This window comes from Myotis myotis, unplaced genomic scaffold, assembly GCF_014108235.1.
Source record: "Myotis myotis isolate mMyoMyo1 unplaced genomic scaffold, mMyoMyo1.p scaffold_m19_p_8, whole genome shotgun sequence".
In the NCBI taxonomy this organism is placed as follows: Eukaryota; Metazoa; Chordata; class Mammalia; order Chiroptera; family Vespertilionidae; genus Myotis; species Myotis myotis.
The window spans coordinates 49,654,502-49,798,680 of record NW_023416390.1 but is presented as its reverse complement, the minus strand read 5'-3'; the positions used below and the strand labels follow the sequence as shown (position 1 = coordinate 49,798,680).

The following is a 144,179-nucleotide window of genomic DNA, read 5'->3' as shown; positions in this document are numbered from 1 at the left end:
ATTTTTACCTAGAAGAGTTTACGAATTAATAAAATTGAAACATTTTCCTGATACTATCTCCACCAAAAAAAATCCCATTATTAGGGAATAACATGTCACAAATTATAGAATTCCAAGAGAAGCCTCAGGTATACCTACTATTGGTCCAACATTTCTGAGTAAAGGTGCCTCACGAACTGGAGAGGGTAGTTTTCAGAGTCTATTTTACTTAGGAGCTAATATATTTCTGGGAGCAACTTATAAGAAAGCTTGGTCTCATGTTAAAGACATTCTTTGAAGAGAAAGTGGGATTCTGAATATAGGGTAGGGGCTTGTCACTCAGAGTCAGCTCCTGGCTCATTTCTTAAACTATTCTTACCTGTAAGAAAAACTTAAATAGCTATTACATTGCGTAAGGCAGAGGAACAAACACGTAAGATATAAAAAAGGGGGAGAGTGTTCTTAACCACAGTTCTGCTGGAAGCCAGTAGGCCTTTTGTAGGGGCAGCTCCTGAGAGTGAGGCTGGCTGGTGATAGTGTCTGACAGGTGGAGCATCTCCTGTGAAAGAATGAAGCACCAGCCATTCTCAGTGGAAATGGCACATGGGTGGGGAATCAAGAACCTTGATGGGAACCCAACCAGCCACTATCAACACCACATTTGTTGAGAGACTTTGCTTATAAATATATGTGAGGCATGATACTCAGAAATGATGAACAGGAACTTAGCAGTGAACGACTGTATGCCATGCATAGACTACAGAGTTTAAAGTAATGGTCATATAATATAGCAGCACAATGGAGTAAATATTTTTAAAATATATAATATGTATATATGTGAATGTATAAAAATATATATACCTATATAGGGACCCATATATAAGCATATCTATAAAGGTGTGTGTGAGAATATGTGTAGTATAAGTGTCTCTGTGTATGTGTGAATATATGCATATATACATACATACATACTACATACATATACATACATGCATATTATCCGGTTTATAGAAACTAACATTTTACCTCTCAGAGACTATTTTATGTATGGGTTATTTTGTGGGACAATATATAGAAAAAGCAGTGATTTATATGTCATATGGCTGCATACCACCAGGTAAAAAAATGACAGTAATTAAATTAGTAAATATGTATTCCTGGACTAGACTGCTCCTTCCCCAACTTTCTGCTGAGGGTACTGTACTTTTTCTTCAGATAATAAGGTGGCCTCCACTCCTCAGACTAGGTCAGATCCCTCTGCTACAGGATCCTCTGGGACTCTGAATTTCTTTGTCATACTCCTTTTTAATATGACAATACTGTGTCATATATTCAGCACACATATATTAATTATATATACTCTATACCCTTAACCCACATAGAGTGTTAGGTACCTGATAAATATTTCTTTTGAACTGTATGTTCTTTCAACTAAAAAGCTTTTCTCAATGGAGTATTTAGCAGTGACTTATGGACTAACCTGGCTTATTATTGGGTCACTATTAAATCATAATTACATTGTAAAATTTACTATTTATATTAAAAACACTCTGCCAAGAGAGCCCTCCCTAATCTCCTAAATAAAATAATGTAGAAAACCATATACTCTGCATAAATTTTATAAAGCACATTTTATAGCATAATTTTAAGTATGAATTCTTTGAAACATTATGCATTTTCCAGTTTAGTCTTATTCTAGTGGTTAACAACAACTACAACAACAAAACCATGATTCATTCAATAGCCAAAATAATGATTTTGAAGATAAATTGAAGATCATTACAACAATTCATTTTAAACACATTTCAAATGATTAATTGACCCTCCCAGATTTGAATTATTATTTCAAAAATGGTTTACTTTGTTTCTGAATCATCTTTAATTAGATTAAATAAGATACCCATTAAAAAATATGAACAAGTTCCCTTATAATGTAAATAACATTTATCTTATCCTTTATTAAATAGTGAAGACACTATTAAATAAACAATTTTTTAATCCATGAAAAATCCATGTTTCTGTATTGTAAGATCATCATCTACAGTCAGTTCTTAGTAAGTCTAATAACCTATTGTATTCTTTCAACCTACTTTACTAGCTCTGTCACTAACTTTATTTCAGTCTTTGTCTTGAGTTTTCAAGTCCTGGCAACCACATATCATTGTCATCATATTCATCATTTAGTACTTCATTTAGATTCAGTTTCTTTTGTAGCGAATGTCCACCTATCCAAACCTATTGGTGAAATTACAGGATTGAGTAAAGAACTAATAGGGAAATTAAATTTAGAAAATAGTTTCCTTGAATGTATCAGTCCAAAGCTCTCTACTTTCATAAATATGGAACACTTTGATGTTTATGTGGCCCTAATTAGAGGGGCCAGTTTTCCATATACCATTTCTGAAACTAAATAATGGCCATTATGTTAAACAGGAAAAAGCGTACATGTTTAAATAGTAAGCATTTTAGATTTGAACTTCACCTTTGAATGTCAAAACAACTTTAGTATTTTAATCATATAGTTCAGCTTAGAATTTTTAAGATTTTTCCTTCACTTTACACTTACATTTGGCTATGTAGTTAAAAGCTTAGTTCTCACTGAATGACAATATTCTTTAGGGAAAAAATAAGTTTGTAGTACTACATTTTTATCATTTAATTGAAGGAGTGGTCTCAGATACCTAATTATAAGAGGTTCAAAATCATCAACCGTAAAATGAGGATTGGATGAATTGTCTTCATGTTTGCTTCTAGGTTTAACATCTACAATTTGTTTGGGTTTTTTTTTTTGTGTGTGTGTATGTGTGTGTTTATTCAATCTAAATCTTTTTTTTTTAAATATATTTTATTGATTTTTTACAGAGAGGAAGGGAGAGAGATAGAGAGTCAGAAACATCTATGAGAGAGAAACATCGATCAGCTTCCTCCTGCACATCTCCTACTGGGGATGTGCCCCCAACCCAGGTACATGCCCTTGACCGGAGTCGAACCTGGGACCCTTCAGTCTGCAGGCCGACGCTCCATCCACTGAGCCAAACCGGTTCTGGCCAACCTAAATCTTGTTAGTCATTTTTATATCCTTAGCTCCTAGAACACTGTTTGGTCCACAGTGGTACTGTGCCTTTGTTTGTTTGCCTTTTTCTAAAAGAAGGAAGGAGGAAAAGGCAGAGTAAAGGTGAGAAACAAGGGAGGGAAGTAAGGAGGGAGAAAGAGACATAGAGAGGGAGGGAGGGAAGAAGAAGTATTTAGAAGTAATGGTATAAAAAAGACTATTGTCTATTTAGTAGACCTTTCAACCTAGATATGCAAGGTCAAAGAAAGGTTGGAGACCTATTTACTATTTACAATCTAGCCTTTTCCCCCCACATCAAGAACAATTCACTCACATTGAGGCTCATTGTTTCTAAAAGTTTCACAGCTGCTGCTCTGTCTAAATATTGTCATCATTTCTTAGCAATAGCCAATTTTATTATATTGCTAAAGGTTTTGCTTCTTTTTGTCTCTGGTTTTTATTTTCTTTGTTCACTTTTTCAACATTATCATTTACATCCAGGGCCAGTGTTTTAAAAGAGATTTATGTATACTCTGGTTTCTTTTAGTAAGACTTGTCTTTCAACAAGGTCTAATGATTATTCACTTTGCCAATCCAGCAGAACAGGCGGTTCTTCAGTGGAGTCCTCCTTGAAAGAGTGCAACCTCTATAATATGGTACCCTGAGAGTGGGAGGCAGGTGTTTACTAATTATGATTTTAAAAAGGTGGCACTTCTCCAGCTCTAATTTTCCTGAAAAGTAAATGATCTAAAATTATTAGGTTTTCAAAAGATAGGTAGAAGTTGCGGTCACACTTTCAAAGAAACTCAGAAGCCATTTACATGGCAGCCGGGCAATTTCTGCGTTAGAGTATGCTCAGTCTTTTATTTTAACGCTGACACCTCAAACTGAAAGTCTTTCCGTTACTATTGAAGTTAAAACAACACAACAGAGGGAAGTGAATAAGCTATTATAAAATACATGATGAATGTTCAGAAAACATTGTCTGTTATATGCAACAGAAAACCCACAGCAGAGAAAAAAATGAACTTGCAAAATGAATCAAGAAATGAAAGACAGCTAATATACAGAAAAATGAATGCAGACTGGAGAGGGAAGAGAGTTTACTAAAAAAAAAAAAACAAAACAACAACAAAAAAAACCCAACCAAGAACAGTATCTCCTTTAATTATAGTTTATACGCTTTAGAATTATTTCTTTGTAGCTTTTTAGCATCATTGTGTTAGACTTCAGATTGACTGGTCTGGGTGCATTGATTATGTGTTCAAGTTGTGAAAATTATTTTTTAAATGAAAGATCTCTGTGCTCATGAGCATTGAAGATACATTCATTTTGCCAGGAAGTGGAGTGCTAAGAAAATATTTCTCTATTTTAAATTTACAGATGCTATGATTGTTTATTTGTTTTTGCCTTGTTTTTCTAAATTATTTTGGAGGGAAAGAAAAACAATTATTCAGTGAAAGAAAACCTTTGTGAGAGTGAATGGAGTCGGTAGGTGAGCTTTGTCTGATTGCATTTAAAAGCTGGTAATACAGTCATTTTAATGGAAGTGTGGCTCCTCTGCTATTACACTAATTGTCACTCTTCCTTGGTGTCTATATTGAATCATTTATTCAGCAAATAATTATTGTGTATGGAAGGTGCTAATCAAGACACTGAAAATGGAGCAGTTAATAAAAAGACAAAATTCTCTCCATTTACCAGTTAATTTTCAGGTGAGGAGACATAAAATAAATAAATACATACACACCATGCTCTCATGTATAGAGAAAAAATAACAAATGTTAATGCCATGGGAACTACAGAGATGGGTAAAAGGTTGTGATTTTAAATAGTGTGAGCCAGGAAAGTCACTGAAATACCTCTGCGTAAGTATCTGAGAGGCATAAAGAAGCAGACCAGAAGGATACCCGGAGAGAGAGTGGTGCAGCCGCGCAGAACATCCAGTACTAAGGCCGAAGGCCAGAGCATGTCTGGAATGTCAGAGAAAAGACCTATGGACTGCTTTTAAGGGTCTGGCTGCTACCCAGAATGAAATGGGAACTGTGGAAGGTTTTGAACAGAGAAACAGCACAATCTGTTTAAGTTTCTGCAGGATTATTTTGGTTATCCTCTTGGAAATAGACTGTTGGTGTCCAAGGGCAATAAAAACAGTGACCAGTTAGGAGGCAGTGCAATATTCCAACAAAGATCTAATGGTGGCTTAAACCAAAGTGGTAGTGTGGGGGGGAAAACGGCAAAAAGTGATTCGATGTTGGCAGTGGTGGCATTGTTGTAATGATGACCTTGGCTACTTAAACCAACTCTGAAATAAAGATGTGGGAGGCAAAAGTAAAAATAGTTTTGTGAAAGATTCAAGGAACTGACCAGATAGCAATGAATTTCAGAATAAAACCTCTGAGAATTCTAAATCCCAGAGAGATAAAAACAGGTCACATAAATTGCATTGGCCCAGAATGCACTTGCTGATACTGCTCTCATAGCTGAAATTGTGATGGATCTCAAAGAAAGGGAGCAGAAATTTATGCCAAGGGAGCCAAAGGGCAGAATCCAATGGGTTAGCACAGGAAGGTAGAACCTGAAGGAAAGAGCCTTAGTATGGCAGGGAAGGACCAGAAGCTGTAAATCCCCTTCACTCCCTGGGGAGGTTAAGCACAGTAAAAAGATGGAAAGAAAGAATCTCATTTGAGGGGCTGAAAAACAAATATGTACTTTTTACTAAATGGATTAACACATGGATTTGTTTACTATATGAATATTAGTTTATGCTTTGGAGTCCTGGAATAAAAGATTTTTCTAAGTTATGATTTCAGTGGTATCACATTTTCCTATGAAATTGAGATTTCAATTTCCCTGCATGAAAGAACAATTTTTTGGAGAGAAATGTAGCCATTTCATAGATCACAGTTTTTTATTTTACCTCAGTTTATATAAAAGTTTAATAAACATGACATTTAAGATTGCATTAAGTAAATATTTTATGATTTCCAAAATGTTAGATGTGAAAGTCTTGAAAAAACAAAATGTAATAACTTTTTTGACCTGAGTAAATAACACTCAATTAATTACTATTTTTTCAAATACAGTGAAGTGATTTGACCAAAAAATAATGTAGGATTTCCTGTGCATCTACTTTTTAAATCTACACAAATATTTAAATTTGAAAATGAAATAGCACATGTACTTTAGATCATTTAATACTGTTATAGCTTCAGAGAGGATCCAAAGATGCTGTATTTCTTTCAGTTAAAAGTAATTGAAATGTATATAACATGGTTCCTTTCAGTAAAAATTATCTTCTATTAGTAAAATAGTTTGATGATGTGAAGACTGTTCTTGCATAAAGTGCTCTTAGTTTCTGAGAATGTATTATATTTTGTTATTTATTTAAGATGAATAAAATGAGCAATGTCTAAGTACTGGGACAGAAGTCAGAGATTATTTAAATATAGATCCTTTAATTTATGGGAATAAAGCTACTCAAGAACCAACAAAAACCAGTACACAAAAATGTATAGTTGTCTTTGATGTATGATTTGCTTTTAATTTCTTAACAATATTTAAGGGATATTATTTAGTACCTTATGGTGAGAAAGCAAGCAAATCTAGGACTAGTAGATCATACAATTATACCAATTAACCATGTATTTTAACCAGATGAATATAATCACATAAGATATTATAAGTTTGTAAATCATGTGTCCTATGAAAATGTTTCATTGAGTACTATTATGTTTCTGGCAATATAAATATTAAAACTTTTCCTTTGGGAATAATAGAAATTATAGATGGGCAAAACCTAGGACGTATACAAATATCAAACATTTAATAAAATTAGATAAAAAGTACAGAAATTTTTATCTGAAACTTGTTCAACATTTTACATGTCCTCACTCCCTGCCCCAACCCCCAAAAGCAAGTTTGTCAAAAATTCCCCGTCCTTTCTCCTAAGCAACTCTGAGGCGCCCACCAGGTACCTGTTCAAACTTCTCCTTCATTGCACCTCTTACTAGGTTACATTTCCATGTCCAATGTCACTGTCACCTCCCCACTGCAAACCACTTCATCTCCCTCTTACACCGCTGTGTGCCTCTTTACTGAGGTCTTGGCTTCCAGCTTAGTCTCAATCTAATCCATTTCCACTTTACAGCCAGAATAATCTTTTTTAAATGTTAATCTGAATATGTCCAGGACCAGCTCTAAAATCTCAGTAAGATTGTGTATCTTTTAGGATAAAGTTTAAAGTCTCTAATTAGGCCCATAACATTCTAAAATTGCAGGGCAACCAATGACTGCTCCAGCCTCTATGACTGCCACCCCTTCTTTGTGCTCCAAGCACACTGACCTCCTTAACTTCCTGGCATTTGTTTCCTACTCTCTGATACACTAAGTACGTCGATTTCCTTTCTGGAAACTCTTTCCTATCCTTTATTATAGCCAACTCGTTCTCATCCTTCAGGTTTAGTTTATGCTTTTTATTCTTTCAGAAAAGCATTCATTGCACCCAAGATCAGGTCACATTTCCATTACTCTGAATTCTCCTCGTGCACCTAATTACAAGTATTCTCTATCTTCTCTGTTAGAATTCTGTTGCTAGGAGGTGATGAACTCTGCCATTTTCCCTTGTACCTGGCATATAATTAACATTCAACAAATGTTTGGTAGGAAAATAGATAAACTAATGACCTGATAAAAGTGGAATAGTAATCTTTGTATCACAGTACTGCCAACTCATATAAAGTGTGTCATTTAGGATGTTGTTGGCTTTGTCCTTGGGTGAGCCACTTTCTACCTTAGGAGATGGTTGTCACAGTTCTGAGCATCACATACACAGAGAATAATGTCCAGGGAGGAAGAGCAGCTATTAAGGTGCTTTTGTTTTCTAAATCCTCACCCAAGGTGTGAGGATTTTTCCTCCCATTGATTTTAGAGAGAGTGGAAGTGAAGGAGGAGAGGAAGGGAGGGAGAGAGAGAGAGAGAGAAAGAGAAAGGAAGAGACAAACAAACACATCCATGAGAGAGAGACACCTCAACTGGTTGCCTCCCACATGCACCCCCAATGGGGGCAGGGATTGAACCGCAACCCATGTACCTGCCTTTGACCAGGGATGGAACCCATGACCCTCCAGTGCTCAGGCCTATGCTCTAACCACTAAGCATGCCAGCCAGGACTAAGGAGTCTTCTAATCTCAAAGAAAAAGTTTTCCAAAAGCCCTTAGAAGAGTTCTCTTCACATTTCATCAACTAGTCTACCAAATTTCACAATTTAAATAACTGTAGTCATCTGTTAATTGTTCTTTCAAGTAGCAATGTTGTTCCATAAAGAAACAATTAGCTCAGCTCACAAATGATACAATCACATAAGTGCATTCCCTCAAGACAAACATCATATTTTAGCATGCAGACAAACTGCTTTATGTTTCCTTCCCATTATGTCACAAAGATTACTGAAAAGATGTGTATGCAAGAGTAAAGCTTAAATAAAAATAATAATTTCTGCTTCAGCAAAGGCATTCTTAAGTTAAGGGTGTGTGTGTGTGTGTGTGTGTGTGTGTGTGTGTGTGTGTGTGTTAGTTACTTGTTTTTACTGTAAATGTATTTCATAGGACAGAGGTCATCAAACTGTGGCCCACAGGTCAAACCTTACCCATAGCTACTTTTAAAAAAATAACATTTTATTGACATACAGCCATACCCATTTATTAACATGTTGTCTATAGATGTGTTTGCATTATAACTGCACAGTTCAGTAATTGAAACAGAGACTGTAAGGCCTGCAGCATCTAAAACATCTCGTATCTAGATCTTTACAGGAAAGAAATGCTGACCCTTAGCATAGAAAAGTACAATGAAAACTGGTAAAGATTAGTGTCACTGCCTTGATTTGGGCTAAGAGCCCATCAGTTTTCATACCATGCCTACTGTACAACCAGATCAAATGCCAACTCGGTGAAAGGATAAATAATATATTATTATGAAAATAATGTTGTCTTTGTGGGCTCACTGAAATGGTTTGGGGGACTCCTGAGACTTGTGGACCATTCTTTGAGAATAGATCTTCAGATTACAACATCAAAATCAAATATAAATTAGTAGTTTTGCCTCTTCTCAGACAATACAAGCATATTAGAGTACTTTAACTTCATTTGTCCTATTCATAATAGATATGCTATTGCAAACTTCTGTCGGGGAACCCTTGACATCCATCTTAAAAAAAACTTAAGATTGTTTGATCTGCAGGTGGTGATGCTATATGTTCTCTATTTTTATTTATTTGAAAATATCGCTATTTCACTTTCCTGTTGGAAGGAAAAGGCATATTTTGCTGGAAAAGCATATTTTCAGTATGATGAAATGTGGTAACTGTTAACTACATGTCATTCCATTATTAATTGGTTGACATGGTTTCTGATGAAGTGAGTGATCATCTTGTTGTTTCTTCTTTGTGATCCAGATTTTTTCTTTATCTTTGCCTTCTTTCCTTCCTTCCTTCCTTTTTTTTAATTTTCAACCGAGGATTTTTTTTTCCATTGATTTTTTTAGAGAGAGTGGAAGAGAGAGGGAGAGACAGAGAGAAATATTGATGTGAGAGAAACACATCGATTGGTTGCCTCCTGCATGAACCCTGACCAGGGTCCAGGCTGGGAAGGAGCCTGCAACCAAGGTATGTGCCCTTGAACAGAATCAAACCCCGGACCCTTCTGTCCTCAGGCCAACATTCTATCCACTGAGCCAAACTAGCTAGGGCTTTTTGTTTTGTTATGATGTTTCTCTAGTGTCATTCTCTTATAGCTGTAAACCTTGGCTTCATGGAAATTGTGGTACCTGTCTTTATCAGTTTGGTGACATTTTCTGTCAATTACCAGCGGTTCTCAACCTGTGGGTCGTGACCCCCTTGGCAGTCGAATGACCCTTTCACAGGGATCACCTAAGACCATCCTGCATATCAGATATTTACATTATGATTCATAACAGTAGCAACATTACAGTTATGAAGTAGCAACGAAAATAATTTTATGGTTGGGTCACAACATGAGGAACTGTATTTAAAGGGCCAGAAGGTTGAGAACCACTGCTTTAAACAGTCACATTCCCTCTCATAGCCCCTCTGAGACTCCAATTATATGTCTAGTAGACCTATTCACAGTATCCCCGATTTCTCTTATGCTCTTATCTGTACTTTACATCCTTATTTTTTAAAATTTCAGTTTTTATATTTTTCTGACTTATTGAAATTTGTCTAATATCATTTAAATCATTATATTAAATTCTTAATGGTAGATACTGTATTTTCTATCTTTTAGAATTTCCATTAAGCTATTTATAAACATATATTTCTCTCTTGAAATTCTTAACCTTGTCTATTTTCTTGACCATATTAAATCATATTTTAAATTCTGTATCTGATCATCTAAGTTTTCTATTGTTTCTATTGTCTGTTGCTCTTTTGGTTTTGTGGATTTGTATTCTAGTGTTCCTAGTTATTTCTGAATTAGCCTAGACATTACAAATGAAATCTTGTAGACTATAATTATTGAGGTTTGTCTTCTTCTAGAAAAAAATTAATAATTACATCTGGAAGACTATTGTGGATACTAGACATCCCAGATCATAATAACTACATCAGGGATTGAGATAATTTGAAACTAATTCTCATTTTTTAGTGCTAGTCAATTATCACTGCATCCTTTCTTTCACTAGTAGTTTGTAGTCCTCAGGATTTAATCTAAAAGCCTGGAATTTTTACCACATCATTCCTCCTTGAGGGAACTCTGAATTCTAATTATTTATCATACTAGCCTCCATATTTGTCAACAGCCCTATTAACTTATTAACTTCTCTGCCACTTTTTATGGTATCAGCAGCCAACTTTAGGAACACGTTTCTGAGATCCTTTCTTCTCCTGAATCCTTACTCTATAAATCTCTATAACATTTAACATGCCATCAAACAACTCTTAAACATTTTGTTTATCTTTTTGGCTAATTGCTATTGTTTGGAAGATTGAACCAAATTACCTAGTCTACTATTATTGAAAGTAAATTCTGGTTTGGTACATCTCTGTCCTAGCCCATTCTGCATGACACAATTCATTAGCTCACTTTGTGCATTCTTTGCCTTTGAGTGCTACATAGTTCATATCCCATAACATTTTAATGTTTACTTTCTATTATCATGGATATCAATAACATTACCAAAGTTTCTCAATCTCTCCATTTGCAAGAGTTATTTTTTATGTTTGAATTAGAAAGACCTTATCAACTACACTTTTATATCTCAAACATACTCTGATTTTACTTGCACAGAACCGCACAATATGAACACTAAAAACAATATACTTTTAAGTGAAAAGGTATTTTTCCCTATGTGGCATTGCAGTTGTCTGTCCCTGGTTTGCATTCTGAATTTAGTTTCCATGTTGATTCTAAAAACCATTTCCAAAGGCAGCATTCCTTGAACACTACAATAATTCTTGCCAATTATCTTTAATGACTTTCTTGATTTCTTGACTACATCATGTACAGATTACATAATTAAACATGCCAATGCCATGGGTCCTCTGTGGTTTACCCAGGGATTGGCTTTAAGAAAGATATAGTGGTAAAAACTGATATGATATGTGATGGTATAGAGAGATTTAAGCAAATTATAAACCAGATACCAATCAGATCTAGAAAGAGAAGACCCATTGAAGAATGGTAAACTTTAAGTGTGGTATAAATAGCAATTTTTAAAAAAGCTATTTTTATGTATAGTGCTGGGAAAGTAATCAGAATTGAATGCCTTTTTAATCTTTTACAATAATATGACGTCATTAAATATATTGTGTGAATAGTTGTAAAAATGAAAATATATTGTGTGAATAGTTGTAAAAGTGAAAATTATTTTTCTTATTCTATCTACAACTTGTACCAGATTTTTAATCTTGAAGTTTTGGAAGTAATAATGAATATATAATTACATATATTAATTCATATAATAATGTTATAATGTAAATTAATATATTAAATAATATTTAAAATATTAAATAGCCCTGACTGGTTTGGCTCAGTAGATAGAGTGTCGGCCCACTGAAGGGCCCTACGTTTGATTCTGGTGATGGGTATATACCTCAGTTGCAGGCTCAATCCCTGGACCTGGTCAGGATGTGTGTGGGAGGCAATTTATGTCTCTCTCAGACATTGATGTTTCTCTCTCTGTGTCTCTCCCCCTCCCTTCCATTCTCACTAAAAATCAATGGAAAAATATCCTCGGGTGATTATTAACTATATATATACATATATATTTGTATAAATATCACTATATAAGTTTTCCTTTTTACTTTTTTAACTCAACAAAACTCTTGTACATATGACCTCATTTACTTCTCACAGCACACTGAGAACAGAGGCCAGAAGAAACTTTGCAGAAATTACTATACCAGTAGTTTAATTGATAAATGAACTCAAACCATGCTCTTCCTACTATACTATATTGTACAAGAGGAGAAAAAAATGCATACTAGTGTTTACAAACATATATAATTGCCTATATAATTTATGAAATATTGTGCAAAGACTTCTGGTTATGGCTAGGATGGTTAGTTAGTAGAAAGTTCTTTGAGAAATGTTTAGTTCTTTGAAATTATTTCAAATTTCTTATTTTATTAAGTTGTGTAAAGTCTCTAAATACCAGGATTTATATGAATAATAAATAGTGTAACAGTTTCATGGAAATTATTGAACAATATGTGACATAGTAGCCTGTCCTCATTATTATCCTGAGGAGATACTCCAATTTAGTAGCACCAAATTCTCCCCCAATGAGGAGGACCACTAAGAAATACAGTACTTCCCCTTGGCCTGAGAAGGAAGCTATGTGTAGTGTCATTGTTTTCAACAGACTCCTTTAACAGTTACAGTCTATCATCGCTCACCTGGGAGTGAGCATATGTTGTGCTGAATTGTCATTTGTCTTTCTAGATTAAAAGCAAATAAGTATCTTGCCTACAGTAATCACTCAGGAAATACGAGGTGACATAAAATCAAAAGGCTCCCTCTTGTCAGGTCTGTGGATGCTACATTGATCTTTAGATTTCTACCTCCCCCCTTGCTCCTTCCATTGTTAGTAATTACCTGCTCCCAAGTCCCGGAGAGATACAGCCATGTTTTAACACATTTTTCTCATTTCTTGCCAGCAAAATAAGTTATAGAGAAGACAAAGCAGAAGTTTATTTTATAGAGATTCAGATAAAAAAGAATTTTTTTCCTACTTTCTTTTTATTTTTATTGCTGTTCTTTAATCTATTTTTCTAATATCTTTACTCAAATGTCCAAGGTCACTTGAAAACTAAGGAAAAAAATTATTGAACACTTTGACTTGGTAATTTTACAAAACTGAGATTTACCTTACTGATTTCTTCCTGTATTCTAATTTTAAAAGTTCAATTCAAAGAACTATTAAATATCTTATACATTGGAATCTAGTTTTGAAACAGAAATGATGAAGGTCTATATGTGATGATGTAAATAATTTACAAGATTTATTGTTAATTTAAAATTATGGCATAGGACTGTGTAGAGGGTAGAATCTCATTTGTAAAAAATGGTGAAGTTATTTGATTATGAGTAGAAAGATATGTAACAGTAGTTTCTGAGTTCTGTGGTAGGAAAGATACACTTTTTTTACTTATACATCCTGTACCATTCAAATTAATAATGAAATACTTAAGGTAAGTTCAATTAAAAAAGTTAATAAAGTGATACAATTCAAGAGTTCTTAAAATGTGATTAATTAGGATATAGTGCTTCCATTCATTCATTCTCCCATCCATTCATCCAAAAACCATTTATTAAAACTCCATGGTGTGCTATCTATTGAACTTGAGTTATTGTCAGAGAAGAGGAAGGTAAGTAGATAATTCAGTGTGCTCTCACAGCACAACAAATAGAGGGGGTGCCATCAACATTTCTGAAAGTTAGAAATGAATGCTTATCTGGCCAAGATGAATTGCACATTTATGTCGAGGTTGCCCTAGTGTACATTAGTGGTCTCAACTGAAGAGTTTAGTTGCCCATGTAGGGAAGTAAGTAGTTGCCCCTGGAGAGCTTGTTGATCCCCAGTAATAACCGCTTAATGTGTTTTTTGTTTTGTTTTGTTTTGTTTTGCTTTGCTTTTAAATATATTTATTTATTTCAGAGAGGAAGGAAGATAGAGATAGAAATAGCAATGATGAGAGAGAATCATTGATCAGCTGCCTCCTGCATGACCCACAACTGGGGATCGAGCCCGCAACACAGTCGTGTGCCCTGACCGGGAGTTGAACCAGTAGTTTCTTGGTTCCTGGGTCAATGCTCAACCGCTGACTACACCAGCTGGGCAATAACTGCTTCATGTGGATTAGCTGGGAAACCAGTACATAGGGAGCAAACTGGAGGTTGTAGAAACAGATTGTCAGAATCAGAGACATGGAGGGGCACTGCAAAGTAGGTGCTAGAATGAAATAACCAGAATCCTATAGCAAAAGAATTGTCTGGAATTGTGGCTTGTAAAGCTCATCCTTTCTCACTGGTCATCTTCATATACCTCAACGTGGTCACGTGTGAATCACTTTCTGTCAAAAATAACTGCAAAAGTATGCATATTGGTTTTCATATAAACAAGTCAACATTGTAGAAAAGCAATTGGCTTTAAGACATCTGAAAATTATGGCTACAGTTTGAAAACATGCTGCGTGTGAAAACTATGTTCACTTATTAATGTAGATATATTGTTGTGAGAGTTTCATTGTAAATCTAGCATTTAAGATGGTGATGATGCCATTGTTTTTAGATGGAATAGAAATTATAATAAATGCTCTCCTTTCATCTCCATAAAAGAACCACCTTCAGAAAGATTAAAAAGCTAGAGACCATCAAGTCAGTTTTTATTACATACCTCCTCTGCATCTGAACATAGTTTGATCAGTCCATAGTGTCACATTTATCCCCCAACTTCCTATTTCTCTATAGGATATACACTTTGTTGATAACACATTGTTTGCTCTAACACTGTTTGGTTTTCAAATGAATGATATTTTCCCTTTGAGATTAGGATCTTTTTCTTTATCTCTTGGGCCTTTTTATTAAAATATAATTTTTCTATAACTGGCCTGTCAGACAAAAGATTAATTCCTGAAGAAAAAATAATGAAACCCTTTGGACTTTGCCTGCTACAATCTACCACAGATTAAATGTTTTTTATTATTACATTCACAGAAAGAATTTTATCCTATTTTGGCACAGTTTTTGAAGAAATGGCTTTTTTCTTTTCCAAATTAAAAATCATTAGCAATGATATTTGAAAAGCATAATGGTCTATCCCAGACAAAACTTGTTTTAGTTTCTTTTTTCCTAGTTGCTTTTGGGGATTGGCCTCTTCCAGCTTTGCACAGTAAAATCTTTCTCTATTTCTTACCCAAACAGGCATTTCCAACAAATCTCAAGATTTAAGAGAGTTACCATTGCTTCCAGGAATTTATCGTGTCCAGAGTCAGCAAACAGACTTAACTAAATATTACAGCAATGCTCTAGGCTACAGGAAAAGTGTTATTTGACCAGATGTTATTACAGAAAAGAAAAATAGATTACTCTTTATATTTTGGTTCTACAGAAATCTTTCATAAAGTAGTTATATCTAAGGAAATAAAGAAATTTACTTGTCAGAAAACACTTTAGCTGAATGGAGTAAAAAACTAGTTATGTTCTTGCCCAGCTTTGGAAAAACTTACGTTTATGACCTCACTTTATGGGGAAGGGGAGGAGATAGTAAAATGTTAAGGCCAAACTGCAGCTAATTTTAAATGTAGGTATTGTTATCATTAGATTATTAAGTTACTGCGTTATTACCAGCTCCGGTGATTGTTTTTCTGCCCTATCCTGTATTTCCCCTGTTGGAAAAAGGAGACAGCTGACACTCCTAGGGAAGCCTTGCACACCGTAGTTAGGATTTCTCCTACAAAGTGTTCACTTGGGTTTTGTATGAGAACTAAAAATTAAGCTACCAGTACACCGGTTGACATGAACTGATGCTCTACTATGATTAAGTCCCCTTAATAAGAATTGTCTTTTATTCTATTGGATTTTTAGTATTATTACTTGGTTGAAATAATATTACTTTTTGCAATAGAATTTTTCTGAGTATTTTTCAAGTTTCATTTTTATTTTCCAATTTATTCTTCTTAAATTTAGTAATAAAAATGGATACTGGTTAAAATTTCAAAAACACCGTCTCAGGTAGAATAAAAATTATGTTTCCCTTTACACTTTTACTAGCCCTACATAGCAATTTCATTCCTTCTCCCAAAATAACCACTATCCTTGTAGAATATTCTCAATTTGCATTTACATACACTCACAGATTCTAATTTTCTACTTCCAAAACATCAAATGACCAAGCTATTTAAATTTTTTTCCGAAGTAAAATTAAGTGAATAAAGTAATCACCTAAACCAAATGTTTGTGCTTTATTGCATGAACTTACTGACATTTATTGGCTTCTTAGAAATATTTTCTTGTTTTTAATGTGCCTTTCTGAATTCTTAATAGTTGAATCTGTCAAATAAGTAACCTCTTGATAAATATTGTGTTTTAGTAACTTTATTTTAATTTTTCTTATTTTATTTATTCCCACATGAAATTGAGTTTTTGCCATAATTAATGTTACATACGTGGATGAATCAAATCAGTTGACCCCCAGCCATAGTCATGATGGATTTATATAATCAAAACTACTTTTAATTTGCTTTTTTTGATCACTCATATTACCCATTTATAATAATACTTAATTATCCTTATTCTGCACATAACTTTTAGCTCATTTGAGCCACTAGTCCAGAAGATGAAATCAACCAGTATAAATGTTTGATAAAAATAAACCAAGGTCCTCAGGAACATTTTTCTGCTAAATTGATCTAGAAATTAAGTGTTAAGATATTGAATAGCAAAATCTACTTGTGATTAATAACTAACACCAAATGAGTTAGTTTTTAATCAAGCTTTATTTTGAGATAATTATAGATTCACACAGTTGTAAGAAATATCAGAGATCCTGTGCACCCTTAACCCAGTTTCCCACATGGTAACATCTTACAGAACTCTAGTACAATATCACAAATAGGATGTTCACATTGAATAAGGTATGAATATTTTCATCAGCATATGGAGCCTTCCTGATTCTTTTTATAGTCACTCCCACTTCAATCCCAGGCCCTTAACCCTTGGTTATCACTGATCTGTCTTCCATTTTTACAATTTTGTCATTTCAAGAATATTCTGTAAATGGAATCATACAGTTTGTGATTTTTTAGAATTTTTTTTTCATTCAGCTTAATTCTCTGGTGATCCATCCAAGTTGTTGGTTTGTTTCTTTTAATGCTGAAAACTATTTCATTATAGTTTTTTAACCATTCACTCATTAAAGAACTTGTGTTTTGATTGCAGTTTGGGCTATTCCAAATACAGCTGCTATGAACATTCATCTAGTGGTTTTTGTATAAACATATGTTTTCATTTTTCTATGATAAATTATAAAAGTTCAATTGCTGAGTTGTATAATAGTTTCATGTATAGCTTTTTAAAAAACTCCCGAACTGTTTTCAGGAGTGGCGATGCCATTTCACATTCCCACCAACAATGCATAAATGATCCAGAATCTCCACATCTTTTTTGTCACTATTATTATTTTAACCAGTCTGATAGGTGTGTTGTGATATCTTACTAGTTTCGGTTTGCATTTCCTTGATGGCTAATGATGTTGAACATCTTTTCATGTGCTTATCACCATATGTATATCTTCTTATGGGAAATGTCTCTTCCTGACTTCTTCCCATTTTCTTATGGGTTTTTTATTTGTGTTTTGCTGTGCATTCTGAAAGTTCTCTAAATATTCTAGATACCAGTCACTTGACCTATATGTGATTTACAAACACTTCAGATTGATGCTCATCTTTTCACCCTCTTAACAAGATCTTTGCTGAGGAAAAGTTTCTTAAATTGACATAATCTAATTTAGAGATATTCCTTTTATGCATCTTTATTTTGATGTGAAGTCTAAGAACTCTTCAAATAGTTACTGAAGAATTTCCCCCTATGTTTATTTTTAAAAATTTATAGTTTTACATTGAATTCCATAATCCATTTTCCTTTAAAATTTAGGTATGTTCTGAGGCTTACCTTAAGTTTTACATTGATTAATTATTTTTGCCTATGGATATCTAGCAAATTATTGAAAAAGCTAAAAGGCTGTATTTCCATCCTTAAATTGCCTTTGTACCTTTGTCAAAATCAGCTGGATGTATTTGTGTGGGTATTTTTCTAGGTTTTATGTTCTGTTCCATAAATCTGCTAATATAGCACAGTCTTGATTACTGTACCTATTCAGTAATTCATAAAATCAGGTTGATTACTTGCTCCCATTGTGTTTATTTTTTTACATAGTTCTTTTACTTATTTCTAGCTCCTTTGATTTCCATATAAATTTTAGAATAACCTTGTTTATGTCTACAAAAAAATTGCTGTTGTTTTAAAGGAATTTGTTAAACCTGTATATTATTTTGAATAAAATTGGCATCTTTGCTGTCTTCTAATCCCTAAACACAATATGTATCTCTATTTCTTTAGATCTTCTTTTATTTCTTTCATGAGTGTCTTGTAGTTTTTAACATCTAAATTCTGTTTATGTTTTAGTACACAGGGTGTCCAAAAATATGTATACAGACTTTAACAGCTGATTCCATTACATTGTGAAATTGAAATGTATTTTAATAAACACCGCTTTTATAATTATTTAAAGTGTGTATACATTTTTGGGACACACCTTATACTTATACCTAAATATTTCATTTTTGAGCAATTATAAGTCTTATTGTATATTTAATTTTAAACTCCAAGTGTTCATTGCTAGTATAAAGAAATACAATATTTTTGTTTGTATATCTTGTATCATGTGATTGTACAGAACATACGTGTTAACTCTAGGAAATTTTCTGTAGACTACTTGGAAATTTCTTTGCAGATAATTATGACATCTGCAAATAGGAACAGTTTTAATTTGTCTTTTTCAATGTGTAGGCTTTTATTTTCTTTATTTGCCTTATTGTTCTGGTTTTAATTTCTAGTACTATATTGAATCAGGCTAGTGATATCTTGTTTTGATCCCAACCTCAGGGGAAAGACATTCAGTCTTTACTATTAATTATAATGTTTTTTAAAAATATATTTTATTGATTTTTTACAGAGAGGAAGGGAGAGGGATAGAGAGTTAGAAACATCAATGTGAGAGAAACATCGATCAGCTGCCTCCTGCACTTCCCCTACTGGGGATGTGCCCACAAGCAAGGTACATGCCCTTGACCAGAATTGAACCTGGGACCCTTCAGTTCTCAGGCCAACGCTCTATCCACTGAATCAAATCAGTCAGTGCTATAATTGTTTTATTTTGGTGCTATCTTTATCTACTTTTGGTATCAGTCTAATATTAACTTCATAAAGTAACTTAGGAGTTATTCTCCCAGCTTCTATTTTCTATACTCCAAATGAAAGGGTGGAAAATGATTCTCCAAAGGAAAAAAAAAAGCAACCACAAAAAATAAGAGGTGAAGGCATACTTATAACTGACAAAGTAGATTTTAAGAAAACGAAGGTAACGAGACAAAAATGCACATTTTATAGTAATAAAGGGGACACTGTATCAAGAAGACATAACACTTCTTAATATATATGTACCAAATCAAGGAGCACAAAAATATGTAAAGAAACTACTAACAGAGCTAAAGGTAGAAACAGACAAAAACATATCATAGCTGGACACATTAATACTCCATTGAAAACTCTAAATAGATCATCCAAACATAAAAGTAATAAAGAAATATGGGCCTTAAATAACACATTAGACCAAATGGACATAATTAACATTTATAGAGGCTTTCATCTCAGTACATCAGATTATACATTCTTCTCCAATGCACATGGAACATTCCCAAGGTTAAACCAAATGTTGGGTCACAAAACTAGACTCAATAAATTCAAGAAGATTGAAATCATACCGACCATATTCTCTGACCACGATGCCTTGAAATTATAAATCAACTGCAAAAAGGAAGTAAAGAAACCCACAAATATGTGGAGATTAAAACAACATAGTACTAAAAAAATGACTGAGGCAAAGAAGAAATAACATATGAGATCAAGGGATATGTAGAGACAAAAAAAAATGGCAATATGACATATCAAAATTTCTGGGATGCAGCAAAAGCAGTAATAAGAGGGATGTTTATATCATTACACGCCTATCTCAAGAAATAAGAGAAATGCCAAAAAAGAACCTAATATTACATCTTAGAGAACTATAATAAAAGAACAAAAGCAACCCAAAGTGAGCAGAATAAAAAAAATAGAGAATTGAATGAAATAGAGAACAAAAAGTCTATGTAAAACTTATTACAACAAAGAGCTAGTTCTTTGAAAACATTAATAACATTGACAAACCCCTGGCTAGACTCACTAAGGAAAAGAAGAGAAAAGACTCATGTAAACAAAATACCATAGTCATGGGGGAAGGTCAAGGGGGAAAAAAGAAAGGAGACACATGTACTACTCTTTGTAATACTTAAACCAATAAAACAAAATTTAAAAAAAATACCGTAGTCATCACAGATATACAAAGGATCATACTAGAATACTATGAAAAATCATATGCCACCAAATTCAATAACCTAGAAGAAATGGAAAAGTTCCTGGAAAAATCTAACCTTCCTAGACTGAATCATGAAGAATTGGAAATTTTAAGTAGGTTGATCAACACTGAGGACATTAAAAAAGCATTAAAAATCTCCCAAAAAATAAAAGTCCAGGACAAGATTGCTTCCCTAGTGAATTCTACCAAAGGTTCAAAGAAGATTTGATACCTATTCCTCTCAAACTCTTCCAAAAAAATTGAATAAGTGGCAATACTTTCTAACATATTTTATAAGGCCAACATAACCTTGATACCAATACTGGCAAGGATAACACACACACAAAAGAAAGCTACAGACCAATATCTCTGGTGAATACAGATGCAAAAATCCTAAACAAAATGCTAGCAAATTGAATGCAGCAATACATTAAAACAATAGTACGTCACAATCAAGTGGGGTTCATTCCAGAGGCACAAGAATGGTTCAACATATGCAAATTGATCAGTGTAATATACCACATTGACAAAACAAAAGATAAAAATCATATGACCTTATCAATAAATGCTTAAAAAGCATTTGATAAGATATAACACCCATTTATGATGAAAACACTCAATAAAATGGGTATAGAAGGAAAACATCTCAACATAATAATGACCATATGTGACAAACCCTCAGCTAATGCCATACTCAATGGTGAAAACCTGAAAGCTTTTCCACTAAAATTAGGAACAAGACAAGGATGCTCCCCTTACCACTCTTATTCAGCCTAGTTCTGGGAGTTGTGTTTTTTTTTTCAAAGTACTCAAAGCTTGGCCCCCACACTGAGATATTCCTACTTACTTAGTGTGGAGTGGGACCCCAGCAATTGTCAGAGGTAAAAATCCTGGCAAAAGCTGGGGTAATAGGGGTACGGTGAGACCATTAGCTTTAGAAAGAAATGAGGATACATGTTGGCCTGTAGGAAAGGAGCTAGAGTGGACTGTAAATGCAAGCTGAGAGAGTGAGAAACAAATGCCTTCCTGTTTTATTTGATCTTATTAAGAAAACAAGCCAGAAAGCAGATAAAATTTCTTTGAAACGGAATAACATTTTGATTTGTTTGAACAGATTCACTTCTCTTTTTGTAGTTTCTCTGTGTGTGTGGACAAAAACAATATTTTAAAGTGAATTTAATGTTCATAATATTTTAGTTGTTAAATTTACCCTCTTTAATTTAGCTTCTTAGGTGTTTTCCATTTACAAATGTGATTTCTGAAACAACAGTCAGTTGTTGTTATTTTTTATATTTATTGATTTTTTGCAGAGAGGAAGGGAGAGGGATAGAGAGTTAGAAACATCGATGAGAGAGAAACATCGATCAGCTGCCTCTTGCATACCCCCAACTGGGGATGTGCCCGCAACCAAGGTACATGCCTTGGCTGGAATCGAACCTGGGACCCTTGAGTCCGCAGGCCAACGCTCTATCCACTGAGCCAAACCAGTCAGGGTAAGTTGTTGTTTTTTTAGATTTTTTTTTTATTGGTTTCAGAGAGTAAGCGAGAAGGAGAGAGAGATAGGAACATCAAGGATGAGAGAGAATCATTGATTGGCTGCCTCCTGCACATCCCCTTCTGGGGATCGAGCCCTCAACCTGGGCATGTGTTCCTGACTGGAATTGAACCCGGGACGCTCTATCCACTGAGCCAAACTGGGGAGGACAACAGCCAGTTTTGAGAGCCAAATGTCTACTGACAAATGACATTTTCCACTCTGACCTGAGACTGAATAATCCCTGTGGCCTACTTTCTGAATGCACGTGATAGATGGTAGTCATAGGAATGGCACATTCTCCTAAGTAAACTCGTGGTTTTCTGCTGCAGTGATTAGATTTGCACCCTTTTCTCCATTAAGGTAATGCTTTGAGTTGCAGAGAAACAAAAATAAAATACTATGGGTATCACCATGAAACAGAGTGAAGAGGGAGTTTTTGTGACTCACTTGCAATGTTCAATACTTTAGCACAGTCATATGACTCACCACCTCTCAGAATCATTGCACCAGCCTGTAGGTGCTTCAACCAGACTGAGTGCTCTGGATAAGTTCTTGACTGTTCATCTTTTTAAAATGTTAGTACTTCTATTTGACAAAGTTTTTGGCATTCTATAGGTGCTCAGTAATGTTTGCTGAATGAATGAATGGATTATGCTTATGATACCCACAATTATTCCAAAAGCCACAGAAATAACAATTCAAAACACACAAATTCAGAGTTAAGAAGACTGAATATGTCTGATTATGGCACATGCTAAATTTCAGCAGTTTATTTATAGGACAATTTTGTTTCTGCTGCTCTCCCTCATTGCTGCAAATTTTAAACATCAGTCTGTCGCATGCTAAGTGCTGATCTAATTGGTCCATATGAGCCCTCTTTTCCCTTTCAGCATCGTAAAGATGTCATATGGATAATCCACTTAGAGCCTCCCTTCTGTGCTACTATATTTAAAATAGCTTGTTGTGTTGTTCATGTGGGTTTATAAAATGAGTTTCTGAGATATGAGAATCACAGAGTGCTAGTATGCTTTCCACTTTCCACTGAGCCATTGAAAGGATTTACATCAGTCACAAAGGGGCTGATTTGCCTTGACATTTTGTGACCATCTGTGTACCAGTAACACAGAAATGGGAACTCCTTCAGGAAAAGCTTTAGAAAAGATGAGGTCCGTCCTCTACTCCTTCAGTGCTACACCATGGACTTCTCCTCTCAGGGGCCATGTCTGGCTTCCTAGAGCCACAGTGTTGTTTCTAGCAGAGAGCACAGTTCCCAAGGAGGGGATGGACTTGAGCAAGCTTTCTTTGCCATCTGTTCCTCCCTGGCACTGTTATATTCCCTAAGAAGAGCAAATAAGTGTGGTGGAGTGAGCGATACCTTTACAAGTCACAATATCTCTACTTCTGGATTCAGAACAAGTCTAACTTGGAATGAGAGTACACTGCCTCTGAGACATTTAAGGCATTTCTATAGTCATTGTTTTAAATAATTATTCTCATTATCACTAGAGCAGGTCTGCATTATCATTGACCTCAATATGGTAAAGAAAAAGATATATCATGATATATTAAAGTTCCCAAAGCTCATAAGAGATCAAAGTAGATAAAAGCCGTTTTGGGGGTGAGGAGGATAATTTGAAGACCATCTCCATAATGGAATGTATCTCAGGATCTTTTGTTAAAATCTCAACATGTTGGAATCAGCCTATGAATATATTTATACCTTACAAAGATTATATTTTTCTGAATATTAAATTTAGTGTCTATAAGGGTGTTCACAACAAGAAATCAAATATACTCATCTGGAAATCTTAAGTGTCTCTTTGCATTTGGAAATCTCAGTTTCCTTCTTAGCATTTCATGGATGATTGTTAAAATTGTGTATTGAAATATCTATGGAGTAGCTACCAGCATTGAATGGCTGCTCTTCCTACACAATGCCATATTTCATATTCACCTCAAAGTGAGTAATATCATCATTTTACAGATAAAGAAATAAAAGCTTATAAAGATGAAATAATTTTCCCAAGTTCACTAAGCTGGAAAGTAGTGAAGTTGGGTTTTAACCTCAAGTAGACTAGCGTCCAGCCATTTTCCACCAGGTCACCCCAAATCAACACAGTTAAGTGACTGTTCTATCTGTCAAGAACCTTGTGCCCCTTAAGTAAGCATAATTGATTCATCCTGAGCATTGTTAGCTCACTCACACAAATATACATTTTTTTTCACTCTATACTTTTACTTATTTTTAGTATCCAAATACAGAATATAGTTTGAATACAGAAATTTGGTTTTAATTTACTCATGAAACTCTAGGGAACATCATTGGCTTATCTCATTCTCAAAAAGTTAAGGAGAAATGGAATAACAAGTGAATATAAGAATAGGAAAAGAAAACACTTTGCATGCTAACGCCGAGATCTCAAAGGGCACATCAGTTTTAAAATGTGTTAAAGCAGATTAGCTTTAAAAGGTTTAGCCATTAGGGATTTTTTCCATTGCCAGTAATACACTCAATTGAAACTAGTTAGAATATTTTAATAGAAGTTTTCTTTTCGTTAGAATTATTTCAAGCCTGGATATAGTTTCAAACTAATAAAGATAATCATGAAATACTTTAGAACCCTATTTAAGAATATGATAGTGACTGGGGCAAAATGCAGAATTGTATTCTTGATTGAGAAGGGAAATAAGGCATTGCTTCTACTTTTTATGGAAAATTAACTGCCTAAGTGTGAAGCCAGTATGAAAATAAGGGTACACAGCACACACAAAAATCTGCATCTCATGGGGAATTTGATTCAGTTCTGCCTGAGCATAGAATGCCACAGGCTTTCTTAGGCACACAAGCAAGTCAAATGAACACAGTCTCTAAAGGAGTGAAGAACAAAGGAATATAATTAAATGCACTGCCACTCAAAGCTCAAATAGAGATATGTTTTGTTTCTTAAGTGGAGTTTTTGTTTGTTTGTTTATTGTATTTGTTCTTTATCTTGCACACGGGGAACTACGGTGAACAAAACATACCTGGTTCAATTTTGCAGCATGCTTTGTTATGTCAGTAGCAAATAGCATAATAATCATGTATATGCCCAGCTTCTAATTGAGATGTTAATCTAAAGAAATTAGGAAACATGCACACAAGACCTGAATCAACATTTCCCCTCCATGAAGAGTCTATCTTCCAAGAATATTATATAACAGTGCATACATATGTAGAATACTTTCTTTAAAAAGTTGGGACATAGGAGTTTTAATTTTGGACCCAACCACAACTGGGTATGATCCAGACCTATAATTGTAATGTCTCTATGCTTAATTTCCTACACCTTGAAATGGGGATAATAACATCGAACTAATCGTGCAGGGCACGGTACAAGGTCTTGTACCCACAAGGTGCGGTATATGCTTAATTGTTTTATACCCATTTCCACAATCAAGGAGAGACAAGGAGGACAGTTTCACTCTCCAGAGAAATAACATATTAGGCATTGGAAATGCTGAAAGCTGTAGTTGATAGCAACATTGCTTATGGCCCCAGAAGTGAAGTACATGAGGCAATGTTGATTTGAATGAATAGGCTCACCAGCCTCTAACAGAGCACAGGCGCCAAAGAGGACCTGATTCTGTCTTGTGGAGACCCGAGGTCCCTGTGGCTGAGCTCTCCTGAGTCTCAGCCATGTGACTACCCATTAGTTGCATTTGTAAGTAAAAGTCCCATTTTGAATGAATCAAATTATTTGACAATAGAGTAAGGATTGATAGGTACATGAAGTTAGACAATATATCTACAGAAATTGAAGAGACTATCTTTTATGTTGAGATCATTTCTTAAGGCATGCCTTCTCCATTCCCAGCCCTGTTGGGGCACTAGGCGGGAAAGATGAAAGGCAGAGGAGGCATGTTCCCAAGGGTTGGAGCATCCCTTTCTGGAATCCCAAAGAAGAAATGTTGGGGAGATTTTAGTGTGCATCTCAGGTTTAGGGATAATAGGCCAGAGTGGTAAAATGCAAGATGTCTTTCAATCATTCCAGAACTAAAGCCAAGGTGAAGAATGTCCTTAAGTAGTAAATCGAGAATTTAAGAAAAGAATTTAAATGTAACATAAAATAAAACAGAGAGAATAACCTTAAGGTTCAATGTCATTTATGTATTCATAGTTTTTTGCTTTAGATCTTCACTCCAGAGCATTCTATGGGATTTTGTGCCTTAATTTGTGTTAGCTTATCAAGTGCCAGATAGGACTTGCATTCATTTTATCTAAAGTCCTAAAAATCTGTCCGAATTTAATTAAATTGACTGGAATACAGGCTGCATCTCAGTGGAAGTATATTGGAAAAATTCAGCATTTCAAGAATGTTTATCTCACTTTGATCAGGAGGTAATAAAATAGCTAGGAAACCTTTCGCCTGTGGTTTATCTTAGATTCTAGGGCCTGCATACTTTACATCACATATGAGAATTACACCCAATGCAGAGTAAATGTGATGAGATAAACGTGCATTCAAAAATTGTGAGTATACAATTACTTTGATAGTTGTTAAATTCATCCAGTAAGGGAGTCTCAGGATCAGTAGGCGTTAGTAAGGAGTGTTTTGTCTAGTTGTAGACAGTCAGTTAAATAAATCTATTGTTTTTAAAGATACTGAGAGGCTTACTCACTTTAATAGGTACGTTCAATGTCCAGTTATATCCTATTCCCCTAGGTCCAAGCAGAGTACATTAGTTTTCTAAGGTTGCCATAAAAATACACAGCCTGAGTGGCTTAATCCATAGAATTTTATTTTCTCACAGTCCCGGAGAAAAGAATGCATACCCGTGGTATCTCTCTGTGTGTCCAAATTTCCTCGTATTATAAGGACACCAGTCAGGTTGGATTAAAGCCCACCCTAATGGGCTCATTTTAATATAATCACTCCTTCAAAGGCCCCATCTCCAAATATAGTCACATTCTGATTACTGGGCATTAGGGCTCTCACATACAAATTGGGAGCGGGGTTGGGGGTGGGGGTGCACAAATAAAGCCCATGACAGTAGGTAACTGAAATGAACTAGTTAACATTGCTACATGTGCTGTCTGAGGGCGTGGGAGTAGAAAAGGAGACTGTAGTACTCAGGAAAAGAGTGCCTATAGAAATGGCATGGATGGCATTGATTTTATGGCTGTATAGTCAATAAAGATTGATCAAAATAATTTGAAAATCATAAAAATTATTGATTCATTTTCTTTCCTGGAAAATTGTAGCTTCTACTTTATTATTTAACACATAAACCCATTCTGGAAGGAGTAATAGAAATACCACAAGAACTGATGATCTGTTTTTAGAAAGGGAAATTGTTTTGTCGTACTTTTTAAAAATGCGTAATGTCTTGCTTATAGACAATAATTTTAACACTTTAATTTTTCTCTAATGTATAATGGATTTTTTAAACTTAAAGTTATTAAAATTATGATAAAGTAATTTTGCTTTAGACTACTAGGGAAATTTAGGAGTTGAGTTCTATCTGAAGGAACATTTAAAAAATATTGTAGGGCCCTAACAGGTTTGGCTCAGTGGAGAGAGCTCCGGCTTGCGGACTCGAGGGTCCCAGGTTCGATTCTGGTCAAGGGCATGTACCTTGGTTGCGGGCACATCCCCAGTGGGGAGTGTGCAGGAGGCAGCTGATCAATGTTTCTCTCTCATTGATGTTTCTAATTCTCTATCCCTCTCCCTTCCTCTCTGTAAAAAATCAATAAAATATATTAAAAAAATATTGTAGGGAGTTAGCCTGTTGTCTTTATGTCCTCTCCTTTCACTCTGTGCAACACGTTTTTGCCATCTTTGGCCATTTCTGGGATTGCATTTTCTTCTGAATGCTTTATGTGAATATAAAATTTAAAAATTATTAGAGTCTATTCAACAAACATTTAGTAAGTATCTGCAATGTTCGAGGAAAGCTATGTTAGACTCTATGTGAGCTATAAAGATGAATAAAGCAGGTACTTAATGAGCTGACAGTGCAACGGGGAAACATGATGTGTCAAAAATGACTAGAGTACAAAGCAGGATGAAAATGCACTAAGGAGACGTTCTGATATGGGGAGGATTGCTTCATGCTGTGGCTTTAGGGTGAAACTTCCTAAAGCAAGTGCCACTTAAACCTCCTGTGAAAAGAGAACTGGAGTTTCTATAGAAAACTATGAAAGTGTATGAATACAGGTTTAGAGACAGAAAGTCCAAAGATGATTCAGGATACACCAAGTCCTGTCTCTTAAAGAACAACCAGAAAGATAGAATGTCTAGCATAGGCTGGTGGGACCCAGTGGGACTATGTTAAAAGGTTCTAAATGCCAAGTTACTGAGAAGTTACTGGAAAGACATGCAGCTCAGTTTACCCAACTGATAAACCCAACACCAAAATTCTTTATCAAGTATGCTTAAATAGGAGAGCTAGCCACATGGTTTCTTTTGACCTTCTTAAATGATACATGCAATAGAGTGACAATCTTTAAGCTTCCCCAACTAATTATTGTATTTGTGTATATATATATATATATATATATATATATATATATATATATATATATATACTTCTGTTCCTGGATGCTAAATGAATATAAAATGTCATGAATTTTGAAAACTCAGCTCAACATTTATTTATTTATTTATTTATTTATTTATTTATTTATTTTTTATATTTTTTTTATTATTAGTTAAGGTATTACAAATGTGTCTTCATCCCCCCCCCATTAACCCCCAACCTCCCCCCCACACACAAACTCATGCTCCCATCCCCCTGTTGTCCATGTCCATTGGTTTGGCTTATATACATGTATACAAGTCCTTCGGTTGATCTCTTCCCCTTACCCCTGCCCTCCCCTATTTTCCTTCTGGGGATTGATAGCCTGATCGCTGTTTCTCAGTCTTTGGGTCTGTCCCTTTTCATCAGTCTATGTTGTTCTCTATAATCCACAAATGCAGCTCAACATTTATTAAATGCCTGCAGTATATAATGCAATGAGAGGTTTGAGGAGGAATAAGATATGATTATAGCTGTTAAGGACTTGACATTTTACCTGTCATCCCATTCTAATACATATTATTTCAGTTTCTGAGATTGGTAAATAAATTATACAAGGAAGACAGGCTCATGTATCAATTAAAAAATATTGACTTAGAATCAGATAGATCGGCATTTGAGGCTAGGTCTAGCACTTTCTACCATATGGTCTTGGGTACACTAACTAGGCTCTCAAATCTTAGTTTCTTCCTTGTGAAACAGAGGTAACTACCTTATAGTACTGTTAAAAGTATTAAATAAAAAGAATGCATGTCGAGCAGAACACTAGCACAAAGTAATATTAAGAAATGCTGGCCTTTATGATTTTTTTAAAGACTATTTCTTTTCTCTAGTTTTCTTATTACTTAGTAGAAAAATGAGGTGTGCAAAAGCTGATACATCATATGTGAAGATAATGTTTTATTTATTACTGCATAGCAAACCACTCCCAAAATGTGGTGACTGTACAATTTACTTTTATCTCTCATGGTTCTATGGGTTGCCTTGACTCAACTGGGCAGTACTTACTTATAATCTTTCATTAAGTTTCATTCAAAGGGCTACAGTTTTCTGAAGACTCTTTAAGACTGGCCATCCCAGATGCTTCACACACACTGCAGTCACCTGGGAAATCAGTTGGGCTGTAGAATGGAGCACCTACAAATGATTTCCCCAAGGGGTTTGAGCTTCTCAAAGTACAGTGTTGGCTTCTGAAAGGGAACATCCAAAGTGAGCTGCAAGGCTTCTTCAGTTGAATATCTGATACCCTGTGCTGCAAGTTCTCTCTCTCTATTTCTTCTCCCTTCCCTTCCTCTTTCACGGAAGCAAGGAAAGGACTGAAAGGACTTCCCTTCCCTTCCTGACCTTACCTTCCTTCACTTCCTCCTCTTCTCTTCTTCTTCCTTCCTCTTCCTTCCTTCCTTCCTCCCTCCCTCCCCTCCTCCCTCCCTCCCTCCTTCCTCCCTTTCTTTCTTTCTCTTCTTTCTTTCTTTCCTTTCTTTCTTTCTTTCTTTCTTTCTTTCTTTCTTTCTTTCTTCTTTTCTTCTTCTTCTTCTTCTTCTTTTCTTCTTCTTCTTCTTCTCCTCTCTCCTCTCTCCTCTCTTCCTCTCTCTCTCTCTCTCTCTCTCTCTCTCCCTCCCTCCCTTCTCTCTCCCTCCCTCCCTCCCTCCCTCCTCATTCTCCAGGGCCCTTTATCCAATGCTAGCCTCATTAGTAGGCACACTTGCTATATTCACTGGGAAAAGCTGCCCAGACTCAGAGAGGTGGAGAAACAGACATTACTTCTTGACAAAGGAGTGGAAGGTGACATTGCACATGAGCATGTGGGTGAGAGATACTGTTGGCACTTTGTGGCCGTCATTTTAAAAGTGCTATAAAAATAATTATGGTATACGTAGTTGTCTTCATTTTTCTGATGAGAAAACTGTGGGTCAGCGATGTGAAGAATTAGCCAAGGTAACTTCATTGTTAAATGGGAGAGCTTGACACTGAACTCTGGCCTTTTGAATCCAAATTGGGTCTTCTGAGAAAGTTACCCTCAGCCTGTCCCTTCAGAAATGGGAAAGACCATAAATGTTAAAAGCAGTGATCTTCTAGATCCCTACTCATCCAGGTGTCACTCTCACTTTCTCTATCTGTGCCTTTGGCCATCCCCTATGAGCCCTCAGTTTCATCATCTCTAAAATAGAGATAACAGCACCTTCTCATAGAGTTGAAATCATAATTACTTGAGTGTAATACATGTAAAGGGCTTAAAACAGTACCTAATATGTTATGTGTATTCAATATTTTCTAGTTGTTGTTACTATTATTATTACAATTCAAATTCTTTAGGATTAAGATAGGTATGTACATCATTGTCTCTTTCTTCCCCTTATTAGTCCTTCCTAAATCAATTCTCTTCTTCAGAGACAATTTTTAACCAAGGTTACCTCATAATTGCCCAGACCAGGGGATTTTTTTCATCATTATTTTTCTGTAAACTCCCTGCTGCATTTAAAATGTCCTATATCTTTGATGTTCTCAGATTTCACTCTTCCTTGGCTGATTCAGGCAGCCACATATAGTTGTGCAGGTTGTAAGCTGTTCAAGGTCACACATCTAAGGGAAAGCAGTGCACATAAAAATTAAGTTGGGTATTATATTTATTAAGACAATTTTCCAGCAGATGGCAGTAACATTTTCTGGTCTAACAAAAGCAGTATATTGTGGCAACTTTTTGATAGATGGAGTACAGTGTTATGAAGGGGAGGCCTTTTTTCTAATTCACAGGAAGACACCAGATGGACTGGGAGTAACCCTACTCTGACTATTCCTCAATTCTACTGCCTTCAGCAGATAATCTTCCTTTGCCTGTCTCTTAAATGTCACTGAGGTTCTTTTCTCCCAATCTGACTTATTCTATGTACTCTAATTGGGTAAATTAATAGACTCTCACTGTTATAACTATTACCTTCTTGATAATGAGTCCTAAATCTTTCACTCAAGCACAGACTTCTCCTTTGAGTCTAGAAATCTAGCTACCTCCTGAATATCTTCATATATCCACATGAAAAATTACTATTCAATATGTCAAAAACTTAATTCATTACCAGACCCTCAAAAATGAATCCTAGGCATCATTTTTTAAAGCAAGACAACCATGTTGTTCTTTATAAATATTTCCATGGAAAAGTTCAGTTTCACTTTCATGGATGAAACATAAGATCCCATAAAAGGGAATATTGCCTCAAAACTGAGGGTGTGGCGTATGCTTGAGCCCCCAGAATCTCTTCTAGATTACCTTGCTTTCTGTGGTGGGTCCAGAAGAGAGCACAACATTGGTCTTTACCCTTTGAGGCACTGATTGGTTTGGTGAAGAACTCATCCTGTTTTGCTAATTCCATAGATCCATCCAAATTAGAATATCTATGAGTTATGCTAGACTTTGTTTGCTCCTCCAATACCTTTATCCTTCAAATTAGTAAATTAATGCCTAAATATTTTTATATTTGCTCTCCTCTTTCTACTACCCTTCTGATTATCTATGGTAGGCTTGTTCTGTCCCTCAGTTGGAAATTTATATTAAGTTCTTAATATGCTTACTATATAAGATGTTGCCATTTTATCTCATTATTATATATTTTCATATAGCTAATGTATGTATTCTATCTAAAGTACAACTCCAACATTATCATCCCCATTTAATTCATGTTTAAGGATTCCTGTTATCTACAGGATGAGTTCAACTCCAGCCTCCTCTGACCACACCTTATAGGAATCCTCCTTCTCTATGTCTAGGATGCCTACATTTGCTTATTACTACACACATACTTTGTGTTATAAAGCTCAATTGATGTCTCTTTCTCTGCAGCTAGACTCTGAGATTTTTGAGGACCCAGTCTTCCTTCTTTATATTCAGTGACTAGAACAGTGCTTGACACATATTAAGTGTTCAAAAAATGTTTTGAATGAATGAAAAGATGAGTGTCAATCAGAATGATTAAAGAAGTTTTATAAAGGAGTTTTCACTGAAGTCAGTTATGAGGGAAGAGACACTTTAATACACAGGGGGAGGAGGTAAAGCCTTTTAGGAAAGGGATTTAGAAAAATCCTATATAATAAAAGGGTGATAGGCAAATTGACCCTAAAGGCAGAATGACCAGAACGACCGCTGGACCAGTCACTATATGGCGCACTGACCACCTCTGGGTCCCATTCCCCAGCTGGCAGGCTCAGATGGCCTGATGGTGAACGGGGAACCAGGGGTGGATGGCAGCGGAGGGCAGGGGGGCGGGGCCGGCTGAAGGCAGCCAGGGAAGATGCTCCTGATCGCAGGCCAGGCCCAGGGACTGTACCTGTTCATGAATTTCACATGCTGGGCCTCTAGTGGATTATAAAACTTTAAAGAATGAACAATTCCCAAGAATTCACTGAGTCTAGGAATGTACATGAGCTAGTTCAGCATTTTAAATATAGACAAGTCCAAACATTTTTATTTTATTATTTTGTGCTCATCTTCTACACCCTCCCCCTCATGACTTCTTCACTCATGGATCCACACTGAAAGGAAAATATATGAGGTAATCAGGCAAACCACTTTATTTTGAAATGCCTGGTAAGAGATTTCTGACCATTTTAGGTGGTCCTAAGTTCCATGGTCTCTTGTGAAGTAGAACATGATTAAAGGTTGACATTTTTCATTCTTATATTTTTAAATATATATATATAGTTTATCTTCTAAGTTTATAATTATACATTGTTAAATAAAAATGTACATAAATAACAAGGAAATTTTTCTCTTTTAATCTTAAATCCCCCCCCCTTCCTTTGCTTTCATGGTTTTAAGGTGACAAATTGTAGACATTGTTGGAAATTTTTATTTATTTAGATATTATTCAAGTCGGAGTTTTCTGGAACTACCTCTCCATTACCAGCAGCCTTCTCTGTACCCTCAACCTCTTCTCCAAGTGCTTCCCATGCCTTTTTGTCTTAATAGAGCATGATTCTTCCCTGAAAACCACCATCCCTGAATTCTGCTCTTGTACTTTGAGGCCACCGTTCTTTCTGACCACTTCTCTCCCACTTTCTGGTTAAAACTCTGCTCATTGGAGGCTCATTACAATCAGGTATATCCACCTTGTCCCCCTTAGTCACTGTTATTTATTAAATTTACCTGTAATGTTGACAATTAGTTTACAATTTTAATCATTCTTCCAAGCCCTCCATTGTGCTGAGACATCATGATAGCCCCTGAGCGCCTAGCTTTCCTCCTATTTAACACTTTCTCCTCTACTTCACTAAGTTTCCATTTTCATGGTCACAACTGGATCTTAGCAACTGTAACTGTTCTACTTCCCAGATCACTCAAGCAAACATCTTGGTCTGCTTTCTTTCCAATTTTCTTTGCCAAGTATTCAGTTACAGGATTCTTTAACTCATCAGGATTTCCATCTGTTGATTCTTCTTCTATCTTCTAATCCACCCTTCTTTTACTTTATTCCCTTTTAATCTATTTTGGATTCTTAGTTATCTTTATGGCAACCTAAATTTCCTTGTACCTGACCCCTCCCATACCTTAGTCTGCAACTCACATTTTATCTTATTTTTTGTCCTCAGAAAGCCTTTTCCTGGCTAAAGTCAGCTATCCACTTTCTCACTGCCTGGAGTAGAATTGTGGAGAATTTTCAGTCATAGTCACCTGACAGGGTCAGGTGCCCTGTAAATGGGATCCCATTGCAGCATTCCTCATGGTCATCTCTGTCTGCTCATCTCACTTACTTCCCCACAGCAATGAGATTAAACTATCTTCTAAGTCTTCAAATGTTCCTCCCACTTTCATCACACTTCACATCCTAACAGAAAAAAACAACTGATGGTATCATACTGGAATGTTCTTATCTTCAAGCTACCAAGCACATAAATCATATATATCTACATTAATTTTACTTCCCTTCCCCTCTGTGACAACAGGAATGCTTTACGTTTACCAATCTTTGGGCTATATTTCCTTCTGTGCTTTTCACTCTACCTTCTTGCCCCTCTCATGGATTTTACACCATTGATATTTCCTTCCCTCTTCTGTATAGCTAACTAAATCCTTCCAAATGGCTTTTCAACATATGCAAGTCCCGCCCTTTAAAACAAAACATGTCTCTCAAGTTACTGCCCTATTTCTCCCTCTACTTTAATGCTAAACTATTCAATAAGTTACCTGTACTTACCAACCCCCAGTAAATCCTTTACCCATTTTAATCTGCCTTTCCACCTGTTTACTTCCACCAAAACAGTTTTACTCAACATTTTATATTTATATTGCTAAACTCAAAAGATATATTTAAATCCTTACCTAATTTATTCTTTTAATAAGAGTGCAATATCATTACAGATATTATTTTCATCTGATTTTCTTCCCTTTTCTTGTCTGCTGTTGTTCCTCTGCCATAATATTAAATGTCAACATTTTTTAAGGCTTAGTTTTTTTCTTATTCCTCCTCATACTGGAGGCAAGTTCATTGACATCCATTGTTTCAATTGCCACTAAAAGGCAGGTGAGTCACAAATTGTTTATATTTAGAACCTCTCCTCTAAGCTATAGGGCTACATATCCCACTGCCTTTGGGCATCTTGGTACCCAGCTGATAATCTATCTTCTCTCCCAACTAGATTTCCTTGGTTGCTCTGACATTATTTAATGGTACCATAATCCATTTAGTTGTGTACACCAGAAAGAAAATGAAAATCTCTTTCTCACACACATACAAACCTCAGATTCAATCAATTACCTAGTCTTGTCAGTTTTACATCCTAATTCGCTTTCAACTTAGTTCACTTCTATTTTCATCATCATCCTTTGCCCAAGATGGCTATCACTTACTTGGAGTACTACCACAGGCTCCTAACTGATGTTCCCACATATATTTTTACTTTCTTTCAGCCTAACCTACTCTAGAGCAGTAGCTCTCAACCAGGGGTGACTTTGTTCCCCACAGGAAATTTGGCAATGTCTGAACACATTTTTGATTGTCACAACTGGGGAGCAGTGCTACTGGCATCTCGTGGGGAGAGACAGGGAATACTGCTAAATATACTATTGTGCACAGTCCCCGCCCCCCCCATCAAAGAATTATCTGGTTCAAAATGTCAACGGGTGCCACGGTTGAGAAAACCTACTTTATAGGTAGGCTGAGCTTGTCACACTGAAGAATGATTCTGTGCTGTGTGCATATGTACACACACACACACACACACACACACACACACACACACACACAAACGCAGGCACACAGTTAAAATTCTTTAGTAACTCCCATACAGCTAAGACCAGAATAGTAAATATGGCCCTCAAGGTCCTTTGTGACCCAGCCTGTGTATCTACCTTGGCCAGTCGTCCAGCACTCTGTCTCAGGCGCCCTGCTCCAACGGCATTTCTATCCACTGTGCTTCCTGTCATCCCTGGGCATTTGCACATGTTCCCTCCACCTGGAAAGTTCTTCACTCAGCTAAGCCCCATTTTATCCTTCAGCTATCAGCTGCAGTTCCTTTCCGCAGGGGAGCTTCGTGTGACCTTCCTCACTAGATTAATTTCCCCATTTCAAACACTCAGAGATTATGTATCTCTCCTTGTGATCTGCACATAGTTGCATATATACATTGATTTATGTGCTTCATTACTCTTTGTTTCCCTTACTAGATTGGAAGGTACAAAAGATGAATAATATTTCTTTATTTCAATTAAAATTTCACTACAAATGCTTGGTTATTGAATGTTAGATGTTTGGTGACTAAATCTCTTCACATAACAAATAAGAAAACTTGGTCCCAGACAGGTCAAGTAACCCGAACTAATAAGTAGCAAAGGGGGGAGAAGGAGGCTTCAGTTCGTTTTTCATCATTAAGTGCTGCACCGTTTCCCTCTAAACTGGTGTTTTGTGCATTTATTTAAGCCAGTAGATTTTTTTACTCAAAGTAAATCTCTTGTAGGAGCACAGTGCATAAAACAGATTAAGTGATTAAAGCAGTTTCCTGGTTTGATTAGAGGCAACTCAATTCAAACTCATCTGAGAAGTTCTTTTAGGTCTCTATATGGGCACCTCCTTACACCTTGCCAGGGCACTAAGGAACTTGCCTAAGAATGACTTGGACCTGATGATTGAGACTTGGAAACAGGTCTGCCAACTACATTTGTATGTGGACTGTCTGTGGGTCCCCGACGGCCTCAGTATATGATGCTCTCTTTTTTTTTTTTTTAGTTGAGTTGAACTTTTTTCCCCTTTATTGATTAAGCTAGTACATATGTGTCCTTATCCGCCCATTGCCTCCCCCACCCCCCAGCTTGTACCCTCACCCCCCTAGTGTCTGAGTCCATTGCTTATATGCATGCATATGAGTCCTTTGGTTGATATTTATGAATTTAAAATTGAGAATACCAATATAATGTAAGTTAATATCATCACTGCCTGGAATATTTGCTTAAACAATTTCACCAAATCACATTTCCATGTTTCTATATGAAACAGAGAGTCCTTTCACATCATCAGTCAATTCCATGGATCATGTTCAGCATTCCAACTGTTGTCAAAACAAAAATTTTCTGAAGGGAATCGCTACTGTTTATGCACCTTATTTTCTCTTTATCTTATTTTATTTTTGCCAGTGTTAGGAGTTGGATTAAATTGCTGAGCCCTAGCCGGCTTGGCTCAGTGGATAGGGTGTTGGCCTGTGGACCAAAGGGTACTGGGTTCAATTCCGGTCAAGCACACATACCTTGGTTGCAGGCTCCTCCCTGGCCCGGGCCCTGGTCGGGGCACATGCAGGAGGCAACCAATCAAAGTGTTTCTATCACATCGATGTTTCTCTCTGTCTTTCCTTCTCTCTTCCACTCTCTCTCTCTAAAAAATAAAAATTGCTGAAACAAAACGAACATACTGCATTCGTTTCATAGCCATCACTTTACATGACAGCGGAAGAGGACACCAGACTACACTGAGGTAAGGATGCCCCGCTCCTTCACCAGCTGGGAGGCTCACACCCACATGCCACAGCATGGCTGACACTGCCTCACCAGCAAATGCATCACTACTGCGATGAACCCTTGGGTATTTGATAATAGTTGGAAACACAAATGTTAAAGGCAATGCACTGAAAAAAGTACAGACATTTTCCTGTGGTTTTCTCCTATAAATGTTTTCAGTTCCAGTTAAAAGTCACAGTAAGGAATATAGTATACATCATATATTTGGGGAATATTTTAAGACCATGTTATTAAACACATACCAATATTTTAAAATTAATCTGTATAATTACATAAAATTATAAATGAACATGAACATTAAAAAAACATGCCAAGAGATTATTTTTCTAAGAGCCTTGCTTTTTGCAACCATATTATAGATAGAGAAAATGTATCTACTCTAAGAAACGCTTTAGAATTTTTAGCCATCTCTCAACGTTTACTCACTCATGTCAGTGTATTTCAAATGTAAGAAAAGTGAAGAGTAATTCGTCACGTCATTGTTTGAATGGCTGCTGTTCAGAAAACACAACCTCATGTATAAAACTCCAAAACTTATGAGTAGCTATTGAAAATGTTCTAACATATTACTTTACTTTTAAATTAAATTGCTTCTCAACCTGTCAGCTTCTTTACTTAATTTTTATAATTTTTTTATTTAAAATAGTCTGATTGGCTTGGTTTATAGTATTAGAATATATTATTCATTCTGTAAAATAAGGAACATTAGATTCCCTGTATTTGGAATATCCTTTATACTTTTTTTTTTTCCTATGGGAAACTTTATCTCTCCAATTTTTGAATTAGGTTCTCAAAGAAGTAATTTCACAATCTGTATGAATTGCCAAAATGTACTTACTATATGGTGGTTGAATGCTTTGTAATTTGGGAGCTCTATAATTACTAAGATTATCATTATATGGTGAACATGACATTAAAATAACTAATTTCTTCTCTCTTAAGCACATAATGTTGATATATTGCTAATTTTTGGAATCCCTGATGGGTATTTCTCAGGCCTCAGGAAGTTGCACGTATTAACATATTAGATTGTATTGTGACCTTATTTCCATTTTCTCCCTTTTACAAGAGAAATAGTAAGTCACATGAAAGAAAAACTAATTTAGAAGTGGAACTAGTGGCAGGAAAGTAAACTAAGGGTCAGACATGTGTTTGCAGTTCTTGGCTAAGTTACCAGAATTTCCCCCAAAGCATATTGGAAAGCATCACTCCTAGAAACCCCTTCCCTCTCTCACTGCTGCTTTCTAAGCCCCCTGACAGCCACATCTGTTTCACACTGATAGCTTTTATCATGCATCCCTTTCATGTCTTCTAACAGGAAGAGGAAATAGAGAGAAGTTTGTATTCACCAACATTTAAGAGTCACCCTGGGAGCCAGCCCGAAGATTCTGTGAAAGATTCCGACAAGAAAAGTGAGGAAACATCTTTTGACAAGATGTCATCTGAAAGTGGTCACAGCCACACCTATGAAGGTTAGCATAATATTTTGATTTGATTTCTTGGGATCATACATTGTATAACATGAATGGTTAACAAATAAAATATATGAGGGTTTTATTTAAAAATTAGTAAGAAGAAAGATGACAAGATAGCTCAATGAACACAATTCAAGAAAAATAGAGGTATATTTAAATACTTTTATCTCTATTATATTTGACTTAAACTTTTAAAACTCAATAAAATATATTTTAAGTGATTATAAACCAGAACAACAAGCATTTTCAATATTAGACTTTTGGAACAATGCATTTGACCATCATCTGCAAGCAGAAAGGAAACATATTTGTCTTCCTTTCTGCAGGGTAAAAAGGGTAAAATATAAGTAACTGTCAGGCAAAATATAAAAAAGTTAAAAATACCTTCCGCAGCTCTTTTCAGACAATTAAACTAAATGTGCTTAATGAATGTGGAATAAAAAATAACGATAGTGTCATAATTGAAGGTAAAAACCTCATAAACTTGATTAATGTTTTACAATGTCATTAAAAAGTTAGTACCTCATATGTTAGAAATTGCACTATTAATATAATTGTCAATTATGAAAAAAGTGCAAAATATAAATAATTTATTGGAAAACACAGATATCATTTATCACTTCTGATTAGTCACATTCTGGATTTTTCCATTTTAGACAAGTAATGCATATTTTAGTGTTTGTGATGTCTGTTAATGATCATAATTAGTACAACTTTTAGAATATCATTCTCTCTCTCTCTCTCTCTCTCTCTCTCTCTCTCTATATATATATATATATATATATACATATAAACTGTCAAGTTGCCAGTCAGCAGAGCAATGTGACATAGTCTATGGAAAATGACAGACAGTTGACAATTTGGGAAAGCAAATGGTACTCTGCTTTAAAACTTTGCTATTTCAAGTTTCATCTGTAAGTCAGAGCATGAGCATCACCTGGAGGCGCATTAGAAATGCAGCACCTTGGGCCCCACACTCTTCCTAATGAACCGGGACCTGCATTTTAACAAGCTCCTCAGCTGACTCGGGTGCACATTAAAGTGTGAGAAACTCTAGTGTTCAGACTGAACCTCAGCATCACTTACATATGCTCCCCGCTGGTTTCTGTATGTAATTTGGAGTGGGCGGTGGGTGTGGGAAGAATAAAGGAGAGTTTGCTAATGATGAACTGGGCATGGATTTCTAACGACATGTAAACTGCCATCTCAGTCTCTATCTTTCATTTTTAATTCATTTTTGTATGCTCAGTTGATATCCTAATATGATTAGTATTAGTCTTGAGGAATTTACTCCACATATTTCTGGCCTGTGATTAAACTCTATGTGCACTTGGCTAAATGCAAAAGAATTAGATTACCAGTGGTCTAAAAAGGGAAGTTGTAGGGAATGATTTATGTTCTGATGACACTGGCCCGTGGAGATCTTCACATAGGAAAGCAAATATGAGATTGGCAAACTGATCAAAATTACATGAACTGACAACTCCACTCATGTCACCTTACTTCTCTCCTGTGTTTTCTTTGGTTTCCACGCCAAGGCTTTCAAAAGCCCTTTGTGTTACAAGCTTAGAAAAGGTATTCTGAAAGGTACCCATTGTTTCGTATCAAGATCTGACTTAAATGTAAGAATGACCTCAGAGTTAAATTTCCAGGTATTTTAAAAACACAGGATGGGCATATTGCATTAAGGATGAACATAGTGTGATAAATGACAGAAATGGAAGCATTTTAAAAAGGGGCTGGAGCTGATATTCCAGAGGAACTGCAATGCTTGTCTTGGTCCCTGGACCTTTGGGCTGGGCCAAAGCACCATTGTTTTACACACAATTGTTCGTAAAGACAGCAGGAAAGTAGACATGCTGGTCCCCAGGACTGATGATTACAGAGCTCCTGTCTGAAGCTAGAATCGGTAACAGATCGCATATAGCCAAGAGTCAGCTTGTCAGCACCAATCGGGTTTTTTTTCTTCTTTTCATGTAATTATTCCTATGCTCTTTCTTATTAAAACCTCTTGCTTTCGCTCTGCCATCAGGACACCAGGGGTTTTCTGCCTGAATCTATGCTTCCAGAATTGATAGCTTCACTTACTAGTTAAACATTTTAACTACCCTCAACAGTTTCATACTTGAAGGTACTATGTATTCTTTCATAAGCAGTAGAAATTTTTAAAAAGTAAACTTACAATAGATCTTTTTTAAAAAAAAACTTAGAATAGATCATTAAAATATAGCTACCTAATTTTCTGCATTTTTAGAATTTAGTCAAATCAATGTAAATTGATGATTCCATCTCAAAACTCAGGAACAGAGGTGGTTGTGGGATTAGTTCCCGCCCCTTTATCCTCAACTACACGGTCAGGGTAGCAGCACAAGAAAGGCCTAGCGTTCCCCCCACTCTCCTTCCTATGCTTGCTGACCCTCTCCTAGGTTGTGTTTAATTGCTCTCACCACCCACCCGGATTAGATCTGTTCAATTTTCCTCATTGATGTATTGGTGTCAAGTAAATCATGGTGTACGTGCTGGTGTATTCTATTCACAATTTCTTTGGGATATACTGTAACCGCTCTTTCAGTGATTCCAGGAAGATGTGGCTCACTGGAAATTAAATGCCAGCCATGACAAATCCACAATTAGATAAATTTGGGTGACGTGATAGTTATGAAAGAAAAATAAATCCATATAAATGGTTTTGACTAACTGTATTGTAGGTATATAAAAATCTGATCTATGGAATTTCCTTCAGATATTTTAAGACCGGTAAATTGTAAAGGGAATATTCAGAGTCTTAGATACTAATTTGCGTAGTTTGCTTCACCTGTATGGAGAGTAAAAATCTATTCTTTTCTGCTGAAAAATTCTGTATCAAACGATGCTTCAAATAGCATAGGTGATTTGGGTAATGTTCTTCAAGTTTAAACTACTTGGCATTTTTTAAATATGACAATTACCTGCTTTTCACTTTTATTCTCCAAACCATAATTTTAATATTAATATTCTAAATTATCAAAGTATAAAATACTAACAAGTAAACTATACATTCAAAGCTGCTCTTTTAAGACTTTTGTAATAAACCTTAGGAATTACCTGCTGTATTTCTCTTTTTACTCTGCTCCATTAAAGCTAAATTTATTCTTATAATGGCTATTCATCTTCTCTGGCAGGTTTTACAAAACAACCTGAGGGTTCTTTTCTTTTTCATTTTCCACTTCTGCTTAAGTGGTGAGATCCATTCAGTTATTAATGTTGCTGAAGTAATTGATGTATGTGCAGTATATGTATTTGTGTGTGAGTGGTTGCTATTCACATATCTGATTTTTCACTTAAAATCAGACATTTTAGAGCAATGCTTTCTGTGATAGAAGTGTTCCATATGTGTGCTGCTCAAGGTGGTAACCACTAGTGGCTATTAAGCCCTCAAAAAGTTGCTAATGTAACACAGCAACTTAATTGATACTTCTATTGAATTTTAATTAATTTAACTTTAAATAGTCACTGTTTTGGATAACACAGTTTTAGCAAATGTCATTTCTCCAAGGGGCTCCTCATTCACCCTTCTCATAGGAAGGGATCTAGAAGCTACTTACTCATTTTATGTTATCTTTTCTCTGAAAATTTGCCTTTATTAAAATGCATATGAATAAGTGAACAGAGAATTCATTTCAGCAAAATAATTAAACTGTGTAGTAGTAATCCACACATTCAAAAAAAAAAGATTGCCTTCAAGAGCTAGTGATGGTCTCTTCTCTAGTATTTCCTAGTGATAAAATTAAGAAAAAATAGTTTTATTCATGTCCCTTTTCCACGTGCTAAAAAACAATGATTTTATCACAGGCATACAAATATCTACTATGAGGCTCTGAGTTTTCCATATCATCTTTTCTAGCGCTTAATTGTCTTAGGAATATGAATCCTCTCAGGTCAGGAGCACACCATTCTCTAAATATTTAAGGAAGGTCAACAAATTTCAGTGAAATGCAGTAACAGGATATTTTAAAATTAATAGAAACGTTCATTTCATTTTTTTAAAATGCTTCATTTGGAAACATAAATAAATCAGGCATTTAGTCACAGCAGCTCTAGCCACCGGCCCGATTGTTTCTGCTCTGAATGATTTGTTCTCTCTAATGAGACTCAGAGGACAGGCTTTCAGACCTAATCTCTGGACATGACACACCACGATGGACCTACAACTCCAACACTGGCATCTGCTTCCAGACTTGGTTTCTTACCCACTACACCTTCTCTCATGCCTTCAACAATCTCCTATGGAACAGCCATGTTATTTTAATTCCCATGGGAGACATTTCATTAGTAAATATATTTTAAATAATTTTATATGTTTTTTAAAAGTATTTTAAATGTTTCTGAGGTGACAATCTACAAAGTGAAGAATCCTTTTGTTATATCAAAATTGTCTGATCTGTTTGATCTGTTTCTTAAAGTGGGTTTTACCTGCACTATTTCAATGACTCCCGCATGTTCCTTCAGTCACTTTTATAGTCAGTGAGTCAAACCGAATTGCAGAGTTAAATCATGGGCTCTGGTGGAAGGGGCAGCTGGGAGTTTGCTATTCTGAGGAAATTGTAATGAAAGGTCTATTCATGAGATCTTTCACATGGTTGCTAAAAATCAGACCCTTGGAATCCTGGAAAATGTCCACTGATTAATATTCAAAATCCCAGAAACTCATTTTGATTTTGTTCATGGTCATACTTAATTTTAAAACGTGATGCCATCAAAGAAAGAGAAAAACAAATATAAATATCCCTCTTGAAAATAATTCATTCATTTTACCTCCTCTCAGTTGGAAAGAAATAAATATTGTTTTTAAACATTCTGACTATAGAATCAGAAATGTATATCTAGTTCTAGAGAATATTTTTGACGTGCTGTTTTCATTAGTCCATTCATTCATTCAGCAAGAATTTATTTATTTTTAGTTTTTTTAAGATATTTTTATTAATTTCAGAGAGGATTGGAGAGGGAGAGAGACAGAAACATCAACAATGAGAGATAATCATTTGATCAGCTGCCTCCTGCAGGCCCCACACTGAGGATTGAGCCCAAAACACAGGTATGTGCCCTGACTGGGAAGTGAACTGTGACCTCTTATTCATAGGGCGACGCTCAACCACCGAGCCACATGGGCTGGCTGGGTGGCAACTATTTATGGAGTGCCTATATGTGCCAGGTACAATTCTCCATGCTTGGGGACATCGATGAGTAAAAGATGAAAGAGAAAAAAGAAAACCCCTGTCCTCATGCAGCTTGAATTCTAAAAGGAAGAAACACACCATCAACAATAAAAATAGTGAAGAAGTAAATTACATTTCAGAAGGTAATAGGTGATATAAAAACTATAGACTAGGATAGAGGGGATGAGGCCTGGTGGAGGTTTACAGTTTTAATTAGGATGGTCATGGTCAGCCACAACAGAAAGATGACATTTAAGCAAAGACTTGAATAAAATATTTTCTCTTTATCTTTATTCTTCAAAGCATACAAAGTCATATCTTTAATGTGTTCAATACAAATATATCCAGGGAGATTTAAGGCAGAATCCTTCCTGGGTGATTCCAGGCCACATGGTTGAAGCAATTATATTGCTAGTTTCTCTGCAATTCTAGCAGCGGAGGAAAGAAATACGTTATCAAAACCCTTATATCTTACCACTGTCACCAATGACAAGTGTATAGAACTCCATCTCCCTTTGTTTCTCAGTATGCGTCCTATACATTTGGGTTATTTATCACTCTAGTATGGTCTTCATAAGATAGGCCCAGACGGAGGAAAGGTGTGTAGGCAGAATCACAGGGCTGGTTGAAGACTTGGAGCCCATACATGGGAACCAAACCAGGATTTGGTTATTCCAGGAAAAGGGACATGAGAATTGTTACCTAATAGGTTTGAAATTAGAATGTCAGTACAAAGATGAAACACAAGAACCCCAATCTTAAATTGAGTTCATGATTCCATGTGTTTATCCAGGTTGGCACAGTTCACATAACCGTCAGTGTTCCAAAATAAAGGCAGCGTTAGAGGTTCACAAATGTGGTAGGTCCCCACTGGGCAAGTTTGTTAACAGGTGTTGTGTGAAGTAATCCTAGCTGGGTTTAAGGATTAAAAATGCAGTCACTACGGATTAGTGCATGACTAAGAAAACTTATTACTTTGAAGCAGTGATTTTGAATGAAAGGGGAGGTGAAAAGAAGAGAGAGGCAGAGAGGAAGAGAGAGGGAGGAAGAGAAAAGAAGGGAAAGAAACAAAGACAGGAATGGAGGAAGAAAGGCAGGAAGAAAAATGAAAAGCAAACAAACATTAAAGCAGTTCTATGGAGCTTTTGAGAAGCAGCTAGAATGCAATTATTAAAGAACTTTTTTGGTGTCAAAGACTAACACAACGGGGAAGCAGTAGCAACCCTGTAAACTCAGTAAATGTTTACTGAACACGTACTATGGGCCTGCCTCTGTGCTTGATATTGGGAAGCAGATAAAGATACAGACCCTGCTCCTGAGTAGCTCACAGTGTAAGAAAGGAGGCAGAGTCATAAAGACATCAGTATTGGAAGATGGAAGTGCTACAGTAGAAAGACACGTAGGAAGCACCTGGGCCCAGAGATGCTTCATAGAGTGCTGAGTTTCCTCTCTTTTTACTTTAAGTTTTCCCCCCAGTGATTTTGAAGCATGATCTGAAGTTCAGCTAGAACAGAAAGACGGGGTGTCTGAGAAGGGGAATAGGAGAAAGGGTGACCACTCCAGGTAGATTCTGTAAAATCATGAAGGGGCATTAAAAGTAAGGAATTTGGGGAATAGGGATACTTCCATATGGTTGATGCTTAATGGTTCATTTCAATAAATGTCCTTGTATCCCCATAAGCTGCAGCCATAATGGGTGATAAATTCTGAGTTGGGGTAGGTGGGGGGTGGTTAAAAATTCAGGTTAATTAGGCTCAGTTACCAGGTTATAAAAGATGGTTTGAATAAAAAAGGAAGACTTGATTTTTGTGCTTTCAGTGTTAATTAACATGTTCATTGGCATATTTGAACAATGCTTACAAAATTAAGAGAGTGGAGTTTGGGCTATTTTTCACCAGGATAAAAGCTAACATTCTAGGGACAATACTAAGCTCTAGATAGTCCCAGATATGGGGAGAAAAATGAAAAACATGGTGTGTATTAGTTAATTATCAATTTTAAAAATCAAGTTTTCAAGGTGTATGAAGTTTTAAATTGTATATTCAGATTTTGAGCCAAATAATCTTATTTAAAATGGGTACTTTATCCATAACAATTTGTTATGGACATTTAATATTAGAAATATCTTACATAAATGTTTAACTTTTAAACATAATTTCTTATTTTTGGTTACTATAGCTTCGCATGCCCTTTAAAATATATAGTGTCCATGGTGAATTATACAAATAATAACGTATTAATAATAAATGTGAAAACCCAAGTAGTAACAGCACATGACTTGTTCTTTGTAGAGTTACATTTACAAAGAGCTACATGTTTCTATATTTGGCACTTTTTTTCCACAGCTATAAATACGGGGACGGGGCTAAAATAATGTTCTATGAATAAATTCTGCATGTCCCAGTTAGGATTCTTTATTTGCAACTTCCAAACTGATGAAATAGTATATGAGACCTCAGTTAGAAGGTACACAAAGTTCTAGCCAAAGGGTCTCAGGAATTCTTGAAGAACACCACATAACTTTATATTGCCTAAGACAAAAGGCCACTTGTTCCATTTTTAAAGATCACGTATTTACAAAAACAAAACAAAACATATCAGTTCTTGCCAAACATAATAGGAAACTCATTCTGTTTAACAGTTTATTTGCTCTAATATTTCAGCGCTTAACATCCTAGGTAGTTCCAGATTTATTACTGGAGATGTAATCATTCTCTAGTGACTTGGTGAGACCATTGCTTTTCATAAACATCAGGGAAGGATTAATACACCACCTCCAAACCTATTTTATATCATCCTGTCACAATACTTTGACTCATTGCTTAAGTTTCTTCACTCTCCCATCCCTAACAATGACATATTGCCTTATGGGAAGATGGTGTCAGAGTTCTTGGCCCATTACTTTTCGTTATATTATAAACCAAAAACTATTAAGAATTTTTCATATTAATTTATAATGGATTTAAGTTGATAAATAGCTAGTAAAAGCAAAATATAAATCCTCTCTAGAAGAATGCACTTTTTTAACATGTTAGAAGTTATTTAATCTCAGTCAGCAGGGAAATAAAATTTAAAATCATAATGAGATACCAGTATACAAACAGAATGTCTAAAATGAATAAAACTGATCATACCAAGTGCTGAGGAGGATATGGAGCAACTAAAACTCTCATGCATTGCTCAGAGTGCAAATCAGTATAACCACTCTTGAAAGATGATTGCCATTATCTGTTAATGCTGAACATACATATATCCTATTACCCAATAATTGCATCCTAGATATGTACTCAACACAAATGTGTATATATGTGAGCCAAAGACATATAGAAAAACCTTCATAATAGCATTTATTTATAATAGCTAAACACAGGAAACAGTACAAATGTTCATCAACAATAGTTAACATGTAGAGGAATGCACTTTCAATCAGGGCCTCAAAAAAGTCCCAAAGATAAATTTCCAATAAACATGAGCTCACCATCAAAAATCACAATGTAGACGAGAAACAAGGCTATGTATAAGTTAATATAACAAAGCAGAACTACATTTACATAGGCATCAGGTATAAATTAGAGATTCTGGAAAGATAAATCTGTATATTATAGAATTTAGTTTGTAAAACATCTAATATTCAAGTCAGTTGGAAATAGATATACTAGAACTTGAATAATTGCCTGCCACTAACAAAAAGATCCTGTCTTTCATTATACACCAAATTTCTTCTGGTTGGTTTAAAGAGCTAAACATAAGACTCAAAACCTATCAAATATTATAATAATTCTAGAGATATATTTATGATTTTAAAGCAAAAAGGAATTAACAAGAAACACTAAAAACAGAAAGAGAAAATATGAGATCAATTATTATAACAATAAAATATAAACTTCTATGAACAATATATTAACTAATTAAAGGCCTAGAAAAATAGAAAGAATCTATTACAGCATAAGTAACCAAGAAAAATTCATATCCAGGATACATGGAAAGTATCTACCAAAGAAGAGACAGTAAAATTTAAAATTGGACAAAGTAAATGAAACAAAGAAAAACTATAATTGGATAATAATAATAATAATATGAAAATGTGAAGACCACTACTATGAATTAGGAAAATAAAAATTAATGTGATTAAGCATTAGTCTATCAGAATAAAAAAAGTTGTATGACAGTTTGCATTTTCAGGATATATAAAGAAATAGACTCTTTTATACGTTGTTGATGGTAGTATAGAAATGGTATGGTCTCTGAGAGAGACAATTTAACAGTGTTAATTAAAATTCAAAATGTCATACCAAATATTCTACATCAAGGTTTATCTATTTATATAAGTGTAATACTGTGAGTATGGTGTTCAATGATGAAGGATATTTATTGCAGTATTGATTTTATAAGAGAAAAATTAAATACTATTTATATGTCTATTAATCGAGGAATGGTTAAATAAATTATGGTTCACCTATACCATGAATATTACATAGAATAATATAGTTCAAATAGTATTGACATAGAAAATATTCTAACATGTGTTGGCAGGTTGTTGTACTACTTTAATGTTTTACAGCAAGAAAGCATGTGTGTATTATTAATTTAAAATAGAACATTTTAAATTTAATTTTAAAAAGAAAGTAATTTAAAAATAGAATAATTTAAAAAATTAAATAGAGTAACTTTAAAAAATAGAAAAATTCCTAAGCATGTGCCAACTTTTTGATTAAATAAAAATATTAAAATTTCCATTGTACTATAAGTGGCATAACTGTGCTTAAAAATTGTAAAAAGCTGTAAAAAGTTAAGTTTAAATTTTATAATAGCAATACAAAGAAAAAATAATATTAAAATGTGTGATCATTTGGGCAGTGAAACTGACTTTTTTTTTTATTTGATTCCACATTTTTTAGACACCACTGTTGTTTCAATTTATTTTCAATCTGATGGTAGATTTTTAAGTTTTAAATGTCAGTAAAGAAAGTATTTTAGGAGAGGTTAATATAAAATCATGTAACTTGAAATAAAATCTGTTTTCAGGCATAGTTCATTTTATGAAAGTTCATTGTCTGATGAACAAGGTCTAGATTCTTTTGTAGGTTTGCAAAGGAGTGAATTCAATTCTTATTCGCTGATTACAAAGCAGTCTGGACTGGGTTTCAGTGGCTCTGGGCCGTGCTAAAATTGTTTGCATTTCAGCTGGCTCTTAATAAGCAATTAAGGTATCTTAAGTGATTTGGGGCATTGCGAACGGCATAAAAAGGCTGTCATTAAATATAAGTCAATAGGCTGAATTCCTATTGAGGCTAGTACCTAGCACCAGATAAGAAATAACAGGAAATGAATTTGGGGGCAGCAAAAGGTTAAAAAAAAAAAGACAGTTCATGAGAAAACAGTTTTCAAGGAAGCACAGACATCTATATTTTAAGACAAAATGTTAACACCAATTAGGTGTTAGGCGTTGGCACTGACAACCCAAGGATGCATGAAACATCCTCTCTGAACTCTCAGGTTTTACCATCTGGACCTGCATGTCTGAAAACACTTCCCTGCATGGTTGTTAAAATGCAGATTTCTCAGTGCAGGCTACAGTTTAAAGCACAGTGTAGCCTAATCGCATGTATTTAGAATCTCTGAGTATCAGTGCATTTTAATAAACTCCCCAAGTGCTTTGTGTGTGTGTGTGTGCACTCTAGTCTGGTCTGGTAAACTATGCTACCTTGGACTTTTGTTTACTGAGGGAAATTCCACTATATCCTAGCCGCGCATCTGTACCAACATCTATCCTGTGTTCGGAGAGAGGTTGGAATTGGGCTGGAATGGGATCAAAATTTTGAAGTTTGAGGATGGGCCAGTAAATATGGAAGCAGCTAACAATATAAGCATAAGAACACAACAAAAGGTACAGTAAAAGTTCAGATTGGCCAAAAATCTCTTTAGACAGAGAAACAAAACTATTCCCAGGTGGATCCTTGGATCCCCCCTCTCTCTTCACATAGTCATTCAAGGAAATTATGTGTTGGAGTTTTTTGTGTGAATGAAGCAATGTTGTAACATCTGGGTTGAATTAATTCATTTAACAAGCAATGATTGATCATCTCTTATACACTAGACTCAGAAGACACAAATATGAGTTAAGACTAATCTTGCTTTCAAGGAACTCAGTTTAGTGCAGAAGACTGATAGACATGTAAAAATACTAAGATAAGTGCTAATAGAATTATATAAATCACTATTCATTTATTCAAGCAACAAATTAATTAAATGCCTATGGGTACCAGGCACCAGATATACCATGGTGAATAAAAATGTGGTTCCTGCTCAAATGAGGCTTTCGTTCTGGTGGGGAAAGCAGGCATTAAGTACATAAACCCATTACAAAATAGGCCATTACAAATTGTGAGAGAAATAGAAGAAAACTGGGAGCATGAGGTTGCTATGGCATTATTCAGGATGAAGGAACCATTTAAACAAAATTTTAAAAATTCAGTTTCTAACTAGATTTCAAAACAATTAGCTCTTAAGTCTGACAAGATATTTTTTGAATATCTTGACAAGATATTTTGTTCATTTTGACAAGATATTTAGTTCATGTGTTAGTAGGCTGACAAATGATTGTAGAGTGAATCAACTCTGTTTGCTTGTTGTCATATTTGTAAATTAATTTTTAGCGACTCCTGCAGTAAACTCCTTGTGGCTGACTGTTCTTTCTGTGAGAGGAATGTTCCAGATATTCAGCTCCAGCTTACTTTTGAGACCAGCTGGATATTGTCACTTCTTTTTTAAGGTTTCAATTTTACATATATAATCTTTTACTTCCTCACAGCAGTAGGTTTGATACGTGTTCTAGGCCCAATGTAAATTGGAACTGAAGAGCAAAGACAAGTTGAATCATAGTTAATCAGGACTAGAACAACAGTATAATGGAAACCTCAGCCCTAGAGATGTGAATAGCTATTTTAGTAAGAGAAAATGGGCCATAGAGAATTACTCACCACTTTAATACCCTCCCTCTCCTCCCCATGTAATCACTTTGAGAAGTACAAGATTCTACACAACGGAAAATGCTTAGATGGCTTATAGGGAAGTTGATATTCTGAGCCACTGGCATTAGAATAACAAAGTGATTCCAGGTTGTCTTCTACAGATGCTCCCTCAAGTGCAACCCCTCCTCCAACTGCAAGGCAACCTCTGCAGAGATCTATATGATGTTCTGGCATGTTCTACACTGTTAGGATTTATCTCTTATTCATAACTACATACCAATATGTGCCCTGTGTGGAGCATATGTTCAAAATGCTTATTGAATAAATAAATGAACTGCCCAGCTGGCATGGCTCAGTGGTTGAGCTTCAACCTATGAACCAGGAGGTTGCGGTTCCATTCCAGGTCACAGCACACACCAGGGTTGTGGGCCGATCCCCAGCGTGGGGCATGCAGGAGGCAGCTAATCAACGATTCTCTCTCATCATTGATGTTTCCATCTCCCTCTTCCTCTCTCTTCCTTTCTGAAATCAACAAAAAGTACTAGAATCATTGAACATGGTTGTAATTTGTGAACATATCAGAATATGCTCTTTCATATAAAGACTCATGGATAAAATAGTTAAACATGAACTTTAGTGGTAGGCAAGCACAGGTTAAATCCTGCATTTGGCATGTACAAATTGTGCGACCTTGAGCAGGTTACTTAACCACTGTAAGCTTTAGATTCGTACTCTTTAAAATAGTAAAGCTAATAATAACATTCTCTAAGGCAGAGATTGCCTGAAATGTTATGTGAAAATAACATAGTACACCGCTAAATGGCACTATGTTTAATATAAATTTATAACACAGATTTAGTTTGCCAGCTAGGGGTAGTGCATTCTATAAAACTTCTTTATAGAAAATAATTAGAATGAACAATTTTGAAGCATCTTTCTAAGATGCTTCCAAGTTCTTTGAGTTGATAAATAAGTTCATTAAGTGCAAGACAGGTGGCACTTGCATTCTCAGTGCCTGGTAGACATTCAGTGAATATTGTTTGGGTGAATACATGACATACTAGTTTTTGATAAGGTGATCAGTTATGGGTTATGCTTTTGAAGCACAAACTTAAATGGTAAATGCTGCAAAAACATTGTATCAAATAGAGTCTGCCATATCCATATTTTTATGTGAACAGAATTTCTTTTAAATGACTGAGGCTTGCAGAGTAAGAGAAACTTACCTGTTAACCTACAATGACAATTGAAGTAAAATATGAATAGCTTTTTGGTCAGTCAATAAAAATGGATGAGAAACAGGCACTTCTCTGCTAAAACTTCAAAGATAGTGAAACTGACGTTCCTTAGTCTCCCTCTTCCAAGCACCATTGCATTTTTTAGAACTTTTTTTTTCAATTCACAGTCTAAATATGCCTGCAAAAACCTTTCTTGCACATATCTCCAATTCCCAATATAAATAAATCAAGTGTTGCTTTAAAATTTTACTATGCTTTTTTACTTACAACAATTTATCAAGTGCAATAAAGGCATGAAAATAAGCATTCTCGATAGGGACAGACACAAAGCAACTTGAGACATTCACATGACGTTCTTGGAAAAAATGGGGGACTCATGAGAGAGCCCAGTGTCCCTAGTCATGTACTGCTGACCTGTTTCTCATATCCTCTGAACTCTCATTCCCTCACTCATTCACATACTTATTTATATATCTTTTTTTTGTTATTTAGTATTTCATAAAACAAATGTATGCTTTGGTTGTCTAGCTTGGTATAGCTTTTGATCCTAGCATGTTCACTGGGATGTCCCTGTATCTCAAAGTCTGTGTCCATTTTTTAGAGATGTCATTTTTCATTTATATGAAGCGAAGGGAGGAAGCCCGCACTGTATAAACATACATGAATAATAGCTGGAGGCTACCCTTTGTCTCCATTTTTTTTTAGAAGCATGAGGGAGGGAGGGAGGGAGGGAGGGAGGGAGGGAGGGAGGGAGGGAGGGAGGGAGGGAAGGAGGGAGGGAGGGAATTAAAATTAAGAGATACTTCACTACTTTTAAAAAAGCAAAAGTATTGGGAATTCAGAATCCTTGCCTTTCTTTCCCCCTACAATCAACATAACTTGTGTAGTGCTATTAATTCCATGCTCTTAGAAAGAAAACAATGAAATTCCTTGACAAGGCTGCTGGGGAACATCATTGAAAATGTTGCCCTGGGAGGAACAAGCAGTATATGAGCATACAAGCCCACACTCTGTTGTAAGAAAAAAGAATTGTACTGCTTCGTCTGGCCATGGTAACATTTTTTGATATCTGTCAAGGACTTTTGATGAAAATATTGTAGAAGAGGCTATTTAGAGTGAAAAAAAATATATATATTAAAACTCTTTCTCTTCTCCCTGAAAATAAAGGGAGATCAAATGTGAAGTTACTTCTCCACTTAATAAATGATTTAAAACCGTGTTATAGTTACGCTGTGAGAAACAACTTGCCACCAGAACCTACAAGGCACATAAAGATAACAATGGGAAAATTGTAATCAATTCTATGTCTTATTAGGTTACAAAGTAAGTATTCTTACAAATGATCCTGGAAATAGCTAATTAACAGTGTGCCAAAGTTTTCGTTCTGAGACTACATAGCTGTTTCCATATTTCTGTCCTTGTTTATAACTCTAGTGTTGCTTGCAGCAAGATTCTGGAATATTTTGGGATGCAGTTGAAGGATACTAAGTATATTTTATCATATGATATTTACCTTTTGCAAAATTGCAAGAACTGGGTTTACTTACATGACATTTTGAAATTTAATTCAAATGGACATGGCAAGCATGAAGTGGAGCAATATCAGTGTGTTCACGCATCTGTTCAACCAACATTTAATGAGCACCCACTGTATACCAGGTCCTGTGAGAGGCCCCGGGTATCCAACAATGGCAGGACAGAAATGGGCCCACACTCCCAGTGTACCATCTAGTAATAATAACTTACATTTCTATTGTGTATTCACAATATGCAAAGCTTTTTCACAAACATTGCATTGTCTACTCCTTAGTTTTTGAGGTAGGTGTTATTATTTCCAGATATGAATGAGATTATTGAAACTTGGTAATTTTAAGACTGAGGTGTTGGGAGGTAACAATAAATACCTGTATGGGATATTCAGCCACAAAAACGGCCATTTATATTTCATTGCACTTAATAGTTTGGTCAGTTATATTCCAATCAGGAGATAAGAACCATACAGTAATTTGAACAGGGAAGGTTTAAAATAAAGAATTATTAACTATACAGGAGATTGGAGTGGTGGGATTGGGTACCAAGGAGTACAGATATAGGAAACAGTCTTTACCTCTGGAGTAACATAGAGCATGCAAGAAGAAAACAAGTCAGTCACACCTATTAGAATGGCTGTCATCAAGAAAACAAGAAACAACTAGTGGTGCAGAGGTAGAGAAAAGGCAACTCTTGTACACTGTTGGTGGGAATGTAAATTGGTAAAACCACTATGGAAAGCAATATAGAGGTTCCGCAACAAATTTACAATAGAACTACCATATGACCCAGCAATTCCACTTCTGGGGATGAAAACGGGATACTGACAAGACATATGCCCTCCCATGCATATTGCAGAATAATTCGCAATAGCCAAGATAATAAGGAAACAACCTAAGTGTCTATCAATGGATGGATGGATAAGGAAGATGTGGTGTACAGATACAATGGAATATTATTCAGGCATGAGAAAGAAAGAAATCCTGCCATTTGCGACAACATGGATGGGCCTTGGGGACATATGCTAAGTGAGATGTCAGACAGGGAAAGACAAATACTGTATAACTCATATGTGGAATCTAAATAAAAAGGACTTGTAAAAACCAGATTAAAATGGTGGTTACCAGGGGCTGGGGATGGAGTAGTAGGAAAGGCGTTTAAGGGTACAAACTTGCAACTGGAACATAAATAAGTCCTGGAGATCTAATGCATAGTATAGCGACTATACACAGCAATATTGTATTGTTTGCTAAGAAACCCGATCTTAATTATTCCCACCACAAAAATAAGTGATCATTATTACAGTACTTGAGAGAGCTGCTAGCAATGGTGCTAGCAATGATTACAATGGCAATCATATTGCATACATATGCATCAAATCAGCATGTTATACACCTGAAACTTCCCCAATGTTATGTGTCAAATATATTTCCATTTTTAAATGATCTGGAAATGGTCCCCTACCCTGAAAGACTGAGATCTACACCTATCTGGAGAGGGCATTGCTGGTGCCCAGTGGTTGGCAGAGAAGTTCACTGGGGATGCACTGGGAAATCGCCTTCTGAGGTGCTGGGGGAGGTACCACGGGAAGGTGCCATATGCTGCTGGCCACAAAGCACTAAGGAGCCTGCCAGGAGATAGGATGCAAACAACCAAGGACTGTTTCTCTTCAGGATCCCTCCAGGGCCCTCTACTGAGGAAGCTTACTATTTTGCCAGCTGGCAGGGAAGGAGCATTCCAGCATTGCTAGGGGGGCCACAGAGAGCAAATTTGGAACTTGGAGGAACAGAATCATCCATAGCACATTGTGTTATCAAGAACATTTAGATAAATTATATCATATCATTTACTTGTCACAACCACACAGTTGGGGGGGAGGGGTTAACACATTTTATTCTTACATCATGAATTAAGTCATTTAAAATATATATATTATATAATTACTTCTAAAAGATAAAGAATTTTGAGATTGTTTTGTTCATGATTATAAAGAGTAAAATTTACAACCTGGTAATCGAAAGCATTGAATTTTGGACCAGACAGTTTGGATCCATTTCCTGACTTTGAGTAAAATATGTTGGGGGAAGTATTTAACCTCCCTGTTTCTCTGTTTCTTCATTAAAAACAAACAAAAACCAGGACTTACCTCATATTTCTTATGAAGATCATATTGGATGATGTTTGCAATGTGCTTGGAATGTAACTGGCACATACATAACGCTCCTTTTTAGACTACACTGCTGTTATTATCATATTTTACTAAGTTACTTCTCTCATTAAAAATCTTAAACACCTAGGGTAAAGAATAAAATTCTACAGCATCCTGGGAAGAAAATCAGTCACATACAAAACAACAAATGTCAGGTTGCACGGAGTATTTAATGCATGCAATCCTAGAAAACAGGAGAATGACATGCAGGCTTGGGGGAAGGAGATTATTAATAAACCAGAACCCAGGTGCATGGATTTGTGCACCAGTGGGGGTCCCTCGGCCTGGCCTGAACCCTCTCACAATCGAGGACACCTTGGGGGATGTCAGAGAGCCAGTTTCGGGCCAATCCCTGCAGGCCAGGCCCACGGACCCCACCAGTGCATGGGCCTCTAGTATGCATATAAGATCTTTGGTTAATCTCTTCCCAACCTCCATCCTTCTCTCTGAGATTCATCATCTGTTCCATGTTTCCATGCCTGTGCATTGAGCATCTGCCCCCTGGTGGTCAGTGCACATCATAGCTGTCAGTCAAATGGTTGAATGGTTGCTTAGGCTTTTATACATATAGATAATCCTATAAGCAATTTAGTGGTTTCTTATTTATGTATATAGGCAATAGAAAAATACGACATAAAATATAGCTGGCCCTCAAAAATTTATCTATTTCTAAATGTATATTGTCCAATGGCAAATGACAGCATGGTTCTTATTTGAAAAAATTTTAAGGGAGGTTTATTGTTTTGTTCTTGTTATAAATCTAATATGTAATTTTATATTAGGAAATAGGGAAAGTTTAAATAACATAAAAATCACTGATATTCCTACTCAGAGAGAAACATGTATTTCCTTTTAGATTTTTTCTCTATGCATATTTATGCACATAAACATATGTGAATATATACATTTTAAAAAATTTATGTTCTACTAGATGTGCAGTGGTATTCTACATTATACTAGATGTGGGTTGGTATTTGATTATAGTTTTATGAGTTATAGGAATATTGGAGGTTTTCAAATATGTAGTCATGCTATCTGTGAATAATGTTAGTTGTACTTTTTCCTTTCTAATCATTATGCCTCATATTTCTTTTCCTAGCCCTATTACATTGTCAAGTATCAGAAAAGTAGACATCTTTGTCTCATTCTTGAAAAATACAAAATATTTATTATCATTAAGTATGGTGTTAGCTTTAGGATTTTCTGTACATACAGCGTACAAAATTTTAAAAAGTTATCTTTTATTCTTAGTCTGTTGACAATTTTTAATCATGACTGGGTATTTTATGTTGTCAAGTATGTTCTTTCAGTTAATTAATAGTTATGATAAATGATATATCTTTTGGAGAGGCAAGTAGATTTTTAACATTGTTCAGTGTGTTGTTTTTTTGTTTTATTTTTTTAAAAGCAAATTTGTAGAACCACTGGGTATATAAATCTTCCATTTGTATAAAAATGAAAAGTATAATTTCATATATACTTATATGTATACATGAGTTTTATGCACATACAAACCCACATATGTGCTTTTAGGTAGAGAGAACATTTCAGGATATGTGAAAAACTTAACAGCAGTCTGTTGCCTGTATGTAAAAGGACTGGCTGTCTGGGCTGGCAGGAAGGTTTTATTTATACATACTCTTGTGCTGTGTGAAATATTGGCTATATAAAACTTTGAAAAATACATATCTCTATTTTCATAGTTATTGCATATAAACTTAAGTATTTTACTAGTTTGGGATATATTTTGAAGTGAACTATAAATTGAGCCTTTGAAATAAATTTTCCCAATTATTTACTTGAGTTTCTAAATTTTGGAAATTTTTTTTACTTGTTACATTTTCTAAGCACTGTTGTTTGAGTTAAAGTGATTATTATTATTGCACTTAGAGAAATGTTGATTTTAATGCCAGATTCATAGCCTTTGAATTTATGTAGCTTTTTCAATTATAATGTTTTTGTTGGAGCTAGTGTACTATATTGGTTTTTCAAGTTTTTCACCTCCTTTTTTTTTCTTTTTGTATTTCATTTTTGTATTCTTCTGATGAAGTTTAAATTTGGTCACAACATTAGGTTGCTTACCTTTACCACTCAAATTATGCTGTTTACTTTTCTTCTTCACAACATTAATTCCTACTCCTTCATAAACTTACCCAACTTTATATATATATAATCAGTGTTTTGTTTATCCTAAAACATTATGCACATCACTTGACATACAGATGCTCCATAAATATTTGATGACTTGTTCACTAGATGACGAATACATCAATGAGTGATTGAGTAAATTCATCAAACTTCAAAAATATCCCAACTTCAAAAAAATCTCCAGTCTTCTTTTTTTAATTCTTTATTGTTGAAAGTATTACATATGTCCTCTTTTCCCCCCATTGTCCTCTCCCAGCCAGCCCCAGCCTTGGTCTTCTCCACCACCCCCATTGTTGGTGTCCATTGGTTATGCTTATATGCATACAATTTCTTTGATCTCTAAACCCACCCCACCCTGCCCCACTCCTTTGCCTTCCCTCTGAGGTTTGACAGTCTGTTCGATGATTCTGTGTCTCTGGATCTATTATTCATCAGTTTATGTTGTTTATTCTATTCCACAAATGAGTGAGATCAAGTGATATTTATCTTTCTCTGAGTGGCTTATTTTGCTTATTATAGTGCTCTCCAGATCCATCCATGGTGTTTCAAACAGTAAGAGTTCTTTCTTTTTTACAGCAGTATAGTGTTTCATTGTGTAGATGTACCACAGATCTTTAATCTACTCATCTGCTTAGGGCACTTAGGCTGTTTCCAAATCTTAGTAATTGTAAATTGTGCTGCTTTGTACATAGGGATACATATATTTTTTCTGATTGGTGTTTCTGACTTTTTGGGATATATTCCTAGGAGTGGGATCACTGGATTAAATGGGAGTTCCATTTTTAACTTTTTGAGGAAACTCCATACTGTTATCCACAATGGCTGCACCAGTCTGCATTCCCACCAGTAGTGCACGAGGGTTCCCTTTTCTCCAAATCCTCTCCAGCACTTGTCTTTTGTTGATAGCCAAAAAAAATTCCATTCGTTGACATTTAATGCCACAGAGTTTATTTTAATTTGTAAGTCGAGCTCTGAACCATTACATTATAAACATGAGGTAAGATAAGATGAGTGCTAAAGCATATTACTTTCTATATACATGTTTTTGAAGATTTTTTTGCATTTACATTCAATTTTGTAACTGCAATTACAACATTTGTTTAGTTTTAATTAAAATAATGAATATTTTTATACAATAAATTTCCGATCCTTTTATTATGAATATTAAACCGTCTTTTGTGGGTTTGCAAATATATTTCAGTTGCTTCCTCAGTGAGTATGTATTGATCACTTTCTTTATCTGAGAAAACATTTGCATATTGAGAATATGTCTCTATGTCCTGCATATATAAATAACAGAAGCTTGTCTATAAAGAGAATTCTTCATTCAAAGTTATGTCTATCAAAAAAACAAACAAAAGCAAAACACCTTATGCACAATGTTCCACTCAATCAGAGTTCATGATGGCTTAGTGAAGACCTTCAAGGCCAGCTTGTCTTTTTCTTCATTCATTGTATTTTATCTTTAAAGTTCAAAAATGGAAAGGGCCTATCCAGGTGTCTTGATGAGCCTTAGGTTTCCTAGGCTCAGATCTTTCTTTACCTCAGAAACATTTTCTTTTCTGTAAAATTTAATTATTTATGTCCTTGCTATTTTTCTTTCCCCTTCTGAAACAGTATATTTCTTTGATCATATCTCTGTCCTTCATATTTATCATTATCTAGGTCATTTTATATTTTTGATTTTGCTCAGGCACTATAGGAAAATTTGCTCAAAATTTTTCCCACTTCATTGAAAAATTTTATCTATTTTTTTCCTATGTGCTCTTTACTATCTCAGATGCTATTTTAATTTTTTATTGGTGTTTGCATTTTCTTCTAACTTACTTTAGCTTTCATTTTTTTCCATTCTTTCATTTGATCCTATTCTCTCCTTAATAACACTTATTACAGTTCTGTAGAAGTTTCTCCTCCTGAATCTTTTTGGATTTATCAGGAATATAACTTGTAACTTTTTCAGCTATTTCAGAAGTAAACTAATTTTAAAAGCTATGTTATCAATTTGCGTCATCAAGTCAGTGCTCCTTACCATCTTCCAGCGGTGCCTCTTTATGACATGTTGACTTACTTATTTTATTAGAATTGTGTTGAAGTTGATTCAGCGTTGGCATTTCGTTAGATAGGTGGGTCAATTTTTCTTATTCTGCCATCACTGAATACTTGGCTCTTATCATTTCTCCCATAATTTTTTTTCTCTCTGAAATCTTTATTTTTTGGTCCTATCCGAATTTGCTGAATATAGATTGAAATCTCTACCCAATTCCTATAATATTAACTTAGGTTGTCAGACACAACATGTAAACATTCCTTTGTATGACGCAAGGCATGGAAAATTATACAAAGTTCCACCATTCATCCTCCAGAGTGTCTCCTTAGAATCTAATAGCCCATCACGTCTCCTCCTTTCTGTTCTGAGAGATGTGGTGCATGGATAGATATGTACTAAGAGGGGTGGGGCTGGACATGAGCCAGGACTGTGGCTTGGGTTGGTCCAAAAGGTATTTCACATGGTACTGGGAGAACACCTCTGGGGTTTTGGTCATAGCAACCTGATAATGTGGAGTCAATCAAAGTATTTCCCTTGTTATTTGAGGAAAGGATGTGTTTCTGTCTGATTCAGAGGCTGCTCGCTACAATGTCATCCCAAACTATTACTCATGCTTGTTGTTCTCAATGATAACTACTACTGGAAATTCTGTACAAACCTCAGCATATTTTCTCCTCTTCCTCCTCCTTTTCTCTTTTTCCTTTTCTCTTCCTCACTTTTGTCTATGTGTTCTTCATCTTTTTCTCTCTCACACAAACACATACACATACACACACATGCTCGCAATATTACCAATGTTTGCTATTTTGTGTTCTTTTTTACTACTTTAATTAAAGGTTAACAAGAAACCTATCAGGAACACCGAGTCCTCTGTCATTTTTTTAACCAGGTAGCTCCCTAATTTTAACTTACCTCCTTTCTTCTGGATCTAATATCATAGCTTCCCTAGAGTTATTTATTCCAGGTCATTTTTATAAGGGACATGAGAGGATCAGGATGACTCACATGCTGAAGTACCTAGTGAAGAACTTTTTTCTCTTTATTCTTTATATTGGGAGCCAGGTCACTAGAACTCCCTGAGTGTGGACTCCACTGAAAGTCGGGAGGGTTTTCATTTGGCTTATAATCAGGTGATTACACATCCCTCTCCGCTTTGGACTATCCCAGATTGCTCTATTGTGTTGGCATAGTTATAAATAGCGTTCCTTTCACTCCCAAAGCACCCTGGTTAACATGATAAATTACATGATCAGTCTACATAAGACTGTGAGAGATGATTTAACTGTGAGTCATATATGCCTAAATACCTTATTCATACCTTCCTAACATCATGATGTAATTTTAATGGAATTAAACTTGAATAGGTGAAAATTATAGTTATGTTCAGCTGCAATTCAGTTATTAATACCCCAATCCTGCTCACATGACAGCTAAGTAGTTCATGCCACCAACATTGTTCTCAGCAGATTGCTAAACCCTAAGTTGTTGGGTTGGTATTTTATGTCTGCTGGATAATAATTTAGAATTTGAATATGCATATATTCAAGTTCTTTTAAATCTAAAAATCCTAGAATTTTTGCTTCTCCTTTCTAAAAATTGTAGATTAAGCCCCATTTGTCTAGGGATTACACATCAGATAACTAAAATATAGTTTTTCCAGCTTTAAAGTCCTCAGTCATCCATTTTTCTTGACTTTGAGGTGTCCACTGATAGTTCACTTTGCTACCATAAATGAGGAGGGCCCTGCCAGAGCCTACCTACTGCAGGCCTACACTATGCCTTAACCACAGCATTCATTATTAGGTGAAAGAGGTGATTCTTCTAAAGGCATTTCATCTTTCATACTAAATAGTGATTGAATGGAAACTTTAGATTGAGGACAGGATAAATAACATCCAGAATAATCCGAAAGTAAGAAAAAAATTTATTCAACAGAATTGACTGAACAGAATGGAGTCCAATTCCCACTTTTCTGATTATTAATTTTTGCCTTTGGAGTAGTCAGTTAACTTCACTCATCTTCAGTTTCCTTCTCTGAAATGGTGATAACAATACAATCTTTGGGTTGCTGTGAGAATAAGCAAAAAAAAAAAGAAGTAAATCACATAGTTAAATCCTCGGTACACTTCCTTTATAAATTATAGATATTGTTAAGGAAAAAGTGAAGAAAGAATAAAGATTTACTGCTCTTCTTGGAAACGTTTAATATTACCAAACAAGAAAAAAAGAAAATGAACCAAATGAATTCCTAGATATGTCTATCTTTTGTTGTTGTTCTTGTTCTTACTCCTCACCTAAGTGATTTTTCCATTGATTTTCAGAAAGACTGGAAGGGAGAGAGTGAGGGGAGAATAGAGAGAGAGAAAAATCAATCTGAGACACATCGATGGGTTGCCTCTCATACATACCCCAACCGGAGCCAGGCATGGAACCTGCAATCTAGGTATGTGCCCTGGATCAGGAATCAAACTTGCAACCCTTTGGTGCATGGGCCAACAATGTAACCACCTAGTTACACTGGCCAGGGCCTAGCTATGTCTGTCTTTCATGTCAAGAGTAGACTTCAGCCACCAAATGGTAGCACCAGTAAAAGCAGAAAAGAATAAATTCAAGATAACTGATGACCTAGAACAGAAATATAGAATTTTGAAAGCCCCTCTCCATTTTATTTCAGATTATCAAGAACACTTAGAAATGTAAATTCATCAGTGGATCTAAATTCAAATATTAGTTTCACCTAAGACAGAGATGTTTATCTAGAGCAGTGGTTCTCAACCTTGGCTGCACATTCAAATCACCTGGGAATCTTTTTAAAATCCTGATTTCTGGGCCTCATCCTCTGGAAATTCTGTTTCTTTGTTATGGGTTGGGAACATAACATTAGTAACAAAGAAACAGAATTTTTAGAGGATGAGGCCCAGAAATCAGGATTTAAAAAGATTCCCAGGTGATCCTAATGTGCAGCCAGGTTGAGAACCACTGATCTAGAGTATGGCTTAATATGTTAATGGCTCTGCTTTGTTCAATGTTCTGTATTATGATAGACCTAGATAAGTCATGGATTTCAGTATGTGAAGAAAACAACTCTACTAGATAGCAGAAGCAAGCTGGGATAATAGGGTGGCACCATGCCCATCCACTTAAGCATAAACTGAACAAATGTAGGAGAATGTAGGCATGGCTTGTCAGTTGCATTTGCAAAAGACACAAGTTTTAATGTTCTATACTAGTAGCTATAAGCTTTAAGAGTGTCATATTGCTGCAGAAAATCCAGTGAGGACTTTTTTTATATTTAATTTAAAACATTTAAACCAAAGCTTTCTACTTCTTATCCACCTCTCTTTTGCTGTCTCCAATCTATTGTTACACCTTCCATTGAGTTCTTAATTTCTGATATTGTATTTTTCAATTTTGGAATGTCCATTTAGTTCTTATTTTGCAATTTTAATTTACTTGTGAACATACCCATATTTTATATACTTAGTTACTTCCTATACTTTCATAAATATATCAGTGTTAATTATTTTAAATTTATTGACTGTATTTAAAATAATTACATCTGCTGCTTTCCTGTTTTTTCCTCTTGGTTGTCAGTGAAAATGTTCTGTCTCTTTGCATGCTTAGTCATTTTCCATTGGAAGTCAAACATTGTGTTTTTGAAAACAAAGGCGGAAAAGCTCCAGATGATATTACTTTCTTCAGAGAGGTTCCGGCTTTTCTCTGTGAGGCAGACAGTGGAGGAAGCAAAGTGGCCGACCACCTTTATTTAGGTTTTTACTCAGAATCTCTCAAACCTTTTCTCCTCAGCACTGAGACTATAAGAATTTCTGCTCTACTTTTCAGAGGTCTTCAGATTGGATATTTAGCCTTATACCCTGTGAAGCTTCAGAATTTAGCAAATAGCTTGAGGGGAGACAGGCTGTGTTTGAGTACCCTTAAAGTCACCGATGTTATCACCCTGAGCTGGATCAAGTGCCAGAATCTCTGCTGGTTCCTCTGTCTCCCATCTTCCAGAGGCCATTGCAGGAGCCGTATTCAGCCTCCAGCCAGCTCTCTACTCTCAAGCCCTTCCAGCACAAGGAAGTTGTTGCAAATTATGTTCCAGTCAATTCTCCTTTCCTTTGAGGACTATTAACCGTTACCTGTCTTCCTCGTGGATCCTTGTCTGTGATGTATCATGAAAAATTGGGGCTTTTCCCTGTTTGGGCTCATGATTGTTGCCTGCACTCCTGTGAAATTTGGGAACTTAGCAAATATCAAAAGGAGGAAATTTGAGGTCCTGCCACTCTCCAGCTTTGTCACTCCTGTTCCATGTCGCTGTCTTTCTGTCCCCCAGCAGCATATTCTCCACCCTGCTGCATCCAGCATTGACAGGAAGCCTGCAGGGACAGCCTTAAGGCCTCAGCTCACATTTGAAAGCGTCATGCCTTTCTGAAGTTACACTCCCTTCGGTCCTTATTATTTGGCTGATCTCTGATGCCTTACATGTATTATTTCTGTAATAAATCCAACTTTTCTAAATGTTCTGAGTGGGAGCTTTGGTCTGATGCTGATTACCCTATCCCACCTTTAGAAGCAACAACTTCTGTAAGTTTCATTGAGTATGGCATAGGTTTTAACATGTAGAGGTATCTTGGTGCTGTGAAAATAATTTAAAGTATGCTTATGGGTTGGATAGGGAACAAAATTTTCCATTTAAACTTTCTAAGAAATTTTTTATCTTGTGGATCTGTCTATCTAACTATCTAATATCCATCTACCTCTTCATCGATCCACCCATCCATCCATTGCTTTCATAGTAATTTCATAGTAATGTATTATATTGCTTTTAAATGAAGAATGAAAATCAGTGTGTGAAACAACTGAAATAATGAATGGTAAGAATCTAGGTGCCAATGTTTTTATTGTCTTCATGATTTAGATAAATTACTTTGTACAATGACTATTCTACAACTGAAATATTTTATTTGATCTTATATTAGTCAATTTATGCATGTCACAATAGATCTAACACTTGTTGCTCTTATCAACTATTTTATAATGTTCTACCAAGTTTCTTCTTCTTTCAATTATTTTTTCTTTTAACAATGTGTAATCATTGAGTCTTGAGACTATTATAAACATGAGAAAATTGATAATGTGAAAAATATGAAAAAACAATTCATGTATACTTATTTAAATCAAATCTATTTTTTTCCTGAAATGGCAAAAAAAAAAAAAAATTGAAATAAGGTTCTCTTGAGCTAAACTTAAAAAAAAGCAGCATGTGAGCCCAGACAGCACGGCTCAGTGGTTGCGCATTGACCTATGAACCAGGAGGTCACGGTTCAATTCCTAGTCAGGGTACATGCCCAGGTTATGGGCTCGATCCCCAGTGTGGGACTTGCAGGAGGCAGCCAATCAATGATTATCTCTCATCATTGATGTTTCTATGCCTCTCTCCCTCTCCCTTCCTCTCCAAAATTAATAAAACTATATTTTTTTAAAAAGTGAAGAAATCTATCACTACAATGAAATGAGAATCAGGTAATTTTGAATAAGGAGAGAAAAATGAATAAGCCAGAAGTCAGATCATTGAGTAATTAACTATATTTAACCACTATAAACATTATTAACATCTATATGCAAATATAAGAATAAAATGACTGCATTTACATTGTAGGATCAATCTCCTCATAACTTAAATTTAACTATTACTATTTTAGATCTAGTGCCATTTTCTTAAGTATATAGTGAGATAAAGTAATAATGTTTAAACAATTTTTTTTTACATTTAGACTATAATTGGTATTTTTTATATATTATGTAAATCTTCACAACCACTTAAAATAGATAAACTTAGTCCTGTTTAGTCACAGAAAAGTAAAGTGATAGACAACCTGTGAAATTTTCCAGGTCACAGATTTTACTTAGTGTTAAAGCTGTGCTGAAATCCTGTGCTATAAATCATCATTTTCTTGTACAATTTTCTGCAACAATGGAAGTGTTCTATGTCTGCACTGTCTAACACATAGCTACGAGCCACAAGTGGAGACTGAGTACTTAAAATGTGGTTAGTGCAATTGATTACCTGGATTTTTAATTTTATTTAATTTTAATCAATTAAAATTTAAATAGTCATTTGTGTCTAATAGCTGCCACTGGATAGCACAACTCTAAAATAATTAACTCTACTATCTTCTGGTCCTAAAAATCTTGTGTAGTGAGCATAAGGAACACCATTTGAGAAACTTTTTCTTTATCAACTGGAATATCACTCCTAGATAGAAATCAATATCATACATGGAAAAGAATGCAATGTATTCTTATTGATAAATAATATAGTAAATAGCTCATTTGTAAGCATTTTCTATGAAATAAATAGTACATAAGCCAGTGCTTTCCTTAAATCAGAGGGCAATTTCCTCTTTATTTGGATTTGTTGTGCGACCATTTGGAGGCACACTTAACACCAAACTAGGAAAGTAATAGAAGAGAGGAAAGCTGGGGAAGCTGCCTGTTTTATATTTCTTTAGCATGAGTTAGATGTTGGTATGATGGAGCTAAATGGCAATTCCAGGTAAATCCCCTCTTTTCCTTCCAAGTCAGGTGGGCAGGGTGTGCTGAGTAAGTAAAGTCGCAGCATCGCGGCAAAGGACATTTAATATGACTCTCTCAGGAGCATGTGAGGTGACTCCTTCCCCTGCCTGCTCTTCCTCATGCCACCTGCTTTAAACAATGTTAATTAAGTCACAGGCCAAGTGTGCCCTCTTTTCTCTCTAGAGTTCCTTCTCACCCTTTCTTCCCTCACTTTTTAAACCAAAGAGCAATTCTTTGACTCAATAAACACTACAATAGTGTTTTTGCTTTATATGGGAAGCCTCAAAAAGCAAACTAATGTTTTCCATGCCTAAGAACATGCTGTAAATGAAAACTATGTTTTGGAGAACCCAAATTCCACCAACTTCAATTGGAACTTTTTCTACATATTTTATTTTCATATTTTGACTCTTAGGAGATTGGAATTCTTAAGACAAATGCAAGCAATTCGAGTGCTTTAATCCTTCCCTTTCCTCATCAGTGCTAGTTATTTTGGGGGCTTTGTTCGGAAGTTGAGAGTTGGCTTGATGGCCGAGGATGTGAAGAGAGTTTGATTGACGGCACATGTGTTAGAGCCATGCTTACATGCACACCGAGGACACTATGAGGCAGAGTTCCCTCCGAGACTCACTTCTGAAAAGAGTGGTTGACTCAGGCCCCACCTATACTCAGCTCAGTTCCTAAAAATAGGTGCCAACTTGCATCCTTTAGACACAGGGCGAAAATAAATTCAGCGTCCCATCTACTCCCCATCTACTTGCGTGTCAGACCCTTCAGTGGAGCAGGCCTCCACTCACCGATTCTTTCAGGGGACTGGGAAATTTGCTGTACAGGAAACAAGGGAGGAAACTAGTCTGTGAAGAACTGTATATATAATTTCCACGAACTTGGTGAAGTCTAAATATTACCAAAGGTATGTGTAATATAGTCAGATATGTGTCTCCTTCCAGGATTGTAAAATATTCTTGCTGATTGCTTTAGATCAATGAAAATCATGGGTCCAGTTGTACTAGTTAAAAAAGGAAATATTCAGTTTGGGTTTTGTTTCTATGACAATATTTAGCATTACTCTGTATTATTGAATTTAGGTCTTCATGTGTTCATCTCTTTGCAAAATTAGCATATTTCATAGTTAGTGTTGAGGAACAATAAGCCAAACTTGATAAACAGTCATGAGTGAAAATTATACTTCAACTTGCAGCTAAAGGGGAAAACTGAAAAGAAGAGTTTCTCTTTTCTGAGCATAAATTGATAATATATGCAATGAATATATTTAAAAATATAAACTGTATTTCTTAGAACTTGGTGAGGGAACGGAAGAGTTTTAAATATTTTCAACTGTTGCATCTGGCTCAGAGCAATGTATGAAAATTATTCCTTCACCAGCTGTGGTTCGGTTTTGTACTTATTGCTCCAGCCACAGTCTCATCTCCTCTGGGAGTCTCCCTGGAGTAAGGATTAAAGAATCAGGTTCTTACATGTTTTGCGGAATTAAGAAAAGCACTGCCAGTTGGATCTGCCAGCCCTAATTATAGTAACTACAAACTTAAAGAGAGGAGGCTGAGATTTTACTTTAAAGGTATCATGACCTACATACTATTTCAAATGGATTTTTTCTGTCTCCGATTGCCTGTGAACACCTTAATTTGGTCTTGTGCTGTAAGTGTTTAGATGGTAGAGACTGAAGTGATTTGGGAGAGACACTATAACAGAATCTCTTAACACACCAACTAAAAGCAAGGACACTTTAAGATTACATAATCCAGGGTTTAAATTTAGCCAGCTGGTGCTGAACAAAAAGATATTTTATTTTTACCAGAGCTCTTTTTGGTCACTGATGAGCTGTAGGTTGTTTGAATTATTTTAAAATTTTATGTTCAGGGTGCCAAAGGACGAGTAAAATATTTACCTCTGCTACATTGAGAGCCATGAATTTTCACATGAAGGAGCACCTGTTTTGAGTTTTAAAAATATGACCATTGAGCGGAAAGAAATATTGGATGAGAAATGAGAAAGCCTTGCATCCTATCCTTAAATATTTCTCTACACGTCTGCTAATATACAGATATTTTTACCTTCTTACTGTTAACATGTAAATGAACAACTAAAGGCATTTTTTAATATCAGTCAGCACTGCAGATGTCTGCAAGATGGCAAAGTGCCAGCTGCTTGGGGAAAGTATAGTTTGGAGTTTGGAGTAAATGTTTCTGCTTTCATCCAGTGTTGGGCATCTTTAAGCTACAGCTTCCCTCAACCACCTGGAAAATAGAAGCAGACATTTCTTAATGCTCATGGAGAGTTTTACTTCAGAAAGTGGTCATGTGAACATATCAGCATGGGTCTCACGTCTCCCGTGGTTACAGAGGAAGAGAGGGTGGGTTGCCTTTCCTCTGATTTACTTTTGGGTAAAAGGCCCAGAGAGTTCATGGATCATTTACTGATGTTTACCATCGAGAGCTGTCTGCTATTCAATAGTTCCAGCATTCTTCCTCTCACTTATACTTACCACAATGGAAAGGCTTCAGCACATTAATAATCCTTTTATTTGTTTGGTAAAATATTACTTATGATGAGGCAATTTGGGGTTGGACTCCCCTGGTAACCTTGGTACTGGAAACTGATATTTCCTCTCTTCTCTCTTTGTCTATCTGTCTGTCATTTGTCTGTGTGTGTGTCTCTCTGTGTCACACACACACACACACACACACACACACACACACACACCCCTGAGCATTAAGAGACCATTTTGTAAGACCTGTTTGATATCTGGGGGTCATGTCTAAATTCAGTGATTTATAGAGCAGGGCAGACAATAAATGTCTGGCAGTGTAATTCCAGAATTTTTGATTAGACAGAATTTAATTGACATTACATTGTCCTTTTTATTTGCTTCCCACCTTCTTTTTTGAAAGCATTCAAATTACACTTTGAAATTTAATTAAATTGTAATTTGTTTTTCCTGCCTCTGAAACAAACACTTGCTCATTCAAATGACAGGTTCATCCCTTGCAGAATGGTGGGTAACTTAAGACTTTTCTGATTCAGAAATGACTCTTTTAGAACTCTGATTTATTCCATATAGGTTCTTGGTCTTTATACAACTATGTGGTATGTCTGTTCTTTTTCCTGACATCACTTCTAATTCTCCAATTCTCTGACACTAACTAGGTGTACAACAATTCAATTCTCACACTAGCTCCCATGGTTAGAGCAGACCCCACAGATGCTCCAATTTAGAGTATAACTCAGGAGCAGCCAAATTTGGGGTGAGACGGGGGAAGCCCAGAGCTTCCATACCCTCTCTGAGCAATACATTCACCAACCTGGAAGTTCAGCAAACTGTTTTGGATTTTTAATCAAGGTTTCATTACCTAGGATGGTTGACTAAATCATTGGTCTTTGGTGACTGGATTCAGTTGTTAGCCCTGTCCTCTTCTCAGAGATAGGAAATGGGGTTGAATGTTTTAACCCTCTAATCATTTGTTTGGTTTTTCTGGCCACAGGGGCTCATCCTGTAGCCATCTCTGTTGCTCAACCTGCTCCCCCACAAGAGGCCAAGAGTCATTCATTAGCATCTCAGGACACTAGCACTTAGGAGATTTCAAGGGTTTTAGGAGCTCTGTGCCAGGAACAGGGGTAAATACCAAATATTTATTTATTCTTATACCACATATGTCCATAATGTCTCTTCTCCTTCTTTTAAATGCTACCTATACACTCCGTAGTAAAAATTTCATACTATTCATTTTCCTAATCATTGGAATCCATCTCTTACAAATTTAACTTACCTGAGTATTTTTTCATTGATACAATATGTTCAGTAAAAGCACAGAGAACAATGACAATAGGCAATGGACAGAGCAAAGGTTTTGTTTTCTTAAAAAAGTTGAAAATCAGCGAATTTAATGCATCATTTATATCAGTTTTGACACAAGTGACAATGAGGCTATATTTGATGACATCTTGGGACTTTATGGGCCTAAATAATGTCTGTCAGTGAGCGGCACAATTGGAAATCCAAACTCCTGGAAGAATAGCTGGGCTTCTCAAACTGTCACCAAGGCTAAAAGGAATGTATTGCATAGATAACCCAAAGAAACTCAGTGATGATTTGGTTCAACAATTTAATTTCTAGATAAGAAAACTGAGTCATGGAAACATTAAATAGTAGCTCATAATATTTAAGCAAAAAGAATTAGAAACCAACTCTGCTGACTTATATTTGAGTGGTATATGTTATTCTGCAAATCTTTGTACCATAACATCAACTCAACCTCACTTTACCCCCATGACGGGGTGCATTTCGAAGTACACCTTGATAAAACCTGCTTGTTTTTCATTGGTAGCTTTTGTTGCTTTTTATTTTCCATTTCATGTTTTTCTTAAAATCAGGGTAAATTGTGGAAAAGGAGACCTGATCCACATATTCAGTTAAAACTTTTTAAAATGTTGGTTGGTTTATTTGTTAATTTTACTAAGTATTTAAGTTGCTCATCTTCTCTGTTAGATGAGCTCTTCTCCCAACCCCCACTATGTGTTGGACACATTTTTCACTTTTCTTTTGGGCAAACTCTCAAGTAGGTTTTTGTCTTTCACATTTTTTTCTAACTGTATGCATGATATACCTTGTTGCCTGGTGAACTGAATGCTTTAGATATGTTTGACTGTTCAAAAGTAAATAATTGCCAAATTGCTCCAGGCATACATGAGTTCAAATAAATACAATACAAAAAGAATTTATTTGGGGAAGTTACTCTGTTAGTCAAAGATTTAATAGCAAAAATATGAATATATCAGCATGTGTATTTTTAAATATGTTAACTCGGTAGTTACTAACACAAGAAAGCTGGGGGGGGGGGGGGTGCACATCACCATTAATTTTAAAAGCAAAACCCAGCATTTTAAATGGCTATAAAACATGTTCTCAATGTTGATTTAAAGTTTAATAAACGCAGACTGAAGAAAAATCATGTTCAAATAACAATTATTCTTTTGTTTTGTAATTCATAGGAACTTAATATCATTGAAATAAAATATAGATAGACCTCATATTAGAAAGTAGCTGTCTTTTTTAAAAACAACATATATTAAATATTTATAAATAAAGTCACATTTCCCCATTGAAATGCATTATAACTTGGGAGATACTTTATCAATATCTCTGTTTTTGTTGATTATTTTGTTTTTTTAATGACCACTGTCCTTATAAGAACTCAGCTTTATTCTATCTAACCAGTAATCTTTTTTGTCAAATAATTAAAAGGTATTTTTTAGTAAGTGCTTCAGGGAAACAGTGAAACATCTTTTTGTAAAGGTATAGATTACCTTTTTTAACTGGTCTGTTTTGTAAGTTAGAATTTTTGACTGTGCACACAGGGTCATATTGTCAAGTCAGAATATTCTGGGGAAGGGACAAGAGTAAAGAGTGTTTATTTGATGTTCTTAAAGGGTTATCAGTCCCAGCTAGGAGCATTAGTTAACATTCACCGTCTCTATGTCTGTGGAGCCCGAGCCATCCTCCTGAGTACTGGGTGAGGTGGAAAGCGGGTGTTGGCGAAGTAGGAGGTGAAGCCCTGTGGCAGTTTGCAGTTGGAACGCAGGCTAGAGCTGGGGTGCCAAAGGCAGAGCAGCTGATGCAATCAGCGGCTCGCTTCTGTCCATAGTGCCACCCAGGTAATCAGAGTGGGAACAGAAACTCATTACAGTCTAACTTCTTCAGCAGAAAGTATGCGTGCCCCCTCAGTCCCCAAAGACTCAAAAGCATTTATTTTTAGGAATGTAACTATTAGTGCATGTCTGCTTCGGTTACTGACTCATTCTGGAATGGGAATAATTTCAGGATTCGTCATCCATCCGTCATCTGGAGCTGGGCAACAGCCCCAACTTTTACGCTGTCAAATATCAGACAAATGAAAGTTGAAAAGAAGGCATGTGTTTGTGTTTAAGTTACAATCTTTTTTTCCTGAAAAAATCGAGTCCAGCTACTGTAATTGTCAACTCAAAACAATATTTATAGTTTTTAATACCCCACCCTTTACACAGAAGCAATAAATGATCTCAGACTTCAGTTTTCCTCTTTTCATTTACTTCATGTAAACCAACTGGCCTCAGCTTCTTGACCATACCATTATGTTATAGAACCATTTCTTTCCATTATGTTGCATTGTGCTTATGTGTATACATACATATGCATAGTGCCTGTATATATGTATATGTACATATTCTTTCCTGTAAATTGTGGTTTACTTGTGTCTCCATATTATTCTCTACTTCATATTTTCAGTCACTTGGATATTCAAAGAAAGGTTAGTAGTCCTCAAACAACAACCAATAACCACAATATTATCTATAAATACAGCTCTTTTTACCCTTGTGTAACATTGTATAGAAAGCCTAACAGAATTTTGTGAACATTTGTATTGATAAAATGTCAAACTACATCTATATACACTACTGTTACTACTACTAATAATAATGATCAACATTTTCTACAGAATTATTCTCCTATGGATAGATATATAAAAGGAGTTCCAGGAGTTGATATATAAAATTTCATTATTGATGCCATCTTTATATTTCTTTATATTTTGATTAATCTGAATAATTCTTGAAATTAGAAAGATTTCACAAATGATGAGCTGCTCTTTCTTCCTTTCTCCCTCTCCCCCCCCCCACCATTTTTTTAAGTCTCATTTCTATTAAAGACTCTGTAATATATTTCTTAACCCCAGAACTATAACTATCCTTAAGATGTATGAAGTGGCCTCAGTTGACCAGAATCACAAAAAAATCATCTCCTAGGGCCAGAATCAGTTCCAAATGAACCCCATGTAACACTTTGGTGCTGGAAGGTAAATCTAATTAGTTGAACATACATTTTGGAACCAGACTGGGTTTGAATTCTGTATACAACATTTACATACTATTTGACCTTGGGCAAATTACTCAACATCGCTGTGCTTATTTCCTCATCTGAAAATGAACATACTTATAGTATCCATTCTATAGAGTTGTTTTGAGTTTGAATACATTCATATTTGTAAAATGATGAAAACAATGGTGCCAGGTATATAGTAAGTGCTTTATAAGCATTTGCTGTTATTGTCATCATTATTATTATTTAACATTTGAGGCTAGAATAATATAATAACCATGATCTCTCTTCCAGAGAGCAAGAAAATAATATAAAGTACAAAGCTATCCCAGATAATATAAAGCTCCAAATTATTCTAGATGTTGAACATTCAAAATAACAGCACTAAAAATATTGTTTGAGAGAAGATTGTCTACCTGATTTAATAGGTTATTCTGTGTTGTTAAAGGATACCTCAAGTTCAAATTAAATTTCTGTCCTCTCTAGAGTTAGAAAGCTATTAAGTACCCTCTTTCTATTATAATCATTTCAACACTTGAAACTAATAACCTTCCTGTTATCCTAGTGATATCAACATCATATTACTTGAAGAAACTGAATTCTTCAACCCTCTCAACCCTAATGACTGTCTCCTTACTGATAGAGCTGCTCATAGCCACATATTGGACCTTTTCATTACTTTGACTTAGTTCTTGGACTCTCAAAAATGTTCTCTCAGAGCATAGTTTTCTTTCTGTTCAACTAAAACTGATCTTGACCTTCAGCATAATCTCCCCATTCTCAACACATCCTGCACATCGGCCCCTTTGTTTTATCTGCTTCCTCTCTCTGTATCTTGGATCCATTCACAATGTCTGAGCAAAGATGGAAGGAGAGCTCTCACTCAGAAGTGAGGCACTGAAAGATGGGGCTTTGGGTACCAGACTGTTTATCAAGGGAATCTACATCAGCAAAAGTAAAGAATCCAATAGTTGAAGCGAAAGCAAAAGATCATGGGCCTGTGAAATGGTGCAGTGCATCAAGTTTGAGCTATGAAGCTCAGCTCTGAGCAGGAAAATAAAACAAAGATCAGAAGTAAGGCGGACTTGGGACAAGACAGGATGAAGCCTGTGATGGATTAGGACAGGTATTTCAAAACTAAGGCCAAGAACAATTTAGGAGTATTGGAGACCTAGTTTTAAGGGCTCCTGACTCCAGGATTCAGGGATAGGTCTAAAAGCTTAAAGGAACCAGGCTACACCTAATGCCACTCAGTCTGGGTTCATTGTCAGCTGCAACAGCTGCAATAAAACTTCCATTGACCCCCCTGTTTCATTTGTTCCCACATGCTTGAGCTAAATCCACCTCACCAAAAGCCAATTCAGGCCCTGGCTGGCAGCTCAGTTGGTTAGGGCATCATCCCAATATGCCAAGGTTGTGGGTTTGATCCCTAGTCAAGGCACATACAAGAAGCAACCAATGGATGCATAAATATGTGGAACAACAAATTCATATCTCTCTCTCTCTCTAATATAGGGATAGCAATAGAGATAGATAGATAGATATGCTAATACTCAACAATCTTTTTATTCACTTTTAATTGACTCCTTATCACATTTACCATTATTCCTGACAAGCTCAGATGTTTCCTATTCTAATATATGACTTACAATTTTGAGAGTGGAAACAAGTTTGTGGATAATGTTAAAGAATTAAAGGCCATGTTGAATTGTAAAAGTTTTGACAATATAAGACTAGGGATTAAATAGTTACTTGAGATATATTTTGTGTGTAATATGGATGAAGCTAAGAGCTGATGGATTGTGTGTGGTAATACAAAAACAGAAGACTAGGGATGGAGCCCTTGAGACTTTACATGGTTGGGTGTTAGACATTGCATGTGTGTGCATGTGTGTTTCAAGAGACTGGTCGTGACAGATGAGTGGTGTTTGTGTCTGTTCTAAGCCACATAGCAACTCCACACTCAAATTTGAGATTTTATAAAGAACAATGCAGAAAGTGCTTTAAAGCATCAGCACTTTCAATTTCTCCTGTTAAGATATTTCTGTAATAGCAAGTGTCAGGCTTGGTGAAGTTTATGACATTTTCCTCAGGCCCTGGAGAATAGGACCTGGGGCTTTTTGCCGCACCTGTTTTCTGTGGTCGGCTTCCAACACAAGAGTGCACTGGGACACCATGAAAACCTACTGAGGTCTTCCTCCTAGATCTTGCAAATCAAGTAGGATACTACTTATAATTAAATGGTCCTCCATGGAAGAGTGTGTGTGCCTGTGAGTGGATGTGTGTGTGTGTGTGTGTGTTGGTGTTTAGATGTTATGCCTAGACTTGGCCCACTAAGCTAAAGAGGCTTTTCTTTTAGACTGAACTGTGATGGAGACATGAATGTACTTGGATTTTTTTTTTTTTAGCTAACACTTTTCTAATTGCTTATTGCAGATATGTAGAAACAGGAGAATTTCTGGCAGAAGTTAAGTTTGATGGAAAGCCCAAAGTTGACTGGTTTCACTTTCCAAGCAAGCATTTTTGTTCAGTTCTAATTTTCGCCTGCTCATGTGGTGTCCTGCTGAGCATTTTTGGTGATGAGCTGGATTCATTGTGGGAGACTCACAGGTTCACAGGCAAGAAATTTATTTCTTGCTCCCTCCTAGAAGATCTAATCCCAAATCCCACATAACTTCTCTGTACTGTTTAAATAATTTCTGTTGCAGAATTTGGAACTTATTTTCTACTCTTTAAAAAGAAGTAGGAGAGAGAAGGTAACAATATATGTCAGCAGGAACCATAAAAAGATGGGCATTGGGGTTTTGCAATTTTATTTCAAGACAAATTCATTCAATAAATGCTTAATGGGCATGTACTGTGTATAAGTCGTGATGTGAAATCTTAAATTCTTATGAAGTTGGCCATTTTAATCTCAACTGTCAGTGTGCTCCTTGGCAGGCAATCTAGGAATTTCAGTTCCAGGTAATAATGAAAATTTAATAGCCAGTTCTGCAAAGATGTTAGAAAGGCTCTGCCTCTTGTTAGAGAAAGTGCATACATATCATTCTTAGAAATGCTTTATGCAAATGTATTTTCCTACTCCCCACGTAAGAGCCTTTACACAGCATTTCTGAACACTGTGTGGTGGCTATCCTCCCATATTCACAATCTCTGTGTTGCCATTTTGCAAACTGATGAAGCTAAGAGATTACTTGACTGAAATCATGGTAGAGTATGATTATGCAGGAAGACTTAAGAAATGAAAACTGCGGTTGAGTCCTTGCTAGTGGTTGATAACTTCTAGTTGTAGTTAAGTGTCCACAATTTTAATGATAATCTTTAAAGACAAACGAGGAGATGCTTCACTTTGGGGTCCAAGTTCTCTTTCGGGTGAGTTGTCCTAACACAGTGGGATGTCACACTTAGTTGAAGTGATTTCTCCATCTAGCCAAAGTTTTGGTACCTACAAGGAATAGTCTAAGAAAGTGATTCTATTTTTTAAATTTTATATATATATTTTATTTCAGAGAGGAAGGGAGAATGAGAGATAGAAACATCAATGATAAGAGAGAATCATCAATTGGCTGCCTCCTGCATGCTCCCTACCAGGGATCAAGCCCACAACCCGGGCATGTGCCCTGACCAGGAATCAAACCATGACCTCCTGGTTCATAGGTTGATGCTCAACCACTGAGCAACACCAGTCCAACAAATTGATTCTATTTTAAAGCTGTGAAAGCATAGCTTCAAATGGAATTTACAAAGAAGCCCAATGTGTGTGTATATATATATACAGGGTGGGGTAAAAGTAGGTTTACATTTGTTTGTATGGAAAATAATACAATGATTCATAAATAATAATACAAGAACAAACTCTGTTTTGTGTACTCACAACTATAACCTAATTTTGCCCCATCCTGTGTATATATATTTTGTAATTGTTTTTTATGTTTCACCACCCCACTTCCCTCCTCTCACCTTCTACTATACTTGCGCTTAAATAAAATTGGTCTAGGACAACTGTAGTTTGCAAGTTTTCATTAAATTCTTTGTTGTTCACATATTTACTATTTTAATGTGCCGGGAAAAGAGCAAGTTTCCATCTGAATAACATTTCAAGGATGATTTTTCCACTTTGCCCTTTAAAAACAGGAGTGAGATAAGCAGCATGAACTGAGTGTCTCCACTTAGGCTGCACTTACAGGATTAGGTTTTGAGTCTGAAGTAAAAGAAACAAGTGCCAATGCCAAATTTTTAAAAGATAAATAACTATAAATAAATTAAGGGATGATGAAACTGACTAACCATGTAGTCCATGTGTTTCTTAAGCAGAGGGGACGATTAAATTACTTCCACTCTTTGGACTGTTCCTGGTATCATTAGGAATCTGACATCATCTCTTTCTTTTGAAATTACAGGCTGCTTTTGGCTGCAAAAGGTATTTAGGGCATGTTAATGGTGATAGGGAGAATAAGCCAGGACCTGACCTGATTGGAGTTTTGATCCTTTAAAATTATGATAGCTTTAATTTATAAACATTCTGTTCTAAATTTAAAAGACTCCAAAATGTATACAGCATTAGCATGTCCTCTACAATTATAGGGACAGAAATCAGAAAGCAGTTCTTAGAGTAAACATTTTAATAAGATGCCAATTACCTTTCATTTTAGAGCACTTTAGAAGAACCTATAGCTTTGGTTACAAAAAAAACAACAACAAAAAACAGTATATCTTACGTGAATTCTTAACATTTTTGCTTAACTTAGCAGTTTTATATTTCTACCCAAGATTAAATGATTAAAGACCACAAAGTTTTGAAAGCATTCAGTTCTTTAGGTAGAATGTTTCTAAGTGCATCTCATGTTCTGAAAGTGACTTGACTCCCAGAGGAGTCAGTATTCACGAGGCAACATGTTGCAATATTTAAGCATTTTCACTTTACTCCTTGATTGCTTAGCTTTTCCAAATAATGTTCAGTAAAGAAAATGTATAGGATTAATGTGGTTTCCCTTCTTTGATCAAGTTTATCAGCCACTAAGTTCAAAAGAAAAACATATCTCAGTATGCCGCTGCTTGAGGACTTAGGCAGAAGAGCATTTTAAACAAAGACTTACTTAAGGTCATTTGTAAAACTGAAAACTATAAATTCAGAGAATGAATTTCTCTAAGACAAAAGACAGATTCAATGAAGTACATTTTATTATTCAAAGGAAAAGAATGATGAGTAGAAGAAAAGCTGCCACAGTAACAATTGTCTAAGTCGGAGTCAGAATTTGATGACTTGGCTTTTCCCTTAATATCTGTCAGAATACATTTCAGATGCTAACCTTGGTAGAGAGGTAAAAGCTGGAAAGACGGTGAAGAATTGAGGAATTCCAAAAAACAGACCTGAAAACCAGAATGCAACTAGTACACACTTATTTAAAGTAATAGTCAGGAAGTCATTAACTTCCTTACCCCTGCCTACGTAAAGGTGGGCATGCCAGGGAGATGTTTTACAAAGCCGCACATTATTAAAGCAAATTATTACATTACTGTTGTTTATTTTTGATCTGTTCATTGCCAAAGGCATACATGGAACCAAACAAAACAATTCAGTAAACCTGAACCAGCTTCCTATGCAGTTTCACAAAGCTGGTGAGAGTTAGAAATGCATCATTTTAGGGAAAGACAGATTCGGAGCTAGTATGCATGAGTCATCTCCATCTATCAACAAATTGCTCTGACCCCAGAATGAAATCACTTTCTGTGTTTCCGAGGCCCTGATGGTTTTAGAGGGGCTCATGGATGTTTTAACCCGTCTGTTCCTGCCAGACCTTTCAGAGGCATGACCGTTTGCTGCCAATCACAGACTGCATTTGAGGACTTTCTGGCTGAAGGAATGAGCACATTTGCTTGCCATTTCTCCAGTTCCAGCCTAGAAAAACAGAAAGAGGATAATATTACCTCACAAATGCACTTCCCACAAATCACTGAGCCACATGCGAAGGAGGATTTGGAGAGGTGGCAATCACAGGGGAGGTTGGGAAAAAAGGAAACACAGAAATGAAGCAGTAGGAGTAAAAAAGGAATATGGTAGGAAATAATAGGTGAGAAAAATAAGTTATATCGAAGAGGTAGCAACTCAGGGAGAGGAGGAATCAGGTAAAATGATATAAAATTTGGGGGTTTTCTAGAACAGAGACTTTAGGAAGAAAGGAATGACAATTTAAACAGAATATTCAAATTAAATTGAACGTATACCTATATTCAAACTAATCAAATATAAAAACACCTCTTAATTTCAGGGTGTTCCTCATAATGTACTTTTTTAATGTTTTATTAAATTTATTGAAGTGACATTGGTTAATGAGATTGTATAAGATTCACATGTACAGTATTATAATACATCATCTGTATATTGCATTGTGTGCTCATCACCCCAAGTTTACTTTCTTTCCATCATCATATATTTGACTTCCTTTACCTTCTTCTACCTCCCCCACCTTATTCCCCTCTGGTAACTACCACCCTGTTGTCTGTATCAATGAGTTTCTTTGTTTGTTTATTCTTTTGTTCATTTGTGGCTCTCAGTTTTATATCCCATATATGAGTGCAATCATATAAATTTTGTCCTTTTCAGTCTGACCTATTTTACTGAGCATGATATTCTCAAGATCCATCCATGTTGTTGCAAATGGCAGTATTTCATCTTTCCTTATGACTGAGTAGTATTCCATTATGTATATGCACCACATCCTCACAGTGTGGTTTTGTACAGCAACAGTGGAATGGATCAAAAATTTTGAGTCCAAGACCCTTCTCTTTGCCTCCCGTAGGCAGCTACAAGGCCAGCAGACCTGGGGAGTGGCCTCCTCATCACCACCTGGCTGGTCCAGGCCAGGATTCACTGTGCCAAACTCATTGCTCAGAGGCCCCATAGGGAAATGGAAAATGTAAATAACTTTGAGTGATGGTTTCATGATTTAACCTAAAATATATAGTGTAGGAGAAAATGTCAGGAACTGCTTGGGGGACAGAAGAGCAGATCTGCCCCTAATGCATGATACATTAGGGCGATTTTTAATGAATTTTATATTTTCAAAGCATTTCCATGTTGCTACAGTGTCCAAAACACTGACAAACCAACTCTTTGAATGTCATATACATTGAGTTAGTAATTTCTTCTCTTTTATATATTTTCTCCATCCTGGTGGCTGTATGAGTAGGACTATGCCATTTTCTTTGCCCCATTCTCAATGTGTAATTATCTATTCTTTTATGATTTATTGTGTTCTCCTTGTTCCAGAGAACATGGTATATACTTGACTTATAAAGAGGGATGGAACGTCCTTACAAAAGGCTTTAGATCAGACAGACCTGAGTCATGTCCTATCCTTGCTACTTAGTAACTTTGAGTTTTGGAAAATTCTTGTACCTTTTCTACTTCTCAGACTTTTATCATCTCAGATTACCCGGATGATAATACCTACAGTATATAATAACCTAAGTGAGCATTTATTATTTCCTATGTGCAAGGTGCTATGTAAAATTCTTTATTTTTGTGAGATCTCCTTCAGTCCTCACAGGCAATCATAGGTTCTCTTATCATTCTCATTATATAGGATAAGAAGGAGGCCTATAGAAGCTCTGTGTCCAGATGTGATGGTTAATCTCACTGCGGGTCTGCCTCCTCCAGGATAAAGTGCTCAAGACAGAGCCTAGTGTAAAGCAGGTTTACAAAATTAGTTTCTTTCTGGCCAGTGTTAGAGGAGCTTGCATGTTGGTGGAAGGTGAGAGAATTTTGGAAGGCAGAGGGACTCAGAGATATACTAAAAAGTATCCTATATAATAAAGAGCTAATATGCTAATTAGAACTGACTGTGGAATGACCTTCCGGAACGACCTTCTAGAATGACCTTCCGGAATGACCTTCTGGAATGACCTTCCGGAATAACCAGTGGGCAAGGCCGTGGGGCCACAGGCCCATGAGGCAGCCACACCGTGAGGCAGCCGGGGCTGCGAGGGCCAAGCCCCTTGCATGAATTCCGTGCATTGGGCCTCTAGTTAAATAATACAAATGGAAGTATAATTTTTTTAAATTGGAAGAGCATAGCCAAGGGAGCTACTCACTGGCTGGATTAAGTGGGAACAATCTGAAAAGAAATTGACTCACTATGAAGCTACATGGAAGTGACTTTTCAGCCCATTGAATCTGATTGGGCTCTTTCCATTTTAATCTGATTTCACCTCTATATAAATAAATGTGGTTTTGGGGGCAGGGAGAGGGATTATGAGCCACCAAGTCCCTCAAGATTCCTCTCTTGATGAGAGCTCCATTTTGGTGATTCTTCAGACAAGCCAACTTCCTTAGCAGGGCCAGCCACCTGTAAACTTGTTCTATTCAGAAGTCAGCTTGGTGAAATGATGCAACATGTGTACTTTTGTTTTTAGAGATAAGGCCAGTCAATGTTCCTTAGAATACCATATTTATTGAAGATCTCTCTGGCGTTTTTCTTTTCTTCTCTTTTCAAGTAGAGTATAATGGAATATAATGGTGATTAATTAATACTCCTGAGCACTCTGCTTGGCCAATAGTTGATGGACAGTAGATTTTTATTGAATGTATGACTAAAGCCTTTAGAAGACAGATTATCAAATACCCTCATTGTATACCTGGAATGCAAATTTAAACAATAGAACACTTTGATGGAAGCATGACACCATCTCCCATGCCCTAAGGCAGAACAGATCAATAGAAAATGAGAGCACTGGTCCTAGTTTTGCCTTTTCTGTCCTTTATAGTGAAGTTCATCCCCATGCCTGTCATTTGTATTAAGGCCTAACTCTGTTTCAAGTTTGATCTCCACAGTGACCAAAAAAATATAACTACAAATTTTGCTTTGATTTCTAATTCAAAACTTAAGTTGCTAAGGACCAAAAAAAAAAGGAGCTACTTAGAGCCATAAAAATTCAGCTTATTAGTTTCCCTTTGATTTGTCCCTAGATATTTGAAATAAATAATATCTAGAAAGAATCTGTGTATAGATGTCCATGAAGCAGAAAAGATACCTTTAAAATTTACTTTGTAATAAAATGTTATATTTTAATGAATATATACTTACATAAAGTGACTATGAAGAGTTGAAGAGTCTTATATTTAGAAATTCCTGAACTCAATTCCAGGTTTAGCCACTTACTATATGAGTTTTTTCTTTGGAATGTTTCTTTCCTCTTCAGTAAAATGGAAATACCACTACCTATCAGTAGGTTGTTATAAGAATTAGTGGGATAATACATGTAAAATGATTAAGACATAATTGACATTCATTAACAGACAGTTATCATTATTATAATGCACTCTAAGTCTGATTGTACTAGGGAAATATCCAACAAGAGACTTATGCTGTAAAAATATGCATCATCTACAAGCATTTAATGGTTCTAATTTATTTGACCATTTCAAAGAAATTGAAGTCATTTCTTTTTCAATTATTGATTTCTTTAACTGGCCAATTCTTTAAACTGAACAATTAATTTAAAAATATTTAATAGTAATATGATTAAATTTTCAAATGCCCAAACTAGCAATGTTAACGTACTAATGATTACATAATTTCTGACTAAATTATGTTCATTTACATAACAATTCTTATTACAATTAGAAATGGCATTTCTGTTACTCAGATTGATTAGAACCATGGATATTTAAATTGTGTTTTATTTATAGGTAGGTGGACATTTCTTCTTTGGGACATGAAGAATAACTTCAAAGATGTTTCCATCACTGAGTAGTTTGTATGTATAAATCTGTGAGATTTGAGGGAGCTGGAACTAAAATATGCCATAAAAAGAATTTACTGTATAATGATTTCTGACTTGGACAGGTGTACAGTGGATGCCTGTGTTAGTTTCCTATTGCTGCTGTAATAAATTAATAGCTACAAACAGTAATAGCTACAACAGCACAAACCTATTATATTATAGTTCTGGAGGTCCAAAGTCCAAAATTAGTTTCACTGGGCCAAAATCAAGGTGCTGGCTGGGCTAAGGTCCTTCCAGGAGTTGGGGGGTTGGGAGGTCTGGGGTTTGTTGTCTTGTCTTTTTCAGCTTCTAGACAGCGGTTCTCAACCTGTGGGTCGAGACCCCTTTGGCGGTCAAACGACCCTTTCACAGGGGTCACCTAAGACCATCCTGTATATCAGATATTTACATTACGATTCATAACAGTAGCAACATTACAGTTATGAAGTAGCAACGAAAATAATTTTATGGTTGGGTCACAACATGAGGAACTGTATTTTAAAGGGCCAGAAGGTTGAGAACCACTGTTCTAGAAGGACTTTTCCTTGAAAGCCAGCAAGGTAGAACCTGCATATCTCTCTCTCTCTCTCTCTCTCTCTCTCTCTCTCTCTCTCTCTCCCTCTCTCACCCCCCTTATCCTCCCTCCCTCTCCTCCTTTCTGACTCTGGCTCTCCTGCCTCTCTCATTCACTTATGAGGACCCTTGGGACTACATTGAACCGACCTGGATAACCCAAGACACCTCCACATCTCAATATCCTTAACTTAATCACATTTGCCATGTACACTGATATGTTTACAGATACTGGGGATAAGAATGTAAACATTGGAAAACCAATATTTTGTCTACCACATGCTGAATCTTGACTTCTTCCTCTTAAAGACAACCAGATGTGCAGGATCACCTCTGGTATCCAGTTAACTAGGAGAATCCTGCTTAAGGAAGGGTCACTAAGGAAGCAAGACTAATCTTTTTTATTACCCTCAGAGGTCTGTTTTGATTAATGTATAAAGTATGGTGATCAGATGAAGAGATGGATTTTTGGGAAGGTGACAAGTATACACTCAGTAACACAATGCATATGGGGACAATAGGACCATAGGGAAGCTAGCTTAATAAGTGGAATATGATTCGCTGTGTTCATATGCTGGATGGATGCCACAATATAATTTTTATGCTGTCATGGCATACATACTTCCATTCATTTTACTCTTTGCCCTTCCTCTCTATGTTTTTTTTTTTTTAAAGAACTGTAAATCAATGCACAAGATTGCACTATACAACTTGCTCTTTCATTTTATTCTCCATCCATTTCTTGGTTTTATAGTATTCAAATGAGGATAAAATATATAAAACTCAAATTGATTACAAATTTGAATTGGCAGCAGCATTTTTAATGTTTAAAAGGGATGAATTTTATTATTAGCTAAGGGATGCAAATATTAAAGAATTATAGGATATGTATTCATGCTTATGGCTCTGAGCCTAAGATATGTCCTTTAAAATGATATCCTGTGCACAAATCTGAGCTGGGTTATAGCTCATAGATTTAGATTTGATGGAATTTAGTTCATCACTCTCCCAATTTAGTTCTAAATCAATTTCCCGAGTACGAAGCAGTTGGCTTCTTCATAATGCATCCAGAATATCATAGTGAGGCTATCGGTGTGTCACAGAAAGTGAGCTTACATTCTTGAAGCCACTATTCTTGAAGTGTCTATATTCACCTCAGCTTTGTGAGCTTCCAGTTGCATACCGGCTCACTCTGCTTTGCTCTTAGTTCTGATTAAATAAAGGCTTCTTGAATCAATTTTAGAAATTTTCAAAAGGAAAACAATCATAAACTTCTTGTTTTTCTGCTCAGGAGTTCAAATTACTATTCAACCTTTGAATTTCTTGAGACATAATCACACTAGAGAGCTACCTGGGACTACTTTATATGTTTTATTGTATATGCAGTATAAATCAATTCACAACAGAAAAGACCATCCCTATGTTGCTTGAATTTTCCTTCATTTATTTATGGGGAAAGGTGATTGTTTGGGTTTGTTGGCTTTTTGGACACTTGAGAAGTAGCATAGAATTGTTGTAAAGTCACAGAACTTGAAGCCAGACAGACTGGCTTCCCTGTCGAGCTCTGAAGCTCACCAGCCACCTGACCTTGAGTAAGTTTTATAACCTTTCTGTGTCTCTGTTTCCTTATTGGTAAAATGGAGATAAAAAATAAAAGCTGTCTCCACCTTATAGGATGGTTGAGAGCAATCAATGGTTGATCTCTGACCAATAGAAAACACTTGATACATAGTTGCTGTGTTTTTTTAACGTGACTCATTCTTTTGAGTCATTTATCCATTTTCAATGTTAGCAGTTTTTTTTTCTGGCCTGTTGTCAGTTCTTTATTGAAAATTAACACTTTAGCCTATTTATCATAATTGTCCCTCCTCAGTTTTCCTTTTGTCTTATAAATATTAAGATATTTTTTTACTTTAAATTATTTTTGTGTTTAGAAAGTCCAACTGAAATCATTTGATGAATTACTTACATTTCTCTAAAGATTATTTTATCATTTAAAAATACGTTGAGTCCCTCCAATACTCCACTGTAATATGCAATATGGTGAGAGTTCAGTGTTTTCCTCAAAAACATTGCCCCATTTTCCCAAAATGATTTGTTGGTAATGCTGCTACCTCATCGCCTTACTGCATCTTTCTTTCTTTCACATATTCACACGTCCAACTCCTTCATGTTTCAGTGCAGATGTTCCCCTTCTCAGGGAGCCTTCGCTGCCACCTGCTCATTCACACACCCAGGTGGTTATGTCCTCTCTGTAGGCTCCCAATTCACGTGGTGTAAACCCATTAATTCTTGGGTAATAACTGCCTCTCTGTCTTTCCAACTAGACTGAAATCTCTGAAGCATAGTGGCAAGGGTTATGCTTATTCTAGATAATCAATATTTATTTAATGACAAAAATAAATTAACCCTATTGATTATACAATTCAAATCATTTACTTTTGAAATTTTCTAAGACAAAGATGGAGGGAGATATGTTAGCATCACCCACAACAACTATATTCCTATTAAAGTTCTCCTTTTTTTTGGTTACTAATGGTCTTTATGTGTTTCTGTACTGGGCTAGTCAACATGCAGTGGTGTGCAGTGTTACAGCTTCATAGTGGGATGGTATTTTCTATCTACAGAATAGCCTTCTTTGTCTTTAATACTACTTGCATGAAAGGAATATAGTCATAATGACTTTTACTCACATATTTTTGCCCAGTATTTTCTCTTTAAAATGTTTGGTTTATTTAGGTTTATTTCTTGCTGGTGGCATTTAGTTGGATTTATTTGTCTTTGACTTTCAGTGTGAAGTTTGACCTGTGTTTATTTTCGTGACTATTATATTTGATTTTATTTCTACCTTCTCTTTTAGGTATATTATTTTGAGGCCTTTTGTTTTATTTTTTGGCTACCTTTTGCTACATAGACTGTGTTTGACTTCTGTTTAGTTTCATGAAAGTTTTATTTGTCTAGTTCACAAAACTAAAATTCCAGTAACCACTTTTCTAATAAATTTTAGTTTTCAGTGTTATAAAGAAGATACGTGGCCCTGGCCAGTGTGGCTCAGTTGGTTGAGTATCATCCCGTGCACCCAAAGGTCACCAGTGCAAGTCAGGGTACATACCCAAGTTGTGAGTTCCATTCCTGGTAGGGGTGTAATTGGGGTGCAGGAGGCAGCCAATCAATGCTTCTCTCTCAAATCAATGTTTCCCTCTCCCTTTCTCTCTCTCTAAAAAAATCAATAAAAACATATTTTAAAAAGAAGATAGATGGATGTCTGAATTTTATCACAGAACTTTTTCATGTGTCAGCATAATTTAGAATTTTTCTTTTTCCTTGAACATGAAAAGTTTTACCATAACCTTCTCAGTTAAGAATCCATGATCAGATCACCCTATTGAGGTTACTTACTGTAGAACCCCCTTTTTTATGTCCATAATAGGGTTTATTCCATTATACAAAGAATTAATAGTTTCTATGGATTAGGAATTTTCTTATTGTCAAGTAAAAGAAAACATTTACTATTTAGGGTGCAATGGATTCTAGGCCCAGCTTTGCCATTAGCTCTGGAGACTTGGGAGAATTCACCAAACTTCTTTGGATTTTCATTTATTCATCTGCAAAATAAATTACCTCTAAATTTCAGAGACGAGTAATTTATAGTACAATCATTTTGTAATACTACTATTTATAATGCTTTCTAACAGAAATGGTCATCTTAAATTTTATTTTCCCTTCCCTTTTTCACTTTAGCCTTATAGCATGTTCCTCCACTGTCTGATTTGCATAATTACAGGTTCATCGTTCCCTATTTTTCCAGACATTTTATCACAGTAGCATCTTTATTTGTTCTTCTACATCTCCTTTCTCTGAAGATAGCCTGAACTCATTTCACACTGTTCTCCAATCTCAGTTGCATTCAAGCCTTCTGAAATAGTGCATTATGAGGTCAGGTAACAATGTTCCTATCTCTTCCCCACACATCCCTCAGAATGGGGCTGTCTTAACAATCTTAAAAATGACATCATGTGTCAGCAGCATCAAGTAGGAGCAGATAGGTGCACTGCATTACAGTACACTGGGCAGGAAGCATCACCCTGGTTTTCAGATGAAGAAATCAACAAGACATCCACTCAAGAGGTTAGGGAACAATATGGGCACAAATTGTTAGCTCAAGAAAAGTTTTCTACTCTGAGTAGGCAAAGTTACTAATGTGGAAAAAGAAAGCCAGAGGTAGAAAAAAGAAGGAGAGAGAGAGAGAGAGAGAGAGAGAGAGAGAGAGAGAGAGAGAGAGAGAGAGAGAGAGAAAGAAAGAAAGAAAGAAAGAAAGAAAGAAAGAAAGAAAGAAAGAAAGAAAGAAAGAAAGAAAGAAAGAAAGAAAGAAAGAAATGGGTGCCTTTACTGTGATCAGAATAAAAGGCCACAAGGCCATGGAATCCAAATCTCTTAATACGTAGGCTACTGAATTTCTGACAATTAACCTTGGACATTTCTCAGTAAAATAAAAAAAGGTAAGAATTTGGTATTTTAAAAGTAAATACTAACTGTACATTTTAGCAATTACAAACTTATTAAGGTTAATAAAAGAATGACATCTTTTTATGAATAATATACAAAATAAAATTTATTTATATTTTAACATGGAAAACTTTAGGGAGTCCTGTTCAATAAAATCTATAGAGTGATTACTCACAGCAAAGTAAAAAGAGTACAGTTGAATACAAACTAAACTCATACGTGCAAGACAGATAATATGCAAGGGTAATGAAGATATATTTCTTCAGCATGTGAAAAACTTTCAGTGGTTTGTGGGAGTCTCTTTTATCAGAATCAATTCAAAGAGTATATTTTTCCATGGAAATGAGGTTTTGGATGATAGGTGAACTTCAAAAATGACTGACACTTGTGAACATATCAGTTTGTACAATCCCAAGGTTCATATAACTCCTTATTCCTTTATATTTTTTGTTTCTTTTAGAAAGCATGGTAAATAAAATATATTTACAATTTTAATTAAAATACAGAAAATATGTATTTTAATAAGAAGTCCCTATGGAAAATCAAATAATCAAGAAGTTAAAACAGAAGTGATTTTTATTTTTTCTGGGTCACATTCATTCTCAACTGCTCAAAGAAACTAATAGAAAATGCAAACAAATAAGATGGTTTAATGTGGAAACTGTAGGAGGAGGTAGAGAAAACAGCTTGGCTATCTGTTACCTTGTGTTCTTTCATCACAATCCTATATAATAAAGAGGTAATATGCAAATTGATCCTCACGCCCTTGCACAAGATGGCTGCCCCCATGTGGTCAAAAGATGGTTGCCACAAGATGACCTGCAGGGGAGGGCAGTTAGGGGTGACCAGGCCAGCAGGGGAGGGCAGTTGGGGGTGACCAGGACAGCAGGGAATGGCAGTTAGGGGTGACCAGGCCAGCAGGGGAGGGCAGGTGGGGAAGACCAGGCCTGCAGGGGAGGGCAGTTGTGGGGGACTGGGCCAGCAGGGGAGGGCAGTTAGGGGAAACCAGGTTGGCAGGGGAGGTCAATTAGGGGCAACCAGGCCGGCAGGGGAGGGCAGTTGGGGTGACCAGGCCTGCAGGGGAGGGCAGTTAGGGGCAATCAGGCTGGCAGGGGAGCAGTAGGCATTGATCAGGCTGGCAGGGGAGTGGTTAGGGGGTGATCAGGCTAGCAGTCAGGCGAACGATTGGGATTGTGAGAGGGATGTCCCAGATTGGAGAGGGTGCAGGCTGGGCTGAGGGACACCCCCTCCTCCCAGTGCACAAATTCCGTGCACCGGGCCTCTAGTGATTAAATAAAACCAATCCGAATAACAAAGGACACCAAAGAGCTCTGCTCCACGAGTCTCAGAAACTGTCATTCTTAAGGTGAAAGGCAGGGCATGAATGAGTGATGAAAAGACATAAATATACATATACATTTCATACTCTGGTCCCACACAAAGATCTGATTGAAATAATTTTAGAATTACAATATTCTTTAAGTGTAAATAGTAAACTGTCAAGCAGAGTGATAACAAAAAACACCAGATTAAATACGAACAACTAGTTTTGAGACCAGCTCTGGTACACACAACTAAATAACCATGGAGAATCATATGCAGGGTCCTTGTGTTTCTTTTAGACACTGAGACATATTTCCTTATGTGTAAAAGGAGCTGGTTAGACCAGGTGAGACCGTGTGACCTCTAAGACCTGTCTGTTTCCAATAACTATGAGTCTTCTGCTCTTTTTCCAAGTGCGTGATTTCTGCTACCCTCTATTTCTGTCAGGCAGAAGATGGCTTCAGTGGGCAAATCGTCTCTCTGAAATGGGTGGCTAACAAGCTTTTTCCAATAGTACTATTATTTCTTTCTTATATGCCATCTCTATGAACAAAAGAAAAAACAGTCCATAATTCTCAAAGCATTCACATATTTTAGCTAAATCTATCTTCCTGAGGGTTGAGGGGTGGGGAGAGAAGGGAAGAACAATTTTTAGACTTGCCAAAGAGTACGGTCAACTGTCAAATCTGCCACTTGTTAGTTGTGTGATCATAGCCATGTATTTTTTTTTTATTTTGAGTCTCTGTACTTTTTTTTAATTTTGAGTCTCATAGTACTTCAGAAATGTTTATAATTAACATTATGTATGTCTTAATAAATATTTCTCATCAGAATAGTTGCAGGAGGAAGAGCGGGAACAGCATTTTCTTTTCATGTTTGTATAAGCATATGCTTCTATACAGGCATCTTGTAGCTTTGCTTGACACTTGAAGAAAAGAGGTGACAGTGAAACATCGAAAATACTGTGAAATGTCGCAGTCTGTTTTATGACCAGATATTTTAAATGCCTTCGCTGTTCAGAAGGTGATGCTATTTTCTTTGCAAACCCTGACACGTATCTGAACATTCTGCATTTCCTTTCAGTGACTGTTGGCCCTGATAAGCCTGCACCTGAATTTGCAGAAGACAGCGCTGCCTGGACTGAAGGTGTGTCAGACCTCCAGGAGGTGGTGCCATTGAAGGAACGGATGGCGAGGTACCAAGCAGCTGTTTCCAAGGGTGACCGCCACAGCTTCTCCGCCAATGTAAGCTGCTCCTGCTGGTTTTGTATTAGGCAATGTGCTTGTTGTCTGCTCTTCACACACCCTCCCTCTATCGCAATATAAGAATACTATTGGACAAAGGGATAAAGTAGAAAAAGCACAGAAATCGTGCGAATCAAATTCAGAGGATCCAAATTGAAGCGTCAGCTCTGCTACTTGTTAACTGTGTGATTTGGGCTACTCTCTTAACTCCTCTCAGAGCTTCAGTTTCCGTAACTGAAAAATGGGAATAACCTTCCACCACAGAGGGCCGTAGGGAGGAGTCAGAGATAATTTATGTATAAGCCATAAGGCACTGTATAAATGTGTTCTTATTGCCATCATTATCATTTAACCTATAGCTATTCTCCTCAGGAAAGTTGGGAATTAATTTCAAATTTTAATAATGTAGGCCTGCATGCCTCCCTCTTTAGTCTCATGTATAGTTCATTTAAAATCACTGGCAGTATAATTTCTTTTGCATTTCTCATTTCTCTGTATGTACTAAATCCATTAGGTATAGGTTAATCAACATAGAAGTGAGGGAATTAGCAATGTAGGCACTCTGCTAAACCAATTATGATTATAGGAAACAGCAGGATTCAGTACGACCACCAATTTTTAGAGGCAAATATAACTTTGAATATAAAATTATATTCAAAAGAATTTGTGTTCCATATTCTGTGGCCTTCGATCCACAGGATTTGATGAGTCATTTTATGAGTAGCAGCTTTATAGCTTAATGGAGTATAAAAACATTATTTTATAATTATAATCACCAAATTAGTAAAATTATTCATTTAACCAAAAGAGAAAGAGAGCGAGAATAGCCCCAAAGGGTAGTATTCTAAAATAGCTATTCTTAACATTCTTTTTTGCAAATTATTTAGAGACAAGGCTGACTGCCAAACTCATTAACAATGTTGCAACTCTAGATGACATTTAAGTTTTTACATAGTCATTAAAAATCCATTTTAGATGCAGAATAGATTTTGAATGAATGTAAAGAAATGACATAAGTCCCTAGATCACTTCCAAAACAAATAGTATCACTCTAGCACTTCCCAAAAGTCTTCTTAGATAGCACCCCCTTCTGGATCATTAAGGAACTTCACTACAAATTAGCATTCTAAATTGGAGAAATGATTCTTGGGGAAACAAGTTGATTTTGAAAATACCTAATTAAAGACTGGCTATTTAGTAAACCATATTTTATCATATACCATAAATCCATAAAAAACTTCTGTAGGGCATAACATGTATTTATGATGTGCAAAAAAGAGACTATTTAAATTGGGCACATAAGGAAACTAAATTATCACAATTTAATACAAAAAAATTTAATGTAATTCTATTCTGGAGATAACTTACATATAAGAAATTAAATAATCCTTCCTTTTCCTGCAAATTTACAAAAAAAAAATAAAACAAAACTGAGGGAAAGTGATTTATGGAGATCATGTAATTTGTGGCAAAGGCATGCTAAATCTCTAGTTTCTTGACTTCAGTACTCTTTCAACTACATTCAACTGCCTCCTCTCATATATGAAAGCAGTTCTGGCCCAACAACTGTCCTATTATTTGGTTTGGCCCTAAGTAAATATTTTGAGAGGAAATAAAGTACACATTGCTGGTATCTCAGAGAAATCCTGGTAAATACCTAAAGAAATGAAAAAAAGCATACAACAACAAAAAAATCTGCCTTATTGGTCAGCTGCATCAAATGTGTGTTCAGTTTTGTTTGTTTTTTTAATAATGGAAACTGCTTGTGACTATATTTCTGTCTACACAAATAATCCAAATATTAAATGTGCAAAATCTGGACGTCACCGATTCAGTCCCAAACTGTACCCATTATATTTCAATCACGTTGCGATAGCTGACAATGATGGGTTGCTCATTGTCCTAACCTCAGCCAGATGGCATTTGGTTGAACCTAAATGAAAGTCATGCTCTTGAAAAGGCAGCAGACTGCAGCAGCCTCCAGAAGAGAAGGGGGAAATAACATTTTTCAAGAAAAAATTAAAATGCCAGATTCTGTGCTCTGCAATTTTATTTCCTTTATCCTTTTTAAGACTCACAAGAAATCTTTGAGAAACGTATTATTATTCCCAGTTTATGAGAAATAAAACTGAGGTCCAAGGTTTTAAGTGTCAGAACTGGGATTAGAATCACTCCACAAATTATGGTATTTCTAATTTGCTCTAGAACCCAAGGACAGTTCTGGTAAGGGAAATTGGTGATTATGTAATATATTTACCTAGATTTAGGTGTAGGATATTTAAATTATTATTAAACTAACATATTTAAATTAACATATTAAGATAACTTTACTATTGGCATATCCATTAGATGCTAAGTCTTGTTTCCTACTCCAAGAATAAGAAACCTAGAATAAGGATAAACATAAAAAGGTTCAAAACAAAACAAGCTAAGTTATGTGCTCAATTACAAGAACATGGATTAGTTGGGATGTGTAGTACATGGTGCTAAACAAGGCAAAATCATGGGAGGGGATCTCAGTCTGAGCTAGCTTAGGCTACTGACTGCCCCTTGAGTAAATCCTCCATCTACATATGTAACCCTTCATTTACAATCTGAGCTGAACAAGGAAAGTTTATCACCACCGCTAAACTGCAGCTTAAAAACTTGCCCCACTTGGGTGGGTGACAGCAGCTGTAGTGCAGCAGTACCAGGGATGTTAGGGATCTCGATGGTATTAGTAAAAATAATCAACTGTCTGCATTTTGCATGTACAATTTGCACTATTCCAAAGCACAGTGCTAGAGGAAAGGAATGGGCATATCTGTTTTTTATATCTGTTTTTTAATCTATTTGGTAGAAGACAGGCAACCTGTTTGGTATAGGAATTGATATTTTTGAGAAAATGCCCATACTAGGAAAGTATCCATTTATTAGGATAATTGCTGGGGTTTACCAGATTAACTTACATATGATTTGGACATTGTTTATACTTGTTGGCAAGAGTAAGGTTTTTCTTAATAATAATTGCTTTAATTTCTATAATTTAATATTTATATACAGGGTATGGCAAAAGTAGATTTACAGTTATAGTACAAATAAATAATAAAATAATTAATACATAACAATATAAGCATAAACTCTGTGTTTCTTGTACTGACAACTGTAAACCTACTTTTGTCCCACCCTGTATCTTCTATAGATGCTCAATTGAGAAAGGCCACTTATGCAAATTAAATGGTAGGGGTTAAAAAAAGAAAAAAAAAGACAGTAGCCTTAATTCACCCTTCCCCTTCATTATCTCAAATTTCAAAAGGGTCACCATACTTTCTCAGACTTTACCATGTATCAGATGGCAGTAACTGACCAGCACTTACATTTAACTTTGTTGCAGAATCTGATAGAATATCTGTCTAGCACATATAAGTGTACAATCATCCCTTTTTTCCATAGAGTGCATATTCTTAACTATTTAAGAGTCCATGTGCCCGGGGAAAGGTTGTGAACTTCATAAAGCGACCACTTGAATATTTGCTAGAATTCAGATAATCTTGAGTATCCATTTAGTCTCCCATATTTTGGAATATGGGAAACCCCAAGACAGTAGTTGTGTTTTTGGTATCTGTTTGAGAGAGAGAATATGTGTTGGGGTAATGATCCCAGGTCCACAGGAGTCCACAGTCCATGGCATGCAAACCTCAGCTCAGCGGCATCCAGGGCATTCAGTTACTTCCATGTCTCAAGGCTTCCAAGGTTATGTCAGGGCTGAGCCAGACCTCAGGAGACCTGCTGTGGTTAGAAGTGTTGCTGAGTCTGCTCCCAGTTCTAAGGAGACCTGGAGGAGGGGGGTTGGCAGGAGGTCTGTTTGCTTTAGAGTTGTCTTTCCCATCTGGGCTTGAGTGCCTGCTGGGCGTGGGAGAGTGCTTGAGTTATATAGCACTTCCCACTGGGGCATAGAATCTGACAAGACTCCTCAGTGTTTTTCAAGTTGTTCCAAATATTGCCTGTTGAAATAGATTCTCTCATCTGTAAAATGCCAGTGACAAGCTAGAATCCTTATCATCTTAGCCCCCACCCCACCCCACCCCCACCTGTCCTCACACACCAGCACTAGGAGCTGAGTCCTGGGGCGGTGTTAGCTGCTGTTTTTCTGCCTGTCCTTTAAGGCTAACAAGGATTCAGACAAACAGCTGTGATTAAGACAGACCCAGGTGAGTTCCAACTCCAGCTCCAACACTCACACCCGAGCTGTGAGAATTTACAAGCTGCCTTACTTTTCCAAACCTCAATTTCCTGACTTAAAAATCAAGGTAATAAGTATCTGTATTTCAAAGAAAATGGAGAAGCATCAAATGACAAGATATTTGTAAGTACATGGCAACTCACAGTGTACTGTGTACTCAGTAGTTGTTATTGCTGACATTAATATTTTTGCCTCAGACATACTCCGAGGTTATTTTGTTCATCCTTAATGATTTAAATCCATTTTGGAGTGAGTCAAATGTTTTTAATATTCTTAATGTGTTGCCTATAACATGTTGGATTTTAATGACAATATTATTGGGTTAAAATTGAATCTAGTATTTTAATTTCTACTTGTCTATGTATTATTAGAGAAATACATTCTAATAGTTCTAATCTCCAGACATCAAGATCTGAAAGGAGAATTAACTTAATATTTTTAATATTCTTCTAACTTATATCAAAAAGCAGATAAATGAGAAAATAACATGGAGAGATTATTTTTACTAAGGGTTTCTGTAAGAGTATACTGAAATAATTACATATATTAATGTCCTTTTTAATATATCACCCACCCATAATTGTCAACTATTTTTTTAAATAGCCTGAGAATCCTATCCTGAAAAAATATAAAGCTGAATTTTCTTTTTTTTTTTTTTTTTTTTAATGGTCCTAGATGATGGAGGAAGCAGACATGTGCACAGTGCCTGGTGGTTTGGCCAGAGTGAAGAAACAATTTGAGAAGGACAAAATTGCTTCTTCCTATAATACCTTTTCTCAGCACCAGTACCAGCATCAGACCAGATCTGAGCAGGTAATACTGCTATAGTTCATGGATAAATCAAGTAAGGTTGAAATGCTCTCATTTCACTGCCCCTACTAACCCCACACCTTTAGTGGTACATTTCTTTTCATTCCTCATTAACAAAAATGATAAAACATAAATGTTTTAGAAAACCATTTTTAAAGCATATCAATGTACCAGTTTACTGTCCTGGAGAATTTTGCCACATTTCTTGGGAACCATGCTGGAATATTTTTCCTCTCAGCATATAATGTTTCAAACATAAATGAAAATTAAATAGCTTAGGTTAGTCAACAGGTAAATAGAAACATTGAGTACAGTTTTTATATTGAGCCTCTTCTTCTAGGTTATAATTCCTAGTAAACTATCTGCTTGTTGTTGGCACAAATTAAATCTGAAGCATTATTTAGCTGTTTTATTGCGGTGAGTTTTCTGTTTTCTTTAAAAATCATCAAAAATTGGCCAGTGGAACCCAGATGTTATGTAAAACTATATAATGATACCTTATATAAAAGAATTTCCCCATTTCATTCTTTCATTATCATATATCACTAAATATAATCATGGGGTATAATGATACTTGAATGTAAGAATCTAAGTAATAAAACTCATTAGACTGAGCTTGGTACTTTGAAAATAAGGAATTGCATTGTAAACAGCTGCATTTAGGCCCGTGTTTTCCATGAGGAAGAAAGTAACCGGGGTATTTCTCAAATTTTGTAGTAAGAGATAAAAGGGGTTTTTGTTTTTTTAATCTCTACAATATTTAGAATTGCCTAAGTTTTAAAAATAAGGCAATCAATATGTTTGGTGGGGGAGAGTATATCAGATAGAATAATTAAAAATCTGATATGTGAAGGAGTATTTGTTTTCTTTTTCTAGCATTGTCTAAAAACTAAAAAACATGCAATATAGACAGCTTAATACATTTATGTTAGATTTATTTTAATTTTACCAAAGGAAACATAATGTAAATAAGAAATTAAGAAAGGATATAGTTGTAATCTAATATATAGCTGTTGCAACATATAAGTGAGTCAATTGTGTGTGTTTACTTGAAATTGGTCAACAAGACAAAATACAGCTATATCATTAATAATTTAAGTAACAACTTCTACATAGAAATGTAGGCAATGCATTTGCAGAGCCTCTGTTTTGAAGGAAGCACTACAGTAGAGTGTAAGGGCTATGTGATTTGTGGATCCGAGTTCACAGGCCACCTCTGTCCGCAGCTGAGTGGCAGGCACAGGGTACCTTCATGGGCGTAGGGCTGGGCATTTGCACAGAGCCCCATTCCTAGAAGGGCCCTGCATTTAGCTTAATGCTCTACTTCCATCTTCTTGAAGTTCTGAATAGTTCCTTAACAAGGGACCCCTTACTTTCATTTTGCACCGGGTCTGGCAATTCTGTGGCCGATACCACATAAACCAAATCCATAACCCACTTAAGCCTCCGTTTCTGATAAGTAAGATGTGAAACCTGTTGAGTGATTTGTTTATTCATGAGGTTATTATAGAGTTCTAATATAATAACAAAAGGACTGTTTCTGTGAAAGTATTTCATTATCCATGAAACTTGGACTCAGTGAGGACTCTAATATTATAAGACAGAAAACCCAACCCAGAGTGGCTGAAACCCAAAGCAACTGATAGATTCACCAAAAGGCAGTCTTATGGGAGGGAGGTTGTTGTAAACTCCAGTGGTATACCAGAGCAGCTGGCTTATGCCAGCTCTTTGATTATTTAATTTTTAGGAATCTTGTTAGCCAGATGATGTCATGTTAACAGCTTGAAATTAGCCATAGTGAGAATGTTTATATCAGGAAAAATGCCAAATGCAACAAATCAAGGATTTCTTTCTTTTCTTCTTTTTTTTTAGAATCCATTTTTAAGTATGTAAGAATCTTCATTGATATAAGGGCTCAAAACATGTGCCTAGCATGGGGGCTAAGCACAGAAACTGAAGTCAGATCACTTGGGTCCAAATTCCTGCTCCCTCACTATTAGATGTGTGACATTAGGGGTGTTCCTAATTTCTCTGTGTCTCAATTTCCTCAATTATAAAGTCAAAGTCAAGGTTACAATAGTACTTCTGCAATAGGTTTAAGAGGATGATTAGTTATATTTGTAAAGTGCTTAAAATTGTGCCTGGCCCATTTTAAGCACCGCACAAGTGTTTGTTTAAAAAAGTTAAGTATTATCTTCATTCTATTTCTTCTTTTCTACCTCTCAGCCTCGCTTCCTCTGAACTGACCCCATTCTCACCCAGGTTGCCCCCAGATAATTGTAAAAAAATTTTTTGCAGAGAAAGGGTAAGAATCCTTTTTCAGAAGTCCCAGGAAAAGGCCTTACCCATCTAACTGGCTCTAAATGAAACACACAAGCCCTGTTAGCACTAATTGCTATAGCCAGAGATGCTGGTTGACTTAGGCCTCTGTACCTGTTTACCTAAATTTTCAGCATATACAGTTATCAATAAGGAAGAAGTGAATAGCAGGTAAAAACAAAGGCAACCAACAAACTATACATTTTCACAATAAGCTCCTTGCAAATGCAGTTTATTATGAAAAGACCTAGATGCTATTCTATGAATATGAAATATTGTGTGTGAGAGTAGGAAAAAACCAACCAAGCACTAGAAGTCAAATCTGCATGACTCTGGGCCTGTAGTGACCTCTCAGTTTCATTATCTACATTTAAACATGCTAATAATGCCCAGTAATTCCATGAGGAATGACTAAACCTATTCATAATGCAATGCAATATAAATAAAATATAAAGAGGACATATGTAAAAACAAACTATTGAAGACAATTTATTGAACTGTATGCTAAAGTCTATAGGAAAAGAAAGAAAAAAGTTACCTGCACTTTAGAAAATGAATAACTTTAATTTATAATGCTTATTGGAAATTTGAAATACATGTTCAATTTAGTAATAGAGTGGAAAATGTAGAAAAATTCTGTCTTAAATATTAACTTAAACTTTTAAAGCTATCAAATGCATTCTAAAAATTACTTTCTTTATCAGCAGAGATTGAGGACAAGATGCTTGCTGTTCAGGACAGACAGTTATTTCTGTCTTACCTAAGCTGTTGTTGGTTCTAAGGGTATTTCCAGACTTTTTTCTTGTTAAATGTCCTTGAGATTTATCTCTCTACTAAGTCTTCCCTTGGTCAAAAATTTATATATTTTTATCTTGTCAATATAAAATTAATATTAATTTGGAAATCAAGTTTCATTAGAGTTAAGAGAAAGAACATTTCTTTTGGGTTTCTGGCAATATTTAATGTCACCATTAGTAATAATTTCATAAAGTATAATAATTAAGTCCAATCTGCTTCTTTTCTTCCTAATGTATTGAAGTCAGATGTTTCAGGATAATTAGCTGATGATTTGGTAACAGTTTGTGTGGGAAATTAGCAATGGGGCTAAACAAGTTTTTTTTTGTTGTTGTTTTTTAATATATTTTCATTGATTTCAGAGAGGAAGGGAGAAAGAGAGGGAGAGAGAGAGAGAGAGAGAGAGAGAGAGAGAGAGAGAGAGAGAGAGAGAAACATCAGTGGTGAGAAAGAATCATTGATTGCCTGCCTCCTGCACACCCCCCACTGGGGATCAAGTCTGCAACTTGGACATGTGCTCTTGACCATGAATGGACCGTGACCTTTTGGTTCCATAGGTTTATGCTCAACCACTAAGACACGCCCTCCAGGCACTAAACAAGTTTTGAAAATTAAACTATCTTTGAGGTTAAAGATCCCTTTGTTTGCTGATTGATCAGACTCTTTTATAACTATTGAAAAGGGGTTCTGAAATAGAAAAAATAATGGGTACAAGATAGAGGAACACTCATTTATGCCAGACATTTCAAACTTGGGATAATATCCACCATTTTTAACATCACCCATTTAGATTCTGCTTTTCAAAACAGTCATTCCTGATTCCAATATCTATGAATGAAACCCAAACCTGCTAAGGGATTATAAATCACTCAGTTGGTCTCCAGTTGATATTTAGGCTAGAAATATCTCAGCAGCAATTGTTTCTGGCCTTGCCTTAGGATGGAGTTCTTAGCATTCCATGCCAGCAAAAATATGTTACCCTTAATGCTAGAATGGAAAGGACCGCTTAAGAGGGATGTTTTTAATCCATGTATTAAAACAGGCTCAACTTGGAAGAGCATTCTGAATATTCCATCCCCTCTTTCTTAAAAGGGTGTCTTAAAATATGCTGGGGCAGATTAGAATAGATGTGTTATTGGCATGAAAAGCCATTGTCTTTTTTCTGAGTTCATTTTCACTTGCCCATTCTAGGGTTTCTTTTTTTAAAAAAGACATTCCTCCTCTTTTTCTTTTTCTTTTTTTAACAGCTTTATTGAGGTATGCTTTACATACCATAAATTTCACCCTACAATTCAATGACTAGAATATTTACAGAGTTTCAGTGTCCCCACAATCTAATTTTCAAACATTCCCATTCCCCCGAGAATAAACCATAGACCCCTGAGCAGACTGAGACGTTCATCCCTTGTGCCACAGTCTCACACATAGGGTTTGATGCTCATCTTTTCCTGCGAATTTCATCTTCATTTTCTTTCCCCATATTTATGCAGTACTGAGCAGCTCTTTGCTTGTGAATTGTGAAGTCCTAGAAGGCTCTTCTTTTCTGGAGTTGCTTTTTTATTATTTTTAAGTGTCTTAAATAGAGAAGAACAGATGGTGCCCCCAAACCTTTGGAAGTAATCAGTGCAATGCAGAGCTTAGGTAATTGCTTTCATGTGAAAATGGTTGCACCAAATCCATGTCAAGAGTCTGAAATATTCCTGACCTTCACTTCCTGTTGCCAAGTCTGATGTAGTCCAGGGGGAGCTGCAAGACAGTGTGTTTCTTTCCACATACATCTGTGTCGCAAAAATCCTAATGTCAACATTAGCACTCTGTAAGATTATTTGTATTTGGAACAATCCCTAGAGAATTTTGGGTTGCTAGAAATCATTTTTGACAGCTTGTGACAGATATAATCTGACATCTATGTGTTTTGGACTCTTAAAAGGTGACCCATGATGATTTTCTAGCAAACATATTTTTACCAGCTAAGTGTCCACATTGCAAATAATTTCTCATAAAAGTGCTTTAAACCAGCCTTTAACTTTCTGCCAAATGCATAATTTTTCAAGGTCATAGATTGCTATGAACAGCCTCAACCTGAACCTAGATCTCTATCAACACGTAAGGTTGTGACCACAAGCATGCCTTGTGTTGTCTTTTAATTGTGTACACCAATTTTAAATGACTATTACCATTTAAAGCAATCTAACTCAAAATGAGGCAGTTTGGAGTAATGGTGAGGCCTGCTGGCTCCAGAGTCAGACATCTCAAGTTAAAATCCTTGAGTTAGCCACCTAGTCCCTTCTGTAAAACAATGAAGAAATAGCAGGCATGTTTTAAGAATAAAATGAGATGGCCCCTGGAAAACTCTTACTGTAATGCCTGGCATATATGACTTGTTCAATAAACACCAGCTATGTTCATTGGTAGTATTGCACGATGGCCAGGAGAGCATTATCAAGTGGTAATTATTTTCAAGGTAGAATATGACTCATAAACATCTTATGTTTATGTAAAAAGGCAAAGAAGGATAATATCATTCTGTGCCTCACACCTTAGCTTTCTTTTCAGTTCTTTGGCCTTAGGAAACAATCATTTCCCAAGAGCTCATTGGGTAATTAAAGATTAGTTTAAAATTAACATGACTGTGTATGCTTTGGGCATGTGTTGCTCTGGAGTAATCAGTAACTTTAGTACATAGTTTAAAAGTTGTCATAACGGGTCTTCTTTTGAGGAAAATATACTTAACCTCGGCTCTAGGAAATGACCAGATGAGGGGGATCTCTCCGAAGAGAGGAATAGCCATAAAGTGTGCACAGGTTTCCTGTAGCCCTGGGATGCCATTAGGAATCGAAGTTTGTTTTTTAAGTAGGAGCAAATGAATAACATAGTTTTTCCTTTGAAGACTGCTTTAGTCACAGTATTGTGACAAGATGTACTGAGAGGAAAATAATATAATTAATATATGGATTGAATCAGGCAGGAGAAAAAAGGCTACTACACTGCTTGAATAAATGAGGAAAAGAGGAAGAGTTGAGAGAGTATTGATTTTTCCCGTTTCTACAAGGGTTGTGGTTTCTCAGCATGTTTTAGCTGATGAATGGCAGGGAAGGAAAAGTCATTGTGAGGGATAAAATTCACCTCATGGCATTTTCTGGTTTGTGCAGTTGAAACCATGAAGATAAATATATTCCTACAACTGTCTTAATAAAATATAGCAAGTATATTTCAACATGCAATGTTAATATGTACAAATACCAAGAAATAAGGTCCCTGGTTGCTGGGGAATTGTGCTTTCCCTAGGGCACAGGCCAGGGTGTCATCCTGAGCTTTTTCCAGACAGTCTGGCAGACACATGAACCTTACACAGGCTGAGTGAGCAGAGCAGGCTCCCTGTGCATGTTTCCTTGGTCTCAAGGAAACACAAAACCAAAAGGACATAAGCCATGTCCTCGAGAGGCTCAAAGTAAGGCTAATAGGTAGATTAGACATAATAGTTTTACTCTGTTAAAAATTAAAACTCTGCCTGATCAGTGTGGCTCAGTAGTTGAGAGTCAACCTATGAACTAGGAGGTTATGATTTGATTCCAAGGCACATGCCTGGGTTGCGGGCTTAATCCCCAGCGTGGAGCATGCAGGAACCAGCTGATCAATGATTCTCTCTCATCATTGATATTTCTCTCTCTCTCTCTCCCTCTCCCTTCCTCTATGAAATCAATCCATATATATAAAAGCCTAAGCAACTGTTACGACTGGTCAACCAGTTGCTATGACACGCACTGACCACCACGGGGCAGACACTCAACACAGGAGCTGTCCCCTGGTGGTCAGTGTGCTCCCACAGCCAACCTCCCACTGCTGGCCAACCTCCAGCGGTCCCTCCCCCGGGCTGGGCGAGATGGCCCCCAATCGGTCCCAATCACCGGCCAGGCTGAGGGACCCCACCCATGCACAAATTCATGCACTGGGCCTCTCGTAAAACTATATTTAAAAAAATAAAAACTCTAACAACAAATCTTTTACCTCTTTTCCCTTCCAAGTCCAGACCCGTTAAGCAATTTACCTTCTACCACTCTCTCAGTGCCTGTTTCTAAGTGGTTTTTGGTGATGAAAACAACTTTTGCATGCTGGCTCAGAATCAGAAGACCAACTCTTTTCTAAATAAATCAAATAATAAAACAATGGCCTCTACCAATTAAGGTCTATGATCCACCTGAGGCCATAGCTGCACAAGCAGAAGTCAGTTGATTGGTAATATCCATTACCCAAAACATCCCAGTTCCTAACTGTGCCATACAGCAGACCAGCTGTGCTTTACACCAGCAACTCAGGTGTGTGTTTTTTTAAATTCAACAAGAATTAGGAATACAAACTCTAATCCAGCTGTGGGTTTCTAGATGCCTATTTAACAAATTGATTCATTTTGCCTCCACTCTTGCACTCAAACCTATCACTTTAAGCTTACCATTGCCCATTCTATTACTGCTTTTCACACCTGTGTCCTAGCCACTGCTGCCTGGCCACTTTGCAGCTGGTGACCTCCTACAGCTGTTTCTATCTGTGTCTCCTCTCTTCTTAACCCATGTCCACCTTCCTGTGGTTCTGTAGGTCAGGGTGGAATCCTGTACCTTCTTTGTACAGAAATCGAATAGTAAAGAATTATATTTTGGGAACAATTTGTTGCTCAAGTTGTCAAATAAATTAACTGCATGTAGTACTGCTTGTACCAATATGAGAAAAACAAAGGCAAAACACAAACTAAACTCCATGACAACTTGTACTTCTCAAGATGAAAGGAAGAGAGGTTTCTCTACAAGCCCCAACGAAACACTAATTGTTCCCCTGTGTCCATTAAGGCTTGCATGAGTCTGGTCTGTCTAGAAAGGCATCCACAATCTTTAAAAAGCCCCTACTATGTGCCACTGCCCCAGGGTCCCCTGGGTTGGGGTACAGGAATGTAGTAGTAGTAGGTTTCAATGAGGCCTCTGTCTGCTGGTTTCTATATCACTCTGGATCTGAACCAGGACATCTTTCAGAGTCCCTGACACACCACCTCTTACCTCTCCCCTGACTGGATAAGGAATCAGAATCAAAGCACTCTCCCTGTTAGGCTGGGACATGGAATCAGTGGGAGCTCAGGGAGGTGGTCCTTAACTCTGATGTTACACAGAACTCCCCCAGAAAGCCCAGGTAATTCTGATTCACTAGTTCTGGCATGTAATCAGAGACCAGGGGATTTTATAGCTCTCCAGGTGGTTCTAATGTGCAGTAATGAGCATGACAATTCAAGCCTGAGCCAAGATTTGTTATCCCAGAGATGACCATGCCCCTCAGTCAACTCAACCCATCCTTGGGCAAATACCAGAGCCTTCTAAGGACATCATCCAACTGTGGCATTTTAAATTCATTTCTTTTGTACAGAGGACAAATTATAATAATTTGAATACTATAAATCATCATTTGCACAGTGTTCACAAATATTTGGGGGAGCTTTCAGAGACTTTGATGAAGTCCACTTTAGGCTGGGGTTCAGCTTGTGAACCTAACATAGACAGTTGTACTACTATTCCAAAAATATCAGCAAAGTTTCCCCAAAACATTTTCGTTGTTGGTGTTATTGGTTATTTTTTTCTTTTGGAGGATCAAAAAAGTTTTCCTTTTGTCCTCAACTCCTTTCCTTTCTGTCTTTATTTTTTCTAGGCCTTTCATAACAACATAGATATTATAATAATGAGAAAGTATAACATCAAGTCTGGGTACAGAAAATAGAGGGGAAAAAATCAATAATTTGTGGGAAATAGGGAGTGTGAAAATGTATGGATGAGAGAATTATATAAAATTAATTTTTCTGTATCAAAATCAAACTCAAATATGTTGATTTCCTCCTATAAAAACAGTGGTGAGACAGACAATAGCATTTTGCACAAAATGCAGGTTAAATTACTTAAATAAAATGATCATGAGTGCTGTATTTGGCTCCTATGCTCATTATAATATCTATTTTTATAATTTTGAGATATGTGATCAAATTTATCTTTTAGTATTTCACAGACCACACTGCTTGAAATAAGTGTTAAAAACCTATCATTCCTTCGAAGCCTTTTTGAATCTCATCTGCTCTGATCCATCCTTATAGAACAAACTGGGGCTCTAGTCATGTGTTCCCAGCAAGCGTGTAGGTGTTCTGTCCTTTACAATGCACTAGTATTGGTAAGCTTAGTTGGGACAAAATCCAGTACAGGTCAAAGAGTATGTCCTTAAATTTCATCTGATTTATTTCTATAAATCTATAGGAGTTAAATGGCTCAATTTTTATTACTTGCTGGTGTATATTTTTATGTAAAATATGTAAGCAACTACTTAAAGCAAATAATTCTTCATCCTTTTTGTAAGAACCTCTTTGCAATTTTGAGACCACTTTAACTTCTGCGATTGATTTTTCTATTTGTTGAATCTTTGCATTTGATGACCAATATTATATTTCTAGAAATGATGTGTCTCTGAACCATCAACTCTTAGAAAAAGAAAGCAAAATGTGTAGTTATCTGATATAATAGTGAAAGGATATTATGATGAAAGATCCAGTGATATTTTAAGAATTAATATATAGTAAAAATTTCTGCACATGCATATTAATTTTTGGATTCTTTAAAGACATTTTGTAACTGTGCAGTTCTTTGCAATATTTAGTTACTTAAGAATAATGGCTCTCCTTCTTTCTTGACCCTATTCTATTTCATTTTTAATTAAATTTATTGGAAACATTGGTTATATAAGTTTCAGGTGTACAATTTTATAATACATCGTCTGTATATTTCATCATGTGTTCACCACCCAAAGTCTAGCGTCTTTTCATCACCATATATTTGACCCCTGTGACCCTCTTAATCCCCCCTGCACCTCACTTCCCCCCTGGTAACCATCATACTGTTGTCTGTGTCCATGATTTATACTCCCCACCCAAGCAGACCAACATATTTTTACAAAATTACCTTTCCTGTTTAAATCAGTCAGACTCTGATGCTTGAAATTGAAAGCTAACAGTAGATTAAATCACTGTGAAGTGTGGTATCAGTTCATGAAAGATGAACCATAGAAAAACTGGATTAGGTGATCACAAAGCCACTCTTCATCCATGTAAAGCATTTCCATGTCCCAGGAACCAGAGGATTGGGAAGAGTTATAAAATGCACAGGCACCTCTTTGCTTATTTCTCTCTGAATAACACACACACACACACACACACACACACACCAAATCCATTAACTCCCTAGTGGGGGGAAATGTTTATGTATTGGAACCTGCTTCTTTTTAGTTCCTGGGTTTAATTCTATAATGAAAAATTCATGGTTAAATTCATTGAAATAGCCACAAACCATGTACTTTCATTCACTTTTTTTTTGGGGGGGGGGCTTGTTTAGTATGTATACAGAGTAACTGGGAAAATAGCTCACACAAAGAAGGTGTGCAATGAATATTTGTTACATAAAGAAAGCAAACATTAAAATAGCACTTGAAATAAATTTTCACATATATTAACTTACTACCTCCTCACAATAACCTTCTGAACTAGGTACTATTATTATTACTTTTTTTTTTTTGTACAAGAAATGGGCTCAGGGAAGGTCTAAGTAACATTCTAAGAAAATGAGCAAATGTGATCCTAACTAGGAAGACTAACTCCAGAGTGTGTGTCTTCGTTTTTTTATTCAGCTGATAATCATTAAGCATCTACCATATGTCAAGGACAAAATATGTAATGATGAGTATGATATTAATTTGCCCTCAAGGAGCTCACTCTATCAGAGACAGCCATACAACAAATAATCACAACTACAATATGGGAGATTCGATGAGAAAAATATAAATGAAGTTTGTTGGAACACAAGAGATTGTGATATACTTAATTTAGATAAAGGATTGTCATAAAGGACATCTGGGGGCAGAGAATGCTTCAGCTTAGAATGAAAATAATTTTCATGAATTTGCATTATAGGCTTAAGAAACAACATATGTTCCTTAATATTTGTGCATAATATATTTGTGAATATGACAAGGCATAACTGAGGCATGAAGCTTGAGATGTAGGCAAAGGTCAGTTAATAGAGAATATTATATGCTATGTTAAAGAACTGTTACTTTTTTCTATGGCAATCAAGAACCATTAAAGAAAATTACACAGGGGAATAATATGAATAGATATGTACGTAAGAAAGACTTTTATGGCTGTATAGGATTGATATTAAGGGGGTCAGGGTTGGACAGAAGAATAAATGTTAGGAGACTACTGAAATAGTAGATTAAATCTATGAGGACTTAAATGGTTCAGAAGGTTTAGAGTAAAGAGGTCATAGACTCAAGAGATAATTAAAGATAGAAATTTGCAAGGCTTGAAAATCAATTGAATATTGGTGATGGAGAGTTAATAGTGAAGGGTATAATAATTATGTTTCTCTATTAAGATACATGCTACCTCTGCTTCTTCTTGAGAGTATTTTCAGTCATTTTGCAAGCTTTTTCTATGCAGTTTCACTGCTTCTTAATACTCTTGTTATCCTCTGTCATTGTATTTTTATGTTTATTTATATCCTAGTGTTTCTTTGGTTTGAAGATGCTTTATGCCTATATTGGATTGAAATATTGTGTAACATACATCAACATAAAACTTCTGGAAGGCATCCTTAACTGCAAATTGAATGTTTTTATACATCCTGTTTTTTTAGTTTATACAATAAATATTACTTATACAACTAATATGTTGGATGGTCCTTTGAGACTGAACTTCTATATACTCTTGTTATGAATCTTCAGCATTTTTGACACTTGAATGTGGCTCTATAAATAACACTTTTTGGAAAGAAGAGGACATTCAGAATTCTAGGGGTTAAAGCTGACACTGCTTATTCAGAAACCCCTTTTTCAAAGTCAAATATTTCTACTTTTAAATTAAGTATTTTTCAAATGATAGGTTTTGCTTTTTATGGTTAAATATAACCAAAGAATAATTGTTTTGAGTCAAGAAAAAGTTGAAATTAATTGAATAATGATACTTTTCTCATAGATTTATATAATAACCTATGTAATTCATGCATCTATAGGTATAATAAATATTGTCTCAAGAAAATTTCCAGCTAACTGAGCCTTTTTATTCTCTTAAATATATGTGTATATATTTTTCTGTTTCATGCAGATATAGAGATAGATAAATAAATGACTGATAAATAATAGATAGATATATAACTTCGCAGGCCAGAAGGGATTGGCATGAAATATTCAAAGTAATGAAAAGCAAGAACCTACAACCAACATTACTTTACCCAGCAAAGCTATCTAGAATTGGGCAGATTAAGAACTTCCCAGACAAGATAAAGCTTAAGGAGTTCATTATCACCAAACCACTATTACCAGAAATGTTAAAGGGTCTTCTTCAAGAAGAAGAATGAGGAGGAGGAGGAGGAGGAGAGAGAAAAAATATGAATAAAAGGCAATTAATACATATCTATCATTCATCCACATGTTCATTGCAACATTATTTACAATAGCCAAGATATGGAAACAATCTAAGTGTCCCTATTTGTATACATTGAAAATAAGGATTAAATATTGTTTTTCATTGTCACCATAAATATCTCAACTTAATTTTTTATGTAATAGTAATTCTACCCAATTCACTCGAATACTGTTTTGAAAATGTGCTGTCCTGTTTTGAAAGGTTCTTTACCTTTGTGTATGTGATTGTTGCCTTAGTGTATACTTTGGTTTCTTGGTACAGGCTTCTCCTCCCTCTGGTGATGCCAGCTCCTCTATACAGCATCACAGCACTCCCCATATTTTTCCATAGATGCTCTGATTACTTGCAATTTTATCAAGAGGCCTTTTTCTAACTACACTTTGTAAAGTGATTGTCATGTTATTGTTATACACATTAGTTTCAGTAATGCCATCTACCAATTATGTAATGTTCAAAGATTCTCACTTGAAATACCAAAAAATAAAATCCTAGGATTATGTGGAAACATTTTAGAGTCTCAGTTTTTAAACTAGATTTTGATAAAATCATAAAATTTTCCTACTCCTAGAAAAAAGATGTGACTATTTGCCCATGCATTCAATCCTACTATCTACCAGGAAGCTAAACATTGGGATTTCAGGATCCATGAGTAACGTTAAAGGAGATTTTCCTATTAGAAAATAATGACCGTGCAATGCGATAGAGATGTATACTGAAAGTACAGAAATACAAACAGAAAAGAAGGCCCAGCCGGTGTGGCTCAGTGGCTGAGTGTCAACCTATGATCCAGGAGGTCACAGTTCAATTCCTAGTCACAGCACAAGCTTGGGTTGCAGGCTTGATCCCCTGTACGGGACATGCAGAAGGCAGCCGACCAGTGATTCTCTGTCATCATTGATGTTTATATCTCTCCCTCTCACCTTCCTCTCTGAAATTAATTTTTTTTAAAAGAAGCTGAAATAGGTAACTCTGTCTAGAAAAGTCAAGAAAGGTTTCAAAGCAAAAATAATATTTGAGCCAAGACTTTAAAAGTGTATAAGTGATTGTGGAAAAACCTTAACTTAAGCTCAAACTCCAGGGGTGTAAAATGTTATGCTGTGAATTTTTAAAGTAAATTTTTTAAAAATAGAGAAAACTCAGGGGGGGAAAAAAGGGGGAATTTGAATATATCAAAATCTAGACAAACACAATATATCAATCACATAGTTTTATGCTCATCACTTATAAAAGAACTGATTATTCCTTCAAACCTTGAATCCATTGACATTTTTGCTAACATAAATAGCACATTTTGTTATTGTTACTATCTGACAAAGAAGAGAATAACATTAATATATCATAACTCTCTAGTTTTATTAAAAATGAGATTAGTGATGGGTAAAATTGCTTAATTACTGGCATTGAATATAAAATGTTTTTCCACTCTATTGAGACAGTTATCATTAACTATTCTGCCAGTCTTTCATCACATATTTTTTTTCTATTGGCTATACTTCTAGGAGTCAAAAATAATAATGAGTCACCATTAAAAAAAAAAAGTCTGTCCTTCTCTTTCCTTGTTCATTATACTGGAATGAGTTTGTAATTTTGGGGGGTAGAAATGTACAAAGTCTTTTTCTACAATGATAATAACAATGACAAGATGGGTAGGCAGAATGTGAATTCTTTCCTGTATGTCGAAATCTCCTTAGAAGAAGTGTATAGATTTTTGTAATGTGCTTGGCTAATACATGAGCTGATATCAGATGGGTATGAGCTATGCGAACATCATGCTATTGTTTTGCAATTGTGCCACAATTTCTCCTTTAGGTTCCAAAATTAGAGTACATATATCACCTGTTTTTCTTTAATTTAATGGATGAATGGAATATATAAACCAAGTTTAACTGTTATTTAGTGACTTACCCAGGAGTAGGACATACATAGTGGAGGAGGGAGTTAGTACTAACCCCCCATTTCTAACTCCTGGTTAGTTTACCTGTGACAAAAATGGCATTTTGTCTCTTGCAGCCTTGTCTACATTTGAATTTAATTTAAGGAAGCAATTTCATGAATTATTTTTTGTGAATTTATATGTTGTTCTGGCCAGAATTCTTTATTATATGTTATTTGATTAATTTTATTTCTTCCTGAGTATTAAAATGTTTCATCCTCTTACCTAATCCTATACTCTAGAGATACCTGCAATTGGGAAGAATGAAAGTCAGATTTAAAATCCAAACAAAATAGTTGCAAAATGATGGAAACAAAATCTTGCGGTATTTTTAAGAGAGACATTATTTAAGTTACATTAACCAGGGGGCAGTAAAATTGATGCATTGAAACAAATATATCAAATTTATGTAGCAATTACAGTTCTATTTAGCAATAGCAAATGAGTGCTGAAGTAGAGACTTATAACTCTTAACTTGTACTGTATTTGTGTCATCTCTTACAAGAAAATATATTTAAAGATGATAGGATGGAGTGTTTTTACTCAAGTAAATATATCTATCTAATCTAATAATAGACAAACAGGGTAATTGACCGTACCTTCGCTACGCCTCCCATTGGCTAATCAGCGAGATATGCAAATTAACAGCCAATAAAGATGGCAGTTATTTGCATACATAAGCGCGAAACGGCGGAGTGAAGACTGAAGGCGGCTCTGGCCAGAGTAGCAAAGGCGCTAGAGGCGGTTCCAGTCAGAGCAGCGAAGGCGCTGAAGGCGGCTCGGGCCGGAGCAGCGAAGGCCTGGGTGCCAGGTTCCGGAGGAAAACTGGTACCGGCAGCCAGGGGAAGGGAAAGCCTATTGCACGAATCTTTTCATGCAATAGGCCTCTAGTATATATATAAAAGTCTAAGCAACTGAAAAACCAAACAACTGGTCACTGTGATGCACACTGACCACCAGGGGGCAGATGCTCAATGCAGGAGTTGCCCCCTGGTGGTCAGTGTACTCCCACAGCAGGAGCTCCACTCAGCTGACCAAAGGGCACCAGACACAGGGCTCATGGCTGGCAAGCATCGCTGCAGCAGTGTGAGTCTGCAGCAGGCACAGTGGGGCTAGGATGAGCAGGAGTGGCGGGCAGGAGTGGCAGATGGCATTGAACTGCCTATTTCAGCCCAATCCTCGCAGGTACATGCCAAGGGACCCCACTGGTGCACGAATCTGTAGAGGTATAAGTATTAAGTATAAAATGTTTGCCCTGGAAAATGATAATTTTTAAAATGTATCAAAGATACATTTATACTCCTAACATTTTGCATTTGTCTTTCTAAACACTCAGATCACAATACTGACTTTATTCTTTCAGCCTAATTATTGGCAACAAGTATCAGAATCTAAAATTTCTGTGGGTTTCAGGCAAGTTTTTTAAAAATGTCAACTTGGTGCTAAATATGAGTGAGTGATGGGAATGCTGACTAACTGAGAAGTACATGCCCCAACTAAAAAGGTTGGCTGCCAGTTTGGAATGTGAACCCAGTATTGCCAGATCTATAACATTTTAAAAAGCAGGCAGAAATCTTGACTTTTGTCTGTGTTAACTAATTCAAAACTTTTTGCAAACTTTGAGTGGGCCAAATAAGCATGCCTCTGGGCCAGAGCTTGTCCCCTCGGCAGGATTCTATAGCAACGACCATGGTGCCCTTCAAGAAGAATCTTGGTATTGGTCAGATTCCCACTGTCCTCAGCTCTTTCACTTTCTGTAAATGTCTGACTGCTGGCTGGTTAATCATAACTTTAACCCTTACACCAAATACTCTGGGGAGGGAGGGAGAGCCATCCACTACAAGTCCACTGGCAAAAACAAAAACAAACAAACAAACAAAAAACAACCCATAAGTCAAGATCTCATGATCTGATTTTAAACTTATTCTTGGCTTAAAGGATTCTAATCTGATAGTTTAAAACTATTCAACTTCATGTAAAACATAAACAAAACTTTAGTGTTCCTATTTGAGTAGTAGTAATGCATCTTTGCTCACTTGATTATTCCCTATTGAGTCAAATTTTTCAAAATCAGTATTTGTTAGTCATGCAGATGTCAAGATAAAAATGAACTCCCAACTTCAAAGGACTTAATATACATGTGTTCCTGGAGAGTCTTTTGTCCTAAGATTTTTAGCAGTATGTCAACTGCTTCATCATATCAGTCAATCAGCAGTCGTATACTTGTGTCAGACCACATTCTGTAGGAACAGCAGGACTGAATCAACAAAATTAACAGGACCTTTAAGCTTCCAGTTCTGCCAGGGTCATCTGTGCTAACCAAAATCAAAAGTATGCCTATGTGTAAAGAGAGAATGTGGTCTGTTTATCCTGCTTATATTTAATGGTTATATTCATCAATTGAACTCTGGATGTGTCATCTAACTAGATGGCCAACTTAATATCCAGATGTCTTTCTGTAACATGAAAATTAGGCTTATAAACAACAAAATATTTATTTTTCAACAAGAATTTGCATTTTCTTTTTGAGGTGTATATTTCTCATATTGTGTACAAGGTGCTTCATTAGTATTTTTTTTTTTCCTACTATGGGTGGCTCTCAAAGATCTATGTCCTAATCCCCAGAATTTGTGGAAATGTTAAATTACATGACAAAGAATAGTTAAGATTTCAGGTGTAATTAGGGCTGCTAATCAGTTGACTTTTTGACAGGGAGATAATCCCAGATTATTCAAATTATTACAAGGTCCTTAAAGTGGAAAGGGGGCGGGGGCAGTTCAGAGGAGAGAATCGGAGAAATGACAGTGTATGAAACTCTCAGCTTTATAGAGAAGGGGGCCATAAACCAAGGAAAATGGGTACCTTCTTGAATTACAAAAGGATTCTCCCCTAGAGCTACAGGAAGGAATGCATACCTTCTGACATCTGCCAGTACCCAGTGAGACCCTTTAGGGCTTCTGACTTGCAGAACTGTAAGATACTCAGTTTGTGTAATTTTAAGCCACTAAGTTTGTGGTAATTTGTTACAGCAGCCAAGCAAACTAAATTTTTTCAGATGCCTCTATCACTGAAATTGCATTAATAAAAAAAGTTAAAATTTTCAGACTTTTCTTAAGGTCTGTTTATGCATCCATTCACCCATCCATCCATCCATTCATTCATTCATTTTCAGGAGGTAATCCGCAGCAGTCAGCTTGACACTTCAAGAAGCAGCCAAGAAATGGGAAGAAATGAACAGGAAGCTTCCAAAGCACACAAAATGGATGTTCTTGGAACAGAAACGGTAACTACTTAGAAAGACATCACTTTCCAAACAGTTTTCAGAACTGTGTGGAAATTTTTACCTTGCTATAAGCAATTGCTTTACTTGTCCTTTACGTATTTAATATCAATTCACATCAGTGTTTCCTTTCCCATTTTGGAGTTGACAATCTTTGAAAAAATGAAATAAGCACCCGAAATATATGAGTGCACTTTATGTGTCAATCCATATATGTTCTGTTATAGCCTGAGCCCATGCATTAAAATATGAGGTAAAAGCATTTAACATCTCTCAATGTGCACTAAAGTCTTGGATGAAAATCACTGTGAAATAATAAATACATGTACAGTATTGAAATCATTGACTTCCTTAAAATAATTATTTAAAATTTTCTTTAAACACAGGTCTCTCATCTTGAAAAGCACACTGAGGAAATAAACCAAGCTTCCAAGTTACATCAATATGTCCAAGAAACAGGTCAGAGTCTGGTATTATTTGACCCAAATATTCCTTTCTTCTATTCATATGTCTGTGTTTGAATGGAGGACTTCCAAAGCACAATCCTCTCACTATGCGAAGTTGACAACTGTGACTCATCATCCCAAAGGGAACAGGGTAGTATTTCTGTGTATAATTACGTTCTACCTGTGGTGATAGATGCAATAAGCTTCTAAAATAGTTCATTGCTCATCAACCTATGATGTATTCCTCCTAAAAACCAGGTGATAATCTAACCACCTCTCTATTGCTTTTTTGCCTCAGGGAACTACAATAAAACTTGATGTTCATCAAGTTCCTTGAGAACAGCTATGTTATCTAGATTGTATTACTTTTAATAACAGATTTAAGCATGTTTAAGGCCACTTCTCCAACCTACAGATATGAGATTAAACTAAAGACAAATCTGTGCAAGTTTGCATAAAATGTGTACTGTTTGTCTTGCCTATACAAGGGGAATGAGGAGTTTTGTTGTCCTGAAGAGCTAAAAGGGAAGATTTAAGCCAACTGTTACTGAAATGTTACTTGACTATATCTGTATTTTGGTTTTTCTTAGGGAAATTGGTCTTCCTTTTGTGTTCTACTCCTGCTCTTTTCTTGGTTTATAACTTTTACATTTTTTCTTGAATATAAAAGTAAAACATACTTGCAGAAAATTTAGAAAAAATATATATATACATATATAATTAAAATAAATAACAGTTTCATCACTTGTGACTTCCCATTCAGAGATAACCACCACTATTTTTTGTCTATTTCGTGACCTATGAACCTGGAATCTTTTTACTTAACTTATATGGTGAGAAGTTTCCCATAGAACTATAATTTCTTCTCAAATATCATGTTTATAGTTACATAATATCTTTGGTGCTCTTTCCTACTTGTAGTCATAGATACACCTGAGGATGAAGACATTCCAAAGGTTTCAACTAAGTTTTTAAAAGAGCAATTTGAAAAGTCTGCCCAGGAAAAGGTCCTTTGTTCTGACAAAGAAGCAACCCCAGCCAAGCAAATTAAGGTAAGATAATTTTTCTACATATTAAGTATGAAACTAGATGTAAATGCATAGCATATTCAAATTATTGAATGTTTGAGATAGTTTTTCAACAACAAAAATATTCTGAACATTGCTTATTCTGTCTCATAGAAGAATATTCCACTACTTGAGGAAAGCAGTAGAGTTAGAACTTTTCTCACTAGAGAAAATCGGGGAGGAAAAAATCATGTATGCTCTAAACTTTAATAACTAATATTAGATAAAATAATAAAGTCATGTTTAAATGCCAGATACCTAAACAAATAAAACAACCAACAAAAAAAAGTACTTTAAGACTTTTTTGTTTCCTTCTAGATTACTCTGCATAGCACATTAAGTAAAGGAGGAAAAATAACCAAGGTTATATGTATATGTTAAACTGAGTCACTGATGTATCAAATGGGAAATATAATTCAAATGTGCAAATAGAGTATAGGAAAGGCAGTAATGAATACTGAATATTGCTCCTAAGTAGGTTTCTAAATGCAGTGTGTCCCCTGTTGTTCCCAATGGAAGTTTCAAAGCAGATGGACAGGTGAAGAGCAGTGCCTAGGCAGTCTCCCCCATTCTACCCATATTTATAAGATTTGATTTTCTCTCCCTTAAAGATTGAAAGTGAATATGAAGAGATTTTAAAGCCATCATCAACTGTGGGTACCTCTTCCACTTTTTGCACTTCAACCAGCCAGAGGAAGGAAACATTAGCCACAAGATATAGTGACCACAGTGCCACTTGCTCAACTCTGGCACAAGTTCATGCCAGTTCTTCAGAAAAGACAGAAGAATTTCCTCCTCCCCCACCTGATATACTTCAAACACCATTAGAGGTGACAGCATTTTCCCAGTCCCCTGAATTGCCCAGTCCTCCTAAAATACCACCAGTCCCCAAAGAATTATATTCCAAGCAAAGAAATTTGTATGAATTAAACCGTTTATATAAACACATCCATCCTGAGTTAAGAAAAAACTTAGAAAAAGATTATATCAGTGAAGTTTCTGAAATTGTTTCTAGTCAAGTGAACACAGGGAGCTCAGTTTCAGCGGATGTACAACAAGCCCGGTATGTTTTTGAAAATACAAATGACAGTTCTCAAAACACTCGTAACTCAGAAAGAGAACACGTGGAGTGGGATGAAATTCTGAAAGGAGAGGTGCAGTCCATAAGATGGGTCTTTGAGAATCAGCCATTAGACTCTATCAACACTGGCTCTCCAGATGAAGATAATGTCTCCAAGGGCATTGCTAATCAAGAAATCATTGCTGGTGGTGATGTGAAATATACCACATGGATGTTTGAAACCCAACCCATAGATACACTGGGGGATCATTCTTCTAGCATTGAAGAAGATGCTGAAAAAATTCCCGAGCTAGCCAGAGGAGACGTCCGCACAGCCCGGTGGATGTTTGAAACAAAGCCGTTAGACTCAATGAATAAAATGCATCAAAGTCCAGAGGAATCAGTGATGACTGCCGTAACAGACATAACTGGGGGAGATGTCAAGACTGTGAGATACATGTTTGAAACTCAACATCTGGATCAACTTGGGCAGCTTCATTCAATGGATGAGGTTCACCTCCTACAACTCAGGTCTGAGCTCAAAGAAATTAAGGGAAATGTTAAGAGAAGTATAAAATGTTTTGAAACTCAACCATTATATGTTATTAGAGATGGTTTAGGTCAAATGCTAGAAATTAAAACTGTTCACAGAGAAGATGTTGAAAAGGGTGATGTGAGAACAGCACGTTGGATGTTTGAAACACAGCCCTTGGACACAATTAACAAGGATATCACTGAAATTAAAGTCGTCAGAGGAATATCCATGGAAGAAAATGTCAAAGGTGGGGTGAGTAGGGCAAAGTGGTTATTTGAGACTCAACCTTTGGAGAAAATCAAAGAAGAGTCAGAAGAGGTCACCACTGAAAAGGAAACAATAATAGGTACAGATGTCTCCAGAAAGTGTTGGATGTTTGAAACACAGCCATTAGACATTTTAAATGAAGTTCCTGATGCAGGTCCTCTAAGATCTGAAGAGAAAATAGGGGGTGATGTACAAACTACTAAGCATCTATTTGAAACACTTCCAATGGAGGCTTTAAAAGACAGCCCTGATGTAGGAAAACTTCAAAAAATCACTGCCTCTGAAGAAGAAAAGGGGGATGTTAGGCACCAAAAATGGATTTTTGAAACCCAACCTCTGGAAGAAATTAGAGAAGATAAAAAAGAATACATACAAACAGTGAAACTTGAAGAAGTTGAAAGAGGAGATGTAAGAAATTACACACATATCTTTGAATCAAACAATTTAATTAAATTTGATGCATCCCATAAAATAGAGGTGGAGGGAGTCACAAGAGGTGCTGTAGAGTTAAATAAATCACTCTTTGAAACAACACCCCTTTACGCCATTCAAGATCACCTTGGCAAATATCATCAGGTAAAGACAGTCCAGCAAGAAGAAATCCTAAGAGGTGATGTAAGAAGCTGCAGGTGGCTTTTTGAAACACGGCCCATTGACCAATTTGATGAAAGCATTCACAAATTTCAGATAATTAGAGGAATATCTGCTCAAGAAATACAAAATGGAAATGTGAAATCTGCTAAATGGCTGTTTGAAACCCAACCTCTTGATTCAATTAAATATTTTAGTAATATGGAAGAATTAGAAAGTAAAACTGAGCAAGCTACAGATATTGTTAAAGGGGATGTCAAAACCTGTAAATGGCTTTTTGAAACCCAGCCAATGGAGTCTCTTTATGAAAAAGTTTCATTAATGACTGGCAGTGAAGAAATTCTTAAGGGAGATGTCAAAGCCTGCACTTGGCTCTTTGAAACCCAGCCACTTGATACCATAAAAGATGACTCTGAAGCAACAACCAAATTGCAAACTATAAAACAGGAGGAGATCCAAGGTGGGGATGTTCATACAGCACGTTTTCTTTTTGAGACAGAAAATTTGGACAGCATACAAGGAGAAGAAGGAAAGGAAATCAAGGCTGTGCAACTGGACATCCAACCTGGGGATGTCTCTAGCATGCGGCATAAATTTGAAAATCAGTCCTTAGATTCTATAAGTTCCAGTTCAGAGGAAGTTTTGAAAAAGATCAAAATGCTAAAGACTGAAGATATTCAGAAAGGCAATGTTTTAAATTGTAGGTGGCTTTTTGAAAACCAACCCATTGATAGGATCAAAGAAGGCCAAGAAGATGAGGAATTAGTTAAGACAGTGACAGACATACAAGGTGGGGATGTAAGAAAGGGGTGCTTTATCTTTGAGACTTTTTCTTTAGATGAGATTAAAGAAGAATCTGACTCTATCAGCACCAAAGAATCAATTACTGAAGAAGTAATAAAAGGTGATGTAAAAAGCTACAGAATGCTCTTTGAAACCCAGCCACTCTATGCAATTCAAGACCAGGAAGGGCATTATCATGAAGTGACAACAGTTAAAAAGGAAGAGGTAATCCACGGAGATGTACGAGGGACAAGGTGGCTTTTTGAAACAAAACCATTAGACTCCATTAATGAATCAGAGACTGTGTATCTTATTAAATCTGTCACACAAGAAGATATTCAGAAAGGAGAGGTTAGTTCTGTCAGATATAGATTTGAAACACAGCCACTAGATCAGATTTCAGCAGAACCACGTGATATTGTGCCCACTGTAGACCATATTCAAGGTGGGGATGTAAAGACAGGTAAACAATTTTTTGAGTCTGAAAATTTTAATAAGAAGGCTTATATAAGAACAGTAAGTGTCAATGAAATACAAAAGGGCAATGTTAAAACATCTACTTGGCTATTTGAAACCCACACTATAGATGAGCTGAGAGGAGAAGGGTCAGAATATGAAAATATAAAAACAGTCACTCAGCAAGACGTGCAGAGAGGTGATGTTAAGCAGGCAGTGTGGCTTTTTGAGAACCAGACTTTGGATTCTATTAAGGAAACAGATGAAAGTGTCACAAAAATCACCAAGGAAGAAATCCCTCCTTCTGATGTCAAGACAACTACATGGCTGTTTGAAACTACACCCCTTCATGAATTTAATGAAAATGGGGTACAAAAGGTGGAAATTATTGGCAAAAGCATTAAAGAAACCTTAGAAGAACTCTACTCTCAAAAAGTTATAGAGGCTCCTGGAATCATCATTGAAGCTGATGAAGTTGGAGATGTTCGAATGGCGAAATATAAGCTGATGAATCAAACATCTCCTGAGATACAGAAAGAAGAAGTTATCAGGGTTGATCTTAGAAAAATAATGCTGGGCCTACTTTCCAAAAGAGACTATACGCAAAGAGAGATTGTGGTTAGTGAAGAAGAGAAGGGAAATGTTAATTTGACCAAAACTCAGTTATTAAACAGGTCAACAGAATGTCATGCTGAAAAAGAAGAGATAGTGAGTGGTGATGTGCAACAAGCAATAAAAAACCTATTCTCTGAGGAAAGATCTGTAAAGAAAGGCATTTTAATTCAGGAGGATGAACGAGGAGATATTAATATGACCATCTATTGTCTTCTTCATGAAAATGCTGGTGATACAATTGAGCGTGAAGAGATAATAGGGGGTGATGTAAAACGTACCATTCATAATTTGCTATCTTCCATATCAAACTATAAAACATCTGAAAGGGCGAAAATCGATGCCTCTGAGAGGGGAAATGTTCAGTTTTTCACAACATGCATAGAAACTGGTGCTTTGGATTATCTCAAACAACTCCATCTAGGGTCAGATGAAACAGTAACAGCTGGGACACAAGAGACAGAGGAAGAAATAATTGGTGGTGATGTAGAGGGCACAAAACTGTTACTAAATAAAAGGCAGTCTCAGGTTGAACGTACTGTTAATGAAACTGATATCATTCCAGGAGATGTGCAAAATACAGTGAAAGTTTTCATGACAGAGCCTCCTAGTACAGCTTGTAAAGCACCCAAAGAAGAAATTGTAAAAGGTGATTTGAAATCAACCCTAAGTTCCCTCAGCCAGGCCATAAATCAGAAAACAGTGGCTAAAACAGAAGAGATTATAAAAGGCGACATGCTGGCCACACTCAAGTCACTTAAGGAATTAAGCCAACCATATAAGGAATCTAAACAGGCCACTGCCATCCCTGATGATTTTGAGAAAGCTATGGAATGCCTTGAAAAGACTGCAAACACAAGGACAGAAATCCTGAAAAAGGAGCTTCTCCGAGATGACCTTGAAAGCTCATTAAGAAATCTGAAAGAAGCACAAAGAGCTTTCAAAGAGGTAAATAAAAAAGGTGCAGTCAAAGAAGGTGTGCAAGCTGCGATGGTAGACTCCTCACAAGAGCAGAACACAGAGATGCATCAGATGGCTGTCCAGACAGACAGAAAATATGTTCTTCAGCCGAGACCAGGACCATTGGAGCCTGTAGCCAGGTGGCCAGGGGGTACAGACACTCTCAGCCAAACTACAGGTAAATCTTGTCACGGGAATTTAATAGAAGAAAGAACTGAGGTTGATCTTCCAAAAGCCCCTAAAGGCACTGTAAAGATTGTCGTAGATCGTGAACAAAACAATGATGCTCTTGAGAAAAGCCTTAGAAAACTATCTAATTCACACCACAAGGCTATTAAAAATGTATTGGAATCAGGTGACAAAATGGGTAGATGGACCGATACGACAACAGAGCAGCATCTTAGAGATGAACAGATAAGTAGACAATTGACTTCAACTGTGTCAGTTAAGGAAAATCTAAAAACTAAGGAATCAGAGACAGTGAACAAGCAGAAGAAGGATGCTGTCTTTAACTCTACCCAATCTATTGCTAAAGCAGTTGGAAAGCAACAGACTCAAACTTGCAAACTGAGGAATGAGCACCAGAAGACTGAGTCTTTCCCTGTAAAGAGCTCTAAAAATATAGAAAACAGTAAAATATCTATAAATACACAAAGCTCTACTCGTAGTCCAACCCAGGGTTCAGTCAACAAGATGGTTGGAGAAACTGGTGAAGTTTCAGGGGACTTTCAGAAGCAAACCTTATTAAGTCAAGAGATGAAATATTGTAACAAAGATATAAAGAAAAAGGATGTGAACCCTCAGCCAATGTGGCAGACTTTGCCTGTAGATCAAGACATATCAAATATAACAGAAGTCAAAGTCTTCCCAAAAAGCCACAATAAATTTAAGGCAACTGACAAAGAGCAGAAGACTGATGTTTATCTGAACAGCCAGGACTTTCTAATGAAGACAAATACTTCCACAGACTTAAAAAAGGCAATGGAAATGTCCTTTAATCAAATCAACTTGAACCCTGAAAATAATGTAAAAGAAAGTGAGTGCCCTCTTCCACCTCCTTCTCCACCTCCTCCTCCACCTTCCAATGCATCATCTGAAATAGAATTTCCTCTTCCTCCTCCACCGCCTTTAATGATGTTGCCTGAAAAAAACGGGTTTCCTCCCTCACTGTCCACAGAGAAATTAAAGGCTGAATTTGAAAATTTCCCAGGCCTCCCTCTTCCTCCACCACCAGAAGATGAGAAAGCTGAAAGAGAATATCAGTCAATGTTTCTACCACCTCCCCCTCCTCCAACTCCATCTCTAAACCCAGCACATCTCCTTTCCTCCTCTGTTCAAGAGGAGCACAGCGGCACATTCATACAATATTCCCAAGAAGAAGCCTCAAGGGCTCAGCAAACTCATTCTCAAGCTAAAATCCCAACAGGAAAATCAGGAAAACGTCTGCCACCTCCCACATTACCAAAACCAAAACTCCCCAAGCACTTAGAAGACAAAAGGTTTCATGGTTCCCCAAGAACTGAACTGAAAAATTCCCTGACAGATATGGAATGTAAAATCACTCCCTCAAAGGATCAGAAAAGAGTAATAACAGTGACTAGCGATGAACAAACAGAGACGAAGCAGAACATATCTAGGAAAAGTCTTTCTGAAAGAAAACAATTATCTATGGACTCTACAAGGTCTCTCTCACAGACAATTTCAGAAACTTTACCACCCAAGGAAAAACAAGGAAAAACACCTCTCGTCAAATCTCATTCATTTCCTGCGGGCTCAGGACAACAAAGCCCAAAACCTTATATGAGAAAATTTAAGACACCTTTAATGGTTGCTGAAGAAAAATATAGACAACAAAGGGAAGAGCTTAAAAAACAGGAACAGGAGAGTTTTCGCTACAACATAGTCAAACCAGAATGCCCAAGCCAAAACATATCAGAGCTGGAAAACCGAGTGCTGTTAGAAAAAACGCATGAGGCAGTTCCCCTCCCTGGAATGGATCCGGGGGTCGCTGTGGCCCAACCCCACCCCGACTCTCAAGTGCGAGGAGTGTGTGCTGATAACAAGCTTCCCACACCAGCAGTACCAGTTGCCGCCGAGAGGCCCCAGTATGTTCTAGCAGCCTCCGAAGACAAAGGTGCCATGAAAAAGGAGGTTTTACAGAGCTCCAGGGACGTGAGACTATCTAAGTCAGCTTGTGACATTCAACAGAGTCGCCAAGAACGTAGTACACAGCAAACACAGCAGAAGTATCTGGGGCAGTTGCACTTGCCCCAAAGCAAACCAGCTTCCCCAGGTTTCAAAGTTAGAACCATCAAGCTCCCAACTCCGGATCAGAAATTACGTGAGACAGACCACAGCTACGAAAGCCATAAAAAGCATTCTGAAGTTGATGTGCAAACCATTACCAAACAACAGCATCAGGAAACCGAGGAAACAGAAGCAAGCACTGAATATAGTAATAAGCAACCCGTGGCTGAAAAATATCAGCAATGGCCTAAGAAGGAAAAAAGAGTGACAATACAATTGCCTGTAGAACTCTCAGGGAAAAGCCGTGAAAGTAAGCGCACCATAGTTCATGAGAAGCAAAGAGAATTTAGAGAATCTGAGAGGGGAACACTTCTAGAAAGTGAAGGAACCATTCAGGGCCCACCGGCCATTAGTCCAAAAGAAGAGAGACTAATCGTTGAAAGCAAACAAGAACATTTAAATAAGTCGGCACTGAAGGTAGTCAAGCAAAAGGTTACGGAGGCACATATTGATTCACAGACTGAGAATTTTCAGCAAACACAAATACAGAGCTCTGAAAGTCAAGTTGAACATAAAAAATTGCCCCAGCCCTACAGTAATCTTCAGGAAGAAAAATGGCTTGGAGTCAAGGGCATACAACAGAAACAAGTCTTTTCTAATACTAAAGATTCAAAGCGAGAGATTACACAAAACAAATCTTTATTTTCCTCTGGGAAAGAATCCCAGAAGGATAATGGAAAATGTGCTATAAATATATTGGAATTTTTGAGAAAACGTGAAGAACTACAACAGATTTTGTCTAGGATAAAACAGTTTGAAGCAGAACCAGATACAAATGGCCTTAAAACATTTCAGACACTGTTAAATATTATTCCAGTATGGCTGTTAAGTGAAGAAAAAAGAGAGTACGGAGCTCGCATTACTGGGGAGAATAACATAGAGAAAATCAAAGAAGAAATAACGCATATTAAAACTCAAGCAGAGGACATGCTTGTGTCTTGCGAAAATATAATTCAAACAGCCATGACATCCTCTAAAGCAGGAAAGCAGAGAAATAAACCCACTGAGCTTAATGAAACATTATCCCAAGCGCCTCATGTTAACGCCAGCTCTGATAAAAACACTGAGCAGGATGAAAATGCCGTTGTCGAAAAAACACAGCTCCACCAAGTAGAAACCCACTCTGCAGCGACTACTCACAATCACATGAAGACCCACCAGAAAATTAAATTGGAGGATAGCAAGATTCCCCCTCCCTCCTTAAAAACACGCGCACCATCTCCAACTTTTATCACAATCGAGTCCACCGCCCGACGAACAGAAACCTCTACTAAGGAAGAGCTTCCTCAGTCCCCTGAAAAGGAGAGTCTTGCTGAACCATCACCAAGAACGCCTGTGTCACACACATCTAGCATTCACAGTGCGACTGCCTCCCCTTCTGCACCCAGGAGTCGCTCCGAACAACTTGTCAAACTCAAAGACACCACTGCCAAGTTAGCCAGGGGGGCCATCCCCTGCTCCCCAGGAACCCCGGTTCCGATTGTAGAGAAGAGGGCCGAGGTCATCCCCTCGCCTGCAACCCTTCGCCGGCAGATTAAGATAGAAACTCGTGGGAGGGACTCTCCTACGATAACCATACCGATCAGTGTGAATCCTGTGGAGAGGGGCTCCTTCCGAGAAGCGCAGGAGGAAGTGAGGAAAGTAGAGGAAAGGGCGACTTACCTTCTCCAAGAGGGAGTGAATGCGGCCCAAGGCGTGGCGCCGGACACGGGGAGTTTTGACTCGGTGGAAATCATCCGCAGGGTGGGGGGGCCTCGCCTGGCGGAGCACACGCAGAGGTACGAGGCGGCCAACCGGACCGTGCAGAGCGCTGGGCCGTTTGGGCATGACCCCGACGGTGACATCAGCAGATGGTTCCGGGGATTGGAGGATGGCCCAGTCTTTGAGGCAAAGTCAAATACCAGAGTTTATGTCAATGGAGAAGCAACCCGTAATGAAAAGCAAGAAAGCCGTACGTTTCGGAAGGAGGAATTTGGATTGACATCTTTAGAAAACTCGAGTTTCACAGGCTTTTCCATTCCTGGGGGGCCGCCCAGGGCCCACGCTGAAGCGAGGCCTCCAGGGGAGCTCTTCTCCGGGGTGGAAGCCTTCGAGAGTCGAGTTGTTGGGTCCAAGAGGACGGTGTCTCCATCGCTCACCTCCGAAGCTGGCAAGTTGGGCTTTAACTTCAAGCACGCTCCGCCCACCTATGAAGATGTCATCGCTGGCCATATTTTGGACATTTCTGATTCGCCTACCGATTTAAAGCGGAATTTTCAACAGACGTGGCAGGAGAGTGAGAGAGTCTTTGAAAGCGTGGGATATGCGACCTCGGATGCTGAGATGAGAACCGCCTTCCAGGAGGACTCTGCCTTCCTAAGTGGTAAATGAGCTTGCAGAACGTGAAGTAAGATTAACCCATTTAAAGGCACGTGCCCCAGAGCTAAAGTGATTTGCAGCTAAAAGAGTGCGTGGAAGTAACCAAACTATATAACCTAAGACTAACAGCTCTCCCTTGTCGCCAATGTCCTCTTTACAATGCTTGCTTTACTACTTTCTCCTTACAAAAGTATCTACTATGATTCATCTGCACTGTGTGAAAATAACAAATACTATCACCGATAGAGATTATTGAGACTTATATTTGTCAAGGTAAATAAGGGTTTGGATAAAGCAGCAGATATAATAATTGTAATTGTGATAGTATAAATGATTATATATAACTATATACTCATTAATAATTGTTCACCCATGTGACATTGTTAATATTCCTTATTAAAAGTTATTATTTTATCCACTTATTTAAGATAATAGTAGGTAATATCCCTTGACCTACTATTGATATATTTTTAACTGCCAGACTTTAAGTGGTGTTTGCGTTTGAATTCAATACAGCCTGGTGATAATCCAAGAAACACTTTATACTCATTATATGCGCTTTAAGGATTTTATTGATTGGTATTTTGAAAAAAGGTTTAGGTATGGAATTAGAACTTTTATATTATTTAATCATTGTTATTGAGTTTAAAGGAGTTAACTTTCTCTAATACCGCTGGGTGTGTGTTTTTAACCTATACGGTATTTTTTCCACCTTTTGTAAACCCCAAATGATAGCTCAGTTGGCCTCACTCACAAATGGGCCTGGACAATACATTTTTAAAATTTGATTATATTTGGAAGGAAGAAGATTTAAAACATAAGAACTTAGTACATTTTTTAAAAAATTGATTTTAGAAAAAAAGGAAGAGAGAGAGAAATCAATGTGAGAAATATCAATAGGTTGCCTCCGCACACATCCCGACTGATGATCAGAACCCGCAACCTAGGTATGTGCCCTGATGGGAATCGAACTACAACCTTTTGGTGTATGTGATGATGCTCCAATCAAGTGAGCCATCTGGACAGGGCAGAACTTAGTACATTTTTTAACATCATAGGACAGCTCATTTATTCATATTTCCCTATATTTTACAATTAATGAGGCTTCACAAGAAAAGGATTTGACATAATTAATGTGCATCATTAGTGTAGCCCATTCTTTTAGACAGATTGAAAGAAATAGCAAGCTTAAAAATAAAAATTGCTGAAACTAATAATTATGCCTCTATCTTATTTGCAACATATGTGTCTAGTGTATCAGGTTAATATGATTGTGTAATATGCTTGCTTCTGGCATAATTAAGCAATTAATTTCAAATTCTCAGTTTATTAGGAAGGTAAAAACATAGAAAATGCACACACACACAAAAATGATATTAAATATAGAATTGTGTCCCCCTACTGCAATCAAATAAACAAATGAGAACTTTCAGTAGCCCAAAATTGAGCCTCAAAGCCATAAAGCATATATAGGCTATCCCCCAAAAATGTACACACATGTTAACAGTTGACAGCTGTTAAATGAAAATGAAGTGTATTTTAATAAGCACTTCCTTTATAATTATCCAAAGGGTGTAATTTGGGGGGACACCCTGTGTATTTATTTGCATTAAAAAAACTTGAGCATATCTGCTTTTACATACGACTAATATGAAAGCTTAGTTATTCTCACTGGATCATTGTGAGGATCAAAGCAATGCCAAGGTGAGAGTTCTGTGTCAGTTTTGAACCACTAGGCAAACACAGGTTAATAATATAACTACTATTATTCATAGGCGCTAGCAATCACATGAGAGCAGCAGCATGGGACTATAGATACTTCCAAGCAAGGGAAGAGGTAGGGAGATTATAAAAGGCAGCCATGCAAATCCAAAAAGCCCTAAAATATAAAGCCATTTAGTTTGAGTACAAATGGCCTTAAACATTTCAATGTAATCAGGAATCTCATTGGATTAAAGTTAAGAATTGCTGTGATAGAGTCAACACTAAGCCATCAAGAAAATATTTAAACAAATACAATGCCCTCAGCTAAAAAAAAAAAAAAAAAAAAGATAAGTACATGTTTTTGAAAAATCTCTGCAGAATGCTGTAAAAAATAAAGCTTTGAACCAAGTGAGAGGTAAACCTTTATATATGTGGAAAGTTTAGTTATCTAGAAGGATAAGTGCTCTTGGGACTTCCCATGGCTAAGTTGACTATATATTCTTTTTAATGTATTACAGTTAGTGAACATGTTTTGCTCATCTATTCATCCTTAAATAATAAAAGTCAACTTGTACAATGTATAAAATAGTAGAGACACTAGAGCAGGGGTGGGCAAACTTTTTGACTCGAGGGCCACAATGGGTTCTTAAACTGGACCGGAGGGCCGGAACAAAAGCATGGATGGAGTGTTTGTGTGAACTAATATAAATTCAAAGTAAACATCATTACATAAAAGGGTACGTTCTTTGTTTTTTTTTTTTTTAGTTTTATTCATTTCAAATGGGCCGGATCCGGCCCGCGGGCCATAGTTTGCCCACGGCTGCACTAGAGTAAGGTTGTAACCGAGTCTCAGACCCAATGTTAGATGGGCTTGTGTCCAGAGAGGCAAGATCAGGACAATAGAGCTTTCTATTTTAACTGCATGGCCAGTTAGTATGCTGCTGCTGTTTTTTGTTTTGTTTTTACAGTGTGATTGACAATAGCACTAAATAAGCTTTTGTAAATTTTTATTTTCAGAAACTGCTACTCCAAGACAAGGAAACATGTATACTTTGTCAAAAGACAGTTTATCCAATGGAGTGCCTCACAGCAGACAAGCAGAGTTTTCATAAGTCCTGCTTCCGATGCCACCACTGCAACAGTAAACTGAGGTAAACGTTGTGTGGTCTGTGGTACAAATATCCAGCAGCCTGCAGTGTACTTACAACATCACGTCCCTAGGAAAATGTAAATTTTTCCAGATCTTGCTGCCATTAGTTATCACACAACCGCAAAGGGGATGTGTCATGTTCCTTTATGCTTTGCTCGGGTTGGCTGTGACCATCTTCCTTTTGAAATTTTGCTTTCCCAGTTAAATAAAGAAGGGTTCATTTTGTGTGGACATGGAGATCATATAGATAAGGAAAATTAAGAGTTACTGTGCAGCCCTGACCCGTTTGGCTCAGTGGATAGAGTGTCGGCCTGTGGACTGAAGAGTCCAGGTTTGATTCCAGTCAAGGGCATGTATCTTGGTTGCGGGCACATCCCCAGTAGCGGGTGTGCAGGAGGCAGCTGACTGATGTTTCTCTCTCATTGATGTTTCTAACTCTCTATTCCTCTCCCTTCCTCTCTGTAAAAAATCAATAAAATATATTAAAAAAAAAGAGTTACTGTGCAAATCGGGACTTTTAAGTTACTACTTTAGTCTAAAGTCTAGAGACGCTAGATCAGGAATTAGCAAACTCTTCCTGTAAAGGGCTAGATAGCAGATATTTCCAACCATCCAGGTCATGCTCTTTATGTTGTTACTCAACTTCCGATGGAGTGGGAAAGCAGCCACAGGTAACTAAACGAACAGGTGTGTCTATAAACTAGTGGACCTAGCTGTATTCCAGTAGAACTTCATATACTGAAACAGGTGGTGGGAGCTGGAGTTTACCTATGCCTGGGCTATTCCATGTAAGGGGAAAGAAAATAATTTAGAATAATATCAATGTAAAGTCAGATAAATACTCTGTGTATTCTCTGGTGAAACAGAAGACCTTACCAGCACAGTTATAAATGTACTCGTTTTCCAAAACTCTTGAAGTAAGTGCATTGAAATGAATGTGGCATTTGGTGTGGCAATAGTCTGAAATACTGAAATGTAATTATTTTCTCAATACAATGTGCATCTTTCAGACTATATCTTTGCTGACTTTAATCAACAATGCCAAACACTCCTCTTTGCAACATCTTTCCCCTTTGTTTCCATGACACCAGAGTATAATGGTTTTCCTCTTAACTTTGAGTGTTCCTTCTCAGAATCCTATGTGGGTGAGTCTTTCTTTGTCCATTCTCCAGATATTAGAGTTTCTTAAAATTCTGTTATAGGCATTTATTCTTTCTCACTATTTATATTCTTTCTTGTTTATCACATCCACATTCATAATTTAAATCATCATCCATGTGGCAAAAACTCTGAAATCTGTGCCACTAGCTTAGCACTCTCTTCTGTGTATCAGACATTTATATCTAAATAACTAGTATATCGCTCTAATTAGATTTCTCATAAGTATAGCAAATTCAATATGCCCCAATTATCTTCTCTCTATCAAAATTGTTTCCTTGACTTCATGGTCTGTATGCTACTCTCTCAATAAATAGCATTAATATTAACTCAATGGCTGAAAAATGAAGTTACATTTGACTCCTTTCTTTCCTTCATTCCCTACACCCAAGCAATGACCAAGTCCTATAATTTCTGTCCTTCTTGAGCTCTATACACTTTGCTCCATCTCCCCGGACCAGGCATCTTTCAAGCAAGTATCATCTCTCACCTATACTAATGTAACAGCCTTTCTAGCAAGTCTGCCACCCTGCCTCCATAATATCTCACTACAATCACCACCACCACCAAACTACACAATGCCATGCTTAATGCAAACGATCGTTCTAAAATGTAAATCTGAGGTCATTTTTATGAAGTTCTCTATTTAAAACATAAAATGGCTTCCTCTATCAAAAATTTAACATCTTAATGTGAATTAAAAGGCACTTAAGGATCATGCCCCTGCTGACCTCCCAGCACCCCTTCCTACCATTGCATGTTACTTTTCATGAGGCTGAATTTTTTTTTAGTTCCACAAAATGATTACTTTACTCTCTGGTTCCAAATATCATTTCCACTCCTTGTAGGGGTTTTCAAATGCCTCCCCTCCAGCTCTCCACCAGGCTAATACCCAGTAATTCTTTATATTTCAACTGAGACTGCATGTCTTTGACAAAGCGTGCTTTGACCCCCATGTATGAAGCAGGTGTCCTTCCTCTGTGCTTGCTCCATCCTTCACACAGTCTAATATAATTGTCCCCAATGTAGGGAATGTGTTAATGTTTGTCTTTCCAACATCTAGTAAAGGCTGACATATCATAAGAGTTCAAAAATTTATTCAATAACTGATATTTATAAAAATCATTGTACAAAGAACCACAAATGCAGAAAGCCAATCAAAGCAAGTATATGGTTCAATAATTATTATAAAGTGGCCCTGGCCAGGTGCTCAGTCAGTTAAAGTGTTGTCCTGATATGCCAGGGTTGTGGGTTTGATCACATACAAAAATCAACCAATGAATGCATAAATAAGTGGAACATACTGTCTCTCTCTCTCTCCCTTTCTCACCCTCCCTAAAAAAAATAAAGATTAAAAAAAAAAACTTTAAAAAGTTATTATGTAGTGAACATTTTTTAGCCACTACTAAGGTAAAAAAATACAACATTAAAAGACATTGCAAAAGGTCCTTCCATGTTCCCCACCCAAACATAATCCACTCTTTCTCTCCTGTGAGTAAATGGTATCCTTTTCAGTGTCCTTGCATTTTTATAGTTTTTTACCCAGATGTCCTTTCCTAGATACTATACTTTAGTTTATTCCATGTTTAAAACTTCGATTATATGGCTTTTAATTTTTTTTAAGCCATAGGTTTTCCGTCCATTCCCTTCATGCCTTATAATTAATCTGTGAAGAATCCAGGACATTTGACCTGTAGTTTTCCACATGCTCCTTTCTCCTCTGTATTTCTGACAAATTGTCACCTGAATCTAGATTTTGGTTTTTGTAAAGTAAGGTTTGATGCCTTTCACAAGAATATAGGAAGTGTTGGCAAGAGTACAGTAATCACATATGCCTGTCTGTCTCTTGTTTTGTGATCATAGCAGATATTGAAGCTATATTCATTAAGTGATGTTTGCAAAATGTTGATATTCTATTTTTGTTCTTTCTTTTTCATTACTAATTAGAATATTTGTATAGGAGATGCTTCCCCTCATCTATTATTTGGTTACATGGTGGTAGAGTTAGTGGAGAAAAGGCAGAAAAAAATGTATAGATTTTTCTTTTACTTACTAGTTTTGCCAATGTATCAATTATTTAGTCAACAATATAATGAAATGGGCCCTTATCCTCCTTTAGAAGTAATCAATTTTAAAATGTTTTTAATATCTTTATAAACTCACATTCACATATATTTGATTAGGTTCAATCAGATGCAATTATTATTATTAAGATGCTCAAATTATCCTATCCCTGGAATGTGGATGTCCCTTCAAGTTCTATTCTCAATCTTTTTGACAAAACCTTAGTAGTCTTTGCTAGTTTCCGTTATCTGATAGGACTAGTTTCATGCTCATCTACTGCCCCAGGCCTGGAATCAGTCATTTCTCCAAGCCCTGGTTTCTTTCAGTGAGAAATGGCATATCAAGACAATAATTTCAATGCTCTTTTTACTGGGTTGGCCACTATTTCTAAAATTTTTAGCATTTCGAGCTAATACAATGATTTTCAACCAGTGTGCTGCAAAAAAATTTTAAAACATATAATACCTGACTAGTCAGGGACCCTGATCTCTTTTCCCTTAGATTGTCAAATGAAAAATGACAACAGCCAACACAATAATAACTGTCTGGTGTGAATGCCTTGTCTTAAACCATTAATATATAAGTCATACAACAGAGTTTCCTCTTTTTGGTCACATAGCATAATAAGGTTGCATTTGACAGAAATCCTTATATACAAATACTAGAGGCCCGATGCATGAAATTCATGCAAGAGTAGGCCTTTGCAGTCATGGGCAGCTTCCTGGATCCCTCCCTCACAGCCATAGCAGCTGCAGCTTAGTCCAGTCTAATTAGTACATTACACTTTTATTATTATAGATAGGCACCTGATTTTTTAAAAAGTCATTTGAAGCAAAAAAGGTAGTAATTGATATTACTATTGTTTTTGTAAACCAATCAAAATTATACCGATTTTTTGTCAGATCAGCAAAAATATATTTTTTGGTGTTCTGCAGAATTTTAGTAATTAGTTTATGTGTATCATGAGATGAAAAAGATTGAAAATTGATGAGCTAGTACTATAAATAAAACATCTATATTTATATCTACATCTATATCTATATCTATATCTATATCTATATCTATATCTATATCTATCTATATCTATCTATATAAAAGCCTAAGTGACCGGCAGACTGGCCAACGGGCTGGTAGCTATGACGCTCACTGACCACCAGAGGGCAGACACTCAACACAGGAGCTGCCGAGCAACAGCAGCTTTGCAGAGTGCCCTCTTCACTCCGGGACCCCTCGGGGGATGTTGGACTGCAGGTTTCAACCCAATCCCCATAGGCCAGGCTGAGGGACGCCACCTATTGGAGGGACCCCACTCACTCCTCAGATGCACTTAGAGCACAGGTGCGGCCGGCTGGGGAGGGACAGCAGGAGGTTGGTTCTAGGGCATATCCGGCCCATCTCACCCAGTCTTCCCTGCTGGCCACCTTCTAATTAACTTCCTTTCAATGTTCACGAGTCTGTGCACTGGACCTCTAGTGTATCATGATTTTGTAGTGATGTTTCTATATTGAATTCAAAACTATACTGCTTTTGCTTAGCTTCTTTATGAATCTATACCTCTTCCACTTCATTACTTCTGTTTCTCAAAGACAAGGAGATAACAGAATTAGAATATCCCATATTCATGTGGACAATAGTTTGGAATAGCAAAACTATCAGCACCACTAATTTGATTATTGAAACATTAAAAAACTGCATTTGCTCTCCAGTCACACCTCATTTTAAAAAAATTGATGTATTATATCTTCCGTGTCATATTACACATCCATTCCATATCATATTATTTCTTTCATTTCTTCTTAGTTTATTGGTAACAGTATAATACATCTTACTACCTATCAGTCCTTATGTTGATGTTTCTGTAGTCATTCTGGTTGTCCAAGCTTATTTTTTATAGATTCCTCAGAAACAGCTCATGGAAACAATATTCCTTGAGTTATTTTTTATTTCTGGAATGTAAGGCTTTTTTAAATTAAAGTATAGTGGACATACAATATTATATTTGTTTCTGGTGTACAACATAGTGAATTGACATTTATGGACCTTAAAAAGTGGTCACCGCAAGAAGTCTAGTAACCATATAAAGTTCTTCAATATTATTGACTGTATTCCCTATGCTGTACATTACATTCCTGTGGCTTATTTACAAGTTTTTATATCCTAATAGCAATTTATCTGTGATCTATATAAGGGAAAGTCAGTTTTGCTGAAAGTAAAATACTTGGTTTACACTTCATTTCATTGAGTATTTTAAGTGCATTATTCTATTTTCTTCTGGTATAATATGTTGTAAATCCTATATAATAAAAGCCTAATATGCAAGTCAACTGAATGATAGAATGACCAGTGGACCAACCAGTCGCTATGACATGTACTGACCACCAGGGGGCAGATGCTCAACGCAAGAGCTGCCCCAAGCCGGCAGGCCCCAGGCCAGCTAAGCCATGTGCCCTCGGGGGGGCCCCCCATTCTTCCCGCCAGTCGCCCCACAGAGAAAAGTAACTAGTGGCGACAGAGGAAGGCAACCTGAAGTGGCAGCAGGGTCGGGGCCAGCGAGTGGGTGGCCCCAGGCCAGCCAAGGCAGGTGCCAGCAGGGGCCCCCTGATCACCCTGCTGGTCACCCCACAGATCTGCCCTGAGCACCGGCCAGGCCTAGGGACCCTACCCATGCACAAATTCCTTACACCAGGCCTCTAGTATCTAATAATACTCTAACTTATCTCCTTTGTAAGTCAATGCTCTTTTTTTCTTTCTTTTTAGATATACAAAAGATTTTTCATTTTTATTTAAAAGGCTGGTATTTTTATTAGAAAAGTTCTTAACTTTGGTCACTCTGGGTCAATAGTGTCTATTATCTAGTGTGCATATTCAGTTTGTAGTTTCATACATTTTTATATCAGGGAAGTTTCCTTAAATTATAGCTTTTTAGTATTTAGCCTGTTTGGTTGCTTTATTTTCTTCTTTTGGAACTCCTATTATCTGCACATGGATATTTTGTGCCTATCTTTATATTTGTCTTTCAAATCCTTATCTGTTTTTTTCATTTCTGATTGTAATTTTTTATCTTTTTTTCTCTTATTTCTCTTAAAACACTTTCTATTGTGTTTATTTGCTCTTATGGTTCTTTTTTTAAAAAATATATATCTTTATTGATTTCAGAGAGGAAGGGAGAGGGAAAGAGAGATAGAAACATCAATGATGAAAATCATTGACTGGCTGCCTCCTGCACATCCCCCACTGCGAATAAAGCCCGCAGCCCAGGCACATGCTAAGGCTGGAATGGAACCTGGGACCCTTCAATCGCAGGCCGATGCTCTAGCCACTGAGTCAAACCAGCGAGAGCTCTTATGGTTCTTTTAGTTTACTTTTTATTGCTGACATTTTTCTCTTTTATTTCTTCTTATTCCTGACACCTCACTTAAGACTTTTTCTAATTACAATTCTTACATTCTTTCAGGTCTTTTATCATTTTCTCAATTTCTTCAAGCTCGTTTTGAAATAGTTACAATTTTCACACTTTGAGAACATGTTATTTTAGCGCGGATATTATAATGATCCTACTCTTTTATTTCTTATAACAACTTTGTGTAATATTTGGCTTTGATGCTTTTCTGTTGCTCATTTTTATGTGGAATTAGTTTTCCAAAATCTTATAAGGAGGCAAATCCCGGATGGTTTTCCCAACTTCACAAAGCTGCCTCTTCTGGTATTCATATTCTGCGATGGCTTGACTTCTGGGATTTCCTGCCTTGGTTCCTCTCCTCCATGTTAGTCAGGAATTTCTTTTTTAAATTCTGTCATCATTATCCAACTCAATTTTGATTCCGTATCTTTTTTTTCTTCATTGTGGAGTCTTGTTTTAAAAGGATATTCTATGTGTTATTTCTTAGTGTTTGACTTCTGCCGCCTCTTCAGTCTTTTCTAGCACAGACCCTGTACTCACTGGCTATTGGAGAGGGCAAAACCCCTCCTGGTTTCAGCTGCTGTGCTCTGATTGGCATGTGATACTTTCCAGGAAATACTGCCTGGCTCTTTTGTGGTCTTATATTTTCCGGTCCATCTGACACCTTCCTTGTTCCCTCTGCTATTACCCATACAGATGCAATTATCATGCTAGTCTCATAGTTGCTGTTGGATCGTCCTTGATTCCTTGCATTTGGGGGCTGGTGAAGATATCTTGTCACTTAGTTTTGTTACAAATTTTATCCAGGGGTTTTGAGTTTTACTGTCTAGTTGATTTACCTGTTTTTATATAGAGATTCAGAAATATTAAAAAATTATGCTGCTGCTTCGGATTAAATTTGATTTTAATTTTAACAGGTACTCTGTTGATCTCCCCCAAAAGGCCAGATAAATGAGTGCATAGGCAAGCTTTCCAATTCATTCAAAATCCAATTACCAAGGAAATTCAAATAGTTGAAGTTTGTGTGTGCTGTTTAGGATTTATTGAAAATTGCAACTCCTCACATAAATCACTGAGTTCGCAAAGATTAGTCCTATCGTTTTACACCAGCTATAACTACATATGCATTGCACTATAATACCTATTATGCCAATACCTAACATACATACAGCATGACATTCTAAATACTACTAGACATGCATCATGTAGAGTATTAGTGGTAACTATTATCTAACAGGAATGCTCAATTAATAAGCACATTTCTATTGCCAGTAATGTAATTGGACTGACTCTCTGACTCATTCTTGAAATAAATAATTTCCAAATCCCCTATGAATTTGCCGGGTATATATGGAATACTAAATTTTTTCTTTTGTTCTTTTTGGCAGTTTGGGAAATTATGCATCACTTCATGGACAAATATATTGTAAACCTCACTTTAAACAACTTTTCAAAGCTAAGGGAAATTATGATGAAGGTTTTGGACACAAACAGCATAAAGATCGATGGAATTGCAAAAATCAAAGCAGCTCAATGGACTTTATTCCTAACGAAGAATCAAATATTTGTAAAAGCAGTGGAGCACACCCCCCGATACTTGGAGATCTTAAACATTTGGATGCAGATGACAATGAAAGGCAAAGGGATGATTTGAGAAAATTCAGGGAAAGGGGAAAGTTAAAAATTATTTGGCCCCCTTCTAGAGAGATGCCTAAGAAAACCTTCCCCCTTGAGGAGGAACTCAAAATGAGTAAAGCTAAATGGCCTCCTGAAATGACAACCCCTACACCCACTGAATGGAAAAGCGAATCACTGATGGAGCACATGAAAACTCCGGAAAATAAAGGACAAGATCAGGATAACATTTCTTTCCTGCAGTCCTATCTGCAGTCCATCCATATGTGTCAGAAAGAGGCTGTTATAGGAATCAAAGAAAAGGAAATGTACAAAGCAAGAAAAGATGAGGATGGAAATAAGAATGTGCAAGATAAGCTGAATGAGGCTGAAGAGACAAAGAACCAGAGGAAAAGTGAGATAGATCTTAATGCCAACAGTAATGTGGTTGTGCAGAGTGCTGAGAGGGAGAAAAATGAAAAAACTAATGAACCTGAGGGTGCGGAATTTTTCCAGGTTACTAACACTGATGGTGAGGTGGTGCCACAAAATCACAAAGAGAATTTGAATAAGAATAATAATAACAATTATGTAGCAGTCTCGTCTCTGAATAATTGCAGGCAGAAGACAGCTACTTTAGCATTTCCTAATCTATTACCACGGTCAGGTGAAGCAAACTGCACTGCAAGTGAAGACCAAGTTGAAAATTTAGAAAATGCATCTAGAATCTCAGAGTTACTTGGTATATTTGAATCCAAAAAGACTTACTCGAGGAATGTACTAGCTCTGGCTCTCAATAAACAGGCAGCCAAAGCCACTGTGCAGTCTGGCCCCAAATCAGGCCTCACTGGTGGGTTAATAGTAGAGGCAGAAAGTTCAATAGCCTCTTCTGACACAAACATTTTAAACATCAAAGGAAACCGTTCAAGTAACAAAAGCCTACACTTCTTCTTTTCTAACACTGTGAAAATTGCTGCTTTTTCCAAGAAGAATGAGAACATTTTTGAGCCTGATTTAATAGATTCTGTAGATCAGATAAAAAATATGCCATGTTTGTACCTAAGAGAATTTGAGAAGGACATCAAACATTGGCAGCATGACGACACAATAGGCGCAGGCCACATCAGTGGAAACACAAGTTTCCATGCTCTGAGAAGGGGATGTGCAGCTCAGCCTATGTTTCCCAAAGTGGAGGTCCAGTCTGAACAGCTCAGCGTGGAAGAGCAAATTAAAAGGAATAGGTGCTACAGCGACACTGAGTAGAACAAGTCTGGCCACTTTCGGTCCACACTCAGGCACTGAGACATAGCCTTGTCCTGACATAAGACTTTCGGGATTTTGATAAACTTTTGTTGAACTTGTAAATGTAATGTTCAGAAATCTCATATCTACCACAATGGGATATTCATTGTATGACATTATATACTATTTTCCACAATCGGTTGGAATCTACTTTTATTCTGAATAGAATGAAGAGATGAAACACTATGGCTACATTTTCCTGTCAAATGGCACTTAAGCATATCGCTCTGTTTTTGAACATGCCAGATAACATCATTGGTGTGATTCTATACTGCTGATATTTATTATAATACTTATACTGCCTTTATAATTTCTGCTGAAATAAAATTAAATTACCTGAGCTGCAAGCAAAACCTCTTCTGTTACTTTTTTCCACATATGTTGTCATTCTAAGTATATACATTTTCCGTGATTTAGGAAGTATTTGTCTTGTGGCATGTATTTAATACCCACATGCACATACACACACACACACACACGCACACATAATCCTGGAAAAAATAAAATACTGAACCAAAGCCACAGTATTATTAGAAAACATAAAATTTTCTTTCTCATTTTAAAAACAGAAGGATTATCATAGTTCTTTAAATAATTGCCTATGTTAAGTTATCATGGAACATGTCTATAAGCATTTAATGAAAAATATCAGTGTTCCTCTAGAATAATGTAGAGTCTGTACTCAGAAATTAACTGAACTGAAAAGGTTTCAGACTTTATTTAAATAAATTATGCACATTGCACATTTTATTACTTACTATATGCAATAGACAAATATACAAACCATACAATATGCCCTGTCAGGCTAGATGCATCACTTTCCTTGGATGACATATGGGAGTTTAAGAAAACTCAAATATGCTTAAGAAATTCAATACTGTTTTATTTAGTAATGGTATTGCTTCACCCTAATTATGACAAATTTTCCAGCAAAATAAATAGCATTTTTAAGGAACTAAAGTATAGCTAAATACACAAATCAAAACTAAGTAAATTTTCTCATTGTTGCAGACAGTTTGCTAAGGCTGCCATAACAAAGTACCACCGACTGAATGGCTTAAAAAAAACATCGATTTATTTTTTCTCAATGCTGGAGCCTAGAACTCTGTGATCAAGTTGACAGGTTAGTTTCTTCTTCTGAGGCATTTCTACTCGGCTGGTAGATGGCCATCTTCTCTCTGTAGATGGTCTTCCTTTCACATGGCCTGTGTCTAGGTTTCTTCCTCTTATAATGACACCAGTCGGATTAGATTAGGGCCCACTTTAATGACCTCATTTTACCTTAATTAACCCTTTATTAACTATCTCCAAATATAGTCATGTTCTGAGATACTAAAAGGTTAGGACTTGAATATATCAATTTTAGGTGGACACAATTTAGCCCCTTAACAGTAGTAATCACATTTTACCTTTAGGTGTGGTTTAAAATACATGTTTATTAATATTATAAAACAACTTTCCAATCATTTTTTCACTTTGGATTTATATCACAGAACTATGTCATATATAGATAATATACATATAGAATCTATATATATATAATATGCAAAGTGTCCCTACAGGAGTTTGACCGGGAGGCTAGGAGTTTGATTGCTCGCTATGACGTGTGCTGACCATCAGGGGGCAGTGCTAAATGAAGGAAGGCCCCGGCCAGCAGCTGGTAGCTGGGGAAGGAAGGCCCCAGCTGGAAGCTGGAAGGCCCCGATCAGCCCTGATAGCTGGCCAAGCCTAGGGACCCTACCTGTGCACAAATTTTGTGCTCTGGGACTCTAGTTAGGCTATAAACACTAATATTTCCAGGAAAAAAAATTCTGTTTCAAAAGAATCAAGATAAGCCTATGGTAGATCATATGCTTTACCAGAGGAGGCTGTGTAATGGCAGAGCTTGGCACATAAGGAGTTTTGCATTATTTATTCATGACTAGGACTTCCAATGAATCTTACAAAAATGTTCTATTCCCCAGAAAATAGTGCTGAATTGTCTTTTACAGCTTTCACACAATCAATCCCTGTTGCAGATTTGGGGCTTTGGGCAGTGCCTTCTTTGGATGGAGACAATGGTTTTCCCATAGTGCAATGAAACTGCAGAATGCAAACCTGCCACCAGTTTTCTAGTGGTAATGTGCACCTGGCATCTTTCCACCCAAACTAACAATTTTCTATAAACATCTCTAGAGTAATTTCTAAGGGCACATTAATTTTTTAAAGAACTGGAAGATAGAAAAAGAGTACTTTTTCTGCTGTGTTTTGATAGTTCCTAAACGACTGGCTACTATCCAATTGAGTAGAAAAGTTTTCCCATTGCTAAGAAAATGAGCTTATAGAAAGACAATCACAGATGTTGAAATGAAAGAGAAGTGCAATACTTTTTTTCCTCTCTCTCTGGAAATGTTATTAAGAACTAAGGGCAATTTCCAAATCTAATGTAAAAGTTTTGAAATATGCAGGTACTAAGGGTAATGTGAAATCTTATTTTAGAAAAATTGAATTGACGTGGAGATCACAAATGGGCCAGGAACATGATGCTCAGATTCTAAGTAAGAACCATGAGAACCTATGAGAGGTGCTGAAGAGTGCAGAGTCTCACCCACCCGGAAACTAACTCGAATAGAACACAAAAAATAGTTTTGGATAAGCATAATCTAAAAGTAATTTAATCTCACCTTCGGTGGAGTCCCTCAGAAAGGCTACTTTAAGCTACCTAAAAAGATCCATTTACTGTGAAGTTTTCCCCCTGAATTGTTATGATGAATTTTAAAACTTTAGGTATTTGTATGCAAATGAAATAATAGAGAGAAATAATAATATTAGGATATCTACAATGTTGTCTTTATCATTTAATATAATACATTTTTATAGGAAGTAAACTGATCTATAGAAAGCCTGACAAATAAACATTATGGTGTCACCCAGACAACAGCCATTTCATAAACATTAGGGAGCCCTTGGTATGTGCTGGCAGAATGATTGTTTTTAAAAAGGATAAATCATGCTTTCATACAACTTCTTATACTGGAAAGAGAGCCATTCAAAAAAAATTACAGTTGATGCTTATGGATATGAAAGAAACCAACCCAGGAAAATTTATAACCACAAAGAGTTCTCTTAAATTGGAAGACGTCAGAATAACAGTAAATAAGATGGAAAATGTTCAGGCTTGAAAGCTGTCTTCATTTTGCCACAGTTATAATTTACAGATGTAATTCTGTGGTTGTAGACTCTATATTGCACAGCCAAGATCCTCCTTCAGGAATGAAGGCTTTACTTTCCCAGGTGCTGGAGTGCTGCCCACAGAAAGCGCTGAACTTCCAGCCTGAAGACAGCCACCTCTCCCAACTTGGACTGTATTCAATGAGCGATCAATGAGAGGACAACTTGGCACAACTCTGAAAAGTCACTGTAGTGTCAGTCTCCCTGTTGGGTTGGCTTAGGCCTCCACTGGATCACAACTCATCTACTCCTTCTATCCAGTCCTGCTTCTTCCCTACCCCTTCACTTCCCTGGATACCAAGAGCACATTCTGATAAACCTCCTACACTTTAATCTCTGTCTCAGAATCTACTTCTTTGAGAACCCAACTTGGACCAGCTGGTGCTAGGAGGGGCCCAAGAAAGCAGACACTGGAATGATATTTTGGCGCTGAATTATTTGCAGCCTGGCTGACAGTGGGCTCAAGATGACAAAGCAATTGTTAAAATTCCCGGCAGTAGTGAACTAGGACGGCTGTACTGGTTGAAGCAAATGCATAGCTGGTACCATGTACCAAATATCTGAAACATGTAAGAGAAATAGCAATTACAATGAAAATGGAATTGAAGGACCATTGCTAAACACTATCACTCTGGGGCGGGGGGGGGGGGGGGGCGGAATTAACAAAACCCTGAATGTATTAACAATCAAAGGTTAAATCTAATTTATTTGTAAGAATATCTGAGGCCCATGAAAGGTTAAAGTTTTTGCAAAGGTCAGGGACTTGTTTGGAAAAGAATGGGATCCAAAACATGGATGGAGATAAATTGGTTGATACAATAAAAAATGTTGAAACTCCATATTTCTTTGAAACTACTGAGCCTATAGGAGTGGCCCATTCCTCCCTATTAAGGCTTAGGGTTGGGGTTAGATAACCTGTGGAGTCCATTGGTTAACCATTATTTAACTAGAAATTATAGATAAAAGGGGAACCAATTGCTGTTAATTAGAGAATGGCTATGCATACCCATCCAAAATCATATCAACCAGTAGAAGGTAGCATTTACCTTTTTCTGTAATCCAAGCTCACAGCAAGGTAAGCACTGTGGTCTTGATCTCATTTAATTTTCACAAATATTTCATGGGAATGATATAAGGTTTTATTATTGCTGAAGAGTCTGCAGATTAGGGAAGTTAAGTTACTTGACCAAGTTACCCAGGTTTTAAGTGCTAAGACATGGACTGAAATTAGTCCTGATCAAAAAATCCATCAAATATGGCTTTTGTGTAAAAACATATACATAACACGTTCACATATGTACATGTAAATTTGAGCATGCATCAGCAATATTCCTCTGACTATTATATTGAAGACACATATGTATATGCACATTGAATTTTGTGTGTGTATCTATATGCATATATGTGTTTTATACACACAGGTATATTATATCATAAGTACAGCCAGGTACCTATGCCTGTACATTCAAACACATTTATAATGCAAAATAGAGGAACAAAAAATAAGATTACTTATTGAAAATGTCATCAACTTCAGGGAATGGAAGTGAAGGAAACACATAAATCTTTGTGCCTACCTTAAAGACAAGCAGAAAGCAGAACTGCTCTTTTTAAATCGATAAAATTAACAAAGCAATTGAATGTGGCAAAGAGTTGTCAGATAGGAATGAGTGCATGTGGGCCCGAAGGTTGTGAATAACTTAGAGAAAGACGTCAATGCCTCTGTTGCTAGTGATGACCTCACTCCCGTGTGGCTGTAAAACATGGCGCCTGTCCCTGTGCCAGGAAATGTCAGGATGGTAAAGGTTCCACCCTGATTATGTGAAACAGGACAGGAGCTCTTTGCCCTAAACACTAGACCTCTTCATTTTCAAAGTTCTGCGGTATTTAAGGTAGAAATACTTCCAACACTGGAAGATGTTTAAATGGCTGCTTTAAAAAGAAGAAAGGAAAGGCATATGCCAATTTTTAATTCATAAGAAAATTATTAGCTCACTAGCATTTCAAAGAGCCCCATTTTAATCACAGTTGAAGAGACTGCCTACAGAAAATGTTAAATTCTAGGCGGGTGTCTCCAACCTACCCAGACCACTGCCTCCCTTCCACCTTCATCTGTTTCCTCGGGGAATAAGAAGGAACTTCAATATCAGCAGAAGTAAAGCATAATGGTAACATTTACAGAATAATTTGCTATGATATTTTTATTCCAAGGCAGAAGGAAAGGAGTTATGAACATGAATGGCATACCTTGGATTTCTGCTGCTTCTGCTTTCAATGACAATATTCTATATGACCCAGCTAAAGACCTTCCCTGCGGTCCTCTTTTTCATCTTTCTCCTAGCCTCAGGATATGCAGCCACTTACTCCCAAACCAACTTTTCCAGCTTTTTTCATTAGTTATGGCACCCTGTCTCTATCCCTCTTAACACTAGCTATGATGAGCACCCAATGACTATTTGATAAATGAATGAATGAATGAATGAATGAATGAATGAATGTTATAGGTTCCTGTGCACAGCAAACAGCAGCACTTTGCAGAAGCATATTTAGTCCTTTGTCCCCCAAACATAGCTAAGAATAGAGGGTACAGGGATAAGGAAAGGGAAGGAGCTTCTATGGAACATTTTGCCAAAGTTCACGTTTTACAAAATAAAGATCTATTAATATTCAGTTGATATTTATATTAAAGTACATGGCATACACTTTATAATCATGCATATATATTATATATATACATATGTGTATATATATATATATGTATATATGTATATATATATGTATAATTGATTTCAGA

The 144,179-nt window shown here is 36.4% G+C and overlaps 1 protein-coding gene across 2 annotated transcripts; it reads left to right on the top strand.

Moving 5' to 3' along the window:
- The first annotated feature begins 67,963 nt into the window (after positions 1-67,963).
- XIRP2 (xin actin binding repeat containing 2) lies at positions 67,964-138,528 on the top strand. Of its 2 annotated transcripts, none has more exons than XM_036319794.1 (9): positions 67,964-68,114; positions 91,326-91,486; positions 96,384-96,521; positions 114,234-114,344; positions 114,728-114,800; positions 115,709-115,839; positions 116,466-116,684; positions 128,505-128,638; positions 136,648-138,528. In XM_036319794.1, exons 2-9 carry the CDS (start codon positions 91,430-91,432, stop codon positions 138,134-138,136), a joined length of 2,352 nt encoding a protein of 783 aa, XP_036175687.1. In that variant the 5' UTR covers positions 67,964-68,114; positions 91,326-91,429; the 3' UTR covers positions 138,137-138,528. The 2 variants fall into 2 exon arrangements, with proteins under 2 accessions (XP_036175687.1, XP_036175686.1); XM_036319793.1 differs by having other exon boundaries at positions 116,466-125,787; positions 136,648-136,785.
- The last annotated feature ends 5,651 nt before the right edge of the window (positions 138,529-144,179 follow it).

Coding starts and splice junctions, on each gene's coding strand:
- XIRP2 (XM_036319793.1), top strand. CDS start 91,430: ATGGCGAGGTACCAAGCAGCTGTTTCCAAGGGTGACCGCCACAGCTTC. Junction 91,487..96,383: donor GCCACAGCTTCTCCGCCAAT/GTAAGCTGCTCC, acceptor TAATGGTCCTAG/ATGATGGAGGAAGCAGACAT. Junction 125,788..128,504: donor GGACTCTGCCTTCCTAAGTG/GTAAATGAGCTT, acceptor TTTTATTTTCAG/AAACTGCTACTCCAAGACAA.